Here is a 144179-nt window from a genome sequence, read left to right on the forward strand (position 1 = left end):
ACCAAAGCAATGACATGCCAAGAGGAAACATCGACCCTTTAAGTCGCCTTGTACGACAAGCAGGGATACTGCGGGAGAATTCTCGCTCCCCCAACCCGCAGGGGATGAAGTTAATCACATTCAACATATTATTCCAGGAATTAACAGTAGGCTAAACAGCAGCACAACTTTGCGCAGACTGTACGGTATCGTATCTATGACAAAATGTCTATCAGAACACTCTAATATTTTAAGTTCTGGGTTAAGCCTTGGGAGTTTACAGCTATGCTCACAAATATGCTGTCCCTGTGGTATTGAATTTCTGGCAGCATACACTATGCATTCCTCAAAACTCCACTGAGGAAGGTAGTTCAAGTAGTAGAACACCTAGTGTGAATTCTGGATAGTTGGGCCCGCATACCAGTCAAGGCAAATGATTTTCCTCTGCAGAATTTTCGTACATGTTCAAGGAAGCCGATACAGATGTAAACATGGACTTACTACAGCTTGCCAGTGCCATAATTTTAGAGATGCTGCTGAAAACACACACACATACTGGTTGAAAAAGGCAAACTTAAATTAGTCCACTGTTTTACTGTTCCCAGGATATAGAAATGATGCTGAAGACATTTTGTATCAATAATATATTTCCCCCAAACTGAACAAAATTCATTATCTTTCTCTGAGTACACCAACTATATCTTTTACAAAGACATTCGATATTTCTCAATATCACAATGTAATCAGGAACAAAAACATACAATAGTGAGAAAAGATGCAAACAATGCAATTGACATCATTTTACCTCACAATCAATACATTACACTGATTTTACATCAATTTAGATGATTATTCCAGGAGTTCCTCCTTCACCATGATTTTAGACACTAAGTATTGGCAGTCAAATTTTCATAGAGTTGCATGGGCATTTCTAGCAATAATTTTCATGCCTTTCAAAGATTATATGGCCCATACAATACAAGTTACCAGCATAAAAACAACAAAATGTCTACAAATAATTGGGAGAAATATCATCAAATAAAGAAAACAGCAGTAGTTGTATCTCTAACAGAGAGGGGCTTAATCAGTGTCTGCTGAAAATAATATGATGAATCCCCCAACTAGTTTGTACAATTTACAGAATATATTCAGTCCAGGGATACCCTCGATATAAAATCTCAGTTTAGCACTTATCATTTTTGAAGCTCAAGTTTTGATTGTTAGTGACCAATTTGCACCATAAAAACAATTGGCATGAAGGTCAGCACACGTTGCAGGCTGCAAAAAATAAGCCCCAATGTGGCCAACATCTTACTTTTACAGCCAGTGCACATGTCTAATCTCAAATGAATAGTCATATATTTCAATGATATAGAAATGAAAGAATGAGAAAGAAATATCTTTACTTCCAATTCCCCAACTTTCGTTGCACAAATATTTCTCAAGGCCTGGTTGCAACATATGTATTATTTTTTAGTACAAAAATGTTCATCAAATGTTCATGTATATCTCTACTGTATAAACAACAAATGATTCTCTGCCTTATTGAAAAATTTTAACAAGGCAGAAATGCTCCATAAGCAGGTACTTTCGTTCATGAGTATCATGAGCTACATTCATTACTTTCAATGAAGCAGCCAAGGATAATGGAACCCCATTATGATTAATTAAAACAGAATACATTAGGTAAACAAAAGCAGCTAAAAATTTGCCTAATAACAATATACATAAATCTTAATTTAATTTGAAGAGGGTAATTTTGTTTGTCCGACATTAAATGAGACAATCTTAACAACACATACCAACTAAGAAAAGAGCTTACCGATGAATACATAATGAATATCATTGCATTAGTGACATTCTTCAGACAAACTAAGTTACACCTCAAAGATTAAGCAGAGGCACTGTGATTTAAAAATCCAATCACAAGGCAAAGAACGTTTAACATAATTTCACATACATGAACTGACATGATTATTCACAGGACACTCAATTACATTTAGTTTCCTGGATTGCAACTATTTATATTAAATCCTGTAAAAAATATTTGCAGCACATCTTGAAAATAAAATAGGATAAACCTACTTTTAATTAAAATGAGTATTACAATAAAGTGATGAATATTTTGCATATCTTGCATAAATATAACTCCCAATAAGATACCATTTTTTTGCTAAAAAATCGACGATTTACATGTAAATCACACCAAAAAAATGAAAAAGAAAGTTCCAATATAAGATTCCAAAGAAAGCAGTCAAAAAATATCCACCACACTTTTGGCAATTCTGGGAATATATGCAAGCTCTACATCCCCACATGAAATCTGGTATTTACATTCAACAGTAAACTTATTCTTGCTATATGCTGTGCTCTTGGAACATTAACCAGGACTTGTTTACGCGGCCTAAATAACAATTTCCTCCATACGACATGATAGCTTCATCAGAGATTACAATCATACAAAGAATGTTATGATTTATCAGACTCATTAGAGATTTTACAAATCTCTCTTCAACAACAAGTTGAGGTGCTCCTCAATAGTATCATCCTGAGAAATTAACCCACCAAAATTTGCAGGACTTCTCTAAATTCAACATTACATGCATATGACTTGTGATGGCTCACAATGAAGCAGGGGAAAATTATGTTTGGTCCCACTCATGAGTGAATCAAGTTGCTCTGTGAGCAGTGCAAAACATAATGAGTAGTCGCCAAGAGCAAGAGAGAAGGCAAACATTTTCTCTAGCAGTGAAAGAAGAATTTTTTGAGTGGGGGATTTCCACCACTTATCCTTACAGAATTACACATCAGGTACAACCTATTACGGACAACCAATTACTTTTTGTTGGCAAGGAAACCCAATTTTCCTCATGATGACCCATCCATTGGAGTACCATGTATGTGTGATCAATGAGGGAACCTATAACACAATTTACAGGGAGAGAGGGTGGATTGAATTGGTGTAACTTACAGAAAACCTCATCTTTAATCAATGAGGGTCTCCAGGAAGTACTTTGTACGGGTTTAGTATTCCTTTTGGGTCCATAATGGCCTTGATTTGAGCCATCAACTTCAAGGCTTCACCAGATTTAGAAAAATGTACCACACCTGTTTTTTTAAAGCCAATGCCATGCTCTGCACTGACGCTGCCACGATGCTTGGACGTCCACTCATAGACAAATGGTTCAATGAGGTTGAGGAGGTTCCTGTCAAATGATGGGGCCGTAATGTTCAAATGAAGATTGCCATCACCTGTAGATATGAAGATAAGGAATAATGGCATGGAATCATGAGAAAAACGTGGTCACAAGCAGCAAAAAACTTTTACTAAAGCAACTAACATATATGTCACTCAGGGAAAAGTGTACCCGACCCAGATATCAATGCTGAACCCTTCAGCTGCTGTAGCTAGATCACAAGTCCTCCACTCTGTAAGTGAAAATTCGCCAAGGTGGCCAGAGCCTTCTTTCTCCTGGGATAGGAATACCAAGTAGGTAGGAGTGAGGTATCAGAGATCGATGAGGAACTTTTTCATAACATAGGTGAAGGGGGAATAAACTTGCCGATTTATCCAATGAATAAGTGTTTCCTCATTCGTGACAATAGTAAGAGGACTAATCCCATTACTAAACAGACATTAGTTACAGCGAAAGATCATTTTGGTCATAAACCCTCCCGTGAGGATGATGGTTCAATAAATATACCCGGTCAAGCCGCGGAATCTCGCGAAAATCTGACGCATATAGTGCTCAGGAAATTGGATGAAGCGGGTCAAAAAGAAAGCAAAAACAAAAAGGGGAAAACCTATAGTTTTTGTGTAGGTGATCGCATGTTGCTTATGACGCGATCACCTGGATTGGAGGAAAGGAGTGGTGGACGAAGGCTGTGACTCCTCCGACCCAGGAAAGATAATTTTGTGTGTGCTGGCTAACCTCACTCGTCCAAATACTATCGCAGCAAACGGAGGGGGGGGGGGGGGGGTTGAGCAAAAGCTTATCCAGGAATTGGGACCGGCACAATACATGATGCTGCATGGATACTGAAGTATCTCCTACTGAAGAAAGAACTATGATTGACACGATTGGGCACAGTGCACGAGGAGAACTTAGTGCAATGATTATGACATAGCATAGATATATCCAGCTTTAAAAATGTCGTTAGTTAGTGAATAAACGCCATTGCCTATGCATGGAACTTTGTAATAAAGTTAACTTAATAACCTTAATAACCCCCGTGCCCAGAACTGAAGTCTGTAATTTCGTAACAACGAAAATTTTGTAATAATGTATCTTTTACCATAGATTGGATTATAGCCTTTTCGCCAGGACCAACGATTTGCTTTGTAAAAATGAGAACTTCGTAATTACATTGTTCACATTAACAAGAGTCTACCGTAGTATCTCAGCTTAATTATTCAATCCAGATATGACATGAGGTGTCTTTCACCCCACTTCTTTGCTATACAGAATTTGAGAAGCATGCAGTTTAATGCTTTACAAAGAAAGGCAAAGAATTCTATCAAGTAATGCAAAAGCCAGTTTCTTGTTTCTGTACTCAGCAGCTGGAAAACTGCTGAGCATGGCAATTTATTGACAGAAGTTCTAACCTAGCCTACACTTACCGACATGTCCATATCCACAGCACTTGATGTATGGAGTTCCCTTGAGCCTCTCCTTCATGATATCCACGATATCGTAGAAGTGCTCAATTGGCAAGGAAATGTCATACTTGTACACATAACCATCACAACTCAGTGATTGAGTGATGCCTTCTCGGAGATCCCAGAGGTTCTGAGTAGAGAAAAGATCATAGATTATAAGTTTGATACACAGAATTTACCTCCCATTTACCCTCCCTAAATTCATCATTTTCCATGAAATTTTCCCTAAGCACTATGGTATTCAGTGAGCTGGGCATAAAATGAAAACTTTCGTAAATTTGTGACCCTTGTTAGCACTTTTCTTATTTGAAAGAACACACTGACGATACCTTCACTCACCAAATCTATTGCCAAATAACTGGAAAAAAAAATAAACGGAAAATTTTAACTCCAGCTCCACAAACAACAAATTTTCAGTTACAGTCTATATCGAACTAACACTCAAACTAACAAAACTAAATTTTTTAGTCAAGATTGAGTTACAATACCATTTTCACACATTACTAAAAAAAATTACATCTATATTAATGATTAGTTTCCAGGTTAATACCGCATCAACTAATTTTTGGTGGACAAGTTTCGGAAGCGTTCCAGCAATCGTCATCGGGTAAAAAAAAAATATTTATTCGGGTTCGTTTACTTATTTTTTTTGGACCCAAAGATGGGAGCAGGAACATACCCGAAACTGATGTCTACCAAAAATGAATCAAAGCTGTATTAACCCGGAAACTAATCATCAATTTAATCATCGCAGAAGCCTCCGTGATAATTACATCTATATTAGTTTAAATTAGAGATGGTTCGAATAGCAGATTTTTTGAACTCGAATATCGAATTCGAATATTAAATCATTGCTCGAAAATTCAAATACCTCGAATACTAGATTTGTGCTAAGCATATAAAACGTACATTTTTTCTTCGCTAAGCATATAAAACGTACATTATTTCACTTGATGGATGTATAAATAAATAGGTATATCCAATACATTTTAAAAATCAACTTTTTTATTTTGAATTTATGCCTAACATTGATTGTTCTTGCTTAACGTCAGCTTTTTTTGGTTGCACTTTTCCTAAGGTATCCATTTTTGTTGGGTGACTTTGTTTAGACCGACTTGACATCTCCTAAGCCCACTGATTTTTAATCATCTCAACTTTATTTGAATCTTGGAAATCACTGATTTTGAATCGTACATCAAGAATTGTAACAAAAGTTAATAATTGTTCTTTTTCCAGAAATTCATTCCAACTTTTATTGGAAAATAGCAAATCTTTGATGAAACCTTCTAGATGACTATGCGAAAACTTCTTAGTTTCTAGGAAATTAATAATGCTATTCACAAGGGGGATAGCTTAAAGAAACTGTGACTGTACTTCCGCTAGCAAGAAATGTTGCTCCTTCGAAAACATCCAGAACATCAATCAATTGCTTGATAGCATCACATTGTGGAGGAGTTTGTCGATATTAAAACTCAGGTTTGAGGCATCTAATGTTATGGCTTGCTCCTGTTCCAGAAGACGCGTCACCATTTGAAAAAGGGAGTTCCATCTTGTGGGTTCATCCTGGATGAGCATAGAATGAGAAGTGGTGAAAATAATTTTTTTAATGTTGGTGTATTGATGCATTGAGCCAGGGGTCTGCGCACATGCTGTTTTTTTACTATTATTTTAATGAAAATTTTGATCCTTAGTCAACTTTGACGCAACATTGCTGAGCCGTCGTTCGGCATGAAGAAACAAAACTGACCTGATGATGACGTCTAACGTTGAAACCATGGTCGTGTAAATGTTAGAATAAATATTCAAGTGAAAGAACAAAGTTTCTTCTTTTCCGCATTCTGAAGTAGTTCGCCCAGCATTCTCACCAGGAAATCATGTCGTTTTGCAGACCTAGCGTTTCTTTGTGCCCTCGACAGAATTTTTCTAAGGAACTCTACGAGCATTGTATTTTAGAGAAAGGGAATTCGACGAAATTTTCAAAATTACGCTCTATTTCTTGTTCATTTTTTGCAATAGTCACGTGTTTATTTATTTTTTATTATCTTTAACAAGTCATACGTTATAAGAATGATAAATCAATTTTATAAAATATATTATAAGGAGTATTTTCAATTATTTGCCATAAAATATGAACGTACGAAAATTACTTAATTAACCCGGCAGTGGTCGCGTGGGGTGTCCTAGACACCCCAGCCTTATATAAGCGCTATTTTTTCTTGCAATTGTGACTGCAATGACCTGTAACCTCCTCTAGCTGATTTTTTAAGCTTTCTGAGAATACATGTAAAAGATTATTATAAAATCAATGTAAGTTTTTAAGAAAAATTACTTTTGTCAAAGCTCTGCAGAGTGGGGTGCGCCAGACACCCCACGCGACCGTTCTCGTTACGGTTTGCCGCCTAGTATTTAAAGTCGCCTTGAATATTTTTCATCCATTTTCATCGCATTTGATAGCTACTTTTCTGAAACTGGCCATGAAAGTTGTCTTTTTACGTTTACATCAATAAATATTTATTTATTGGTATATTTTTTGCCTAAATTTATGTAAACAAATAGAAAGTTAGTAATTCCTTATAATGTTACAGTGATTTTTCTCGAAGTGAGCCACGAAAAATCGATCATGTAGTACGTACAGCACGTTAATTCAGTACACTATGGATTCCTGCAGTCTTTCTAAAAAAAGGAAAAAGCTAATATACTTTGACTTTTGATTGAAAATTTGGATGAGGAATTATTTGTTTCTGACGTCAACTTTTATAGAAAATGCGATTTTTTAGAAGTGATTTTTTGAAGACTTCGTTCAATAACGATAGGGCAGTAGTTATTCAAAAAAATCATTATTTACATGTTTCTGTGAATTTACCATTGAAGGTTGGTCTTGTAATACTTACATTCATCGTTTTCAATTCATACTAGATGTCAGCTACCTCTAGAGTAAAAGAAAGAGTCTTTGTCTTTTGAATGAATCTTTGAGGGGAGAAGATTGATTCTGATGAAAAAGAAGATGGGTGTCATGTAGCTGCACATGATACTTACACTGAACAACAGTGCAGAGATGATGAACTTTTGTAAAAGGGAAGGGAGCTTATGTACGTTGGGACGTATGGAGTTGCAACGTGTAATATGCAGGGATCAAGACCAAACATAAGAACATAAAATTGTAGCAGTGTTACTGAGAAGCAAAAACAAATTCAAATTAAATTATTTATTATTATATAATTATTATAATTATATACTATTAGCAAAATAAATTCAAATTCAAAACACGAATGGTTTGTTTTCGTATAATGTTCATTGAAAAAATGGTAGAGAAAATTGTAAATTGCACTAATATTCAGGTAGAAAAAGTCACTGAAAATTATTCTCGTAAGAGAGATAGTGAAACAGACAGGAAAGACTTAGTGTTCCTGAATAGTGTTTCACTTTTAGCCAGGGCAAATAAAACTGAGTAACAGAATTTTTTATTGTTTTGGAACCAAAATGGATTAGGAGTGGAAATATGTTATTCCCCCATGAGCCATAACATATTTCTCTTTTCCCCTTTATCTTTTCGTTTCGATAACGTGACTGCTAGAGTAGAGAAAATGAAAAGTGGAAAATTAGCACAAAGTAGAGATGTATTTGAGATGTTTTCTCGCAGTACACGGCAACATTATAGAATTGGGCCATGAGAAAAAGCTGATGAGCAATTGATTCCTTTTCAAATAAGATGTTCATATGGGCAATATTTACCTTCGAACCCTGCAAAATATAGCATCAAAATTTTTGCATCGGCAAATTCGATTGTATTTGAAGATGTACCTACTCAGGGTGGCAACCAGAGGGTCCATTTTTTGTAGATAACAGTCCAAAAGAGGAGTTAAAGCGAATTTTTTCTTTTGTAAACAGAAACGGAAGGAACGTAATTTGAACAACTGGTTCAATAATATTCCGCAAGCAGATGAAATTCTAAGCAATAATTTGACGGTTGCGGGAACAGTGCACAAAAACTAAAAGAGATTTATCACTGAAAGTCGTATAAGTAAAAGAAAGAAGAAAATAGCAGCTTATTTTGGTTTAGGAAGAAAAAAGCTCTAGTTTCCTGCGTTGTAAAATGGTCAAAGAATGTAATTCTTTCGCCAACAATTCATACAGCTATTTCTGTCAATGAATCCAAGATGAACAGATAATAAAAGAAAACCGGAAATATTGACCTTTTCTAACTGCACTGAAGGAGGACTAGCCACATTAGAAAAAATAGGCAGCACCTATCATACAAACAGAAACATCAGTACATGATCCATGGCCATTTTCTTTCATTTGACAAACACTGCTGACATCAGTGCGTTTGTTATACCTCGGTATTCCAATTCACAATCAAAATTGTAAAGTTTTCTTCGTGAGATAACTCGATCGTTAACTTTTCCATACAGTAAAGATCCATATTGAACACGATCTCTAGAGACTTGAAAAATAGAGGAATATGCGTAAAATGAGCCGGAGAAAAGGATGAGGAGAAAACAAGAAAAAAAATTTGGAAGATGTGTTTTTTTCCAATAGATATAAAAACAAAAATATACTGTGAACTGTGTTAGAAACTAATGCGTGGTACACATTTGCTGAAAATTTTGAGAAGTGATTAGAGGTAAGTAAATAGTTTACATGATTTACTTTCTACATTCTTTAGATTCAATAAAACTTTTCAATAGCGCGAAATTGAACTTCTGTTGAGGACTACATATTTCTTAGTTTACCTTTCCAATGCTGTATATAATTTGTAACAGGATTATTTCAATAGTTATAAGTGACCGTAATATCATCGTAAATTTTTCCTCAAGAATACATTCTGGGAAATCGATTCAATATCGATAAGTAAATTATTTTAGTACATTTATTAGTATTTTCGTAAGGCAAATAGAGGTCGACGCTGAAAATATGATGAGATACAGTGATTGATGTTTATAAAATCATATCCCATGTATTTATATCTCAACATTTCAATTGTGTTCTTTGGCTGAAACAAAAAAAAAAGTTGGCAATTTTTCCCGAGGAACTGGGACTGCCTACTGGAAAATAGGGTATTCAAAAATATTTTCTTAAAAATAATAAAAGTTGAATATATGGTTTGAAATATGTAGTATATCCATTCCTAAATAAACAAAGGATACGTCGAGATGTGAAATTTTTAAATAATACAGTAGACTCCCGATTATCCGGCTGCGGTTTATCCGGGTTGCGGATTATCCGTGTATGATTTTTACTCTCGTTCAATTTTTCCACGATTTCACAAAAAAATAAAATCGGACGCAAAATCATCGAAATTACTGCATTTATGCTAGGATACACCGGGCAAGAATCCCCTTCGTAAAATGGAAGCGATCGCGCGCTTGCTGCATTCACGGGAGCACCGTGTTCCTGTTTACCAAGCCTCGCAGTGCGCGACCGCGCTCCGAAAAAAAAAAAAGATCGCGAACTGGCGAAGAAAGCTCTCATTGAGCCCGGGAAGCACTCTAAAATAACAGAATAACTGCATAAATAATAATATATTGTATGTTTTAGGTAAATTATGAGCATTGCAAGACATTTATGAGAAAGTTTGGGTTATCCGTGTTTTCCGGTTATTCGTGCCGTCTCTCCCCATCATTAGCCCGGATAATCGGGAGTGTACTGTATACAGTAAAACTTTGATTTTACGCATTTGGAGGGACCGAAATATGGGCACTGTGTAAAATCAAAGTGTGTAAAATCAAGAGTTGGTATTGAGGAGGAGTATAGTTTTCAGGATAACACTAGCTCATTATTGCTCGGAAAATGAAGCCTAATAATCTTATTTACTCAAAAGCAACACCACAGATGACGTGTTACCCTAAGAGAAATATCTTTGCATTCCTGAACAGTGTTTCCCATGGTTGAACAAAATGGTTGAAATGCCAGCATTTCTGGCACTAAGATTACTTCTGTTACCCAGGAGAAATTTCGGAATGGTGATACTAAATGGTCACAGAGAAGCTAATTTTCGAAAATATTCTCATTAAAAGCAGTTTTCAGGATATCCGTTTAACCACCAGCAGACAAACAAAGATTGGAGATTGAAGAAATGAGATACCTGAGGATAGTCATCCAAATTAACCCCATTAACAGGGAGCAAAATTTTGCTAATACATCACAAAGGCTTTACACCCTGTGGGCCTGGGTTCAAGTCCTGGCAGTAGCAAAGACTTATCAGAGATGGCCTTATCCCTACTTGAGTCTAATGTGGAGGGCACTTCCAGTGCACCACTATGTCCATCAGATGGGAAGTTAAGTCCTGGTCCCTTTTGAGCTTATCATTACAACCTGGCTAATGCCAACATAGGGTTCCTATCCCCCCAGCCCTTACTTCACGGCACTAATGACCCCAGTAGTTGGTTACCTCCAAATAGCATACCATAGATAATACGGAGCACACAGGACCCGGGATATTCGGAAATTCAGATTTTTCCGGTGCTAAGATCACTTTTTTTGAAGTGAGCTATTTAAATGACCGCGCAACTGCCGTCATGCCGCCCGTGATGAATAAAAAATGACTAATAGTCCTGAAAATTTTTCCTTCTCTATAATTAATACGCATTAAAAAAGCATTTCCCCATGAAATTTTAGCATTAGTAGATTGACTCTTCCGGGAATAGCTTCTCTGTCGGCATTCTTCCGCAAATTCAGCGCCGGGACCTTCGACTCACAAGCCGTGTGACTCAGCTTCACGTAATATTTTGCTTCCCCATATCTGATAACAACACTGGACACTTTTTGTATTTCGATTGTATGGTACTAAGCCATTCCTGAGTTTAAAGGGACTGCCTTATCACTCACGTCTTGAATTTGACTTCAATGATTACATGACGATTGACGACGCGAGTTATTCTCCGAGGGCATTAACTCCCGTTCCGTTAAAACGCTTGCCACCTAGCGGAGTTAAGCTAATAGCTATTCAAGTTCCAACCATGTTAAACTTAAACCGTCTGACAATGAGATACAAGTTGAGTTGGTTCTGATAAGCGTGCAGCGCAAGCAATTTTCCCTCGCCTCCATTTGTCCCGCAGATGTGGGGTTAGCCCGGGAATGAGACAATGCATGCTGCTTTTACCATCGTGTTGAATCACCATCGACTTACGTCAATACTAGAAGTACGACTATCTTTTTTAGATCACCTTGGAAGCCAAAATTTTGGCACGGGAGTATTTTTAACGACTCATTTCGCCGTTATATTTCGCTGGGGCGACGGAAAACATAGCGTTGGCAAAATTCTAGAAAGCCTTGCGTTGGGGATACATATTCCGTAGCTCATAATTCTGGATATAAACAGCGTCGATCAATAAGTCGAATAATAAACGAAAGGTGATAATTTTAGTTTTAAGGTTTTCGCAGCGATTAGATGCACTATTATAATTCATTTTCGGGAATACGTCTGCGTGCTATTAATATTTAACTCAACGTTTCGTTCCACTTACTGGGAACGTCGTCAGGAGAATGAAAATATAAACACCTATCATACCGTTGGAAAAACTGGTCCATTGTTGTTAAGGTATTTAAAAAAGTAAATAAAAATAAAAATAAAATAAAAGCCAACTTCTTTAAAACATCTAATATAAAAAAAAGGGAGATGAAAGGTGGAATATTGTAATTAAATTTTCGAAATGTATCTCTTCCACACATGGCTTAAATTATACCCATCATCCCTGTTAAAATTCATTGGTCTTTTAGAAATTTCTATCGCCTCTCTAATAAGCCGTGGATAATATGCAGATTTTCTTGCAATGGCTTTGGCCTCATCCAGGAGGATCTTGTGTCCTGGCCCCGACATAAAATGATCGGCGACAGCTGAAGTTTCCCATTGCCTTGCCTTCAGCGCCCTTTCATGCTCTTTCAGCCTTGTCACTATCTTCCGTTTGGTCTGTCCGATGTAACTAGACCCACATGAACACGGAATCTCATATATGCCTTCCATTTGTAATGGGGGAACAGCATCAATGACGGATGGAAGTAGGTCTCTGATCTTCCTCAACGTGCCAAACCTGGTTTCAACGTTGGCTTTTCCAAGGATGCGAGCAATCCGGTCCGTTGTTCCTGATACGTAAGGCAGAACTGCAAAAGCACTTGGTTTTGTTTTCTCCATCGGGGCCTTGACTTCCCTTAAAGCTCTCCTAATGAATGAAATAGCATATCCGTTTCCTTTTAAAATAGAAATAAGATGTTCCATTTCACTTTCTACGCTATCTTCATCAGAAACGGCAAGGGCTCTATGTCTTAAGGTCTTGATAACGCAGGACTTCTGACGCGGGTGATGGTGTGATGCCGCGTTTAAGTACCTATCTGTGTGGGTCTTCTTCCTAAAGACCGAATGTCCCAAGCTTCCGTCTTGCCTTTTCCTTACTAGAACATCAAGAAACGGTAAGGAGCCATCTTCTTCGATTTCTTTGGTGAACTTGATGTTATCATGAATATTATTCAGGTGTTCATGGAAATATTCAAGAGCCTCTTTCCCGTGTGGCCAAATAACAAAAGTGTCATCAACGTATCGGAGCCAGCACACCGGTTGATATTCACTTGATGAAAGAGCATCGGCTTCAAACTTCTCCATGAAGAGGTTAGCTATGACCGGAGAGAGAGGGGATCCCATAGCAGCTCCCTCTACTTGGGAATATATTTCTCCGTCGTAGCGAAGATAGCTGTTTTTGAGGCATAATTCTGCGAGATCGGGTACATAATTAGGGAGCCCTTTCTGAGTTAGTTCCCTTAAAATCAGAACTGAATCATTAACCGGAACTTTAGTAAAAACTACTTAGTAAAAAACTTTAGTAGTACTTTAGTAATTTGGCCCGCTATATATCTAGAGACATTCAGTCCTTTATTGGGAGTACCGAATCCTACGTTAAAAACTCAAGCCATTTCATCGAGCTACTAAAGGATTTAAGAACATCAGAGAATGATATTCTGGTCAGTTTTGACGTTGTGAGTCTTTTTACTAAAGTTCCGGTTAATGATTCAGTTCTGATTTTAAGGGAACTAACTCAGAAAGGGCTCCCTAATTATGTACCCGATCTCGCAGAATTATGCCTCAAAAACAGCTATCTTCGCTACGACGGAGAAATATATTCCCAAGTAGAGGGAGCTGCTATGGGATCCCCTCTCTCTCCGGTCATAGCTAACCTCTTCATGGAGAAGTTTGAAGCCGATGCTCTTTCATCAAGTGAATATCAACCGGTGTGCTGGCTCCGATACGTTGATGACACTTTTGTTATTTGGCCACACGGGAAAGAGGCTCTTGAATATTTCCATGAACACCTGAATAATATTCATGATAACATCAAGTTCACCAAAGAAATAGAAGAAGATGGCTCCTTACCGTTTCTTGATGTTCTAGTAAGGAAAAGGCAAGACGGAAGCTTGGGACATTCGGTCTTTAGGAAGAAGACCCACACAGATAGGTACTTAAACGCGGCATCACACCATCACCCGCGTCAGAAGTCCTGCGTTATCAAGACCTTAAGACATAGAGCCCTTGCCGTTTCTGATGAAGATAGCGTAGAAAGTGAAATGGAACATCTTATTTCTATTTTAAAAGGAAACGGATATGCTATTTCATTCATTAGGAGAGCTTTAAGGGAAGTCAAGGCCCCGATGGAGAAAACAAAACCAAGTGCTTTTGCAGTTCTGCCTTACGTATCAGGAACAACGGACCGGATTGCTCGCATCCTTGGAAAAGCCAACGTTGAAACCAGGTTTGGCACGTTGAGGAAGATCAGAGACCTACTTCCATCCGTCATTGATGCTGTTCCCCCATTACAAATGGAAGGCATATATGAGATTCCGTGTTCATGTGGGTCTAGTTACATCGGACAGACCAAACGGAAGATAGTGACAAGGCTGAAAGAGCATGAAAGGGCGCTGAAGGCAAGGCAATGGGAAACTTCAGCTGTCGCCGATCATTTTATGTCGGGGCCAGGACACAAGATCCTCCTGGATGAGGCCAAAGCCATTGCAAGAAAATCTGCATATTATCCACGGCTTATTAGAGAGGCGATAGAAATTTCTAAAAGACCAATGAATTTTAACAGGGATGATGGGTATAATTTAAGCCATGTGTGGAAGAGATACATTTCGAAAATTTAATTACAATATTCCACCTTTCATCTCCCTTTTTTTTATATTAGATGTTTTAAAGAAGTTGGCTTTTATTTATTTTTATTTTTATTTACTTTTTTAAATACCTTAACAACAATGGACCAGTTTTTCCAACGGTATGATAGGTGTTTATATTTTCATTCTCCTGACGACGTTCCCAGTAAGTGGAACGAAACGTTGAGTTAAATATTAATAGCACGCAGACGTATTCCCGAAAATGAATTATAATAGTGCATCTAATCGCTGCGAAAACCTTAAAACTAAAATTTGGAACCTCTACGGGGAGGATATTTTCAAGAAAATAAGAAAGTTGGAAAACCTTAGGAAGAAGAAAGCCACCCTTCTGACTTCTCTCGCCTTCCTACAACGATGCCGAGACTCGGATACTCTTCCTGGTTGTGTGAAGATAAAGCATCATATTCAAACAAGTAAAGCCAAGAATATATTGAAGAATGCTGGCCGAGCTCTGCTAAGAGAACGGGTTCGTTTCACGCGTTTTTCTCTCTTGAATAACTCACAGGAATTGTATGAGCTTCATTTGGAATTATCAAGTGTTCTTTCTTTAGATGATTGGAATTTAATAGATCGTATCACTACTTTTTCGGCTTCAAATGTTTTCTATAATACGCAAGTCAAACAGAAGAAAAAATTTGAATTTCTTCAAAAGAAAAAGCCGGTGCAGAAGTGTTCCCTTCCTTTGGCGGTACACAACCTTACTGCTGAAGTGTTTAGCAATGATACCATCTCAGTGTTATCCAGAGGACTTAACTTTGCTGTTACACCAAAAACATTGCCGGTAGAAGAAATAATAACTGGAGTAGAATCTGCTATTCGCGTACTTCCATTTGGACTAGCTGAGGATATTCGCCATGAAGTTGTGCAAACCCTAAGAAAAAGTAAGCTGCCTTCTCCTAACCTGTCTATTTCTGAGAGAAAAGCCATCAAAGAACTCAAGGTACAAAAGAATTGTCTCGTATTACCAGCCGACAAAGGAAAGGAAAAGGAAATTCAACAGTTATAATGTATAAGCATGATTATGATCTTAAAATCCGTTCTCTCTTGGATGATAAGACGTATGTTAAACTTAACAAGGACCCGACAGCTGCCTTAGAAAATCGAGTGAAGAAAGAAATCAAGCTATCCTCCATTCCAAAAGAAGATCATTGGAAAGTTATTCCTCATGCCTCTAAAACTCCACGACTGTATGGACTTCCCAAAATACATAAAGCAGGAATACCTCTGCGACCGATTGTGAACACTATCGACTCACCGACGTATAATTTGGCCCGCTATATATCTAGAGACATTCAGTCCTTTATTGGGAGTACCGAATCCTACGTTAAAAACTCAAGCCATTTCATCGAGCTACTAAAGGATTTAAGAACATCAGAGAATGATATTCTGGTCAGTTTTGACGTTGTGAGTCTTTTTACTAAAGTTCCGGTTAATGATTCAGTTCTGATTTTAAGGGAACTAACTCAGAAAGGGCTCCCTAATTATGTACCCGATCTCGCAGAATTATGCCTCAAAAACAGCTATCTTCGCTACGACGGAGAAATATATTCCCAAGTAGAGGGAGCTGCTATGGGATCCCCTCTCTCTCCGGTCATAGCTAACCTCTTCATGGAGAAGTTTGAAGCCGATGCTCTTTCATCAAGTGAATATCAACCGGTGTGCTGGCTCCGATACGTTGATGACACTTTTGTTATTTGGCCACACGGGAAAGAGGCTCTTGAATATTTCCATGAACACCTGAATAATATTCATGATAACATCAAGTTCACCAAAGAAATCGAAGAAGATGGCTCCTTACCGTTTCTTGATGTTCTAGTAAGGAAAAGGCAAGACGGAAGCTTGGGACATTCGGTCTTTAGGAAGAAGACCCACACAGATAGGTACTTAAACGCGGCATCACACCATCACCCGCGTCAGAAGTCCTGCGTTATCAAGACCTTAAGACATAGAGCCCTTGCCGTTTCTGATGAAGATAGCGTAGAAAGTGAAATGGAACATCTTATTTCTATTTTAAAAGGAAACGGATATGCTATTTCATTCATTAGGAGAGCTTTAAGGGAAGTCAAGGCCCCGATGGAGAAAACAAAACCAAGTGCTTTTGCAGTTCTGCCTTACGTATCAGGAACAACGGACCGGATTGCTCGCATCCTTGGAAAAGCCAACGTTGAAACCAGGTTTGGCACGTTGAGGAAGATCAGAGACCTACTTCCATCCGTCATTGATGCTGTTCCCCCATTACAAATGGAAGGCATATATGAGATTCCGTGTTCATGTGGGTCTAGTTACATCGGACAGACCAAACGGAAGATAGTGACAAGGCTGAAAGAGCATGAAAGGGCGCTGAAGGCAAGGCAATGGGAAACTTCAGCTGTCGCCGATCATTTTATGTCGGGGCCAGGACACAAGATCCTCCTGGATGAGGCCAAAGCCATTGCAAGAAAATCTGCATATTATCCACGGCTTATTAGAGAGGCGATAGAAATTTCTAAAAGACCAATGAATTTTAACAGGGATGATGGGTATAATTTAAGCCATGTGTGGAAGAGATACATTTCGAAAATTTAATTACAATATTCCACCTTTCATCTCCCTTTTTTTTATATTAGATGTTTTAAAGAAGTTGGCTTTTATTTTATTTTTATTTTTATTTACTTTTTTAAATACCTTAACAACAATGGACCAGTTTTTCCAACGGTATGATAGGTGTTTATATTTTCATTCTCCTGACGACGTTCCCAGTAAGTGGAACGAAACGTTGAGTTAAATATTAATAGCACGCAGACGTATTCCCGAAAATGAATTATAATAGTGAAAGGTGATAATGTTAATATCTCCAGCGATCATGTCTTAATCAAAAGTAGTTACGCATACACGGCGATTGCCGTGTGTTTTAGGTTTCGATATCCTTCTACGGCGAATTTGAACTAAGAGCGACATTCGCGTTCGTAATGGAGCCTGAAATATTACTGAGAGGGCTCACGGGGAAGCAATAATTAGATTCGCGATGTATTTAGTTTCACGTTCAACAGCGCGATGTCATTTCAACCGTTCCTGTATTCATTTTTGCAACTCATTGAGACGAAATAATAACCTAACTGCATATTGCTCTAGTCGGATTTTCAAAACAAGCCGAAAGACAACTGCGTAAAATCAAGATTAGCGACCTCTTAGGGGCTGGGGTTATGCTGCGCAAAATCGAAAAACTGCGTAAAATCAAGAAAAGATGTAAAATCGAAGTTTCACCATTGCAATTCCCTATGCTTTCCGGCCTAACTTGAGTGCCGCTGCGTAAAAACGAGACTTGATGTAAAATCGAAGTGCGTAAAATCGAAGTTTTACTGTATACTATATGAAAGAAATTGAAGAAAATCTTTTGGGGTGTCAGAGACACCCCACGCGACCGTTTATGTTTGGAAAATGGGCGCGACTACCGCCGGGTTAATTATAAGCTGATGATGGATTCGACAAATAAAACAAGACGGCTGCTTGACATTACCACATTCCGAGCCATCGACGAGGGCAGGCAGAAGAAAGATGTAGCAGTGACCTTTGGAATACCATCATTCACCCCGACATCTATTTTAAACAACCGAGGAAAAACAGAAGAAACTGTATATCTAGGCTGCACAATTAAAAAACGTAGGTAGTGAAATAAGAGGATGAAGGAATTATGTTAAGAAATATAAAAGTTGTGTACTTCCCTCCAAACACTACTAGTAAATTACAACCCTTAGACCAGGGAATTATTTCTTTGTTCAAAAGGCATTATCGAAAACAGCTAGTGATTTATTTTTTTATGGAGAGTGAATAGTGAAAACGACATTAAAAGTGCTCATGGAACATCCTTCAGACTATGCACAGGCTGTGCCTTTCATGGAAGGAATTAATATCCTCAATTTTTGAGAAATGCTTCATCAAGGCTGGGATTATGGGTGGTAGCAAACAGGAGGAAAGTGAGATATTTGAGAATGAACCTACAGAGTACGATAAAATCAACAAAATAGTTGACACAAAGTCAACATTTGAAGACTTCGTAAATGTTGATAATGATTTATTCATATGTTCCCCACATGAGTTGGAAGATAGTGGTGAATGAAATGTAAATACAGTGGAACTTGGTTAGTACGTTCCTCCTTAGTACGTTTTCCTCCTTAGTACGGCGATTTCCCTCGGTCCCGGTACCATCCGAACAAAATACAGGTAAAAGAATTTGGTTAGTACGTTTGAAAAAATTGCGCTTTCCTGGTTAGTACGCTCAATTGCTTGCCGTGACGCAACCCGCAATTCGTTCTCTAGTGTCTTCTTAAGGGTCGCAAACGTCTGAATTCATGATTTAATTTATTATTATTAGCCATTAACATTCTTCCATTCATTCCACATCTCTTTCTTCTACCGTAATTTATCCAAATGCATTTCTGAATTCTTGTGACGTGATGAAAAATAAAATGCGCCCATTTTTCAGGAATGTCTGACTACGAAAAACTACAGCCAATAAGAAGCCCCAATTTTCCCCACCCCGAGCTCCTCACCTTCTGTTGCCTTTGGAGCGCTTGGGAGTGCCCACTGCTGCGCACAAAGTTCGTGAGTGGGCAATTGTTGCTATTGCACGAGTTATCATGATGAAGAAATGAGTCTTAACGGTATTAGACAATTCCCACATTATCTAAAGCAGTACTGCTCCATAAACTCGACGTCGTGCGTATTTACTTGACTACTGTTGCGGGAGCAGACGATGCTCTGGATCTCCACGCGAAGCTTAGCTTAAAAATACTTGATCTCGGAACGAAAGCAGACGACATTAGACAAATTTTGAAAGTAAATTTCAACTGTCTAATATAAAATTTTCTTGAAATTACGTCGTAATCTTATAATCTTGCGTGTCATCAGTCGATATATCGATCGATTTTACAATCGAAATGGTATCATTCCAGAAGCGAATGTCTACGGCTGTTGCTGTAATTTGAAAGTCAATATAATTTTGCCCAATTTTTATGATGTTTAAAAAACCAGTTGACTTACTCCGGGTTGTTGTTATATTCTCCGAGTACGCTGTGAGAAAGAAAAATGACTTGTCTTCGCTTGTCTGAGCTTCACTCGTCCTCGTTCTGTAAATGTATATAGGATAAATCACGGGAGATAGACGCCGTAATCATGGAATCGTCTTCGGAAATCTATGAAAAATTGCGATTTTTATTCACATGGTATTGTTTTTCAATGTAGCGCTCATTTTCTTGATTTTAAATGTGAAAAGAGTTCAGGAAGGCGATCCTATGAGAACTACCGATAGTAATTGTAATTATGACGACTTTTTCACTGATTGCAATAACCCCGACTGCTATTATTTACTTTCCTCGTTAGTACGTTTTCCTGGTTAGTACGTTCATTTTTCGTGGTCCCTTCAGAAACGTACTAACCAAGTTCCACTGTATATGTATATTGCAGGATACAGGAAGAGATGGATTTAGAGGAAGATGTTGGTAATGATGAATCAGTTACAGTTCCCATCAAAAAGAGGTTGAGGATTCATTGAACATAATTGAATGGTTTTTATTAAGCATGGAGGAATGCGATCATAATATGATTGTATTCAACGGAATTGAAAACATTATATCGAAAGAGTTTTAAAAAAGGTTTAAGCAAACCCAATTACTAATTTCTTTCCTAAAAAGCCCTCTTGAACAAGTTACTTTTACCTTAGTGTAATCATTAAATTGTGAATATATGTATAATAATGCATGCATGTATGTTTAAATATATTAATATTATGGTTTTTTAATAAAATGGTGCCTATCACTAAAACCTCTCTATAGTGAACCTCCATACATCAAATTGCCCAAATTTTGATCCCCTCCATTACGATGTAAAGAGGTTTTAATGTACCAAGTTTATGCCTTCGGCAATGACTGCGACTGTCTTTCTCATTGCCTGTAGCCATAAACGATAGAGAACATAGAAATCACTCTTTTTTTGTCGCTTCTTCACCTTATTACTGTGCAGCTTAACATCAGTGCATTTATTTTCTGTTGGTAAATAGACTTTTTCTTTCTTTGATCCTAATTGCAGAAACTGTGTAAAAGACACTCACCTTCTCAAAAAATGATTCACCATGGGGTCAGGCTTCCTGTTATATATGTAAGAAGGATTGCTGGTAAATGAAGTGTTTATTGAAAAGGTGTTTCCTATTGTAATATATTATACAAGGCCGTGAATATGCCATATTTTCTGGATGAAGAGGTTTATCAAATAGAGGTTCAACAGGTCAAGGTTTTCCTGAACTTGCCTTGATTCTAGATGGCTCTGAGGCCAATGTCCCATCATTAATGTAGCCCTTATTGGTAGCCTCATCCAGGAAAAGTGAGAGTTTGGCCTCATCATGCTCTGAATTTCCACCAGATGTCTCAATAAGCAAAGAGAATGGTGTGTCCTCAGGGACGGGGCACTGAAGCTTGAGTCTTGTCACAGCTGCCATCAGTGAATCACAGTCCATGAACTCAAATGAGGACAGAATTTCACCCAAACAGGACCTTGCCAAACGGAAAGTAGCAAGGACATTTTCAAAGGAGTCAAGAGCTACATTAGGAGGAAAAAGTAAAAAGAAAAAAATGAACAGCATGTCCACTGAGTAGCATTAAAAACTTCCCTGACATTACTAGGTTTTCCTATAGAAATGCAAACTCTATTACCTATGGTGATTGACTCTCTAACATAGTAGCAATAAGTGGTTAAATATAGTTAATGGGGTAGAAATTCCTGACTACAGGAATAGTTATCGAATTATTTTAATATTGTGTGTTACATCTTAAGATGACAGAAACTTATCTAGACATGCAAGTTACCCCAGTAGGACTACATTCAATAAACCATCTACATACATATTCTATTAAACTTCAGCTTACATACTCACACAAATGGAGAAAAACAATTTAGGAATTTATTACACTGACCATTACAAATAATACTCCATCAGAATCCATGAACAACTTCCTCCAAAAGATGTTACCAGATTTTATGCTACCTTATTGCTCCCAGCACGAGAAAAATTGAACCCTCAGAACAAAAAACCAAAGAAACAAAGCAAACCATTCCTAGTATATAGAAGAAGATCAATGATTCGGAAATCTAAATAATGGAATGACCTAACAACGGAAGGTTTTCTGGAGTTTTTCAGAATATCTATTTTTAAAAGTTGCATTGCCAAAAATACAGGTATATAAGTGGTTTGATTGCCATCTCAAGAGCCTGGACGTCTTAACACTAATCCCACAAGAGCTAGTCAACTAATTTGCCATTTTCTTCTGCAAAATATTTCATTATGTGACTCAAGATACCCAGATGTAGTGATTTTGACAGATTTCACAGCATCAACGTCATCATGTCTATTCCTCAAACTTTCTCCACTTAGTAAGGAGAGAAATGGTAATGGGTTGAAGTTAACATTGAGCACAAATCATTCCATACCTAAAATCTATCTGAGGGGATCTGCAGTCTTATGAAAAATGGGATGGCATATGAAAGATAATTACTGCAGAATTCCTCTCAGCAGGAAGGGCCCAAGGATAAAAATTTTTCAAATCTATTTAAGCAAAAGGCTTATAAGTCACACGCTTTGGACACAGCAAAAAGGCATTTTACATACCCAGAAAAGCAACGTTCACAGCTTGAGGCTTCGGTGGGCACTGGATGGCAGCCTTAGTCACTACGCCCAAAGTGCCTTCAGAGCCGAGAAATAGGTGCTTCAAGTGGTAGCCAGTGTTGTCCTTCTTCAAGGTAGACAGACAATCAACCACTGTGCCATCAGCTTTCACCTAAGATTGCAGGAAATACATCACTTAATTTTTGTTTTGAGAGCTCTTAAGAACTCTTGATGAAACGTAAATGGCCAGGTCAAGTCAGCAAAAAATTTGTGGAGGCTAAGTACAGCATTCCATTCTACATTAAAATACGTAGCTAAAATGTGTCCAGGTGATATGAATTTCATAAATTATTTATTTTCTAAACAATCAAAATATCAAAACTAGGGATGGAAGGGTCCAGGGTATTTTTCAGAATCAGATAGTATCCTTGATTTTTGGAGCCCGATCTCTTCTGATTTTTTGGATCCAAATGCATTTTTGAATACCTGCTATAAAATGATGTATGTAATTATTAAGGTTTCTTATGGGTACATAAAATCAAAGGAATGCTTTTTAGATTTTCATACAGCTTTTTATATTTTATAAATTAAAAATCACTTTTATAGGCTTTCAAGCTATTTTTTTAAAACATCTTTTCATGCTCAGGACTTAAACTGCTATGCTTGGGTTTGGAATTGAAAATAGGAAAACTCTTTACATGAGCTATCGATCAGAGGCGTAGCAAAGAGGGAAGTCCAGGAGGTCCGGACCATCCCGAAATATGTATAAAAACACAATTATTTTCCATAATAAAAGAAAACAATATTAAAAAATCATGCATCAACAAATTTACAAAAGATTTATTTGAAAAATGAAGTTTTTTCAATCATGAAAGGTGTTCAAATTAGTTAAAAACCCTTTACTTTGTGCTCTGCAGCTAAAAGATTTTCCCCCTTGTTTTGGACCCCCCAACAAAATTCCTGGCTACCCCACTGCCATCGACTGAATTCAAATTTTCCTCACACAAGTTTCCCCCGAATGTTGTCTCATCACATACTGACTTGTGTTTCACCCGAAAATGCTTCAGTTGTGGTGAGGTGGATTTAGCACTTCCTCGCGATAGTTTCATGCCACAGGGCACGCACATGGCAAACATTGGTTCTCCTTATCTCAGTAAAAATGTTTCCACACAATGAAATACATTTTTATCAATATGCTAGTAAAATTAAATTGTAACGGCACAATCTGCGGCATAATTGAGAATATTTCCAACAACATTGACTATCGACGACCGACTATAGACGACCACTCAGCCATCTCGAGAGGAAGGGATGGGTAGCTGAAACATGTAAGGGAGATTTGGAGGGGAAGGATCACGATTCCTCCTTCCCGCCATCTTTTAAGTAAAGAGACCACGAATGAGGGAGTCAAGGACGAACATGTCAGATCATGCTATTCTGTGACATTTTTGCCTTCAAAGCGAAGCCGGGCGAGCTATGCGATATATGCAGTTGGCATTTCCAATCCTTCTACACTTGTTTGAGGGCTAAATGATACGCTTGTTTCTTTGAAAATTGTGCTGTTTGGATGATGTTGCATATTAGTACATACAGTCTAATTGTGAATAGAAAACTTAGTAGCAATCACTTAGAGTTGAAAAAAAAAATATCGTCAGAAATGAATCGTGCTTTGTCTCAAGCTTTTTAAAATCTCGTGCATATCATCAATTGCCGAAGCTATCAAGACATCTTCAGGACCAGAAAGTCACTCACCCAGCTCCAGAAACTGAGAATTGAAGGCCAAAAAAGGTCAGTTGGTAAGACAGGTTGAGATGAAACAAGCTTCAATTGTTCTCGTATAACTTGATATTTTCCTTAGAAGACATTGATTTATTGTCTGTATGATTTCGGAAACGAAAAAAAAACAATAGAGGCAAGAGCTTATGGACTGCTGAGGGTGGTTTTCTGAAATCTGCAATGTAGTTACTTTTGACGTGATTATTATCCTATGACGCTGAGATTCCCCTGATGATTGTTCAATCTCTCGGGTAGAATCACACTATGTTGCCTTTTTTTATTTTCCACGGCTGAAGTTCTGCTACGCAACTTCTGGGAGAGCTTTCGAAAAAAGGGTTCATGAGTAGGACAAGCATTGCAGTGCGACGGGGCAATCAAAGAGAGAATCGGAAGTCTTTCCATTGTTATGGGGTTTTGTGTTCACTGAAACTAAGTATAATTTAATATTTCGGATCCAGATCTGATGTCTTCCGCAACTTTGGATCTGATGTATCCAATGAAGGGCAATATCTGCGGGTATTTGGATCCTAAGTATCCGATTCGACCATCCCTAATCAAAACATATATGTAGTCAAAAGGAAGAGAAGAATAATACACATGACAGAATCGTTCACCATCAGGACTATCAACCGACGAGTTTTGGTGAAGCATTCTTGACTTTTTGATGCATAATAGAAAAAATATATACTACGAACTTCAAGCAGTGGCAAAGTGTAAATTCATCTCTGGGTTTACTGATAACTAAACCAAAATGAACAAAATTGATAATACTTCGAAAAGGTCAAAAAATGATTTAAAGTAAGGGTATGGCAGTATGTCTCCCATTAATTACCAAACAAACAATGTAAAAAGCTGGAAAACTATCCAAGAGTTTGCTCATTCTGGTTAACCTATGCTGGCAGCAATGTCGCTTCCTACAGCAAGAATGTACAAAAAAACAAATCATATAAGGCCCACACGAAAGACCAAGGAGTAGCAAAGACTCGCTGTCGCTAGACAAGAGTTTGTGACATCATCATCTTATGGTAGATAGGGTAAAGACTAGAGATGTGCGAATAGTATCCGCGAATACTCGAATACCTCGAATATTAGAAAGTATTCGATATTCGAGGTTTCGAATAGTTATGCGAAAAGTACCGCCTCGAATACCTCGAATACTTTGAATTTCGCGTCATACACTGTCGCACGCACGTCGTTGGTAGTTGACTCGGAAAAATGTAGAGAACTGTAGTCATTTAGTGTTCGCAGCGCCGTTTTACGCAAGTTGACGAATTACATCAAATTCGTGGATTTTAGCGGTGAAAAGAGTTCGACGAGGGGAACCGAAAATGGTCGGGTGAAAAAATCCGCAAATCCCCGTTTCCCCCCACCAGGAGAACCTCAGTGCCGTGGGATAGCAACCTTAGGGCATTTCCCACGATTCGCTATCCCCCTCCATTCAGCACTCGCCTCACCCACTCTGACGCTTTCCTCTTCTCCGAAATCAAACAAAAGGTCCCAGCTCGCGCAGGGATCGCATTACGAAGACCCCTGCTTCGAAAAAAATATCGAGTTACGAGAGCAATAAAAACGTGTTTCACGCCCTCCCCCCTTTTCTCACCCACTGACCTTTTTCTAGCTACCTGATTCGAAGTTCCCCATTTCTGGAGGTCGACTGCTGCGTGAGTACCGTGGGGTACTTACACTAGCGCATTTCCCAAGATCCGGTATCCCTCTCCATTCAGCACTAGCCCGCCCCCCTCTGAGGCTTTCCTCTTCTTCGAAATAAAAAAAGGTCAGCTCGCGCAGGGATCATATTACGAAGACCTTAGCTTCGAAAAAATACCAAGTTACACGAGAACAATAGAAACGTGTTTCGGGCCCTCCCTTTTCTCCCCCACTGACCTTTTTTTCCTACCAGCTTCGAAGTTCCCCATTTCTGTGGAGGTCAACCGCTGCATGAGTCATCTATTAGCACAAAAGGTGTCTAAGAATGACTATCGTCAATTGATGTTACACCTTTATTGAATTGAAATATTAGTAATGTCGCGTAATTGCAAAAAGAATAAGACCAAACACGACGTATTTCTGAGTTTATTTAAGCATTTTACGCAAAGAAATAAATGTCAAAATACGACGGAGACTTAGCATTCTGGCGAAACTCGATATGAGCAGCAGAGCTTCTCGGAAGTTGATGCGGTATTTTTTTCCAAAAGCATATATCAAGCTACAATTAATGAGTGGTGCTATAAATCTTTATTGTTACAGTCCCAGACAAAGGGATATTTTCTCAGAATATTTGGTTTCTCCCTGATAGCAATTCCAATTCATCATCTTATCTCGTGAGAACTCCCAAAGATAGACTGAAAATAATTGAAGAAATCCGGTGGAATAGAGCTTGTATTTTGCAAAATGCCTCAGATTGTCAGCTAGCACCTGGCAGCAGAAGTGGGGGTAAAGCAATGTTAGTTGAATTAATAATATGCCCAATTGTTTCCATAAAATTAAAATATTCATTAATCAGCTAAATTCCTGTTCGAATCATTTAAAGGAAATCAAAATTACTTCCCAAAATCTTGTGTTGCCTGCTGCATAGGCAGCCGAGTCAAACATTCCAGCATTCATCATTTAGTATTCGAGGTATTCGAAATTCAAGGTATTCGAATATTCGAGCAATGATTTAATATTCGAATTCGAGAAATCTGCTATTCGACCCATCTCTAGTAAAGACCATAGATTTTTCTATGCCGATAGCTCGAGAAGAAGACATCGGATTGAAAAATGGGAAAATGTGTGTCTCTCAATTTTTCAAACTCTATCTCTTCAGACATTAAGAGAAAATTTAAGAACCAGCATATTCCTCCACCTCCTACTCAGTTTACCTCCTAGATCATAAGAAGTGTAAAAAATCTTCCAATGCGAAACATTATTTTCTACAATTTTGTCTACTCACAGCCTCCACACCAAGCACACTGCCATGCAAACTCCCATATCGAAGCAGACGGATGCCTCCAGCATTTGTGGATATGTTTCCTCCGATGTGGCAACTTCCCTTGGCACCCAAGTCCAACGGCATCATCAACCCCTGCTCTGCAACTTTCGCCTCCAAATTCTCCAAAATGCATCCTGCTTGACAGACAAGGACCCCTGCACAAGAAAAAAAGATAAAAACGACCATTAAGTCTAATGCAGTTCCGGATAGAACTCACTATTTATCAAATTCACTCAGGATGTTATAGGCCTGCATCCAAACGTGAAGCCACACTCCGCCTGGAAGGAGAGAGAGAGACTGATCCCCTCCCCCTCAAATGAGTGAGGGATTGCACTCTTTTTGAGGCAGTAGGTTCAGTGGGTGAGTGGGAGGTTGACCGTGTAGACATTCCTAATGTCATGCAAGAGATCAAGTAAGAAAGCAGTCAGACTACTGCTTTCTTCCACTATCCTACGACTTATTTTACTTAATATTTGAAGGGTTTGGAAGCCAAGGGGTAAATGTGATTTTTTTCTCAACAGATTTAGGTAAAGTAAATTGTTAGAAGAAATATACACAAAAACTTGGTTGCCAAGGGATACGAGTGAATCTCTGTTCTGCGCTGACATTGAGTTGAAAATCAAATGCACTACTGAATATCTAATTGATCGCATTTGTTTTCTCTACCTCATTTCTGTACCTAATTCTGTTAAGAAAAATGAAATAACTTGTACTTGGCTTCCCACTGGCTCATCTGATCAAATATTTCTTTTTTCATTGCCTATTAAATTCAAAACAGGCTATTGACGAAAATTATAACACGTAGATTTAATATTTTTAGGTTTGCCTTTTCCACATTATACACTCTTAAGAAAAAATTGAAGCTTTTATATTATTGTTTTGTTTCTAGTAAGTATTCAGTGACTTATCAGATTTTAAAATATGAAACCACTTCTTACCAGTAACTGATCAAGTAAGAATTCTATACAATGACAACAGACATGGGATTATAATCTTCATAATGCCTTTTAATACTAACTCTTGTTCACTGAATATTTAAGAATGGCTTTGTCACTATTTTTAGATCCTAACTAGTTAAAATAACCTTTAATGGGAGAAATAGAGACTAGAAAGGACCGTATTCTATCTAACCCCTCATCATACATTTAATAATTGCAGAGGAATAGATTGTCAAGTTACTCTTGAAATTAAATGAAGAAATGAAGTCAAATTAGAACAAAAGACACACAAATGAATGCCTTTAAAAACAACAAAAAAATTAAATAGAACAAAACTTAGATACATCAAGTGTAAAAATATGTGAACAATGGTGGGAAAAACCTAAGGATACATATTGACGTTCGTTCCTATAGGGAAAAAAACCCACTGCAGTTATGAAACTCTTAGAAAAAATACTTGCAGCATATCACTCTCTGACTACTTCTCTTTCATAAAAATTAAATCCCTAAGCGGCTTGGTAAATTTCAGGGGAAATACATTATTCAGGATATTCAATTCACAGACATGATCCTATACTCACTACACTACTAATTGTAAGCTCTAACAAATTATGATTATTAAAAAAAAAACTTGCCTACAACCAGAAATTCACTAATAATCCACCAAAATTTTAAGATTCTGAAGATGCAAGATTTAAATTCTTTGATTTAAATGTTTTTCTAGAGCTGATGAATTAGGTTTACACAAAGAAAGTAGTCATCACTGAGTAGAAGATTACAATAGACAAATGGAATTCAAAAGGCTTTTAATGTCATTTAACCTTCCTTCTGACTCAAGTTCACAGATAGATTAAAAAACTCATTGCAATGATAAACAATGAGTATATACACGTGTTTGTATTCATCTTTCATTATCAAGGTTAAATTGGAAGATTATACGCAAGACAAAGCACACAAATAGCCTTTACTTTTCAGAGTTTTTTGGAAATTATTACTCTTTATGGAGTCCATCATTTTGCCACTCGTACCGTCAAGTGTGACATTACCTTTTTCATCATTTTCATAAAATGGCCTGTCCATTATATTCCAATCTATATTACTAAGTCATCGATGAGAAATTGAATAAGCTTTAAGGAGAGAAAAACAGATGTGTAGTTCCATATCATTGCAACTATACCCGAGTTGGCCAGAATCATTGCTTATTTTTTTGTGAAGTGATACTAGAAATATCGTTGTATATAAACTTAAACAGAGGAAGAAAAAATTACATCTTGAGTCATACGCTAGCACTAAATTTAATTCCACATGAAATTCAAAAGCCTGCAGCCCACTCTTAAGCGATTGTGAACAATAACCTTAGTATTCAACATGAGACACTAAAAATATGCATCCACTAAATACCCAACATTGTGCTGTTTGAGGATATTCATGCGTTGATCATATTGTGCAAATAGTTGTAGCGCAGGTAATTATTTATGTTTGGCTATTGTTTTCCTTTCTTGTTGACCAGATGAATTAAGTTAACCTACTATAGATATATGGTAAGCATTGAAAAGCCATTCTTGTAACTATAAAATGACACATTCTAATAGTGTGTGTGGTCCTAAACAAGTGTTCAATGGGAGAAAAACTAACGAAAGATACGATATTGCAGAACGGCAAATGGCATTGAGTTAATCTCACATCGAAAAAAATCCATAGCAGACAATTACAGGTAGGGGCAGCCGAGGATTGGTTTCTAACCTGATGTTTTATTTATACTTATTACTTCATTCATGAGAGCAGTGGACAACACAATCTCATCAAACACTGGTACACTGCCACCAACCAGCCCCGTGTTTCCACCTTGAGGACACACAGCCAAAACATTTTCGTTGCAGTATCTTAAAATTGCTGACACTTCCTCAGTTGTTTTCGGTTTCAAAACTGCTTTGCTAGCACCTGAACCCAAAAAAATTTACATGAGTATTATGACAAATTACACGCGTTTCGCCAATTTTATCATTTTAACATCAATGACGAGTACCTCGGACAGTTTTTAACCAATCTACATTGTAGGATTCCACATCTGCTGCATCAGTCAGGACTCTACTCTTCGAGAGTATTGATTCGAAAAAAGATATATGTTTATCCGTAATACTTGAATACTTCCCTCTCTTCAAATTAGAATACCTGACTTGAGTTAACTCGACATCGAAAGACGTTACAATGGACGTGTGAAATGATTTCAGGTTAAAATGCTTCGCTCTGGCGGTCTTCAGCAGATTGTGGGCAAACATTACTCCAAATATTAACAACGTAAAATCAACAAAAACAAAAGAGGCGATTTAAATTCGTAGAGCTTGGTCAAAGATGCCCCTCATCTTCCACACTTCATCTCGAGATATCTCAACTTCAAAATTCAAGGTTCCCTGTGATAACAAAGCAGCAGATGGATTAAAAATCGCAGCCCACCGAAAATTCGTTCGGCAATTGTCAACAATAATCCGGCATGGTTCATGCATGATTAATACATTACACATATAATGTATTAATATTATACATATAATGTATTCTCCATGGGTTCATAAATACTAGTAATATAAACTCTATACATTCGTTATTCGCCATAGAGGGACCTCGTTATTCACGGGTTCACGGTGTGGTAGCACCGTAGCACGCCACGATGCAAAGCATGACGAGCAAAGATTATATATGACGAGCATGAACATGCATATGGACACATATACATATATGGACATATGGACGCTCATCGAGCCAATGCATGTTCATGCTGACGAGTATATAATCTTTGCTGACGACCGAAAACAGTTCCGTGCATTGGAAGCCATTGTCGCTTTGTGTGTTGGAAGGTGTCCCGGGGTATCGCGAGGTTCTACGCTAGCCCAGATCTGAGATTGCAGGTTACCAAAATCAAACTTACAGTATTTTTGATATAACTTATCGAACATTAGGATATATTCAAAGCAGCGAATAATAGTTGAGGGTACACAATGGCACAGTAAGTAACAATACATTGACTACGGCATTTATGCTCAAATACGAATGCGTACACGTGCAACCTATATTATTACCTGTGTATGAGAAAAATTATGGCAAGGTTCGATCCCTTATCAATCTGTTGAATTTGATGATTTACATTCAATATCTAATGTAGTGGTATTAAGGTAAGGCAGGACCTTCGTGGGAAGGCGAGGAAGGAGAACGCTCGTATGTATGCTGATAGTGCGACCACGAGTGACGAAGATGTTAGAATCGTATATAACTACGACCAATATTATAAATTCTCAGGCGGAGTAATCTCTTATGTTAATCTCCGCACTAATTGTAAGTGTAATCTGGTAACCGTTGTCATGGTCCTTATTTACGGAGCATGATATTTAAGGACCATGACAAACTATTATAATTTTTCGTGGTGAATACCTCTGTCGAATATTTCTCGGGTTTGCAGCCAGGTTAATGCTTTTATACAAGCCGACGTTTCGGGAGACGACTTGTCTCCCATCCTTAAGGCTGTTACTTTATGGAAGTCCAATTTCACACCAATTTCAATTTGTGAAGTTGGACTTCCATAAAGTAACACAGCCTTGAGGATGGGAGACAGGTCGTCTCCCGAAACGTCGGCTGGTATAAAAGCATTAACCTGGCTGCAAACCCGAGAAATATTCATCAGAAGGACCATGACGATCGTATTGGTCGGGTATTTTTCTCCACCTCATAACCTCCATCAAAGCAGTTGAGCGCGAAACTCCGTGCGTTACAAATGCCCTGGGGCGGACTACTGTACACTGTACCGACGATTGTCGGTTGGCTGGTTCTAACTATAATTCATGTTCGTGGATTACATGGATCCACAATGGTTGGGAACTTGCAGGGTGATTTTATATTTTCTCTTTTACTGGTAAAAACTCTTAGGGGGATCCTACAGCGATTTACAAAAATAGAATTAAAAAGTTTTAAGTAAGTTTTATATAATTGTTCCAAACCTATAAATTTTCTAACATTACCTGTTTAGCCTTAAAACTTCTTCGTAAAACACCTGAACACATGTATATAATAGGGCCTATAATCTATAGGCTAATACCTTAGGTTAACCTATACGCCTTATCATTAACCTCTATGCGCCTTATAACCTATAGGGCCCCCGCGCACTGGCAACTTTTTAAAGTAACTATTCAGTTGCTTAGTGGAAGTTCAATTGAAACACACGGCATCGATTGCGGCTCCTCGCACGGGCGACTTTTTAGTTGCCACAACTAAATAATTGCGTCCAGACCTATTCTGAGGGTGGGTGAACTGTTGCCGGCAGGAAAAGATCACGTGGGTTTTGCCCCAGCCCCACGCACTGTCAACTTTTCAGTTGTTTGACGGATTCCTTGTTCGGATCGCATCTTATGGAAAGTGTTTTGCTGAATGCATTTTTTTAAGTTTTGGGGTTATTTATGGTAATTTTTTACTGAATTGTACTTGGAAGCCTTATATTTATAACTTCACTCATTTGCACTATGTAAATACACAACATTAACCTCCCAATATTTTTACTTAAATAGTTACACCCCTTTCATTAAATTTTCTTCATACTCTTGAAGTTCTTCGAAATTCTTTTCTTCACTTTCCTATACTTCTTCTTTCTACTTGTCCAGCTACTAGGTACTGTTTCACAACACCAGTGGCGCCAACTCCATGGGGCCTGAGCCCCCTTAAAAATTCGTTATGGGTGCGAGAATGCGTCAGGTTTGTCAATTTTCCCTGGAGTGTCCAGATATCGAGATTCGAGTTATTAGGGTTCTAATGTTGATCATATGACTCTTCTAAAATACTTAAAACTCGCTACTTATAAAATTTCCCGGGGCAAGATCCGTTTTGGGCCCCCCTAATATCTTTTGTAAGTCGGCATCCCTGCACAGCACATTACATGGTGGACCACGGATCTCTATTGAAGAGACTGTATAATGTTGGGCCTTGGAATTTCTTGCATTCCATCTACATTTCCGCTCTTGATTAATTTCTTTTTCTTCTTTCAAGTTGTTACCTTCAATTATTTCAGTTTTCGAAATAGGATCCCTATTTAACAACACCACATTGGGTAGGTAGATGTGTCCTTCCTCTTTGGTATGTGATTTACACCTTCATTCGATGCCTCCATTTCTTCTATTTTTTCCTCCTGTTCTTTCTTCCTAATTGTAAATTTTACTGCAAATTTTGCTCTGGCCCCATTACCTTTTGGGATTATTTGCTGTACTTTAATTTATTGAACAAGCTCTGGATTGTATTAGGAAGCCAATAAAAATCACAACCAATGGTCATGTAACCTTACCGAAAGATTCTGCAATACATGTTAAAAAGTCATGTCTTAAGTTACACTGAGGCGGCGCCAATCGTTCCTGCAGTGAATTTGGAGTTAATCTCCACAGGTGTGGGTTACTCCATAGAACCACTTTTCTCCGTAATTTTTCGTTTAAAATTTAATGCTGAAATATTATCCTAACCACCTTCTTCATTTTCTGGTTCAGGCTCTTTTGAGGTTCTTATCCATTTCACATTTTTTTAAATTAGTGAGCATCATAGAATAAAAGTTGTTTGACTGAAGAAAATTACAATCAATAAAAGGTGGAAAGCATGTACAATTCATTCAAATTTATCATGGATATAATAGAGGAATCGTACTTACATGTCAAAGATAAGTTAGTGATTCAGAACAGATGATTACCAAAAACAAGAAAACAATATGTATCCCCAAAGATTCAATCACGGCATTGCAATCGTGATTGCAAGCCAATGATTACTGGAGTTCAGCCAGTGTCGTAACTAGGAATATGCTTTGGTGGGAATGGAATGGCCTGGGGCGGGAAAATTTTTGAAAAATGACATGCCTCATGATACATTTTACTTCATTTTGGTGCTAAAAATTTTGATTTCTCTGATGGCTTTGGGGCGATCTATTCCCTCACCCCCCTATAGTTATGCCACTGACTGCAGCCCAATCCTTCCTAGCTTGCATCATATTTTATTTTCTTAAGTTTCCTCCTCCTGTGTTTCTCGAGCCAACCTAGTCTCTTTTCAATAGTTAAGTCTCCTTTCCATGTATAAGTAGATGCATGTATATCTTCCCTGATATCTGGTCCCATATTAAATAGCCACTCCACCGAAATCAATCAATTCGGCTTTTACTTTGTGAAAATCCATGTTGAAATGAAATGAAAATTTGTTCCTTTGGTTATTTTCTTGCTGTCTCAGAATGAGCACAACAGCACATCTAGCTTCAACTATATCCATAGTTAACTTAGCAGAGAGGCATCTACTTAATCGCCACTGTGCGGTAGCGAAAAACTCTAGGGTGAGTAAATTGTTTAGTTGCCGGTGATTTAAGTTGCCAGTGCGCATAAATCACGGGCCCTAAGGCCCAGGGTAATCAAAATACTTCTGTGAGGAATTTCTGGGTGGCCTACAGTGATAAAATATAACCAAAATGTAGAGGACAGAATTCCTGACAAGTCCTAACCTTGGCATTTCTGCTGTTGACAAAAATTAAGATAGGGATTTTCAATAGCTTGAGTACTCCGCTTCCTGATATGAGAACCTGATTAGGCCATCAGTCTTCAATGAGAAATAATGTACCTACCTATAATCTAAAATGCAAGAAGACCCTGAAAGGATTATATTTCTTCCACATGTCAACCTCAAACATGTCCTTCTTCTCTGAAAATAATGTTAAAATAATTATGAGCTGTCTCTCCCAAGTCCAGCCATATCCTACAGTGAATGAAGTATGCCTTGAAATGTGAAATTCTTTTATTATATAACATCCAGAAAAGCTAACCTTTTCTCATGAAGACTCTATATACACTTACTATATGACTATGTGCTGAAAGCAAGGAGAAGTTGTGGCATTCATATCCTAATTGAAGCACAGTGCAACTACTACAAAGTTGACATTAGATGCATACAAAGTAGGAATTGTAATTCTGCATTTTCCCAGAAATCTTTCAAGTTAGGGGATCGCACTTTTGTGGTGGTTGGAGTGATTGCTTCCCACCCCGTGGTCCAGGGTTCGGGTCCAAGCGGTGGAAGAGATTTATCAGAGATGGCCCGATTCTTGAATGTTGTGTGGAGGGTATTTCAAGCGCAACACACTGTTAGTCAGATGGAGCATTGTCACCTAGGTGCCTTTTGTTAAGAGCAGGCTAATCCGATGCCGGGTTTCTCTCTATCCTTCCCTCATGGCACAAATAACCTTAACTGTCGGTTGCCTCCTCCAAATACCATACCATCTTTCACGTTTGTTTTGGCTACCATTCATCATGTGATGAGTAAAGCCTTCCAAATGTATTGGCAATGTTTGTTATTTTGAAGACTAATTGTATGGATGAATGAATTTTGAATGTCAAAAAAATAAGAGGAGGATTTGTAATTCTGTCACTGAAATTTTCAGATTTCCCCCAAGGGATTATGAAACATTTAACAAGATTTTATTGGACCATATTGCATCAATACCGAAGGAATAATTGCAAGAAATGGCGGATAGTTTCAAATACAAACCACCGGGAACTTCACGTGCAAAGGTAAATTATAGCAATGTTCATTATTCCTTGGTTATTACTTCCAGAAGAAAAATTCAATATTATTTATAGTGATGCTAATCATTCAAATTACAGAAAGCTGTTAAGAGAGGGCCAGTAGACAGATTATCTAATGCATCGAAAACCACTGCTGCAAACAAAGAACACTTTGATAAGAGTGGAAAAGGAAAAGAAGGGTAGGAAGATCTCGCTGACAATTCAAGATATGCCACTGGTTACAAAGAAAAGAATACTTATTATAAGAAAAATTAAAGCATACAATTTTGAAACTTCAATAAAGATGCATGGTCCTAGTAAGTTAATGGTTTTGATTAAATGAATATAATGGGAAAAATAACTTTATTTCCAACAATTTAAACTACAAAGAGTCATTCTAACAGATTACAAAATCATTCACACATTCTTCAAATATAAATTTGATGTTAAATCAATTATAGCTGCACTTCACCTAACAAAAAATATTCAATTTAGAATAATTATATAGTAATACTGAGGTTATCCCTATTGGAAACTTCTTATACCTAAGTCTTACAGAAATTCTTATAAAACTCTGTAAGAAATCTGTAAGACTTAAGCCGATGTCCCAGGGTCAAATATGCGTCAAAATTTGTTACAACTGACGTGCACTGTCTCACATGGTCAAAATGTCATCCATCTGGCTTTTGGTCCTATCGTTTGGACCAAACTTGTTTTTTTTTCATATGGATGAGAGAGATTCTAAATTTTCATCCAATTGGATGAAACCAACCAATCACAGGGACTTTGACAAAAAAACATCACCAAGCGCTGACACACAGGCCACAAAGGTTGAACTTATTTATCGTCTAAAACACTCACAGTACTAAATTTTTGGTGACACATTACCACCTTCCGCAGAGTTAGGTAGGAGACTGGTCTCCTACCTATAGAATGATATGAACATATTGATATGATACTTTGTGATCTAAAACTTAAGAAACTGATAAGTGATCCATGTGTGTATTGTGATGAGAAGAAGGAACTCATAATAGGAGTATATGTATATAATCGCTGGCATTGTACAATTCCCCATGTGGGGAATGTTGAGTGGGCCAAACAACTATCATCTACTGATGGCATCAAAATGATGTGCCGCTGTACTTAGCAAATTCATATCTAGACTTCAGTGTATGCCATAATAATAAATTATACGTAATTTTAAAGATAATTTTATTCTTAATTCTGATTTATTTTTTCTTTTATGAAAAATTGAAAAACCATGACACAGGAGTGCAATACCTATGTAAATGACTCCACGCACCATAAAATTAGCCGTTTTGTCAACTTCATGAATTTTGTAACTCAGCCTAGGGAAAACTACTGCGTCTACAACATTCATCTTCCACATAAAGTTACAAACTGTAATGACTGCTCTGCATTTTCCCCACCTCTCGCCGACTTCCGTTTGTCGCTCGCTGCTGATGACTCAAAATCCCACGGTATGAGCGACCGCTCACCTGTGGGGGTGCTGTGTCGGCATACACGAGGTGACGACGGTTGGACGGTTAAAATAAAATTGATAGAAACACTTCTTAATTTATTTGCAATTTTTCTATGATCCATAATCCATAAAATATTCATACATGTGAATGCCAATAACTTCTATTAATGTCACGTTGCCAAACGGGGCTGCACCGGGCCAGTGCCGGTTACTAGGAAGCAAAGTTTTGCGCACAAGACGTGGCAACGCAGCTTTCATTCGCTCCTGCGTATTTTTAATGCCTGTATATAATGTTAACTGCATAGAAATCATCTATTTTTGGATCATAGAAAAACTGAAAATAAATTAAGAAGTGTTTCTATCAATTTCATTCTTTCTTTTGGGGTAAACTGTAGGACAAGATAGTGTTTAAACATTTTTGTTATTTTACAACAAAATATGCGTTCTAAAAATACGCAAAAGCCATTTTATTAATCTACACTAATAATAATAATAATAATTTTTTATTAGCCCTGTTGATCCAAGAAATTGGATATAGGGCAAGTCAAGAATACAAAATACTACAAACAATATGTACACACAATCAAGGTCATATACAAAATGTTTTCAACTTATTGTAGAAGATGAATGTTGTAGACGTAGTAGTTTTCCCTAGGTTGAGTTACAAAGTTCATGAAGTTGACAAAACGGCTAATGTTATGGTGCGCAGAGTCATTTATTGCACTCCCGTGTCATGATTTTTGAATTTTTCATAAAACAAAAAATAAATCAAAATTGAGACTAAAATTTCCTTTAAATGATGTATTATTCATTATTACGGCACGCACAGAAGTCAAGATATAAATTTGCTAAGTACAGCGGCAATTCATTTTGATGCCGACAGTAGTGCAATGGTTCCCTAACTGGGCGCTACCTCCCCCTGGGGGCATTGCTGTGATCAATGGGGGCAAAAAGTGCCCTGGGGGCACCGAAGGGTCCTGACATTGTGACAAATGTGAAGGTTTCATAACCTTTTTGTCTTCGTTTTCAAGCTTCTTTTCTAAAGTTTACTTTGTTTCCTGCATATGGAAGTAATTTAAACCATGTGTTTTCTTACATTTTAATGTAAGAACGGTTGAAAAATATTTCCAAGCCTTTCTTGCACAAGGGAAACGTTCGAAGGGGTTTAGTCTCATTTGGTCTATCTTTGGTACAACTTCACGATGCAGAGAACTTCCGCAGTAAATTTCAGCTTGAATAAAATGGTTGTGAATGAGGAGAGGTATCATGTCATCTGATTACTAGATTTGGTAGTTTTACACCAAATATTTACCAGAATAATCATTTTCCAAAGAAGTCCGTGCCAGCGATATTATTGAGGGTGTTTTGGTAAGTGATTTTTCATTCTTCAGATGACATTGTTACGGTACTACCTATTACATAATATTTTGTACTATTTTATGATAGCGAAGTATATTACAAAAATAAACAGCCAGTATATTGTTTACGTTTTCATGACATGGTAATAAATTATTCAAAACGAGGACCTTTTCTCTCATACTTCATATATATAAGATTAAATTTCCCCTTTGCTGGCTGGATATCAATTCAATAAATACCTGGTTTACTAATCTAAGTCACCCAGATTTTTCTGATATTGTGCATTTCCTTGGAGCATAGCTTTTTCAAACAATGGGAAATATTCACAATAATTATTTGAATAAAAAGAGCGCATTGCAAATCAAACCTGTCGAAAAAGGGATAGTGCCTTGATCAGCTTAGGAAAAAATATAGCCACCAACGAAGATAATTATGAAATACGAGAGCCTTCAGAAGTAGCGATTTAAGGAGTTAATTACGTAAAGCGATAATTATTTCTGGTTGTTCTTCCCAAGTAGCATTAGAGAGACCAATATAGTAGATTAAATGGAGTAAATTGAGCAGTAAACATATTTCTTAACACTGTCAAAAACACAAAAAACTGCTTTGTGCCATTTGCAAGTATGTATTCCAGGCGGACATTTGAATTGATTGTTGAGAGCAACGATTGTTGATCAGTTTGTAATATTATTGATTAAGGCTACAGATTAGCATAAACAATTTCTATCACATTTAGATTTGTCGTAATTATTGGTTATAACCATACCGCTAAGCTTTAAGTTCGTTTTCCAGCTTCGAGAAATACAATGACTGCCGTAAATGTTTTCCTTTCATCTTTCCTGACTTTAATTACTTAAAGTCAGGAGAGATGAAAGGAGGTTTTAATGAACTGAGGGCGGCCCAAGGATTAGATGTTGGGACTGAAATACAAGGAAAGATCTGTGAGGTGGAGAAGGATGTGTGATCACAGAAGTTGCCCACCCTTGGAAATGGCTCCTGAGAAAGAATGGATTTAGAAGATACTTTTAACTTATTAAAAAAAAAACCCTTTGAAATGATTATGGGAAGAAACTCTAGACATTAGAGGTGAATGTGAAGAGGGAGTCAACTTAACATTGACAGGCGATTTTTTTATAGTCTCAGTATTTGGAAAGGAAAGTGATGAAGTGAGAGAAAGTTTAGAGCTTATTGAAGGAGAGGAAGACAAAATTACGAGGTAGACAAGACTTTGATTGGCTGGGCAGCTTAGCCTCAGATTCTACACAATTCTTATAAGAGGAGGATATCTCCTCTATGGAGGATATCTCCTCTATAGAGGAGAGGCCTTCACTTGAAAATTTACCTTCTTATACTGCTTAACCCTTTAGCTGCGGGAGCGTCAAAATTTTTCTGCCACTGTGTGCGGGACATGAGCGGGGAAGATATTTTTCCGTCGACCCCGGGCGTGTGTCTAGCAGGTAGTGGACCCTCATAATCCGGGACTAGCCACCCTACCCCCTGACGACAGACCCTGAATACAATTGAGCCCTTTCTAAGAATCATAATTGGAATTAAAATATTTGAACGTTACTTTTTCTAAATTGAATGTAAATGAATTTTTTTCCTCAAATTTGGCCAGCATGACATTTTTATAAGCGATTTGATATCAAACAGTAAAAAAATCCATTGATTTTTAACCATATTCCTCAATATTTCAACCATACTTCAGCCGATTTGAACTTTGGGGAGCATTTGGATGTTTGGATGCGGTAGGTAAAGGTAATGGATAATAAAGGTTATAATAGGCATTCTCATGAAGGTGGTCCGATATTATACCAGATGAGGAGCTGTCGAACTGGAAAATCTGAGGAGTAAAATCATCAGTCCTCGACCAAGGAGATGATGCGGATTCAATGTCTTCAGCCAAATTGAATGGACCACCATCGCCGGAATCATTTGCATCATCCTCATCCGTCTCAGTATCCCTGGTAGACACAGACACATCGGAAAAATTTCCGTCCTCACTCTCACAATCAGAGTCGAATAAAATATTGAGAACTTCATCCTCGAGAGAAACCTTTCTCCTTTTTGGCCGAGATGGCAAATTTTCACTATCCATAGTGAAAATAAATGAAGAGATTCACAAAATGTAGTCACTCGAGTAGGTACTTGATTAGGAGCAAACGTACACCACCGAAACTCTGGAAAAACTGAGCAAAGATCAATAGAGCATGTGGAAAAGACAGGATATTCGAAGGGAAACCCATTCGGTGGGAAATCCAGGCCGAGATTATAATACTCAAAGGAAAGAAATGTCCTTGTTAATTACGCAGGTGCGACAGACCCACCACCGAAAGTATAAGAAAGAATAACCAATGCTTTCAAATAAGTTTCCCCGGCTAATGGACAATGACAAGATTAAAAAATTCCTAGGAAATGCAAGGATTCATTGGAATTGTTTTCTTCGTGAATGTGCCGCGGAGAGCAGAGAGACCTCTCTCTCGAAGAAGGGATAATCTGGGTAGCGCTCCCCGTGGTGAGGGTGCCCAGTCCTCGAAAGACGCCTTTGTGCTCTCTGCCACTAGGTTGGGCCGAGTTCAAGCAACCGCGGAAAGGATGGCAATAAAATCCTAAGGAAAGTCTGCCAGTGGTAAGAAAATCTGGTCAAACGTAGAAAAACGTTTTTCCCGCACTCACCATGCAGAACGTTTAAAAACGTTCCCGCAGCCTAAGGGTTAAGCAAGGGTGAAGGCAAAGCACAAACCTGGGCATAGGTAGGCTTCTGAGTGGCTGGCAAAGCTGCTGTCTGAGGTGTGAAGGCAGATGACAGCCCTTCAAGGAGGTGCAAGAGAAGGAAAATTGATTTCATTAGGTATATGCCATAAGCAAAGGGGAAGCAAAAACCTCGGCAAACATAGACTTCCATGTGACAGGCAATGCTGAATGTTTCAAGGCAAATGAACAAGCCCTTTCACGAGAAGGTACCTTGGGAGTCAAAGGTAAAAATTTAGCCTCCTTTGAGGAGTGAAAGAGCAGCAAAAGCCAATCATATTACCCATTAAGCACCGTATCCCTTTAAGACTCAAATGCAGCCCATCCTTGGAAAGCAGCTCCTCTCCAGGTCTGGATGATGCCTCTTGAAATCTCCTCCAGTTGTCAATGAAGAAGGCCCCATACCTAAAATTAGATAAAACTAGAGTGAAAATATATCATTTCATAAAAAAGTCATCACAATTATAATAAAAAATCTTGCAATTACCTCACACTCAGATTTTTTAGGAGGGTATTAAGCTCTTTTGTTGCTGCATAAGCATCTCCAACCGCCGACCTTCCAAGGGGGTATACTCTTTGGACCTATTGCCGCTGTGCAAAAACACACTTGAAATGTGTAAATGAACTCTTGGGTTCCTCCGGAGGATATTGGTGACGAGACTTTCATAGTAAGCCACGGTTTTCTGAGGTGAATGACCTACAATGAACAATAGGTAGTACATGGGGTAGTGATAAAATTCGAAGTACTAACAATTCACAAATTTAAATATTAAGACATCAGAACAATTAAAAATATTTACACTTGACTATTATTGGATATTAAAACTTTAAGAGTTTTCCACCACAAATAAAAAATATAAAAAACCTACACTTACCAACAATGAGGTTGTTCGTCCCTAGATGAAGAACTACACGATTGCACGATTCTGTGGCCTTAATCATCCACCTGATCAGTCATACCTGATCGTGATATGACACGGAAACTCCTAGGTGTACGAACTTGCGTACTTCCACTGCGAAGCTCCAATAACAAGAAGCTTCTTGTTGGCTTGGCCTAGGCCAACCATCTCGACCTGGAGGGAGTCATTAATTAATACATAAGACTAGAATAAAATATCCGGCGAGACACTTCGCTTTGAGGATGCAAATAATAATAAGAAAAGTAAACACAGGAGAGGAATTTTCCATTAGTATATACCTAGAATCTTAACCATTAACTTAAACTACCTATTAATCTCCACAGGAACAAGAAAAACGTGGTACTGCAGCACTGGACTCTATTAAGGAATCGAGGAATGAAGATTACGTCGTTAAGACTAAAGAACTTACACACGATTAGTGAAACTGGAGTCTTAAAATTAAATACAGGAGAGGAATTTTCCATTAGTAGATATACGTTAAAGCTAAATATATGAACTACAACAAATACAAAAAAAATTGTTAGAAAATTTAATACGGTAGAGGAATTTTCCATTCGTATGTACCAACACACGCTACGAATAACATTAAATACATATTAATCTCGGCTCGACCAAGAAAAACGTGGTATTAAACAAATACAAAAAATAGTCAGAAAAATTAATACGGGTGAGGAATTTTCCATTAGTTGGTATGCGTAAAAACTAAACATGAACTTAAAAACAAAAAAATAGTAGGAAAATTAAACATGGGAGAGGAATTTTCCATTAGTAAGCCCCTGCTAACGCTACTATTAACTTTAACTACCTATTAATCTCGGCATGAACAAGAAAACGTGGTATTTATTTCAGACAGAAAATTAAGTACAGGAGAGAAATTTTCCGTTAGTAACTATACGTTAAAACTATACAGGACTTGAACACGATTTTTAATTGTGCTTACGATTTCACTACTCCTGCTGCTAATAAAGTAAACCGTGGCAAGTCACACCCGTCTGAATTCAAAGAAGCAAGTGAATCAAATAATTGACTTCGCGCGCTAAATAGGAGAAAACGGCAATTAGAAAGTGGAAGCAGTACCAATATTAGCCGTAAGTGGCGCTGCCGTGGGGTACAGCATGAGCATACGAGCGGGGGACTCTTTCTCCATCCTGTAAAACTCAACGGGTAACGCACAGGAATTGGAGAGACACACAGTTTCCGTGAGTCGACACTAGTCGACGCGTGAGTCGCATCATGGCCACCTTTGATAGAAGGCATGATAGGAGGCCATGTAGAAGGTCGTCCACGGATATATTTCATTAAAAGTGCACCAATCCTGCAAAGCAGCCCATTCGCTTTCATTAAAAATATAATTTAATTTCGGATCCAAACTTTACGAATCAACAATAGATACCTTTCGTGTCTTGTTGTGAGTAATGTAAAAGCAAAACAATACCATTCTCCTTCTTCCATGGCAATACGTTAAGCCGATGTCCCACGGTCAAATTTGCGTCAAAATATTTTGAACAAAATTTGATGCAACTGACGCGCACCCTGTCCCACGGTCAAAATTTTGTCCAACTGGCTTTTGGTCCTATCGTTTGTACAAATCACCGATTTGTACAAATGGATAGGACAGGTTCTAAATTTTCATCCAATTGGATGAAACCAACCAATCACAGGGCCTTTGACAAAAAAGCATCGCCAAGCGCTGACACACAGGCCAAATACGTTAAACTTATTTATCGTCTGCATGAGTATTTTAATTAATAATTATGTATATTATGGACACAAAAATAAACTTTGTTGTATTCCACACAGTATGCATTAAAAACCCAACCGGTTTCCACTTTTTCAGGTCGTTATCTTAATCGTAAACCTCTAGATAAGGACCTGAAAAGATCGAAACCGGTTGAGTTTTTTCATTAGTATTGTATGGAATACTAAAAGGTTTAGTTTTAAATTTATAATATCACCATACCACGAAGTCAATTCACAAAACATTATTTCAAATATATATATACGTTCGTGATCGTCTATTTCATCGCCTGGTGTGGCCCTAAAGGTAAATATGAGCAAATATTCGTCTAAGTGATAGGCGATGGAAGCTCTCAACTAGGAAATCCGTAATAATCAGTTGATCTTAAATAGAAAGGAAGCAATCTTTAGAATCGCAATACCAGGAGGGATGTTTTGGAAATAATAAAAGATTTACTTAAGGTATCGAGGCCGAATTTTACGCTTTATGGAAGGCATACAATGCGAGCGAGCAGCTGGAGAAATGACTAATATGAACTGACGATTGTACCTGTGAAACACTACAGCTGCCCGTTTCTATTACTATGATTATAGGATAAGGACCTTATTTTAGAAACAGCTAGATTAGGAGAGAAAAATGTGATTTAAATGCACGCTTACAGCACTATTCATAATATCTCCTCAACCACAATGTCCATCATTTATTAATAACATTTTCCTCGCGGGAATAAACTGCCTCACGTTTGTATCCTGGCGTTTTATTCTGCCCTCAACCTTGCTGATAAGGGACATGAAAATATCCTGACTTGTCGTCAATTATTATCGATAATAAACGGGAACATCGGCGACCAACTCCTTCTCCAACATGTTTAGCATGCTTATTCCAACGCTTTCATACCCCTTTTCCAGCCAAGGCCAAGTTCAGCATTCCTTCTGTTTTCTTTTTTTCGCATCTTTAATGTTCAATAGGCCTGTTCAAACAATTTCGCCTGCTTAAAAAGAAAGAATCCTCCACCTCCACAAGTTTCCTAGTTGTTTACATAAATATCGTCTATCGTTTGTTTTTGATCAAAATGAGATGCATCGTGGGACACCCCCGGTCCAGTTGTATCAAAATATTTGCATCAAAATTTTTGGACAAAAATTTTGATCAAAATATTTTGACGCAAATTTGACCGTGGGACATCGGCTTTACATACCTAAAATGACGAAATATGTAAAATACCGCTATTGGAACGCATAATATATGTGTAACATTGGAAAAGTTAAGTACTGGTCCCACTACACAAATTTTACGTTTCAAGTGTTTAATCAATCATTTTTATTGTAAAGAACATACAATTATAGAGAGCATCCACGGATATAGCGTCGGAGATTATGATTTAAAATCGTCAGGCCGAAAAGTGTAATCATAAGTCCGCCATGTTGCTTAAAAAGTGTCGGTAGGTCCTACCGAGCGTTTTGAAATCGTCGGTATGTACCGACGGGTTTACCGACAATGAGCTGGGGCGGATCCAGGATTTTTTTCTGAGGGGGGCACATGGACGGCTGAGGCCAGCCGTGGCTCAGGGGTCTGACCTCAGAGTAAGGATTGGGGTAGAGGGCGCTTTCAGGCTGCGCAGTAGCAGATTCTTGTAGTCAACATGGTTACCACGTGATCGTGGGAAGAAGTGCGGGAATCCCTTGTGGGAAGTGTGGGATGTATATGCTGTATATGCGGGATCTTGACTACATGCGCAGTAGCCAAAGCGCACTCTCCCCCATCCTTACTCTGAGGGTCTGACAGGTCTTCTCATATTTTAGATTGAAAACAAATTACAACCCGCCTATAGGTGGTGTTGCCTCGGGCCCCCTCAGCATGGAGTAGGCGCCACTGCCATAGCCCAAGGTGCGTATAATAGGAGGTGGTCTCAGCTGAAACTCCGTGCGGGCGTGACGTCACGAAGTTCCCAACGTAGACGTATGCCAGGGAATAACAAGCAGGAACCGGGTCGTGATATCGCCTTTCCGCATCGAATTATTATGAGTTACAATAAAAATATCGTTGTTAGCCATCAGATTACGTTGTATACTCTTCCGGAATGTCCATGTTTCCTTTTCAATCGCATCATAAGACTAGCAAAGTAAGCAGAATTATCGTATTCTACATCCTATAGTTTCATCCATAAAATATCGCAATACATCAAGCTATTTGAAATTATAAGCTCATAAGAGGAATAAGCTACCGTAAAAAAATAGTTAAACACGTATTTTATTTAAGTATTTTTAGCTTTAAAATTTAAACTGAAAACCAGGACTGCAGATTCGTAGCCACTCCAAAATTGCAAATGGAATTCTATTGATATCAAGATAAAACATTTACATGTAATGTAAATATGTGTCACAACTATTATTTTGGCTAAAAATAAATATCCTGTTTATTGAAGACCGTAATCTGAGCTAAGTCAGCACCAGCAGTAGTTAATTCGCCACAAAAAAGTAATTAAGGGAAAACTATAAGCGTGCCTTAAGGCCTGGTTACACGGCACATTAGAATGTACAAGAATCTGTACATTTTTCTGAATGGTTTTCTGAACAGATTCTTGTACATTCTCATGGACAAGATCCACGAGTAGGTGGTTACACGGTACATTTTTTCGGACAATTTTTCGTACATTTTTAAATGCGCAACAAATTATTTCAACTACAAATATAAACCAATGGGGAACATGCAGCCTTTTTTAAAAGTACTAGAATAATAAGATACTTACCTCAAATGTACTTGCCGAAAATTTCGCGGATGAATAATGTTTTATAGCTGAGATATGAGTCTTTAACAATAATCTTCATCGACTGTTTGGAAACACGTGACGGAGCGTGCGCGCGTTACATCACGGCCTGGAATCCACTGATGACAGACTGAGGAAGTGGATAGAAAAACTGTCTATGTTGGGACTCAAACGCAAATTTGGCGAATATAATTGCTGCTTTAACGTCAAACTTCGGATTGTGAATATATTGGGTTGCCAAGGCGTTGTTGAAATAAATAAAGGCGATTGTTTGTCCATAATAAAAGCACATTTTCAAAATTTCTCGTGCCCTTAAGCCTTGTGATATAATAAACAGGACATAATAAAGGCAGTTGAATTTTAGACTTGAAAGCGAGTGTGTCGTGATTTCTCTCCATCCTTCTCCTGTGAATCGGCGCACGCTACAGGAATATACGAGAAATATGAGGCTTTTGGCAAGGTAAATTCAATATTTATTACTGCGATGCCCATAACGTTCGCTGCATGCCAACGCAACACCTAAAATTTCGACTCTTTTGCTGTCGGCCTCGATTCAAAAACAGGAACTTGAGTAAATGCAGCGTAAATAGCACTTGAAACTTATTTCTTTGCCTATCATGCTTTTTTATGACCTTTTAACGATCATTTGGATCTCAATCTTGGACAATTCTCGCGGTTCATACATTCAGCGCCTTTCCATCTGATCCTTCCTTTTACCCATCCCCTTTTCTTGTGTTCCATTCTTTCGCTACCCATATCCAATCAGTGAGATATCCAAGTCAAGCAAGATCATATCAAATCGAAATAACTGTTGGGGCCGTACGTAAACAAAGAAGTCGCCTATACAAGCCAGATGAAATGAATGTGTCGTTTTCGTAGTCTGCCACCAGGTGACTCTGAGGTCTAATTGTATGATTGTCTGAACGAAATTAGAGCAGGCGTTCAGAAATTCATACATTCTTACATTTTCGCGTTCATTCTGAGATTCAGACATTCTCACATTTTCTTGTACATTCTCATGTACCGTGTAACCAGGCCTTTAGACAAGTTTTGATGCTTTTAAAGGACGTTTTTCCGGGTATGGAACTTATATATTAACATGGTAAATCATATCTGAAAGGACTAGTATTAATCTCATGCCCACAAAGTAGCAATGCTTCTATTTTCTCGAGGCCAATCTCCAATCAGAACTCAGTCTTGTCGACTCCTAGTGGCCAAAACTAGAAGCTCTTTGCAAAACATTTCACCTCGGAATTTTAATATCATATATAAAAACTTTACAAGCATAGCAACCCATGAAATAGCTCAAATAATTAATGTGTACTTTGAGAGAATATAAATTCACAAACATCAACTGTCTAAAGTGGGTAATTCGGAAATAACATTTCGGATATTTAATGAATAAAAACGTCGTGTTTCTCCTCGATAGCGTCTATATTTTGTTTATTTTACAATTATTAAACTATTTTTCATGATTTGAGCGCTTAAGTTTCGGGTGAAAGTCCCAATTGATGACACAATCTCTGTTTATTCGATGAACATATTCCAGCCAAAACGAGCCGCTACGTTATCTTGGCTCACCTATGAGATCACCATATTGCCTATCTCTCATCATTCAAGGAACTCACCCGAATGAAATTTCGAGCAATTCGAGAATATCTTTGCAGCCCCTCGAAATAGTTATTAAATTTACAATTATTATGCCACCTCCCATTCTGTAGCTCATTGGCAATTAACCTGCGTCTTGAGATGCTCTTTTGTCATTTTGTGTTATGTGGCGTTCTCTAGTGGGGTATTAGAACACTATAACGGCCAATATTGGTGTAAATATTGGTACGTGTCATACGATGCGCAAAGCCCAATATTTTTACCAATATTGGGCCAATTTATTGGCCAATATATTGGCCAATAAATTGGCAAGTGTCATACGGGCTTTACTATGGAATAATTTGAGCTTTAGGAAAGTAAAATATAAGCTGAGAAACAAGATCGAAGGTATCCCGCACATAATTTCCAAGTAAACGTCCATTAAGGTAGTGCAATGAACAGAATCGAGCACGAATCTGGTCAATTTTAAGGGCTGACTAATCAGAAATATTATCACTCCCCGAAATAAGACAAGAACAACTACGGAAACCACAACCTAACATGCAGTACATGTGCTTTTCATGAGAGTTGCAGCATGGATAACAGCTGCATCAAATGGAATCACAGACATAGGTGTTAAAAACGAAAACAATTCACATTTTTCAAACTTATATAATGTACACACATGTCAAATGTTACATTTTCAGAATGATATAAGAACGCCATTGAAACTATAAGATATTATATTAGTTAATACATACTTAATATTATTTATACAATCAATGCAAAGTAAGCAACTTAAAAATAAATCTTAAGTACAAATGATGGAACAATTCTATTGAAAAAGTTTCAAATTAGTGAGAGAACCATGAATAGGAGATGTGAGCCGCCACGCATATTCCATTAATTGTTGCTGGAATAGCTGAACCTGTAATTGAAAATGTGTACTAATTGGGAAATTGCATACTTTTTATAAACAGTATGCTGATATACTACAGTAAACACTTAGTACCGCAATATACTTTTTTCCGCTTAAAATTCAGTTTATACCCTAGAAAATGACTCCCAAAAGTCGCCCGAGTTTCGCGGGCTAAAAAATACCGCCCCCACTAATCTGTGGCTGTGACGTCATAGTTCAGTACGAGTCCAAGATCCAAGCCCAGTACCATGATACTAATATATCATGATATATTAGTACCATGCCCAGTACCTGCAGGTTTGGAAGAGCCACGTTGCGTTTAAAGGAGAACGTGGGTGAAATAAGGAAAAATTACAAGTGGTGCATTGTTCCTCTGTGCAATAACACCCCAGAAAAAATTTTCATCTGCATTCCCACGGAGAAAATTAGAAGAAAAGCGTCGATGCAAGCCGTCCGTCGGGATGAGCGTTACGGAAAAATAAGAGTATAATAAACGGAATGATAAGCCCGTGTGCTATGTGAGCGAAGATAACTTTAATATAAATAATATTTCCATATTTCATTGACTGAATAACTTGAAACTGAGATTTTTCGATAATTCGGCCGCCGTAGAATAAAAACTCAACTTCCGAACAAAAATCGAGATATGTGTTTCTCGATGGTTACGATGGACTCAAATTATTAAGGCACTTGTCCAATTTCAGTTACGGAAGGACATAGAAAATTCATTGATGTTTAAAATCAAGGGAGGAAATATGAAAATATAGAGCAACGTTGATCCTCATGCATTCGAGTGCCAGCTATGAAGACAGCGTTTTCTTCTACTGTCGGCGTCAAAATGATGTGCCGCTGTACTTTGCAAATTTATATCCTGGCTTCACTACATGCTATAAAAATGAACTATACGTCATTTTAAAGGAAATTTTATCCTAAATTCTGATTTATTTTATTTCAAAAAAAATTGAAAAATGTAGATACGGTCAGTGCAATAAATGACTCCGCGCACCGAAAAATTAGCCGTTTTGTCAACTTCATGAACTTTGCAACTCAACCTAAGGAAAACTACTACGTCTACAGCATTCATCTTCCACATTAATTTACACTCATCAGTGCGGATTAATAAAATGGCTTTTGGGTATTTTTAGAACTTATATTTTGTTATAAATTAATGAAAATATTTAAACATTATCTTGTCCCATAGTTTACCCCGAAAGATAAAGGAAGTTGTAGACGGAAAAAGAATGGAATCCAGAGGTGGTCACAAAAAATGAATCGCAGCATTCTTTGATTTTATTCTGCGCCGTTGCTTGCTTTTCAGAAAAAGTTGAGTCACAAGAGGAATGCTCCGCGGCCCTTGATTTGGAAACTCTGGAGATAGAGGAAGACGTGTGGATCAGCAATTTCCATTTAGTTGGTTGTCAGGATAAACCAAGGATCCATTTAAAGGTTGTCAGGCCATCGTATAAAGATAAGACTGATGTGCACCACAGGGGAAATGGTGTGTTTGAGGGAAAGTAAAACCCAAAGTTGCCCAAAGAATGTGCAGTTCTATGTTGCTCTTTCCCCAGTTAAAACCAAATAGATGTTGGATTGGGATGATATTTTCACCACGGGTTCCAGTGATAGTGAGAGTGCAGGTGATCACGGTCATCGTCGAAAGTCATCCCTCTAGGATTTCCGATAGGGAATTTTTAAGTGACAACCGATCGCAATGACGATGAGCTCGCCTTTAGAGAAGGTTTCAGATATATCGTGAGAAAAGCTCCCAAAATGTATTAAAGACTGTTTGGAAAACATGCACATTTTAATGCTAATTTAGGAAGTATTTCATTTCAAATGTAACTTCTTAACACCTGAAGACGTTGTGTTTATTATATTGATCGAAGTGCGATTGACCGATTCTTTGTGCAGAATAGGAAGTGGCTTCGGGGTTTTTAGTCACAAGATGGTAGATTGTGTTGGAAGTTCGTCTATATTATCGCTACTTAATTGAAACATTGATAGTCTGGCTTCCTCAGAGCTTCCTGTCGCCCTCCAGGCAAGGTATTTTTAAGTTGAAAGTATCATCGACAGCTTCGAGGTGGAAATAAGTTCACCATAAGCATAGGCGGATCCAGGGGGGGGGGGGGGGGGGGGGCACGGGGGCACGTGCCCCCCCCAGACCCTCAAAAATATGCAAGATTTTTAATACGGTCCCATTATCATTGCATTCGTTTTGTATTGCGAGGTATCCTTGTGCCCCACCCAGAACAAAATCCTGGATACGGCCTTGACCATAAGACTCTACCGGACTGCCAAAAGAATACACATTTCACATGAGTATACGCTTTCGCCAATATTATACGCAAGTCTCACTTTGTTATGAACTATAAAACATTACAGATGCACATCAGCTACCTTTCCATTTCTCGGCATCGACTTTCCGAGCCGACGAAGTCTACAGTTTCACTAAAATACCCTGTTATCATGATGGAATCAGTAACAGGAAGCTTGCTAGGATCAGCGTAAGAATAACCATATGCCTTCATCTTTACGCAATCTATCGCTTTCGATGGAGGAGAAATAGATCAAATAATAGCCCTGAAGTCACAATGAACAACTCCGATACGTCTGCACTTCAATAAATGAATCATAACCACGCCGTCGCATGTATTCAATTATGCAACCTATACTATGGCCGTGCCGCCGTGCCTCGTACTGAACTATGACGTCACTTTTCTACCAGCCAATCATCGGGCGTTTTCGCTTCTCACTTGAATTTGAAAATTTTCGTGAACTTTGATGCATTAAATATCGCAAACCACGTCATAAAATAATAAAAAAACTTTCACCGAGGTATGCAAACATATATTTTTATATAATTTTGGGGCTATTGATTATATCTGAAATATATGCAAGTTCCCTATAATTTCAATGAATATCATCAGAGTGATATATGCATTAAACGGTCAGTATCATCAATCATCATACATTCTAAAACCTTTGGATCTTTATCAAACATGCTATCACTCAAGTTTCTAATTCATCTTTCAAGGTTTGTACTACAAGAAGACAATGATTGAGCACTTTCAATTTGCAGTATTAGCAATTTACACTAATAACAGCAAATGAAACTATAAAACATAATAATATGACAACACACAACAACCATTACACAACAACCATTTTTCCTCGACAAAAAGATTTCGATATTCACCAAAATATGTGCATTTATAATTAAATTTAATAACTACAATCATAAAAAACTAATACATTTCTCAATCATGACCATTGTATTTTTTATGACTACTGAAAATAATAAGGTATAAAACCTGGCAACTTACCAAATAGCAAAATAGGTAGACGAATTTCACATTCAATAGACACTTCCAATCATATCCACAACTAATGCTTTTCACCATGAAGACATAAAAACTGAATGAATCCAAATAAAACCATAACGGAATTTTAACTAGATATCCTTCAATCACTAACAAAACATAATAATTCTCTAGGTGGGCCGAAACAATTGACATTTATGGAAAGAAACAAAATTATATACAGGATTCAGAATGGCATTGAATTAATGGAAAAGCCAAACTTACCGGCGGACAGAAGAATGACATTAGGTACTACATTGATAACAATCTTTGTGGACTACTGATTTACATATTCATATATACGTATTCCTCACGGACACATTCAAATAGGTATAATACGAATCAGGATGAAGTGATAACTATTTCTGTAAAAGAAAGGAATTGTTATAAAGGTTCCTCAGAAGGGCAGTGAATTTATCTTTAACAAAACAATACTTACCTGTCTAAAGAAATATTCTCAATTATTATGAAGTTACTTCAACCTCATATTCTAGTTACCCAAAGATTTCAAGTCAAAGTACATTGTAGCCGCAAATTGCTTCCACGGCTGAGCCACGATGCAAGGAACCCTAGGAACTCTGAGGAAGCGAACGGCAATGTGGAACTTCGTGACGTCACGCGCTTCCTCCCCCACTTTCAGCTGAGACCACCTCCTATTATACGCACCTTGGCCATAGCCTACTTTAAGACTAACAAAGTATAACTTAAATAATAAGTATTTAAAGGCGGTCATGGATTTTTGGAAGGATACCAGAAAAATAAAATTAGGCTAAATACACGGAAAACGACCACAGCATGCGCGATACATGGGACGAAAGGAAGCAATCAAGGGTGAGACAAACCATAGCCGCCATAGCTACCTAGAGAGGGGCTATGGACAAACGGTAATGGTCAAGTAATGGGTAGGAGCATGGCCTCCTTTAATGCTATTAAAGGTGGCCAGAATAGGAGTGTACGAATGAATGGATGGCGAGAGATATCCGCCCCGTCCGAGTGGGAATTTTAGCGGCGGTGGCGCCTCAATGCGGATTTTTTGGTATAGTTGCCTTATCAAAGGTTCAGTCGGTTCAGTCTTAAAAAAAATTTTTAAAAACATTTCGACCTCCAACTCCTTGCTTCCGTCAATTTTTGCACCACCATGCCATCTATGGTGTTAATTTAAAACAAATGAAATGAATTCCGTGCAGTGAGGGACAAAATGGCACAATATTGATGGTTTTCTATTTTGTATTGCGTATTTGGCGGAATCCTGAGATAAAAATCTGCTGCAATGTCAAGTGCTAAGTTAGTAGTAATCTATTATTACATGTGATAATTTTTATTGGTACTGCTCAATTCTTTCTTATTATTTCTTGAATTCGGTCGTTGGGCGAGAGATGCACTTTTTCTTTGTTTTTGTTTTGACACATGATTGCTCACTCATTAAGTGGTTATCAATTTCTCACAAATATTTCTCACTCCCTAGTGATGACACGTTACTAGAAGATGGCGATGAAGAGGAGGAGTATGACTTGAAATACGAAGATGAAGAAGCTCTTCTTGCGGAGATCGATGAGCTGGTAAGTTTATTTTGCCGCAGTACCTTACTACCTGCATGATGTGTTTTTATATGATCCACTTAAAATTTGCTAATGTGCCATAGAAAGTGGTGGAAGCTGTTCACTCCGTGATTCGAGACGTTTTACGCAATCTGAGGAATTATGTTTGAAGGTACCATTCATTAAGTTTACGACTCAAATGTGATCTTCATCTCTGCACTGTGATGCTAATTTTTTCACCATTCACATTATGTGTGGCTCTAGCATGCGTTGAAACCTCTCCTAAAGCATGATTCTAACTGAAAATAATTATGTTTACATTTACATTTTCATTGTGAAAGTTGAGGTGTAAATGTTTGCGGTAACAACTTTTTCTCACCATACATTTTGTAATCTAACCTCAATCGATGTTTGTTACAGCTTTTTTTCAAAATATCTTGAAACCACTTTTCTATAAGACATTGTGCAATATCGCACCTACAAGTGGACGTATAGGGGGTGACCGGCTCTAAGACCATAATGGGCTCCATGCCTAAGGATTTTGTCGGTAGTTGCGATGAATTAGTATATACATATGATTATATTTACACACCAAGTTTAATTTACCTGTGACGTCTTATCCTGGCACGTAATGGGGAAACTTTTCTACATCTTGATACAACGTTTCCTTTCCCAACACCTACCTGCTCGGTATATACAGTAGCTGTAAGCACACCCCGGCAGTGCCACTTAAGCTTTATCAAATAATGTATGAAAATCAGGTTGTCTGATGTTATAGATGGAATCGAGCCGATGTGTTGTATTCACTGTGTTTAAAACAACAATTTACTAGTCAAAACATGATCAACTTCATTGCACCTAAGTTTTTGTTCCTGAATCCGAGGGTGTTAACCTTATTAGGGAAGTTCATATGCACTCACTCAAGATCTAATACACATTGTATCAGTCGTTGGTTTCTGTAAGTTATCAGTAAGTAAAGACAGAGAAATATATCTAAAATGTGGAGTCATTGAGCAAATTAATATATATGTTCATGGATAAATGACAAAAATCAAAGAAGTGGGTGGTAGAGCCCTTGTCTGCCGATCATGCTGCCTCACGCTTATTTTGTGATGAGCTTATTTTCAACTTCAAGTGCTCACTAATCATTCATGTTAGTTGAATGAAAGCTGTAACTTTTTTTAATACCAATTTTTGGTGTAAGCAGGGTTTTTCTTAAGAGTGATGACATCAAAGCAAATGTGGCAAAATGGTTGGGACCCTTTGGTAGATGCATTTGTAAAGTTGTGCTATAGATTTTGAATAAATATATCACTGAAGAGAGTTTGTTAATCCTGGGTATTTCCAGCAGTTAATAGGAGTAAGTTGTGCAAATTGAATTATTTGATTTGAAATAAAAACTTCAGTTAACATTTTGCTCTGAAATTTGATTTGAAGGTCAAAACCTGATCATATATTGTTCTTGAACTCAGTTCATTTTATAAAATCCTTATTCATATAAATATCTGTACAGGAAATGAGTAACTGAAATGGGTGTGGAATCTGCAAATATCTAGGTATGAAGTAGAGATGAGGATAGTATGACAGGCTGTGGTGTTCACATAGTTTCTGTGCACTGGAGAGTTTCCCCAAGCCCAGTTGCTCATGGTAGAGGAACTCGGATGGGCTGCCCGGTGTCCAGTCCTGTTAACCAGTTCTTGACTCCGAGTGCGATGAGTATGAACCTTCGAAAGTGGCAGTCAGTAAGAATTGCCGAAGGCAAATGCAATGCCTCTTTAAAAAAATAGAAAAGCACAAATTGCAGCTAATTATCATTACTGTTAATATTTTTATCACTGGAAAAGTAAGAATTCATCGAGGTATATTAAATTCAGTAAATACAGCTTTTCACACATATTATCATCATTTAGCATTGTAATTTCTTCTTTTTTTTCCTCTACAATTATGTGGTGTCCTACATTTGTACATTTGCAACAAATCCTTGGACAAATAAAAAATTATTATTATTATTTAAAATGAGCTTAGTCTAGTACTAAAGGGAATATCATAGCCATTTGATATATATTTGTTGCAGTATTTAATTTTCCTTTTTAATTGTTTATGGGGTACCTAGTCATCTTTTCGGTTGTATTTATTGTAATTATAGCTATGAAATGAAAACATGCTTATTTCCAAATCCCATGAAGTTCTAATTAATGGATGTAGTTCATAATACCGACATAGACTTCCGATGATTTTCTAGCACTGTAAATACTTGGAATAATGTAATTTCTTTCACATTTTTCCATAATTTTTTGTTTTCACGTAAGGTTCGTTGACTTTCAACACTGATTCAAACGCATTCATTCCACCACTTTATGGTCTGATGGTATGGGTTAGGGGGGAAAACTCATATGACAAAAATTCTACCATGGCAATCGCTTGCAACTGTTGTTTCACCACCAAAATAACTTCTTAGAATCGTCCTTGTTCCGTAGTCGCTTGGATTTCAAATTCTGTGAAAAACTCATTAGCAGGTAATGTATTTCTGAGTTCCGTGGGCACCAACCCTTGAAGTATCCATGTACAACCATGAAAGGAAGGTCATGGGGCACTCCACAGAGGCTTCCACCTTCAACAGAGGCATGGGCTTCAAAATGAAGATTATCCGTACGGACCCTAATTTTCGGAAACAATCCGCTTCTGGGTTCATTTTTTATTCGGTATATTTTCCAGTTTCTCCAAAATTTTTTAATGAGCTTTCTTGGCATTCGAGAGAAGAGCTACTGCTAAATCATTGCAGGTGTCAGTCCATCGAAATCTTCCGAGCAAATCTCATCTTCAGTGGTGCTGTGTTATTCTCTGGTGTTACCTTGGCTAAGGAATTTTCTGCGTAGCTAAGGGAAGACGTTATCAGCTTTTACCATTACATCGTAAGGAAATTATAAAGGCAACTCGCCCAAACACTGTGAGCGACAATTCTGTTATGATGACTGCTATTTTCCGGGTTCTCCAGCCGCGTCTGTTGTTTATGGTTGACTACAGTTTCGGAAGCCATCCTGCTTCCGTCTTCAGGTCGAAGGTGAGAAGTTTTCATTTTTTGCCGTCTTATATAGCACTGGCTGATCTCCTCCTGTGCGCTGATTGGTCAGAACTCTCTTCCAAACGTTGCTGATTGGGTAGCCGTTGTCCCTGTTGATATTTTGTCTTTTGTGAATTTCAATTGCTTCCCTGATTTGCCTTGGGTAGTAGCGACTCTCTTTTGCCACTATCTCCGCTTTTTCGAATTCAATGTTATGGCCGGCCTCACTCCAAACATGCTCTGCAATGGCTGACAAGTGCAGTTGTTTTTTATTGGTAGCTCTCACATGCTCCTTCATCCTTGTCGCCATTCCTCGGCATGTTTCGCCAACATATGATTTTCCGCAGGAGCATGGCACTGTGTACACGCCTTCGCATAGTGCCTGCGGGATACGATCTTTTGGTCCAGGTACAATGTTTTGTATCTTGGTCACGCAATTGATACTTGTGACCACGTCATGCTTCCTTAGTATCCTAGCAATACATTCTGACACTCCTGCTATGAATGGAATTGTAAGCCGTGCCGCAGGTTTGGTCAATTCCTCCTCCTCTGTGGCCTGGCGTTCTTCAGATGGTCGTGAGTGCATCTTTTTGACCTTAGCGGCCCTTTTGAGGACCATTTTCCGGTCGTAGCCATTCCTGATTAGTGCTTTGGTCAGGTGCTTCTTCTCTGAATCTAATGATTCGGCGTCGGAAATGGTGAAGGCTCGGTGGAGTAGAGATGTTACCACCGAGGCCTTCTGGGCGGGATGGTGGTGTGATGCTGCGTTCAGGTATCGATCAGTGTGCGTTTCCTTTCTATACACCGCGGTAACATGCGAAGGCGTGTACACAGTGCCATGCTCCTGCGGAAAATCATATGTTGGCGAAACATGCCGAGGAATGGCGACAAGGATGAAGGAGCATTCGAGAGCTACCAATAAAAAACAACTGCACTTGTCAGCCATTGCAGAACATGTTTGGAGTGAGGCCGGCCATAACATTGAATTCGAAAAAGCGAAGATAGTGGCAAAAGAGAGTCGCTACTACCCAAGGCAAATCAGGGAAGCAATTGAAATTCACAAAAGACAAAATATCAACAGGGACAACGGCTACCCAATCAGCAACGTTTGGAAGAGAGTTCTGACCAATCAGCGCACAGGAGGAGATCAGCCAGTGCTATATAAGACGGCAAAAAATGAAAACTTCTCACCTGAAGACGGAAGCAGGATGGCTTCCGTAACTGTAGTCAACCATAAACGACAGACGCGGCTGGAGAACCCGGAAAATAGCAGTCATCGTGGACAACGCCGCGGAAACCTACGCACGGACAATGCTGTTGTAGATGGTGAAACTTCTTAAATCCTTAGATCCGTAGATGGTGAAATAAAATCCTTGGAATCAAATTATATACCCTTGTCCAGGTTGTTATACCTCTTGGTGATGAATCAAGTGATAATAAGTGATGATGACTGAAAACTAGTGCAGTGAGTATCATAAAATATCTGCGAGAACCCGCCTTCCCGGAATAATAATACTACTTGCATTAAGATGATAATACCAAAACCAGAGAGGTATGTAGTGGCAGTGTCAGATCCAGGACAGGGACAGGAGGTGGGGAGGGGTCTAAGGTTATGATATTATCTGGTGTAAAGTGGATACCCAAGGGGGATGGGGGGCTATAACCCTCCGTAGCCCCTCTCTGGATCTACCAGTGGATTTTAACATACCAAAGGGGTGTAAAATAGGCCCTAAGTGTAGAGTTAATTTGTATTTCAATGCATTAAAGTTGGTAAATACATATGCAGGAAAATATAGCAATATTTTTGTACAAAGTGGTAACCCCAAACACTTCGACTTTATCTAGTGTATTTTTCGATAGATCCCCTACTGTGTAGTGATATTAACAAGATAAAAAATTATTCTAGAATAATTTTTCTGCTCTTAACAATGTTACTTATAGCCAGCCTCTTCATTAGAATTGACTCCGTGGGGTTAATTCTTATTCATTTTCCGGTGTCTATTTTAAGCTTTTCTTAAGGCATTCTCAAATTTTTAATGGGTTGGTAAAGCAGTTTTGAGTTTTGTTTTCATTTGTTTGCATAATCATGGGTGCTGGTCGGTGAGGATAACCTTCTCAGCCCTCCTAGGTGAATATTGAAATCACTAAGTTTATACTCGAATGTATTAAAGTTACTCCTCTTCAGATTTTCTGTTTTAAAAGCTGACATGTCAGCAAGGCATTAAGTTCACTTTCGGCGATTCTTTTACATTGCCCCTTTCGAAGGTTTGTACCCGACACGCACACTGGTTATCAGGATTGGTCACTTGCAGCCAATTGAAGTTCCTCGACCATGAGCAGCTGGGCTCGGGTAATCTCTCTAGTGCACATAAACTCTGAGAGCACAATGGAGGTGGTAGATTCATTTATCACAATATTTACTAGACATAGAAAGCAAAGCTGTGAGTACCATTGGAAAAAAGTATTAAAAATCAGTAAAAGAAAGTGCTTTGCAAAGACAATAATATTAAATATGCCCTTAAACTGTGCAAGCTTCTGCAGACATCATCTGCTAGCATTATTACCCACTTCTGTCAGAAATCTTGTCAGTGATAAAGAGACCTAAAAGGCATGTATATATTTCATTATTTCATTCTATAGAGATAGAAAATTGACTGGGAAAAAAGTCTTATGTTTAACAAACTTTTTTGCAGTAGAGAAGTTTATTCTATAGAGGACTTAAATGAATGATTCCGATGTGGGGAAAATCGGAGCCTAATTATTTTTGTTGTAGGGAGGACATGTTCTTTTGAGGTTCATTATTAAGAGGTTTGACTGTAAGAGAGAGTTTCTGTAATTGGATTTTGTGGACCCACTGTTATTTTTGGGTTTGTCTAATCTTAATCTGTTTTTCAGGATGATAACAAGCCGCAGGAAATCGTCGGCTACTCTAAGAAATCATCTGGGAGGAAAAATCATTACACTAGTGAAAGTAACATATATCGGTAAGCCTTTTTTGATTCCATATCCTAAGACTTAGGTTTGATACATGCTGGAACGATACCATGTGCAATATGAAAATTAATAAGCACACTATGGTGTCTTCAATATTAATGGCTTTTGGGGTTACCCAGGTCAAGATTTAAAAATACCCAGGATTTTCTCTCATACGCCGAAGACCTCATCAAGGCTAATAACAGTGTCGCCTTCATTGAGCATCAATTTATAGGGGATGGGTGGTGGCAGAGAATTTTCTGTATGTCCTTCCATTGGCATCTGTTGTCTGTATTGAATTTGTTAAGACTTCAGTCGAGACAACAGGCAGAATATTAGTGAAAAATGGCTTTCAGTCATTTCGAGAAAGAATGATGTCCAGAAAATTCTCTACCAACATCCACCCTGTATTAGTTTGATGGTTAATAAAGGTGACACTGTTATTAGCCCTGACAATGTCTCTAGCATAGGAGAAGAAACGCTGGCCATTTTTAAGTCTTGATATGGGTTACCCCAAAAGCCATCTATATTGATGCATGTGGACCATGAAAATTGTAGTAATTTCACAGTGAACTATATTTCATGATAAGACCCACTTTATGGAAGCAATAAGTTCTACACTTGAGATCATATTCTTCACTAGCCTTTCCTTTAGACTTTTATGCATCCATTCTCCCATTAGCTATTTCCTATTCATAAATGCAAGACCATATAGTTACTAGGTAAAACTGAGGGGAAGATTTACAGAAACGAGATTTTCTTTTCCCCAAAAAACCTTGCGACAAGGGGCGTGCCATTATGTGACCAGTTGCTAATAGGAAGGTTTTTAGGTTGATAGACAGCATTCTTTTGTTAGGAAATGGCTGGAACTTTGTTTGAACTGGATTTGTGATAAATATTTTTTTGGTTGTATTTTGGTAGAGGCTGTATTTTTTAAAGCAGCAACTCTGTATGTTTTTGTAATGTGTTTTCATAGAAAAGTTTTTATTCTTAGGTTCTTTGAGTCACTTCCATGCCTAGAGTATTCTGTTGTTGTACTAGAGTCCTTTGAAGCATTTAAATGTTGTAAAAGGTGTAAGATGATGGATAATTTTGTACTACATACATTGATAAAAATTTTCCTCTCTGCACAGCTCATGATAATTTTCTATAATTTCTGACATACTACCGTACAAAATATTTAGCCTGATTGTTCAGTCAAATAAAAAATATTTGATAGATTTTTATTCTAATACCCATTTGTGCGAAAGATCCACAAAGAGAAAATCATCTGCATTGCGGGTGACTCCCGTAAAAATTATCACCGCATCTAGTCCCGGTATACGTTAAAATAATATCCATTGCCGGCATAGGTATTCGCTAATGTGTGTATACACTGAAAATTGCAGCTAAAATATTTTTTCTGTTAACTTTGGATCACGGATATTGACTGATCCTGGCTAGGACCTAATTTCATGCATGCTATGCTCTTTTCCTGCATCTCATTCACTGCCAAATATCATTATTTAGGCAAAATCACACAAGAAAATGGACTTTTTGATTTTAAAAGTGAACTTTTCATTCCTGCTTCACTGCAATCAGTCTATCCATCATTTGAGAAACACTTTGAATATGCATGATTTTTATTTTTTTAAAATTGTTTCTGTAATGATGCGCAGAAAACAACCTACCCATTTTTATGCAATTGTTTCCTCTCAGTGATACCGATGATGCTGCAGGAGATGATGTGTTGGAGTTGTATGAAGAAGAATTGGACAATATACTGAGCACGGATTATGCTGAAGAAGAGGATTACAGTGAAAATAAGGTCAATTGAAGCATCACATCAGTGCTGATTAGACATAACTTGTACAGTGAGTCCTCGTTTAACGTTGTCGATTCGTTCCTGAAAAACTCGACGTTATGTGAAACAATGTTAAACGATGCAGTGTTTCCAATAGGAAACAATCTAGAAAATTTAAATTGGTTCTTAACAATCCATTTCTTCGTTAAGAATCCAGAATTTCCCAGGCGAGAATCCAAGGAGGCCAATTATCGGAGCCGTAACCTTTAAGCATACTTTGCGACCAATCGGGAGACACCTGAACCAGGGAATTAAGACAAAGATATACATTAGAAGGCCAAAATGAAAAAAAATCTGACATGCGGAAGCACGAGGATGAAGGGCGAGTCACTTTTCGTGATGATATGAATTCTTTAACCCGGCGGAAATCACGAGAAACATTCATTACCGATTATTCACTGCAGCATGATAATGATTTATGCACAGCGCAACAATAAAAGGTTGAGAATAAGGTATTATTAAATGGGATGTACAAATTAAATTAAGAAAGTATTTTAATGGAGATATGTTCATCGATAATTTCAGTATCAGAAGAAATTTTAGTTGTAAAAACTCGACTGATCTCTCCAGCTGTTGAACCTTCTTCAATTCTTTTAATAATATTAAGTTTTTGTTCTAATTTTGTCGTTTTTTCTTCATGTCTGAAGAACCACTAGGATAACCACTACTCTTCGTGGACATTTTTTTCGGTTGGAATCAGAAAAATATACGGATAATGGGTAGATGAGGCGATAATTATTCGCTCAGATGCATATTTAACATACGCTATCCACGCCAACCTTTTCTGTAGAATGAAAATTATCAATTGCATTAATATAGTAATATTTACTATTAGTAATCTCATCAGATGCGCTTGCATCCTATTCGCCATTCGTTTTTTTTTTCATCGTTAATAATTTGAACAATGTTATTGCGAAGCAATAACGATGTTAAATGGTCAAGGGTTTCAATTTTTGGACAACTTTATCGTGAAACAATGCTAAACGAGGACACACTGTATAGCATAAATGCCCCTTTAATTGAACAGCTTGAGCTTACCTATCAATCCAATTTTAAGTTGCTTGAGAGTGCACTCTTGCATTGAATGTGCACTCGTAACTCTTATCTTATTTTCTAAAGTGTACGTTGAAATTAGATTTTGTGGCCAAATTTCGTACAATTCTAGAACATGCAGGGTCTGTTCCAAAAACAACTTGTTTGAGATTCTTGGTGATTTATTTAATACCAAATATTGAATGTAAGTTTTCAGTCTCGTAAGATTTACCTAGAAGCAAAAGTTGAAAAAGACATGCAATTTATTTCACAGTACACTCAACTGCGCACTTAAATGCAAAATCCCTAAACATGGCTGCTTTGTCAACGATTATTAAGTCAGGGAAATTTAAAAAATAAATTGGGTTGGGAATGAGGGAAAAGTTAAGGAAAATGATAATGGAAAGTTAGTTTGAACCGTGTTAATTTTTAATCTACTCCATGCATTTCTTTTTAGAAGCATATCTCTTGTGTTTATTTGGAATACCTGCACTGGGGATGATAGTTGATTTCTTGTGGTCATTTTATTTTGTTCCATTTGCAGGATCATTTAGGTGGTGGTGAGCAACAGAATGCAGTGGTATACCGTGGTCACAGTGTCCACAAGTCAACAATTAAAATAGAAGTGGGTGATCACCATGAGGTCGACGCATCAGAAGTTGGGAATGAGGAAGGTGAGGCTCTTAGTTTCTTTGCCCCCTCTTTAAGATAAATGATGTAGAAGAGATTAATCAGGTTAAATGGGAATTTGGTAGTTGTGGTGGCTAGTGTTGGCTTCCGATACTGTTAGACCAGGTGCTAGGCGGGTGTTTTTCAAAGACTACTCAGTCCCTGCTTTATTGTGTTGTGGAAGTGACTTTAACCCTTTTGAGACGGTGGAGTTTTTGTCTTAGCATGACTGCTGTACTGAGCCCCAAGAGAGTAGTTGTGCTCCCTCCTTTCCGGGTTTACGACCATACCTGCGGCATTGGTTCACGGTCAACTTATGTATTACTTATATGTATTTAGCATATGGATAATTGTTGCTTGAGTGTAAATTGCAGACTTTGAATTGAATTCCTCATTTTTTTCTGGGCATTGTCAAATTTTAAGCGAAGTTCTAAGGGCAATATTAACGCATTTATTGCAGCAACAATTTCCATGCTGATGTTTATACAGAACTCGAGATATAAGTTAATATTTATCATAGAATTTCGTTTAAAAATTGTAAATGCTGTTCAAAAGACAAAGAATTCAATTCTTAGTTTATTTTTCTTGAGAAATGAACTATTATTTATCTCGCAAAATGACTGGATAAACAATTGTATGACCGCTGTCCCTTATGGCTAAGAAGGGTTATAAAAGACGAGGTGTCTGGTTACCTGCTCCCGGATTCTGAGGGTAAATCCTAAACCCCGCAGGGTTGGGTCCCGAGACAAAGACGACATAAACCTGCGACCGTCCTAAAAGGGGAAGAGCTAGAAAACGTATATGTACGGGTTTCATTCTCCTGGCCAGGAAAATTTCCCACTTAAATATATGGCTGTCGTCTCCCGGGTCAGGAAACGTTCACACGTATATATACGTGTGTAGTAGGGAAAAGGTTAAGTACAGCACTCTGTTTGTCAGATGAGACTGTGGTCCCTTTGGCACCTTTCATTTAGAGCAATGCTGATTCTGAGTTTCTCTCCACCCTATCCCACCCTTATGGTGTAAATGACTTAACCTGTGGATCACCTCCTCCAAATATTATACCATTCTATCAGGTTTACTACAATCAGGTTATTTAAACCTTATTATGGCTCCCACGAAAAAATGAATTTATAGAGATATCTTGCCTATTGGATAGGTAAAAGAATTTGTAGTCTCTCGAACAAAAACGGAATTAAGTAAATGTTAGGTGGTCCTGTTAACTTTGTAATAACACGAGTCTACTGTATGTATTTAATTTTTTTGTAAATTGCCACCCTCTCTAACCTGTTGAGGCAGCTTACAGGGTAGTATGTATAAAATCGGAAGACCGAAGCGTGATGGAATGGAATTTTTCCATATTGAAATAAATATTTGCTATTTCCCTTGATTATGAAATTTATTACGACCTATGTTTTGATGTTACTACATAATCTTTGAGGGACAAATGGTGTATTGTGCATTCAATTTGCCCAATTTATAACAGGAGTGGGGGAAAGTGAGGGAAAGAGGAGGAGGGAGAGAAGAAGGGAAAACCTTGTGTTGTTACGTCTTTAAATCTTCCAGATTCTGAACGTAAGCCCCAGACACAGGGAACTCCGATCGTCTGTCACTAGCTGGTTGAGGGAAAGACTCCATAAACAAGAACAATCAACACTCAAGAAACAAGGGTCACAAAATCACAAGTCATTTTCAATCAATATCTATTACATGTAGAAATATTCAAAATTAAAATTATTACAGAAAACAACGATGATAACTAATAATCTCATAAGAAACATTACCAAAAACTAAGTACAAGCTGTATTTGCCTGACAGCACCAGTAATGATTTTTAAGAAAATCACTCTTTGCCGAGCAATCTATTCACTCCGAGCGCCAGAAGCAGAAGAGGCCTGGCCGACCTCCGAACTTTGTCAGGGTGGAGGGGAAATAGCGCGATGTCCAAGTTAGCTGCATCGGTGTAAATCTCCCGGTAGGCGCCCGTGTTGACTGGGACCTCTGGAAAACGTCTGTCATCCAAGCCAGGGTTGGGGGAGAACAGTGTACCGCCGGGTTTTCTCTCCTCTATCTCCTGGGTTGGAGACATAGCCAAGTCGTGTGATAGCTGGTAGAGGCAAGTCATTGGAATTCAAGGAGGGGAAAGACATAGTAGGATGAGTTGTTGGAGGGAGAGAGAGTTGTGATAGGACGAGTGGAGTACTTCTCTCTCCAAATTGCATTCTTATGCCTCAGCACCCACTTCCCCTTGATTGCCAGGAGTAGGTATTCCTCCACCATTCTAGCTATGTAAGTCTTGATCTCCAGGTATGGCTGGTTCGGTTGGCTGATTCGGATGGGAGAGTTTGGAGACAAGAGTTCCAAGACTTAGAGTCTCCGAGCCTTTGAGTCGAAGGGCCTTCACACGAAAAACCTTAGAGCGAAAAGTCCTTAGCGGGAGAAGTTCTGCGGATAAGTTTGGAGGAATTCAGAAAAATTTATGGGGGGGGGGGGGTAAACTAAAAAATGCCAAAACCTGAAGAAGAAAGTGATAGAATGGAGTGGAGAGTGAAAGAGGGGAAGATGATGGCTGGATAAACCAGAGAAAGAGGTTGTGGAGGTTAGTGAGGGAGGAAGCATGGGAAATGCAGGGTTTTTTGGGGTTAACAAAATTTTCAACAGAAACATTCAAGCGTCCATTTGCTGGTCTTCCTTTCTGGTGGAATATTGGGGGTGTTGCTTCGGGAGGCCGCGGGCGAGTGTCTTCTGACCAGGCAGACTGCTCGCCGGATTAGTGGGCGTTTATGACTGGTGGAAAATAGCAAATATTTATTGTAATGGGGTAGGATGTAGAATTTAGATGTAGAATCATGTACTATGGGGAGTGGTTGGGGAAAGGTAAGAGTGGGATTCTCAGGGATACATTGAGAGGGTCGTAACCATTAAACAAAAAGTAGTGAATAAAATTTATTGTTTGGGAGTATCGTGCAGGAAATGTTGAAAATTCATGATGTAACAATCAAACTTTGTAATTTCCACTTTCTAGTGCCCTCCTTCAAATTTCAGCTTCTGATTTATTTTCCATGATGGTATTTTGGGTGTAACTTTATGAAAATTTTGTTCACAAAGTAAAGCCTGAAGTTATTAGCAGTAAAAATTTTTACTTCACCCTGTCTATAAATTGCCTGCGTATGTAACATCATTAAAGCAATATGATACTCCTACCTAGTTACACATATGTAAGGGTATCTCACTGGCCAAATATTTAACATGAATTTGCATTGTCATCCTACCACAATGTACAACAGCTGTCCAATTTGTGCAGCTACTAAAATTTTCAACGATTGTTTATTGCATACAAGATCTTGCCTCTGCATTCAAAAGAAAACTAAACCTATAAACCTAGAAGAAAATTTTGGACATGACTTCAACCGACTGCCCTCTTTCTTTTGTTACCTTAGTTTTATTTTTATCCTGTCTCTTTTTTTTCTTGACTTGACTTTCATTTTGGGTTGGCCAAACTTTCATGGTTTGATTCCTCTTCCAGGAGAATTTTTCCCCATGGTGATTAATGTGAATGTAAAGGAAGTATGCATTCCTTAAATTCATGAAAACATATATCTGGAAATTACAAATTTGGTGTTGAATGTCTGGTTGATTTTTGACTACTCATTTTGATGTACATACTTCTCTCAGAGTTGTGATGGCAGTGTATTTGCTTGTCTTTGGGTATTTCAGACATAGTGAAAGATGAGCTTATGGAGATAAACGAAGAGGAGGCAGTAAGAGGGCAGAAAGACTCGGAGGATGAAGAAGAGGAGGAAAAGGATGAAGGCAGGGGGAGATTCAAATCTGAAAGAACCACTGTCATATCCTTAAAAGGTTCTAAGACCTATGGCAACATCCCTGATACACTTGGTAAGCATATATGCACTGATTTATTTGGGAAAGTATGGTCTTTGTGTTATGTTTGAATTCATCTTACATTGTGAGGAGAACATGGTAGAGTAGTGAGTAAAGATTTTGGATTGTGTGCTGAGGGTTTTTACACTTAGCGTGCCAATCACATCAATTGAGGGAATGGTGAGACAACTCCTATACTGCTTTTCATCTCAATTGATGGAATGCTCCTTTCAACAATATTTAAATGAGTTATTCCATCACTAGATGTAATCTGTATGTGTTTGTTCATTCCTAGGTATAGTTAGTTTCATTCGGAGCCGATAGATAGCGTAAGCATGCAGAATTATAATGTTTTGAATCATCATTAGTTGAGTGATAATTTTGTAATGGGTTTTTAAAAAGTAACAAAAATGGCCGGCCTACAGAGAATGACCTGTGAATGAAGTTTTTAGGCTGACATGCCAAGGGTTAATCAAGGTCAAGCCTTCATACTGTAATGACTCCGGCTTTAGCAAATCAGTGTGTGGAGTAGATCCCTGAGCGTTGAATAGAAAAAAATGTGAGGTTGGCCAAAATTGAAAATAAAAAGTAATATCACATGAAAGAAAACTTTAATTTACTTTCCTTTGAATTAGTTCAGACTGGTGGTGAAGACAATGAAATAGCACAAAGAAAAAAATTGTCATCCCGTTTAGTGGACCATCCTTTGTGCCAGAGTAGTAGTTTCTGTCTATCTTCTCTCCACATCTACCTTCGTCTTCGGTCACATGTCACCCTACTTAGCTGCCTTGTAGCATGCTTTTGGGAACAAAAGATATCTTGCAGGTGAAGTATGCCACAACACACTGCCAAAGCATATCTTTGACTTTAGAGGTAGACCAGATAAACCAACTTGTTCCCATCTTCTGAATATGCAAAATCCACATGCCCAAGGTGTATTTTGGGTCTTGATCTACCCTTACCCATCCTAACTAACCTACAGGTTGGGTCACTGAATGAGTGAAATTCTACTTAGGAGTTAATTTTCTTTTATTAATAGAAATCTTTCTCAGAATTAAAAAAAGGATGAAAAGAAGTACAGTGGAACCTTGTTAAAGAGAGTACGGGCTATAGCGAGAACCCCGCTATTACGAGATATAGCCGATGCACCGTCAATTGATCCTATAATAAGCATGTAAAAAATTTTGTTTTTACGAGGCCCTTTTGGTGTTGGCTCTCGCCATAGCGAGGGTTTCACCGCCGGAAAAACTTACACCAAGACTCCTAAATCTCTGTAATTGCTAGCGATCTCTTAGAAATGAAGTTAATGGAGTGCTCAGGCTCAAATTTATGTGGTAAACTGTCGTTCGATAAATAAGTAGTTAATTTTGGTGATTGTGGAATTAGCATTCGCGAATGGTTGATCTTCTTTTGTTCCTCGGGCGGCAGAAAGCAGTCGTCAGCATACCCGCACGTCCATGAGTTGCATGAATAGAAAGCATTTGATGGTCAACACACCATGGCCAAAAAAACACCAAACACGTCTAAGCGAGAAAATAAAAATAAAGGAGTAATATGAGGTATATTGGCTATTATTTGCACCACCTCCGGTAAAGCGACAATTCGCTATAGCGAGTGTTTATTGGTGTACCGTGGGGTGTCGTTTTATCGAGGTTGCACTGTATATCAAGGGTTGTTACAGGTCTGGTTAATCAGGGAATCTTGTTTATTTTGTCAGGGAAAATCATGTCATGACGTGAGAATCAAGAGATTTGCCGTACTTTTGACTTCCTGAGGAGTTGTCGTTTTGACTCTGAAGGATGCGGTAAATTTGTCCAAGGAAATACATAAATTTTGTGTAAAATCATTCGACTTATTCTTTTAGGAAAGCTCTGGTTCTAAATGCATCTCGTTTCATAGCATTGTTAATTCCCTATTGACGTATTGCCGGCCTCGGTGGCGGCAGGGTGAAGTCCTCGAATGCCAAACTGAAGGTCGCGGGTTCGAGTCCCGCCTGGGTAAGTTACCCTTATCCAGGGCATGGATGTTTGTGATTGTTAAATGTTATCAACCCCGATGTAAAAGCCGAACAGTGCTGTTTTTGGTGATGTGTGAAATAAATAAAAAATAAAAACATTTCTCATGTTTTCTAACTTCCAACTTATTCTAGAAGCTTTCTCCTATACTTCACTCTCGACTTTGCCGCAATTGTCTCACAGAAAATCTTACCACATCACAATATGACCCTTAAGGGCTACATATGTATTTTATGGTCAGACTTGAATCATTGGTAAAGTTTGCTATGATTGATGAAGGTGAGTGAAAATGTGATTTAGTGATCAAATGGAGAAGGCGACAAAGTCAACGGAAATGGAGATTTTTTTACGTGGAAAAGTCATCAAAGAGACAGGGAATTTGATACCAAGAATCTGGTAACAGCCCTGAAACTGGTAGAAAAGATGTGGAAGAAGTGTCAGAAAGCTGACTTGCTTCGACTTTCCCTTGAATGTTTCACTTCTTCCTGCCCGCAGATAGTGTGATCACTGGGGAGGAGAAGGTGGAAACAGGGGCTGGCCGTTGGAAGAGGGGTGGAGGTGGTGGCCGTGGTGGGGCAGGGTTCCAGAGGGGAGGGTTCCGGGGCAACCAGCGAGGGGCAGGGATCAACTTTGGTGCAAGGCGCAAACAGATGGGTCGCCAAGGTGGGCACCAGGGCGGAGGGATGGGCTACGCTCATGGCAGAGGCGATGGCCCTCCAGATTCGATGAGGGACGTGATCGGCCCTCCTCCATCTCAATACATGCAGTCCCAGAACGTGCATTTCAACCCGCACTTCAAAGGAAACATCTTGCCACCACCGGAAGGTAAAGTCATGCATGTCATACAATATACCATTTACGGTGGCATGTGAAGTTTGAAGCACATGATGATTTGATAATGACGGTATAAACATCGAAACTAGTTGACAGCTAAAATAAAAGTTTGTGGAATAGTACTGGGTTTTGTTTAACCATGAACATTTCATTGTTCCACCAAGTAACCCCCAAATCAGTTAATTTTAGTCGACCTTGCATAAGTCTGAGGAAGTGAGGGAGCGCAGTGATTCCAAAGCCAAGGCTAAAATGAGGGTAGCTGAATATCTTGTTCATATCTTCTATTTATTTTTTCATGGGGTTCTTTTTAAATGGAAAGGATAGGTAATGAAATGACATTTTGTAGTTTGTAATCTACGTAGAACAGTGAAATAAAATGTGATTATCATTTCATATTGTTCACGAACAAACCCTCTTCCAGTAAGAACATTGAGAACACAGCCTTTGCAACTCATATAAAATCATTTAATTCCTTCCTAGGCATCATATTTCATGAAATATGAGTTCTTTATGTACATTATGGATGTTTTAACATTATTAAACTTTCGAAATATTTACAGTGTTCCCCTAATTAATGCTTAAGTTATGAGAATATGATGACGAGCTACTCTCATCATTGCACGTTTTGGCATCGTAAGTTCATGATGAGCTAGACTCGTTATATCAGCACAAGGGATTGACTATTTCTTTAACCTGTCTCTGCTCTTTGAAAGCAGGCCCGCCGTGGAATGAGGGTCCCATGGGGAATGTCTCGCATTCCTCGGGCGGTGGACCACAAACCCACTTCCACGACCTCCAGCGCTTCCCCCCTCCACCGCCTGCAATGGGTGGGGGGTATGGTGGTGATCACAGAGGACCAGACATGCTCCCTCCCGCTTATGGGGAACATCATCGACAGCCAAGGCAGAGGTCCCCCCCCTCCTCCCATGCACTCCGCCTACCACTCAGTGCCTGGAGGGAGGTCTGGGGAGTACGACTCGCCACCTGGTCACCATCCAGACTACCTTCGGGATGACCCGTATGATGTAAGTATCAATCATCTTCTCTGTAAATGAAACACCGGTATTTTTGGAATGATCAAACACCACCAATTCTGGAGTGTGGTGATTTTCAGCCCTGAAATAATTATATACTGTTCAGCACCGGCCTTAGCTAGTTCATGAGCCTTTTCATTTCCATGAAAACCTGGGTATTCCATTACCCAGGGAAGTTCTAATTCACTTTGGCTACCCAAATTATTGAGTGCCTTGTAGCATTCAACTAATAGCCTAGAGCTACACCAAGAAGAGTTCAGGACTTATAGAGCAGCCTGACTATCAGTCCATACATGGATCGGTCTGTTAAAAAGGCCCATCTCTACAATAACATGCTTGGAGGTCAGGATAGCAAAGATTATTGCCTGGAACACAGTGCATATCTTCCAAGGGGGATGGGTATCCTCCTGCTCAGTGACTCGGAAAGCCAAGGGTCGGTGGTTGGATTATTGTGCAGGGAGGAAATACTCAATTGGCCGCATAATTCTCCCACGGTTCGTCCACCTTGCAAGTCAAAAATGTCACTGCGTTGGTGTGCGGGAATGGGGAGAACTTCACCACAGGGACCAAACACCTGCCTCTCAACCGGAATAGCCCAAAATCACATGCACATTCACTCAGAACAAACACACCAAACAAGATCCTTTGTGAGGGCTGTAGGGACCTCCGCTAAGAATTCTCGCTCCACAAAAAACCGGTAATCTTCACAGGATGGGCCTGTTAGGGATAGCCAGGGATTTGTGGAAACACACGCACTCAATAAGCAGTCACTCACACATTCATTCACCTACAAATGGCTTCAATTCTCCAGAAGAAAAAATATTGCTCCAAAAGAGCATCGTCGGGGATCAGCAAGGGGACAAGGAAAACACACATATACGTATTTCTGCTACAAAGTAGCCGAGACTTGCAACACGAGGCTGTAAGTTTCTTTCAGCCTCGTGTTGTAAGTGCATTTGGTTCTTCCTTCAGCATGCTGAAGAGGGCTACTTTGTAGCCGAAATACATATACGTGTGTTTTCTCGTCTCTCATTTTTGCATATTGGTGCAGGGGAATTTTTTCTCATGGCAATTCACGTATATCCTTCTAATGGGTGGTTGTCCATAAACACCATCAGTAAACCAGCATTTAAGTTACTAATGGCCCTCCCTTTATTCCCCAGAACCGTCGATCGGCCCACCCGGGTGATGGGTGGAATGGCGGCCCGGGCCAGAGGATGGCTGAAGGGTCCATTGGGGGCGGAGGGGTCCACCACGGCTACGGCCACTTCCCCATGTCCCCCGGCATGCACGGGGAGAGAGGGGGAGGTGGAGGGGATATGCTTCAGCACTTCCGCCCCACGATCCAGCCCGGACCGCTCTTCTCCCACGTGGCACCCCCATCCGTGGCGCCACCATCGTCAGGCGGCATGCCCCCGGAGCAGCAGGGACACATGATGCATCAGCAGCCGCCTCACCACCTGCAGAACATGATGCGGTTGGCGCCGCCTCTCCACGGGGGCGGAGGAGGAGGGGGTGGCATGGGGCAGCACATGATGCAGCAGATGCCCCCCCAGGAACAGCCCCATGGCCGCATCCCACCCCCGGGGTTCTCGCCAAACGAAGGCCGCTCGATGCAGTCAATGCATCATGGGATGGTATGTGCTTTCAAGATGTTCAAGAATCCCATGAAATCTGGGAATTACATGGTTCATGCTGGTTAAGATAGTGAGGGATATAAATGTTGGGACTGGAAGGTGTGGAAATGTCAGGGAATGGAATTTTGATATTCCTGTTGAATTAAAACTATTGGGCTATGTCGCCGCGTCAGATTTGGGTGGCCCCAACGTTTCCCGACCGATGCTGGTCGCTTTCTCAAGGGAACAGATTCCCTTGAGAAAGCGACCAGCATCGGTCGGGAAACGTTGGGGCCACCCAAATCTGACGCGGCGACATAGCCCAATAGTTTTAATTCAACATGACGAGCACCCGCGAAAGTTTTAACGAAGAATTTTGATATTCCTGTTTTATATTTAGGTTCACATGTTAGCGTATATTACTTCAATTGCTATTAATTAACAGTAGGTTGGTATTAGAGAAATGCAAGGTTAGGGAATAATTTTTTCAACTATAAGCCGATCTTCATCCCATATTTACATTTTGCCATGTGATTTTCAAAATTACTAATGAAAAAGTATGTATGGAAATATATTGAACATTTTTAATAATTCACTGTTTGTGAAAAATTAAAGTTATAAACGTTCATTTTGTAAAGCATTTTTTTAGATCATGTAACATACATCATATTGCATATCCATCCAAGTAGCGTTTCAAATTCTGTTACATGATATCTTTCAATGTTCCCTATCTCAATAAGGACAGCTCATGAAATATTTTGAAAATTTTGCCTCTACTAAAAGTTAAAGAAAGCAATATCTCTTCACCTGAACGCTATGGGAAAGTTTCTCAACCCTCACAATGCTGCTCACTCTGTGGAAACCTACACATTACATGCTGCGAAAACACTGAGAGCACTTCAAGCTAGACTGGAAGTGCTTCCCCGTTGTTGTCAAATTACCTCGACTAGTAGTTTGTGGAAAACTAGAGACTTATTTTTCCTTATAACCCCAGTTCGGAATCGTGAAAGTTATCATTTTAAGTAACTGAGTGAATTGTATACATCAACTAGAGTCAAAGTTTTTTGTCCCCTCAAAACCCCAGTTTTAAATGGTGTAATTAATCTTTTTATGTAATGCAGTGATTTATATACATCAACTAGAGCCAAATGTTCCCCCCCCCCCTCTTAAAGCCCCAGTTTTGAATTGTGTGAGTAATCATTTTTAGTAGCTTGGTGAAGTTTATACATCAACTTGATAAAAATGTATGTTTGTGCACAATGCAAAGACAATATCAATTGTGAAAACTAAGTACCAAATTAATCTGAATATAGTCCCCCCTTTTTTTCCAAGACGGCCTAAGATAAAAGGAAAGGGGAGATTATATTCAAATGCATTTTTTTAAATTTTCCTGAAACTGAAACCTCAAAATTAGGGGGGGGACTATGTATGGAGAAATGCGTTAATTCAATTAGTCTTATCAAAAAACCTATTTTTAACTCAAATGTCAACGTAACTTTGAAAAATAGGATAAAACTACAAACTGTGCAATGACCGCAAAGACAAACCAGCAGACCCTATTAGTAGATAATCGCAAATGTCTAAATGAGCACGAACAGTCTTAAGAACGCAACCGACAAGATGCACATGAACACCAAGAGGAAACGAATGCTGAGAGGAAAACAAATGGTTAGATGAAATAATGCCCAGACTAACTGTTTGGCCGTTGTGCTGTTCATTTTGGTCTGAGCGTTTGTTGTTCTGTGTCGAGGCTAGATGGAGGGGCTTTGGGGAGAACGAAGGGGAGGGGCTCAGCGGTCTCTGGCACAGCTTCGTCGTACTTTGATGGTCGGCATTGTTAGCACTATCTGTTTCACCCTCAATGCACTTTGTGGAGTAAGTTAGTGATTGAGCTGCTATTCAAAATATCTCTTCGTGGGCATACCTTCTCAGATAAATTTTTGATGACTTGACTTTTTAGAAATTTATTGTATAAGAAACAAACACCTAAAGTAATTTTCCATACTTTTTTATTCACTCATTCAATTTCTACATTTACACATCTTTATCAAGTGCTGACTATATGTCTCTTGATAATGAGGTGTAAACATTTAAACTGGTTGGGTGAATAAAATTGTGTGGAAAATTACTTCTGCTGTTTGTTTCTTATGAGCATACCTACTTGCCTGAACACACCGCATAAGTGCATCGCTGGCAAGCAATGAACAGGAAGTTCTTGAGAACTGTTCATTTTTATACCAGTTCATTTCAGTCTATAGTTTGTTTTCAATGTTCGGATCTTTTTGACCCATCACTACCACCTACCCCAACCGGTTGTGATCAGTCTGCGACGTGCAGTCTTGATGCACAAAGGTTAAGAAAAAGACTTCACTGTTCCACAAAATATAATAGTATCACTATCTGGGCCAGATGATGATACGCTGTATCGAAACCGGTCGCAAATTTATTTTATTTTGTGGAACAGTGAAGTCTTTTTCTTAACCTTTGTGCATCATGAAGGACTTCCACCATGTTACGCCAACCACCATCGCACGTGCAGTCTTGTTTAAGTATACCGGGACTAGCCATGGTGATAACTTTTACGGAGTCACCCGGAATGCACAAATTGTGTGAAAAATCCAAAGAGGAGAAATCATTCACCTTGACCGGGATTGGAAGCACTCGGCCGGAAATGGAGGGATCGGGGTTCGAATCCCGGTCAAGGCGAATGATTTTTCCTCTGTGGATTTTTCGCACAATACAGTCACGTCAGGAAAAAGTGTAACTCATGAATTTTGGGGCAAACCTGGTGCACCTGATTCATTTCAATCACTGAGAAATTGTGAGCCATGTTTTTGTTTCCAGCAAATGCCCTGGAATGATCCACCCATCAACCGGTCACCATTGGGTGGTCAGCACATGTCCCAACAGCAACACCAGCAGCAATCACCATTTCACCTTGGTGGTGGTGCTGGTGGCGCACCCAGGGCGTACCTCCCTGGGGACCGTCCCGGTGGCATCCCGGGTGGCTCCCCCATGCACCACCACCCATCGGTGGGCTCGATGTCTGCTCCACCTCCCCCCTTCCACTCGGGCAACGTCCAGCAAGGCCCACATCCAGCGCATTCCATGCAGCACAGTCCAATTCGTCAGGGTAACTTCAACTCCTCGTCATCGGCTGGACCCGGAGGGGGCAATTCTGGCGGGCACAACAATGGAAGGTTTCCAAGGCAGGGAAACATGGGAAACTTCCAGCAGCAGCAGCCAGGGTTTAGCCGGGCACCACCTCCTCACCAAAGTGAGTTTCACTGTTGAGATAGTCAACATTATTATCTTCACGTATGAGCCAAAAATACAGTAAACTCTACATTACACAAAGTCAGTGGGACTGGAAAATTGGTACTTCGTAAAATCGAGTTTTGTAATTTCAAACCTTTTTCATAAGTCACGAAAAAATGTTCGCTTTTGTTTCTTCCACCCTTTTTTGTCTTTAGTGGCCTTATTTAAATGTTTTCGGTGGTTATTCACGATAGAATTCTTAGAAAAGGCGTTTTGTTATCGATTTATACTGTGAAAGATCGTTAAATAATTATGCCACCATAAAATCCCCATTTCATGTTCATACTTCAATATCAACGATCGCTTAAGAAATTCCCGACTAGTTTAGAAAATGTAATCAAATAATGTATTGCAAAGTTTATTATAAGAATTTAATGTTATAAATTTGTGGTTAAGAGCGAGTAGCAACTATTAAGTACGTGTAAGATAGATATTTGTTTCCAGCACCCATAGAATTTTAGCGGCAGCTGGCCTAACCGCCATTTATGTCGCCCTCTATCGCTCAGCGACGAGAAAAAATAGAAAAACGAGGGCCTTCACCAATTTCCAAAATAACCTTCGTAAGTTAATATTTTGAGTTACTCCGTATTTTCAGCTGAATGTGCTACCTTTTCAATAGTTATTTTCATTAAGATTCAGTTACGATCATAAATTACGTAGGATATGATTATCTTCTGGCGAATGTTTGAAGTAAATTCTATTTGAGTTCTCCGTCCGGCTACTGTGATCCATCATCTTTGCAGACGTTGCTATGAAATACTTTATTCTTCATCATTTCTCAACGTGTGTGAAGTATTGGTTCACTTTCGTGAATTCCCAAAAATGACACTCAAAAACCTGTACCTTCACCTCATTTAGTTTTCGTGTTCCTTTCTCTGCTGTATTGAAAGTTATGCAAAGGATCATTGACATAAAGAAAAGATTTTCTTAGTTTTAGCACTAAAAAATAGTCGCGCCATAATCGCAAATAAATATAGTGTGGAAAGAGCAAAGAAAATAACTTCAATTGAAAAGTCAGCGGAGAAGAAGAGAGAGAATTATAAGCACGGCACTATTTCCCCGATAGTGGAAGATACTTCTTCAGCCTCTCTCCGGTTAATAACTTACCCCTGTTGCGGGTAAAGATGAACCATGTCCTTCTCCACAGTCGGAGAAAGTTCCCAGTGGGTGGGGTGAATAAGAGTGGGATGGGGATTGCCTGAGGAAAGAAGTGGTCAGCATAACGAGGGGTGAAGGGGGCAGGAGAAAGATGGGTGGGGAAAGGGCCTTCAGCTCTGCCTCAGTCTACGTTTGGGGGGCGTATTTTTTTATGACGCACTCAAGCTCCGTCACCTTTGGGAGGGAGTGAATGAGAAATGCTGGGGAAGGAGGGGTTTTGGATGCGTAAGGTGAGTGTCAGCAAGATCAGCAGAAGGCCGAGGGAGGAAGTAAACAAAGACTTTGGAAAGAAAGATCTCTCGGCATGGGAAAACGGGGAGACGCGCGAGAAGAAAGTTCATGGTTAGAGTTAGCAGTGCGTCTTCATTACGAGTAGCCTGAAAAATAAGTTGGTGGTAAATAGAGCCCAATACTTAAGATATTTAAGTTGTTTATTCAGGAAGGGTAATATATACACGAAAAGATATTACTAAAAAAATCTGTTATTTTTTTTTCTTTTTGCCCTTCTCCATCGCCGCTTCCACCATGGTTCCTCACTTGCATAAGTGGGAATGAAATTGGGGACCTAAGTCGTTCGCCAGAACAAAAAATCTTAATGTTTGGAGGGCAGCGTATGCTTTTTTTTATTTGGTGACATTACTTCCTCACTTTATCTTCGTTATCAATGCTATTCTGACTAGTCCCGGCCGCTGCTTCTTCCAACGTAGGTACCGGTGTCCCATTGTTGCAAGCCTGGAGATCATCGTCTAGGGCAATATAATCGTTTGATGTTGCATGCTGTGCTCTTCCTGCTTTTTCCAAGAAGTTTTCAACATCATCTTTTAAGCCTTTAATCTCCTCCGCGATTTCATCTGCTGCAGCTTCCTTAAGGTATAACGTAACGAATCAACCATAGCCGTGATATTATAGTTGTAGAATTATTAGTAGGCTAGTTGTATCAATTACCAACCTCGAGAACATCCTCATGATGCGCTATCAAAGGGAATCCGGCCGATTTCCAGCAATTTGCGATTGTAGTGGAGGAAATCAAGTACGTCTTTGAACCGTGTTTCTGCAATGAAAAATAGCAATTTTATTAACTTGGCCATTTTAGCAAAGTTAACAAAATCATTATTTCTCATCGCAGAAACACGGTTCAGAGACGTACTTGATTGCCTGATTGGCAGGAGTGCGATGCAAACAATAATTTTTTGATTATGGCATTGATTGATAGATTTTCCTTATGCAGTCAGAGCGGTCACTTTGGGGAGGGAGGCCCCCCGCTCGGAGGGTCAAAGAGAGGGGCCAGCGAGGGTGAGCTCGTCGAGGAAAGGGTCCCGGATAAAGGACCCTTCGAAGTGCTTCGGCGAAAAGTAGTCAAGTAGTCTTCATAGTACGTTCACAGCAGTGCAAAGGGTTGAGTAGGAGTGTACAAAATACCCCGCGCGACCTTCCTGACATGTTAAACTACAAAGTATTGTCGATGCAATGTTTACGAATAGGCGCGTAAATAGGGGCACTATGTCAGTCGCGATATTTTTACTGAACTCCTACTTCCCCTAAATTCCTACCGTGAGGTTTTAGGCGAACCCTTTCTCTCCAAAGTTGTACTATCATTTACGATTTCACACTTTTGATGAACCGCAATCCGAAGCGCTGATTTTTTTAGCTACCTACGCCAGGGTAACTAGTTTTGTTGACAAATATTTCGCCATATTTCGTATAAACGAATGCCATTCGTTCCTGGGGACCGATCCGAGGTTTGTAATTTCAAAAAATTTCGTATAATCGAATAGTGCCATGTATTTACCATAGGCTTTTTGCCGGGACTGCAATATCACTTTGTATAATCGAAAACTTCGCAAAATTCTGCTTCGTATAATCAAGAGTTTACTGTAGTAAGATCAGTTTGAAGGAGCTCTCCTTTCTGCTCTCTTATCTCCTAGGCTTTTCTTACTGATGTATTTATTCTCTAGCAGTCTTTAACATATTGACCATAATGGTGTTCTAGTGCATATTTCCTGTGATGCCATTGATGTTTTTTATCAGTTGTGTATTATTGGTGTATGCCATATAGAAATATCTGATAGTAAAAGTAACTGAGGCTGGCAGGTTGTAGTAGAATTACATCCTGATTTGATTAGAAAGAGAGATGGCAATTTTCCACAAATTTATTTAATAATGTATGATGTGTTTTAAACGTTAGGTCATTCTCAAGCTCAATGTAAAATGGTTGAAATCAGGAGCTGTACAGGCGGTCCAGGACTTTCGTACACAATGCGTTCCCGAAAACTTGTACGAAAGTCGAATTGTACGAAAGTCGAACCATTGACTTCCATACTAATTAGGGGTTACGTTCCAAAAGAGCGGAATTTACGTACTAATACAAACGAAATTCGGGTGATATTTCGTGCAATATCGTTGCTGAAGGTTTACATGAATTAAACAGCCAAGGGGACTCCATTACAAGGGGACTCCTATTGTAATATTCGTGTAAACAGCACTCAAACGAAAAAAACATAATTAGAAAGAAGGTCATACTATAGTTTTATTGAAAGCTATTCGATGATGTCTAGTCAACTTCTTTTGAAAAATATCTTCAATGAAGGCTTTCCTCTTCTCTTGATAAAGGAGCCTATAGCAGGCAGTCTCTCTCCCAAATAAATCACCTAGATCAGAGTCAATTACCAACAATTTCCTTCATTATATACGTTCATATTGTTCGCATATACTGCCGATACTGCAATTTGAAACAATTGAATGTTGGGATGCGCAATAAACATAGCGGGAATTTTAAAAAAATTACGGACCAGCGTCCGAAAGTCCGAATTTAGCGTACAAAAGTCGAGTAAAAGGTGTCAATTTTGAACGTACGAAAGTGCGAATTGTACGAAAGTCGAGTGTACGAAAGTCGAGGACCGCCTGTATTTATGTACCGTATTTCTCCGAATATAGTCCCCCCCACTAATTTTGAGGCTTCAGTTTTGGGAAAAGTAAAAAAAATGCGTTTGAATATACAGTGAGTCCTCGTTTAATGTCACTTACCGTTCCTGAAAAATGTGACGATAAACGAAATGACGTTAATCGAAGCACAATATCCCATGAGAAACAATGTAAAAAGTGAACATCGGCTCTTAGACCTCACAATTCCTACGCGAAAAAATTTTAGCGTATCATATTTGGGCCATTTTTTATGATGGGAATGCCAAACTATGGCATAAATACGAGTCCCTGTCTTCATTGACGGCAATACCAGCAGCAACGTACATCCTTCTCCATTTTTGTATCTTCCCGCATTTGCCTTTCGGCTTCGCTATGGTGGTCACCCGGTCGAGCGTCGCCTGGGCATCATCATCGCTGAAACATTGTCGCAGTTACAGGAACCAAGATTATTGAGAACACGGCGAAAAAGTGACGACAAATACTCCGAGTTCTACACAGAAAAATTCCTAGAAATCACTTTTCAGGTTCCAGAAAACCATTGACTTTACTTGACATTTACGCACTTAACATTTGCGCACCTACCTAAGAATTCATTTAGCAGAAAATTTGCTATAAACGTAATCGAAATTGACAATAAACACACCGTTTTACACTTCGTTTAGACTCACTGTATTACCGCTCACAAAACGAACAACCTGCAACGCCTGCTGCTTCGCATTTTTTCTCGCGCGAAATTTATAAGACTGACCAGACCTGACATTATCGCGAAGAAAAGGTTCGATAAACGAATGACGGTCTCAAAATTTTCGTGACGTTATCGCGATATGACGTTAAACGGGGTGACGTAGAACGAGGACTCACTGTAGTCCCCCCCCATTTACTTTTACCACAGGCATTTTTGGAAAAAAAGGGGGGACTATATTCAGTCATATACAGTAGTTCGGATGAGTGGGTGAATGTTTGTTCGTTCATCAGGTAAATGCCTCCATCTTGCACAATTTCTAATTTTTTAACTCTTCAAGTCCAATCTTCAGCCTTTCCTCTCCACGTGGATGGTCTCAGAGTCAAAATCACATGAATGTTTCTCTTCTAAGAGATGTTTCATCACAAGGCAGGTGGTGTCTTCTAAAATTAACACAAGAACTTGTTTTTACTGTCCGGTCACCTTGAAAAAGCTGCCTTGCCATATGAAATAAAGATCCATCCCTTTCAACAGTCAGGCGTATGTAAAATGAAATGCAAGTATTGCAAAAAAAGTGCACATCAGTCAGACAGGCTGGAACTTCACCACCCAGAGGAAGGAGCACAGAAAATGCTGGAAAAAGGAGAAATGCTCTGTATGTAACATAGATTTTTTAACACGTTGTGGACCGGGTATTTAATTCTAATCTTATCGGGTAGGACCGTGCATTTAAAGGAGCTTTAACCTAAATGACACTGATACACAAAAACCCTCATAAAATGTTTACTTTTTAACGTATTTTAATAAAATTTGAAGCCTTTTACTTACCAGAGGTGTTAGTACTTAGTTTTTGTATGGTATTTGGTGAAATATGCTCCTTTGTGCAGGGAAACCTTGCAGAATCCACAAATATACCGAGTTTCCTTCCTAAGTTTGTTAGCAGAACAAACTCGACACATCCACGATGGATATTTCTTCTTCCCATGCCCCACTATCTTCTCTAGAGTGTGTTTCATCATTCCCCCTGCTAGCCTTGCCGGGTTATCCTGCCTAGGCGCTCGCTGAGTCGGCCTTCCTATCTCGCCCTCTGTGTCATCATCGCTGGAAGACGCACTTCTTCCCTGCTCACATTTGGCCCAGCCCTTGGCTACTTCCAAAACAAATTTTTTGAAGGTCAAACGGGTAGAAGTGTTCAATGTTTTGTATACCACAAAAGAATTAAATAGGGCACAGTTGATCAACCACAACACCACTTTTTTTGTCCACTTCATAGTTTTTCTTAGTACTGAAAAGTAAGCCAAGTACATATCAGCTTTATCTACACCTCCCATGTACTTATTGTACTCCAAAATACAATTCGGTTTTTTCTGTATCTGTCCCGTCCATCTGTTTCGCTTTCCTTCGCCCATACTCGAGTTATGGATTGTGGAAACCATCCTCACCTCCCTCTTGTCCTTCCACACAAGTGGCAGAACTTCCTCCCGTCTACAGAATGTGTAGTCACCTTTCTTCATACTTTTTATTTCATGCCTAAATTCAGTGGGAAGCCCCCTGTTGGCACGGATGGTTCCACAAACTCGAGTTTTTTTCGCTCGAAGATTTTCAGCTATTTGTACGCTATTGTAATAATTATCTTGGAACACATGATGCCAAAGGTGTAAATACGGATCTAAAAGGGTCAATATGGTTTCCTCTAATTTTTTTCCTTCAGCTGTGTATATTTCTACGTTGCAAATATAACCGCTTTCACTCTCACACACCATTTGCACCAATAATTCGTACTTCACAAATTTCCCTGGATTGTATGTTCTAAATCTCAATCTTCCCCTCCAAGGTATTACTCCTTCGTCTAGGGAGAGATCACGTTTAGGTATATACACAGTTTTAAATTTTTCTAAGAAATATGCTAGAATTGGTCTAATTTTATGTAGCCTATTGGAAGATTCAGAATTTGATTCGTTATCACTGAAATGCCAAGAATTCCAAATTTGTTCAAATCTGTTCCTGCTGAGCAAGTTACTAAAAATGGGTGTACTGATAAATTCATCAGTGCTCCAATATTCCTTGATTGAATCTTTCCTGACTTTTCCCATCAAAATTATAATTGCTAAAAAACTTTCATCTCTCCCACCGTTACATTTTTCCACTTCCCAGTTTTCTGCGAAGACTTGTATCTGCCTTCGTTCTGCATTCGATACAAATTGGTCTCATTACACATCATTTCGAGAAGATCATCCCCAAAAAACATTTTTGCCACTTCTAAAACACATTCACAATTATCAGGAGCATTGATGATTCCTGCCACTCCCTGAAAATCTTCTAAACTTCCAGGAAGGTCAATTTTATTCCATGTCACCGAGGTGTCTTTCACTAAGCTACCATCGCTATCACTTGCATCCGAGTCACTATCATCAGTTTAAAATAACTGCAGCTTTTCTTTTAGGTTGTCTTCCACCAATATCAAAACCAATTTCACTATCTTAGCTCTCACACTAGTCTACACAATCATCTGGCATGTCTGATAAGGCATCAACACAAAGTTCTTCGTATATATCCTTCTCTGTCATTCCGCAAGCACCACCACTAGTTGACGCCATTACTATAGACTAGGTCTTATTGTTTTTGGAGTAATTTTTCGGTTGAAAAGATACGGAGGAATTATTGCTGGAAATTAATGAAATTTATGTAGGCTACATATGGATGCACTTTCATAGGGTAAACGTCCACCAACTTTCATCCAAGGAAATGATTCCTCACTAACTACGTGACTTCAGATCTCTAACGAAGAGAGTAAAGAACACAAGAACATCCCAATGGAGACTAATATGCATTCTAAGCAAAGGGAAACATTGGAGACTAACAAAGATAAGCGTTGTGGCCATCTGGTCCTTTTCTATAAAGGACCGAAAGATAGGGTCCCGCTGAAATGACCCTCATAGTCCTTGGCCCTCGAGACTCGTTGATGTGTTTACGTTGAGCGCTGGAGATAGGATGTCTTGTGAGAATCCAGACCATGGCGCGTGTGAAAGACAGCCGAATGCACCCAGAGGTGAAACATGCATTATTCACTTTGCGCCATACATTGTAATGTAGCTCATACATTATGATGTATGGCGCAAAGTAGGCGATGAGAGAATTACCGACAATTGATTTTGTTAGAGCCAAATAAAAGGACCAAAAAAAATTCAACCAAAATTATTCCTTATCATCTAAAATATAATAATTCGTAGATTCAGAACATTGTAGAATTTAGAGAGTTGCTGTTATAAAAAAATGAATTTTTAATCGAGTTTTTTTCACACGTTATGGCTTAGTGACATTTTGATCTTATACATTAGTAATCTCTAAAAGTGGATTACGTTCATCGAAAAAATATTAATAAATTTATAATTTGAATGGTATAAAACTAATCTAAATCAATGAAAGCACATTCTGAAATACACCAGAAGCAAATGCGAACATAAGTAACTAATATTAAAAGAAGCAGAGTAAGTTTTATTATCACATGTGAAAACACGGAAATCTCCGTGGCCGGTCCTCAGCATTCGGCACGCAAAACACGGAGATCTCCGTGACCAGTCCGCAACATGTTAAGGTCCTGATTCATTCCCAAATTTTAAATTTGTGAAAATTGTCTTGTTTGGCAGTTCTGCACAGTTTTCCTTCATTTAGGGTAGTAAAAAAATTTCCCACTCATGATTTTTTACCAAATTTAACATTTTTTCATGGCAGTTTTTGGAAGTGATTATCTAAATCTGTAATTTCTAATCAACAAGAACATTCTCATGACATTTTTGCTAGAGTTGATTGAATCTACCAGGTAGTACTTTTTCATCTGCATTCTTCCGCAAATGCAGCACCAGGATGATGGTCTTGTAAGCCAGCTGATTTGTCTTTACGCAATATTTTGCTCCCGCTTCTGATCCCAACTTTGGGTACTTCCTATATTGAAGACCTAATGGAGCTAAGTCATTCAGAAGTCGAGTATGACTAACTTATCCTAAAAAAAGTCGTGTTGTGATTGTCATCCTGAGTGAGTCATGTGCAGCTTTAAGTGAAGTCTTCAGTGTGAAGGCAGTGTTTTTGGTCGTTTAATTTGTAATAAACCAGTGGGAAACACAAAATTATGTTTTTTTGTTTGTATGGAAGATTCCAAACATTTAAATTTATGAAATATGATTTGTCTTAGTTCCTCTGATTTCTTATTTGAAATTAGGTAATGTGGTAAAAATTTTCCAGTAAGCAGAGTTGACATCAGGTCTGGGAAATTAAATGTTGCTGATATTCTTAAGGGTATTCTATGCTTTTAATCAAGCAATATTCTATAATTGTGCTGGTCATTTGTATGTCTTGTATGACATAAGATTATGTGGTAATAATGTTCCCATCAGCGAAGGAGGGAACAGTCTACCTGCGTAAGGAAATGTTGATGATATTCTTGTCTCTTATCTTGGTTCATTGTACCAAGCCTATGTTTACCCTGACTAATACTTGCTGATAGTGGCAAGAGCACAACAGCTAAGGCAAGTCACCCTTTTAACCCATAGTCCAGGTCCAACATGGCGTAAAGTCAGTGATCTTACTCGAGTTGGTGTGTCAATGTGGGTTGGCCCTTTCCCAGGGTATAAATGAAATAATGAGTGAAGAAACCATGGATTTTCGCATGTTGTATCTCTAATTGTAACATATGTTGTATGCCTCTGGTGTGCTCAGTGCCTTATACCAGTTAAGATTGCTGGTCATGGCTTATGACTTTTTCTTGGTCCTTTCTTCCATTGTGACGCAGGTGTGCGGCCGAACCGAGGAGCTGGTCACATGTCACAGGGCCGTGGAGGCATGGGAGCCCGGAGAGGGATGGGAACTCCAAACACAAGGCCGATGGCGCTACCAAAACCAGTGGGGGAGGATGCATTCCCTCCTAAAAGGCCTCCTCTTCAAGATAATCCTTCTCAGGCCATCAAGGTGTCACCTCCAAAGAAAAGAAAGGTGGTAAGCATAATCTGCATGTTTCAGCGCTAACCTCATGAATAGGTGCCTGGTGGGGGCTCTTAAGGGTACCATTGATGATTAACCTGTTGGAGGATGCATAGTAAAATGAGGAATTAAGGTGTGCTTGCAAGTGTGGTCTCTAAATAACCTAAATATGCCTATTTGACTATGGCTTGAATTTTTTAATAAACCTTGATTGCTTGGAAGACTAGGCATTCTTATACAGGGGAACCCTGATCTATCGTTCCCGCATTCATCGTTTTCCCACATTCATCGTTCGCCATTCCTGGTCCCAAATAAAGTTCCATATAGACAATGTCATTTTTTCCCGCATCTATCGTTCGCTGAAGTATCCTTTGAAGATCGCGGTCCCGACTTAAAATTTTCTCGCATCCATCGTTTGACAAAAATGAGATCAAGTATGCACGAACAGGGTTCCCACTCAACCGTGAAAACCTTAAAACCGTGATTTAGCCGTGAATTTTGTCTTCCGTGAAAAAAACAGGAAAAAGCTGTGAATTTCATTTTAAAACCTTAAAAATCTCTCAATCTTGATAATAATACCTTCCTAGAAATTTTCAACTTCGTTTGTAGTGAGCGCACCTCTATTCATTGTGGCGAGCATCGTCGCATGGGTCAGAAAAGCTTGGGAACGAATGTTGCCTGAAGAAAAAAAAAACATCTTTTCCCAGCGCAGGGTTTTTCTCTCCCCCCTCCTGAAATATGACACCACTTCTTGTTTTCTTTCCTCGACTGGCTTGGTTTCCCCTCCCTCAATCACTGCATAGTCCCCCTTCCACCCAATTAGGCTTCCCACTGGCTGCAGCGACCACTTTCGAAACTAAATCTAGATGGCCTTAGTGTCGAAAAATTTGAACGATTATTCAACACCCTCAATCCTGTGATTGGAAGACCACTAACCTTGACAACCTGCTATGCGCTGTGAACACTACGCTCCCTGCGTTTGTACCGGGCGACAGCGAGCTTTCGGCGCGACGTTACTAATTCTCGTGCGTTGCGGCCTTTAAGACCCTGAAAACGAGAGAAGATTTCCACTTATGGCAACACAGCATTACACGATTTTCGCATGCGTCGACCTGGGACTTGCCAGTTTTACGTCGCAACCGGAAAGTTTGTGTGGAGTTATTTACTGTTGGTGGTGATCCAGTTCCTCTGCTTTGTGCTATCTAAGGTTATGCTGTTTGTTTGTGTCGTTAAAGCCTCAATGCCGTCGCGATATAAACTGCTACAAAGTCGTTCCATTTGTCCCAGAGCAACGGCAAGAAGGGAGCATGATTTGCCTTTGATTAGAGAGATCGATTCAGTTTTGGTTTCAGAGTATTACGATAGCAGAGAAAAGAAGTCATTACACTGCCGCTTTCAAAAGAAAGTTATATGGTGGAACCTCGATCTATCGTTCCCGCATTGATCGTTCGCCGTTTCTGGTCCCAAATAAAGTTCCTTATAGACAATGTTATTTTTTCCCACATCTATCGTTCCCCAAAGTATCGTTTCTCGCATTGATCGTTTGAAGATCGCGGTTCCGACGCATAATTTTCCCGCATCCATCGTTTGACGAAAATGAGACGAAATAAATACAATGTGCCATTTATGGCTATTTCTGTTTATTTTATCTCTGCGGGTGAGCTGGTGTGGCCAAAGAAAGTGGAGATGTGGGGAGGGAAAGTTTCTCGACATTGATTTTGTCTATGCCAATCAGCAAACAGTGGGCGTGGCGTCAGTGAGTCGCTCTCAGACCTCCACCGAGTGAACATGGTGAATCTGCTCATGGAGCAGTGTTGCCAAACCTCACGCATTCTTCTTGTATGTGACTAATAAGGAGACTTTGCCTTACTGATGTCATGAAAGAAGATGAAACCTTAGGGTTAGCTTGTGACATAAATGTCAGTTTAGGGCTTATTCTCAAAAAGCAGTCAAGTAAAAAAAATGTAACACATCCTAAATGAACAAATCTGAAGAAGATGGAACAAATAACAAAAAAATGGAGGAGTTGGCAGAATGGAAAAAATTTATTCTCTCCGAGTTTCGAACCCTGGTCTTTCATAACAGAAGCACGGCACGCTACCACTCGGCCAAATCGTGTTAAACAATATACGAAAATTTTTTAATTAAATACAACGTGACCATATTTTTAAATTTTAAAATGCTTTTCTCAAACCTGGGCGTATATGGACAAAACCCTTCAACAGTATTCCTATCTAAGTGTCTACTTTCAAATAAAAAAGGTTTCATCTTCTTTCTTGACATCAGTAAGGCAAAGTCTCCTTGTAAGTATGCCATCCACCAACGGTATCTCATTCAGCCCGGTAGGTGACAATGTCATGGGCTTCTGAGAGAGGATTATCCCTAATACCTTCCAAATTAGCGGGTTTATTGTCTCGGCGCCAGGGCCAAATTAGCTGTGGCCACCCATGGCTCACACGTTTTCAGTGACAAAGTAGGGCGGCTATGTATATTTGGCAACATTATGTTCGCTCCTCCTCTCTCTCTCTCTCGGTACTACCCCTCCCCAACAACGAAGCCATCCGAGAGCGTGCGTGCTCTCATGAAAGCTCACCCGCAGACATAAATGAATAGACTATAATAACGACAAGCACATAGTTGGAATCTTTCCAAGAGATGGAACTACCATTGGGAGATGCTCAGTGCCGTGTGAAAGTAACATTAACGCATTTCCCAAGATCCGTTATCCCCCTCCATTCAGCATTCACCTCCCACTATGACGCTTTCCTCTTCTTCAAAATAAAAAAAAAGGTCCCAGCTCGCGCAGGGATTGTATTACGAAGACCTTAGCTTCGAAAAAAATATCGAGTTACACGAGAACAATAGAAACTTGTTTCGCGCTCCCCCCTCTTCTCACCCACTGACCTCTTTCAGCCTAACTCCTTCAAAGTTCCCAGTTTCTGGAGGTCAACTGCTGCATGAGTCACCTATTAGCCCAAAAGGTATCTAACAATGATATTCAGCAATTGCTATTATGCTTTTATTAGATTGAAATGTTAGTAATTTGCACGTAATTTAAAAAAAACGAGACCAAACACGACGTATTTTAAGCAAGGAAATAGATGGAAAAATACGATGGTGATTTTTGGCAAAACGCGATATCCTCGTAGCTGAGCATCTCGACAGTTAATTCGGCATTTTGTCCCGGAAACATGATATCAGGTTGTTATCAGTTATCAATTTACGAGCTATACTATAAGTCTCACTTGTCAGAGTTACTGACGAAGGGATATCTTCTCAGGATTTTTTTTTTTCTCCCTACTAACAATTCGAATTCATCTGCTCATCTGGCGCTACGATAGTTAGAAAAGAATGGGTATCTTTAGGGTAAAAAATTTCATGGCGCAGTCATATGGTCACGCTTCGCCCTCTTCAGTATGCTCTGCGTACCCCCGTACGCGATAGCATCAGTTCCGAACTTCACCTCGTACGAGTGGTTCCCTACTTTCCAGGGTGGCTGGACTTCGAACCACCGAGTGTTTTCCATGTGGGTTTAATAAAGTCAGATTTCATTTTCACTAGTTTAATTTTATTGGTCTTCGGACCTTGGCCCCTCTGAAGAAGCTATTGAGAACTTTAAGAGATGGACTGAAAATAATTGAACACGAAGAAAAGAATCCGGGCTAGATTCGCGTGAATATTGCAGAGCGCCTTGGGTTGTTTGCTAGCACATGACGGTAGGGGTGGGGGTAGAGTGAGCTACCTGGAGAAAACAAGTAGAGATATGATGGCGAAGATCTAGATGAGCGTGCCACTGACGATTAACGCAACATTGTTCACTCTTTACACACTACCTCAATTATATTAAAAATATATTCATTAGACAGGAACAATTCAAGTAATAGACTATTTTTGGCCTTCGTGATCCATCTCACAACCAGTCACTGTGCCAGCGAATGCGGTTGTTTTAGGCACAACATGCACATTGCTCTCATGAATACCTGTACTGGAAATGGTGTTTGATGGATAAGAATTTTTACATCAGACTGAAATCCATAATAGCAGTGTAAATGCCGAGTGGAGAGCACACATTTTTTTAGTGAGGTGGCGTTTTCCTTCAGAATTTTTAAAAAGAGATGGGTCGAATCAACAATTTGACCTATGTGTCTTGATAAAGTACTACTATTCCTGTTATTATCTAAAATATTGTTTGAAACCTTTAATGAATATCTTAATTACTCGCCAAAATCCTGCGTTTCCTGGGACATAGGCAACCTAGCAAAAAAATAAAGCATTGATCGTTTTTCCGCATTCATTTTATAATCGTATTGTTATTAGGAAAAAAAAAATTTTCCCCTAGTGGAGTTCCAAAAAAGGAGGGTAGTCTTAGAATCGTGTTCGTCTTAGATTCGTGCTAATACGGTGTATGAAATTGTTTTTTGATTAATTATGTTCTATAAACAATTTTCATAAAATATTTCCCGTTAAATAAGAGAGAATCAATTTATTATATTCTATAAACAATTTAAATAAAATATTTTCCATTAAACAAGAAAGATTGGGGTGGGGGAAATTCGGTTACTGTGCAGTAATAACAACGTGCGCAAAAAACAATCTCTTGGCGAGAAAATTAAAAAAGGACCTCGGGTGTCTGGACGGAAGAAGGTCCGAAGGGTATTCGCGTCCAGGCAAGAGCGCGGTTGGGCTGGTCCTTGAGTCCGCCCTGAATTTTGCAAACGATAGATCACGTCATAACAGATATCACTTTTCCTTTCGGCGGTAACATTCACGGCGTTTGCTGCGTACGTTAATTTTCTGTTGATATACGGCCAGTGATTTTCTTAGTGTTGGCTTATTAACGGACCGTGAATTAAGCGAAATTGTGACCGTGAAAACCTGAAAAAAACCGTGAAAACGTGAAAAATGACCTTGAAAACCTGGAAAAAGCCGTGAATTTCGTTATTCAGGTTGAGTGGGAACCCTGTCCTTGGACGGTTCACATAAACACGGGATTTCAGAAAACCCCATGGAAAAAAATCACAAGGGGACAAATTGGGAGATCAGGCTGGCCCCTGGAAATCGTCCCTGATTGAGATAAGGTGTTCTTGGAACTGTTCCCTCAAGACAGCCATCGATGCTCGTGCAGTGTGTGCGGTTGCACCATCTTGTTGGGACCAAATGTCCCCCAAGTCCAACCTATTAAGCCGAGGGGAAAAGAATTCCTCTAACATTCCTGCTGGGTTGCGATCACAGAACATCCGCTCGAAAAGTAGGCCTCAACGGCAAACGCATGCTCCTCACTATTCCAACACATTTTGGCGACTGAACTGTGCCTCAATAAAACTTTATAGCACTGCCTGTCGAACAAGACCACAAATGCTCTGCTACAACACCAACCGACCAAATGCTGCACATGCTGCCCCACCCTGTATTGAAGTCCTTTATTTTTCAGGGAGAAAATGAATTCCCTGATCTATCCATTTAGCAAAATATCTCTAAATTTATCATTTCTGCTGGACCTGGAAATATAGTGGTGTTTTAATATGAAGTTCTCCATGAAGCTCTTAAAGATATCTATAGAGTTAGAGGTAAACATTTCATGGAGTGCATGTCGGAACTTGGGCATACATATTCAAATCATTTGTATCATGACCTGCGGTGTAACAAATATTTTCTGATTATACTTGCTTAATTGCTTTGGTATTTATGCTGGGGTTTCTTTATATCTTCTCATTTAATGCCTTTTTCATTGCAGAGGAAAATAGTGAAAAATAACTTGCTTGAAGTGGAAACAGTGGACACTTTACCTGATACCACCACTACAAGTGACAAGGAGGCCAATGCAGTAAGTTTTCATGTGCTGTGCTGTGAAATTTCATTTATCAGTAGAAAGTATGGGGATTTATTATGACTTAATGCATGCAAACAACTTTTTCATATAACTGAATTTCTGTGGAGTTAAATTGATTTTGCTTCATGTTTAGTAGCTTTGTACAAAATTAACTTTTTGTGTAAATGTACAAAATTAAAAAAAAATTTGTGAAATTCCCCTTCTCTTACCTGGACTTACATTTGAAATAATTCTTGTAACACAAAGTTTTTTTCTTGGTACGATCTAGAAATTAATTATTTTATTTTTATAATTAACTTATTTCTCCGTATATAGCCCTTGAACCAACTCTCTGGGACTTTATGTGACTAATTAGGCAACCTGAATACATCCGTCGAGGTACAATTTATACCATGACAGATGTAATTATTTGCTATTCGATCCTTTTCGATTTTTAATTTACATATTAATTGATTTGTTGCAATTTTGTTGATTGTGGGAAGCCTGAGTCCATTTCTGTCATGTTCAATTTTTATATTCCTATTTTTAAGGAATAATTGCAAGAACTCAAAGCACGCTCATTGCAATTATGATTTAACTGTTGTTTCTGTAATTAATCAGAATTTATTCTTGTAAGTAGTTTTGTAACCACCACAACACACCGTGAATTGTAAGATTATTTACACCAATCCTATTTAAATCATCATTTCCTTTTTAAAGTCATTCTTAAAACCTAAGTACTTTGCATTTCCCAGCATGTACTACTGCAGCAGTCAATCTGAAGTTATGTAATTAAAGCTTATGGATGCCTTCCGCTGTTATTTTGAAGCTAAGATGGACTTCACTCTTAACCAAGATTATTTGGATTATGGTGCCAAATCTTTACTTGCAATCTCTCTTGAACCTGAACCTATGGGGATGAAAGCCACAACCTTATTTCTACATTACCTGTATAATATCAGAAAATAATATCAGCATTCACATCCTTAACATCACTCTTGTTATGTCTCCTTGTCAGAAAAGAGAAAAACAAGACTCATTAATGGAATCAATCCATTAACAGATACAGAAAAACCCTAGGGGTGGTGCAACGGATATTTTGAGGTACCTATTCTTGTATCACAATGAAAAATAATCAAGTTACGTACAAAATTTTAGATAGATTTATTTCAACTGATTATACACCTATACAAGACAATGCTATCTTATGATATGAAAAAGTAACTGCTGTGGTTCTGCAATTTCACCCCTTGTGCCCTCCATATGTTTTCGCCACTGAATCAATCAAGGAATGAACAAAAGTAAGGCACCTCCAACTTTGGCTTGCCAAATAATAATAATAATACATTTATTTGTCCAGAGATTTGTGGTAGTGCATATACAAATATAGGACATGTCAAGACAAAAAATCATACTTTCAGACAAAAAATCACACTTTCAAGGTTGCTCGATCCCTGTTGAAGGCTGTGCATGTTGAGGAAGATTACATGCATAGCTACTTTCAGTGATTGAATGGGCTTGTTATCATGTCGTTATATTTTCTGTTCTTTTGCAGAAGGAAGCGGATAACAACACTAAACCTGCAGCACCATTGGATCCTGAAGTCTTGGAGTACCAGAAGAAAATAGAGAGACAGAAACAGTTGCGGGAGGAAGTCTTGAGGAGGAAAGAGCAGAGACGGAAGCTGATGGCTCTGCAGAAACAGAAGGAACTTCAGGAGAAAGCCGCTCTTTCTGGAGGTGATAATGCATGCTGCCTTTACTTAAATCCTTTCACAGCAGATGTTTATGACAATCTAATGCATGTATTGAGACTTATAATCTCTTGGTAATCCGGCAAATAATCAGACCAGAGCACAGCTGGATTACCGAAAAATTGGAAATAACTAATGATGGTGCAATCAAACTGCAGAACCTATGTTTTATTGTGTTACTACATTATTTTAAAATAATACAGTGCATTAGTACATACACGTAATTGAAGTGTTATCGTAAAGTACAACTACAATAAAGAAAAATTAAACTTACATTACAGCACTGTATTGTTTCGTATCAGTAGTCCACATTATTCCAATGAAGTGGAAATTCCCCTCTCAGTAAGAAGTACTTCCCCTGTTTTTCGAGTTGGACTAGGCTCTCCTGCAAAGTAGACTACTCAAAATTACTGAGCTACCTACTTAGTAGATGCCTGTTTAAAAATACTGGAATACTGCCAGGGCCAGAGAGGTGAAGTGCCAAATTATCAAGAAAGTACTGTAATTGTATTTTTGGGGTTTTTGACCCCTGTGTATTAACCATGGACATGGCTTAACCATTCTAAATCATATTCGATGTGTGCCATTAGAGAGCTGGAATTCTGATCTTTTTATTCCTTCACTTAACACGTTCTGTACTGAGGTATTTAAATTCCTAGGAATGCCAATTCTGGGTGGAGGTGTTGAAATTGGAAATATGCCTTTGGTTTAAACATGGTTAAAAAGTAGAGATGTGCGAATAGTATCCGCGAATACTCGAATACCTCGAATATTAGAAAGTATTCGATATTCGAGGTTTCGAATAGTTATGCGAAAAGTACCGCCTCGAATACCTCGAATACTTTGAATTTCGCGTCATACACTGTCGCACGCACGTCGTTGGTAGTTGACTCGGAAAAATGTAGAGAACTGTAGTCATTTAGTGCTCGCAGCGCCGATTTACGCAAGTTGACGAATTACATAAAATTCGTGGATTTTAGCGGTGAAAAGAGTTCGACGAGGGGAACCGAAAATGGTCGGGTGAAAAAATCCGAAAATCCCCGATTCCCCCCGATAGGAGAACCTCAGTGCCGTGGGATAGCAACCTTAGGGCATTTCCCACGATCCGCTATCCCCCTCCATTCAGCACTCGCCTCACCCGCTCTGAGGCTTTCCTCTTCTCCGAAATCAAACAAAAGGTCCCAGCTCGCGCAGGGATCGCATGACGAAGACCACTGCTTCGAAAAAAATATCGAGTTACGAGAACAATAAAAACGTGTTTCACGCCCTCCCCCCTTTCCTCACCCACTGACCTTTTTCTGGTTACCTGCTTCGAAGTTCCCCATTTCTGGAGGTCAACTGCTGTGTGAGTACCGTGGGATACTTACATTAGCGCATTTCCCAAGATCCGGTATCCCTCTCCACTCAGCACTAGCCCCCCCCTCTGAGCCCTTTCCTCTTCTTCGAAATAAAAAAAAGGTCACAGCTTGCGCAGGGATCATATTACGAAGACCTTAGCTTCGAAAAAATACCAAGTTACACGAGAACAATAGAAACGTGTTTCGGGCCCTCCCTTTTCTCCCCCACTGACCTTTTTTTCCTACCAGCTTCGAAGTTCCCCATTTCTGTGGAGGTCAACCGCTGCATGAGTCATCTATTAGCACAAAAGGTGTCTAAGAATGACTATCGTCAATTGATGTTACACCTTTATTGAATTGAAATATTAGTAATGTGCGCGTAATTGCAAAAAGAATAAGACCAAACACGACGTATTTCTGAGTTTATTTAAGCATTTTACGCAAAGAAATAAATGTCAAAATACGACGGAGACTTAGCATTCTGGCGAAACTCGATATGAGCAGCAGAGCTTCTCGGAAGTTGATGCGGTATTTTTTTCCGAAAGCATATATCAAGCTACAATTAATGAGTGGTGCTATAAATCTGTATTGTTACAGTCCCAGACAAAGGGATATTTTCTCAGAATATTTGGTTTCTCCCTGATAGCAATTCCAATTCATCATCTTATCTCGTGAGAACTCCCAAAGATAGACTGAAAATAATTGAAGAAATCCGGTGGAATAGAGCTTGTATTTTGCAAAATGCCTCAGATTGTCAGCTAGCACCTGGCAGCAGAAGTGGGGGTAAAGCAATGTTAGTTGAATTAATAATATGCCCAATTGTTTCCATAAAATTAAAATATTCATTAATCAGCTAAATTCCTGTTCGAATCATTTAAAGGAAATCAAAATTACTCCCCAAAATCTTGTGTTGGCTGCTGCATAGGCAACCGAGTCAAACATTCCAGCATTCATCATTTAGTATTCGAGGTATTCGAATATTCGAGCAATGATTTAATATTCGAATTCAATATTCGAATTCGAGAAATCTGCTATTCGACCCATCTCTATTAAAAAGCTAATGTTTAGAATATAACTTTACCCAATCAAACGTTATGATGCATCAATTCATTATGAATAACTAACAACAACTGAAAACGTACTAACGAATACGTATTGTACGCTTTAAAATTGTTTAGGTTGACGCGCCTAAATGACGAGAATCTTCGTCATCTGTCCGGAACGTGTTAAGATGCTTCATTCACTAATGAGCATTTTTTAAATTTGTGAATCCAGATCCCAATTTTTTTTTTCATTGAATTTAGATCCAATGTCTCTTCTCAGTGAAACTTAGTATCTGGAGAGATTTGGATCTGATGCATCCAATCCTACTATCTTGTATTGAAAGCAATGGTGCATGGAGAAGAATTTTTCTTAATGACCTTTTTTTCTATTATTCTTTTCTCAGAAACAACCAGTGAGGTGCCGAAGGGAAATGCCATTGCTACAATTGTAAATAGGAATACAGTGGAGCCAAGCCCTACTTTAGTACAACCCAGCCCTATCATCAACAAGGAACCAGTGGTCAACCAATCATTTGTGGCACCAATGAACCCAGGTCAACCAACTCCAGAAGCACACACAAATCAAGCTCAGGTCAGTCTGGTAGAATGACACTCCTATGGAGTGATTATCTCCATGCTAAAATAATAATAATAATAATATTTCATTGGTCACAGAAAAGATATGTATAAACATACAGGCATCCCCCGAGTTACGAATGTCTTGACTTGACGTAAATCCGTACTCACGTAAGTGATAACCATATTTCAAGTGATTACGTTAATTTTCGAATGCGAGCGCGAAGAAGTAGATATTCGCTCATACACCCAACGGCAGAAAAAATATCGAATAGTTTTTCGTAGTCGAGTTTTTTTACCTGATAAACATAACAAAGTGACCCATTTTTATCATTCCTCTAAGGAATTGGAACTCATTGAGAGCTTTCTTCGTCATTTCGCAATCTTTTTAGCGGCAATAACATGGTTGTACTCATATTATTAATGCTCCATGTAAGGCATGGTTTTGAAAACCACACATCCGTGGCTGTGTGATTGTGGATACAGATAAGTTGGTTGGGCGAATGCTTCGAAACCATTGCTCAACATTGGAAACTACGCTGTCAGGCAGCACGCCACTTAGTCGCGTCTCGCACAAGTTACCGGGTTGCAACTGCTGCACAACGTGTATCTGGGATCAAGGACTGCGGTCACGCACTGTGAGGCTTGAAAAACAGGAACACAGTGCTCTCGTGAATGCAGCTAGCGCGTTATCGCTTCCGTTTTACGAAGGGGGTTCTAACGCAAACAATAAGCCCGGTGTATCCTAGAATTAATACCCTAATTCCGATAAGTTTTTGTCCGATTTTTTTTTAAAAGATTGCGGAAAACTTGAGTGAGAGTGAAAATTATGCACAGATAATCCCCAACCTGGATAAACCGCAGCCGGATAATCGGGAGTCTACTGTTTATACATAATATGGGACCCGTCAGATAAATGACATAAATAACAAGTCAAAAATAAAACAAACTCACCCTGTATCACAATACATATATAATACAGGAATTGCAGGGCATCCTCAAAGAATTCATCAATTGAATAATAACAGTGCTCTAGAAGATAATGTTTTAATTTGGCTTTAAAAAGGCCAGGTCTGATTGCTTTGGGTAATTTATTATAAATTTTAATACTCAAATTGATAAGCCCTCTACTGTAGAAAGAAAGATTCTGTTGCCTCACTGTTAACTTATTTCTACTTCTTGTATGATAATCATGAATTATTCATAGTAAGACACATCTTTTATTTAAATTCTCTGATTAACGTCTCAGCATAAAAAATATATATACAAGGTAGGGGAAGGATCTGTAACCTTTTGAAAAGATTACGGCAGCTAGCTTGTTAAATTAAGCTAGCTCGGGCTACTTCCAGTAAAAAATTGATGCCTTTGCCTTTCCGCAGAGAAGTTGATGACATCACAATCTCATGTTAAGCGTGTCTCCACCTCTCAGTGACTCCTGGAATGGGCCCCCTGTGATTCATTACTGTTTACAGTCATATTTGAGTGAATCCTCTCTAAAGCTCTTCTAGAATGAGGGAATTAACCGCAGCTCGCCTACTCTTCTTTTAAAAAATTATTATTAGTATCATTTTTATTTTATGTTCGTATCAGAATAAATATATTAAGGCATAATCAGACTTCATGGGCAGTGACTACGTCATATTTGATTTGGTTACTGCAGTGTCTTACCTGGTGATGGTGATGATATTACATGCCTTCAATTGTAAGCTGTCATTTCATATTTCATTTTTGTGATTTCTTAGTATGTGCTCAATTATTTGTTATCATTATTGTTATTATTATTTTTATGTTTTGTTTGCAATTTCCTCTTTGTAATTCCAGCTGCTGGCTGCCAGGAAAAAGGCATTGCTTGCTCTGAAGGCAGTAAGGGCCCAGCATGGTGCCCAGCCGATGGGTCGTGGAATGGCCATCCGTGGCATGAGAGGCGGCATGGGCAGTCAAATGGTGAACCAACAGATAAGGTCGCAGAACTTGGTCACAGTGGCCAATTCTCCCATGAGCAGTCCTCAGCAACAGATGGGCCCTCGGACCAAGATCATTCAGGTGAAAAATGAGGAAGGCCAGTTGGTGAGGAAGAAGGTGAGCCACGTTCACATAAATTAGGGTGCCTGTCCACTTACCTGACGTGGAACTCTGTAACTCGGAGAAAAGAGCTTTGTGAATCTCTTTTCTTCATTATTTTACCTTTTGGAAGGTGAAATAAAAATCATTGTAAAGCACTGCATGAAACAAGTGACTATGTACGCAGTCACGCACACTGGTGCAGCATGGTGCTGGGGTGTTCCCTGTCGCCGAACAGCGACAAAATAGGGTTTTTCACCCAGACAGTAGCTTAGTAAGCATAACCTTCGCGACATATACCATAGTGCTGACTTGTGACGTCAACATCTTGTTTCGTAAAATCCATCCCGAAGTTCGCTCTGAGAGTTCGCTTGGTGGTGTAACTGGCAAACACGCCCGAGCGGCAATTGGGAGATCCTGGTTCGAATCCAGGCTAAGTCAAATTTTTTTCATGGTGAACTTCGTCCTTTGGTGTATTTAAAATCGTTTTAATTTGAACTCTGCTTACCTTTTACACCCATGTCTCGTATAGCGCAAGGGATGCGTTCCTTGGGGTCTTTGCGCTATACGAATTTGCGTTATACGAGAGCGTTTTAACATAGGGAAGATAGGGATGCGTTCCTGGTAGCATAGGTCTTTGGTATTGAATTTCCTCTAAAACATCTATATTCCCATAAAAAGCCTTAGAAAACATTATTTCTATAAATATTTATAGTTTAAAACATCTTTAAATATAGTATTCACGCATTCAAAGACTTTTATTCACGTTAAAAAAAATTCTTACGTGCTTTCGAAATTCCATCCTGTCGTGCGGGTGGGCTAACATCTGCTATCTCAGGGGATCGTAATGCGTTGCCGGCAGTTGACGATTTTTAAAACTAGTCTAAAAACAACTGTTGTGTCACCCAGGCCCTTTTGTAGCTCATCGAAATGACAGGAAAATGCTACTTTAAATGCCATTTCACAGCTAGCGGAGTTTATGAATGATAAATCATTTTAATTTGAAGTCCTCCGAGTCATTAGCAGCTACGTGAAACAGTCTTTAAATGCCTTGAAACCTGACCCAGGTTTTCCTTCCCTGAAAATGAATGAACGAGAATGCATTCTTTTCCAAAAGAATATCGTCTCGTCAACACTAGATCTAGTTGAGGGGGAAAGGAGCCACTTTCAATAACAGCTTGGAGTTCATCAGAAAATGTTGTGGTGGCTGCGCTATCAACACTTACAGATTCACCTGATATCGCCGCACTGAAAATACCTGCTTGCCGTTTAAATTCTGGAACCAACCGGAGCTTTCACTAAATGTCTCGGAGCGATTACCACTCTCGTCTTTTTGTACTGATTCATTATGAACTTTCCGTATGTGTAGACCGCTTGGTTGAAGTTGGTGCGGCTGAGGTCACTGATGTTTTAACTTCGTCTTTATTCAGAATAAGGCATCGTGAGTTTAAACTTCCACGCAATATCGCTTTGACGCTCTCCATTTTCAAAGCAATTGACCTCTCTCAAGTCCTCTTCTAGGTTTATGGTTTTTCTTGATAAATTCTTGATTTTTCTACACGTATTCCTATTTTTTGCCATATTCTCTTGGTTTTTACTCTGTATGGCTCTATCTAAATCACCTTCTTCTGCTGAACTGTATTCCTGAGACGCAGAAGGCCTATGACTGCGGGGAGGGAACGAAGCCATTGTGTTTGAGACTCTATAGCGGACCCTTTTATGTGTTGATGCTATTCATGCGCAACTCGGCCACCGCTCCATTTCTCCCCCGTGAATACCGATGACCTTGAAGGCTTTAGCGACCCTCTACCTGGAAGTCAATCGCCCGGTAACCTACGACGGCAAAAATTCGTCTCAAACCGTATTGCTGAAAAAAAAACTCATTTCCACTAGCCCCACGCTTAATTAACGATCTAAATTATTTATTATCATTCTGTTAAGGAGAAGAGATAAATCTTCGGTAGGCCGGCTATCTGGACCCAATGACGAGTAATACTTTTGGCAATGCACAGCAATGAATTTCGATTAATATATAAAACAAAAAAGAAGATTTGAGGCAAGAAATAATATTAATATGCGTAAATTGATAGAAATTACGTGTGTACTTAGCGCAAGTTCAAGTTTTATCACGAGAGCGTTTAAAATTTTTGATTAGGCTACACTGCGTTGCAATGTTTCCCCGAGGAACGAATTTGCGCTATATCGAAATTGCGCTAATCGAAATTGCGCTATACGAGACATGGGTGTACTCCATAGCTGAAAATTCTGTTACCAACGAATCCTTTAAAAAACAACTTGACAACTCGGAGAAACAATACCTTCTATTTACTGTTATGAATATGTTATTCATTTATGAGAAAGAAAGGTTGACAAAACAGCTACAACTTGACAGGATTCTCAAGGGTAATTGTACGAATGTGATCAAAGCCTTGAAGATCTTACACTGCACAGTTAAAAAATAGGCTGATTTTAAGTAGTCTTTCTGGTTTCCATGATGTTCCACCATCATATCTTGTAAATTGTCCTTCCCACTCTTGGTAAAACTGTTAAAACTTCTATTGCAGTTTGTAATTTATACTAATCTGATCAGTGGTCCACCAAATCTTCAAACCATCATAACATTCCAAAATTAAATGCGATGGTGGTTGGCGTAACATGGTGAAACTCCTTCATGATGCACAAAGGTTAAGAAAAGACTTTGCTGTTCGCATTTCTTAACCTTTGTGCATCATTCCAAAATTAGTTATTGTCCTGGTATCCACTGTCTCTGCTTCTTCTCTTATCCAGGTGCTCTTGTCATCTTAGTTAAGGTGTAGACTTCTCTGCCAGTAGAATATTTTTGATGATGTGCCACTAAAATAAGCAGATATATGCATATTCTAGAATAAGGTATGCAGAAATCTTCTGTCCAAAGAATGATGCCGTGCTTGATTTTCCCATTGCAATGCATTTGATGGCATATACTTGCACATTAATGGATCACCAATCATATCGGCAAGCCTCAAATTTGTCATGATTAATAATAGGGGTGGATGGCTCCAGGATTTTTTCGCATCCAGAACAGATACTTAATTTCTGGTGTCGAATCTTCGGATATAAATGAATTTTTTATTGCCTGCTATAAAACAAAGTAATTATCCATCGCTCTTCTAAGTATATGGGATCAAAGGAATTCAATTTAGGTTTTCATACATATTTTGAAAATTTAATTGATTAAAAACCATTATTATATACTTTCAAGTTTTTTGACAGTATTCAAATTTTCCTCACACACATTTCCCCATAATTTTGTCACTTTCTCATCGCATGCTGACCTGTGTTTAACCCGTAAATGCTTCAGTTGTGGTGAGGTGGATTTTGCTGTTTCTCGCGATAGTTTCACGCCAAAGTGCACGCACATGGCATACATTGAGCTCTCCTTATCTCAATTAAAATGTTTCTTGAAGTACACTTTTATCAATATGTTAATAAATTAAATTGCAACTGTGCAATCTGCTACATAATTGGCAATATTTAGAACAACTTTGACTTCACGTGCGACGAGGTGCAGAAACAGAACAAGACGACCGCTCAGTGAGAGGAAGGGGTGGGCAGCAGAAGTGTGCAAGGGAGAGGTGGAGGGGAAGGATCACGATCCCTCCGTTCCTCCATCTTTCAAGTTAAGAGACCTTGAATGAGGGTGTGGCGGCCGCACCTCCTGCCTTGCCGCCACACTGCTTGCCGGAACACAAGTCAAGGATGAACATGTCAGATCTTGCTATTCTGTGACGTTGTTGAAGGGATGGGAAGCAGAAGCGGGTAAAGGAGAGGTGGAGGAGAAGGAGTGCAGTCCCTCTGTCCTTCCGTCTTTCCAGCTACGAGACCACAAATGAGGGAGTCAAGAACAAACATGTCAGATCTTTTAGTCTTTATCAAGTTTGCGATGTCTTTCTGGAAAAACTAGATCTTGATCTATGCAATGTCGTTGCCTTTTAAGTGAAGCCAGGCGAGCTACGTGATATATGCAGTTGGATTATCCGGTCCGTCTCTACTTGTTTGAGGGGGCTATAACTACGCTTGTTTCTTTGAAAATTGTTCTGTTTGGGCGATGTTGGATTGAGGGGTGGGCTCCAAAATAACGGATGGAAGCATTAATTTAAAATTTCGGATTTAGAAGGTGTGGAAGTGGAGGTCAGCTCAAAGCTCTTTCGACTCTCTCTTACGGGATGCTGCGTTCACTGAAGCATTAACCCCTTGCGCTGTTATGACGAGTCTAGCTCGTCATGAACTTGCAATGCCAAACCGAGCAATGACGAGTGTATCTTGTCATCGAATTTTCATTGGTTTAGCACCATTTTGAAGAACAATATAACTATTTTGAAAGCTTAACAATGTTAAAAAATTCAGAGTATACATGAATAATTAATATTTTATGAAACGTGATGCATTGGAAGGATTAAAATGATTTTATTTGAGTAGCGATAGCTGTGTTCTCCATGTTCAATAATCACATTTTATTTCACGGTTCTACATTGATTACAAATTACAAAATATCATTTCACTACCCACCATTTAAAAGAGAACCACAAAAAAATAAATGGAGAATAGGAGCACTATATTCAGAAAAGTAATCGAAGTGGAAATTTAAAATTTCGGATCCAGATCTGATGTCTTCAGGGATTCGAAGTATTCCGTGAAGGGCAAAATCCGCGGACATTTAGTTCCGAGGTATCCAATCTGACCATCCCTAATTAATAATCATCATTAAATTAATGGCACTATAGCTTTAAAATCTTGTAAAAATACAATGTGTTTGGATAACTATTTCACAATACAGCACACTCCCGAATATCCGGGCTAACGATGGGGAGACGCGGCACGAATAATCGGAAAACACTGATGACCCAAACTTTCACTTTAATGTCTTGTCGTATTCATAATTTAATTAAAACAAACAATATACAGTAGAATCCTGATTTAAGGTTTTTCAGGGGGGACAAAATAAAAAACACTAAATGCGGACAAACACTAAATGAGGACCTGCCATTTTTTCAGGTTTTAGGGTCTGTAATGATTGGAATGGCTTTTTATGAATAAAAAATATTATTTCAAGTGCCTAAAAGGTGCTGAATGTAGCAAAAAATTCTTTAATGAAATGTTCTCTGCCCTATGAAGGTTGGATAATACTTTTCAGGAATCGGCTAAAAAAAATGGGTAGTAAAAATAAGTAATGAGAGGATGACAATTGTTTTAATGAAATATTTTAAGAAAATTCTAATAAACATCAACTTAAAAGCATTCCCACACGGATTATTACTGTGCGCATTAGTGATTCCATTTTTATCCATAATTCAGTGATCTCGATGAAATTTAGAATTTTTTCTGTAAAAGTGACCTGTAGGTGACTATAGCATTTCTAATATAATAAGAAAAGGTGTAAGTAGGTTCTCAAAAAATCGTCATTAAAGATGAGTGAAATAAAGGGACAGCAAAAGATCGCTAATCTCGAATGATAAACTACCGAATATCTAGTAAAACGGAGGTTTTCTGGAATTTTGCCAACTTAACGTTTTCTGTTGCCTCGGCAAAACAAGGGATTTATGAGCCTTTAAAAAGCCTCCTATGCACACATTTTGGATTTCGAGGTCATCCAAAAAAGTAGAATCTTATTTCTAGTATGAGTACAAGTCGATGGTGATTTAACACGATGATAACACCAGATTCGTTGTCATATATCCGCGGCCTTATGCAGGTCGAATGGAGCCGCGAGAAGTTGCTTACGCGGCGCGCTGATCACCTTGACTCTGACTCGCCTTGTTTCTCGGCAGCTTTTAATAAAATTTGGTTGGACCTTGAATGACGATTAGCTAAACTCTGTTAAGTGAAAAGGTTTAATCTACAACAGAACTGGATTTCATCCGAAAAATTGTCAGTGCCTCTGGAGTTTGGCAATTTCGTCAGGGTTATGATGTCGAAGTCAACCACCAAGGGATACCTGCCGGATTTTCGTATTTTTCCGCGCTCGTCTATTCTACCGTGAGTATGCGGTGATTTTTTTTCCAGCATTAACGATTTATTTAGAGTCATGGACCGTGGTAGTTCGTCAAAACTCCGATTGTCATTCTCTTTTGACATTAATTAGCTCCCGATAAATATTTTTGAATCGACAGCGATATCAACCAGCCGCATGTCGATAAATTTGCTCCGGGATATCTAAACTACGATGTAAAATAATGTTGTTCCGTAGGGAAAGAATGCTCTCACTCACGGTCATGACAGGGGAAACACTTCCTCTGTTCTTTCGCTGTTCCTCCGTGGAAACTGACCTTCGAATGGATTGTAGAAAGAATCTTCTAGTGAACTGCGCAATTGATATTGGGTCTCCTCTTTTGAAAAGAGAAAGTAGCCGACTGGAAAAATATTGGGCTAATAATCGACTGCCCGTTGGGAGTAGAGTTGAAAGGAGCATAAGCCATCAATTGAAAACATAACGAGAAAACCATTATTGTAGCGGCCCTAGCGGAGGATAACTCGTGTCATCAGTCGTCACGTATCATCGAAGTCAAGTTCAAGAAGTGAAGGATAAGGTAGTTCGAGGTTATTAAGGGATGACTTTGCTCCATTAGATCGGATCTGATACAAAAAGTGCCCGGTGTTTGGATCAGAAGGGGAGCGAAACGTTACGAGAAGACTAATCACCCTACTTGCGAGTTGAAGGTCGCAGCGCTGCGCTCGCGGAAGAAAGCAGTTGAAGAAGCGTTCCCCGATAGATTCTATCCACTCTTGGTAAACTTTCATGAGACTGTTCTTGTTGATGAGCATAAATTCGAAGATTTGGATGAACCGTCATGAAAAAACGTTAAATCGGGCAAAAAATTCTTGAGCGGGACAAATTTTTACGACCATAAATGCGGAAAAACGCAAAATGCGGAAACACTAAATACGGATAATTTTTACATTGTCCTAATAGGGAATGAATCGGGACCGCAAAAAATAAACGCTAAATGCGGAAAAACGTTAAATGCGAAGACGTTAAATCCGGATTCGACTGTATTATTATTTGTACAGTTATTCTGTTATGTTGGAGTGCTTCCCGGACTCATTAAGAGCTTTCTTTGCCAGTCCGCGATCTTTTTAGTGGTTATAACAAGGTTGTACTTGTATTATTATGGCTCCATGTAGGTACTGGTTTTGAAAACCATGCATCGGTGGCTGTGTGATCATGGATACAGAAAAGTGGAAAAATGCTTCAAAACCACTGCTCGACGTCGGAAACAACACTTTCAGGCACCACGCCATCACGCCACATAGCACAAGTTGCCCAGGGTCCAACTGCTGCGGGACGTGTATCCGTGATCACAGAGCGCGATCGCACACTGCGAGGCTTGGAAAACAGGAACATGGAGCTCCCATGAATGCAGCTAGCGTGCAATCGGTTCCGTTTAACGAAGGGGAATCTAATGGAAATACTAAGCCCGTCGTATCCTAGCATTCAAATGCAGTAATTCCGGTGATTTTGCGACCGATTTTATTTTTTATAAATAAAGCGGAAAATATTGAGCGAGAGTGAAAATCATGCGTGGATAATCCGCAACACGGGTATACCACAGCCGGATAATCGGGAGTCTGCTGTAGTAAAAATATGGTGTCTTTGTTGGTGTTCCTGCAAAGAAATGTGCTTACAAAGTTCTTCAATACAAACCTCTAAATTTTTGGTCGTGTTCCTTGTTTCTTTGTCCAGGTTGCCATCCACCCTGTCATGGGTGGCAGAGTGGTGCCGATGGGTCGAGGTCAAAGTGTGGAAGGGAGCCCACAGCCTGGTCGGCCAATTGTGCAAGGGAGGGGGCAAGTGGTGGTCAACTCTCAGGGTCAACAGGTATGCTCTCAGATTTCTTCAAAATTTATTCGTGCATGGATAGGGTTTCATAATTACCATGAAAGCGCATTTAAGAGACGCACCCCTATTTTGAGAGCATCAGAGCTGAGGTTTAAAAAAAAGAAAAAAAATGCAGAAGTTTTCTTTCCCCCATGGCGAGGAGTTGCAGGTGTATGCTTGTACTGTCGATGGCTATCAAATTGTCCCCTTTCAATACTTAAAATTTATACTTTTTTTATTACACTTTGGAATGAGTGAGAAATCGATATTTATTGAAATAAAGAAAGTCTGGTCATGCTGCAATTCATTATTGTTGAACAGTCCACACCAGTGTTTAATTTTTAATGCCGTTTTCCACTCAGTTTTCCAAATGGACTAGTCATAGCCATTGTGAGGACGATATCTTTTTAACGGAATTCAATTTATACAAACTACTCTTTGCCGAAAGCGATGGCAAGTGGGAATGCCAACATATGAAATGCAAAATTTCCTAGTGTCAACCAGGTAAAAACGATGGACTAGGGATTATATGACATGAAAATCTGAAAAAATAAAATCACAGTGAAAACCATGACTGTCAATACACCCATGTCTCGTATAGCGCAAGGGATGCGTTCCTTGGGGTCTTTGCGCTATACGAATTTACGTTATACGAGAGCGTTTTAACATTGGGAAGATAGGGATGCGTTCCTGGTAGCACAGGTCTTGGGTATTCAATTTCCTTTAAAACATATATATTCCCATAAATAGCCTTAGAAAACATTATTTATATAAATTTTTATAGTTTAAAATATCTTTAAAGATAGTATGCAAGCTTTCAAATACTTTTATTCACGTTAAAAAAATTCTTACGTGCTTTTGAAATTCGCTTCTGTCGTGCGGGTGGGCTAACATCTGCTATCTCAGGGGTTCGTTATGCATTGCCGGCAGTTGACGATTTTTCAAACCAGTCTAAAAACAACTATTGTGTCACCCAGGCCCTTTTGTCGCTCATTGAAATGACAAGAAAATGCTACTTTGAACGCCATTTCATAGCTAGCGGGGTTTATGAATTTTAAATCATTTTAATTTGAAGTCCTCCGAGTCATTAGCAGCTACGTGAAACAGTCTTTAAATGCCTTGAAACCTGACCCAGGTTTTCCTTCCCTGAAAATGAATGAACGAGAATGCATTCTTTTCCAAAAGAATATCGTCTCGTCAACACTAAAAACTAATGGAGGGGGAAAGGAGCCACTTTCAATCACAGCTTGGAGTTCATCAGAAAATGTTGTGGTGGCTGCGCTATCAACACTTGCAGATTTACCTGATATCGCCGCACTGAAAATACCTGCTTGCCGTTTAAATTCTGGAACCAACCTGAGCTTTCACTAAATGTCTCGGAGCGATTGCCACTCTCGTCTTTTTGTACTGATTCACTATGAACTTTCCGTATGTGTAGACCGCTTGGTTAAAGTTGGTGCGGCTGAGGTCGCTGATGTTTTAACTTCGTCTTTATTCAGAATAAGGCATCGTGCGTTTAAACTTATGCGCAATATCGCTTTGATGCTCTCCATTTTCAAAGCAATTGACCTCTTTCAATTTCTCATCTGGGTTTATGGTTTTACTTGATAAATTCTTGATTTTTCTACCCGCATTCCTATTTTTTGCCATTTTCTCTTGGTTTTTACTCTGTATGGCTCTATCGAAACCACCTTCTACTGCTGAACTGTATTCCTGAGACGCAGAGGGCCGACGACTGCGGGGAGGGAACGAAGCCATTGTGTTTGAGACTCTATAGCGGACCCTTTTATGAGTTGATGCCATTCATACGCAACTCGGCCACCGCTCCATTTCTCCCCCATGAAAATCCGATGACCTTGACGGCTTTAGCGTTGACCCTCTACCTGGAAGTCAATCGCCCGATAACCTATGACGGCAAAAATTACGTCTCAAACAGTACTGCTTAAAACAAACTCATTTCCACTAGCCCCACGCTTAATTAATGATCTAAATTAACCATTATCACTCTGCTAAGGAGACGAGATAAATTACTTCGGTAGGCCGGCTATCTGGACCTAATGACGAGCAATACTTTTGGCCATTGCACAGCAACGGATTTCGATTAATAATAAGCAAAAAAGAAGATTTGAGGCAAGCAATAATATTAATATGCGTAAAATGATAGCAATTTTGTGTGTACTTAGCGCAAGTTCACGTTTTATCATGAGAGCGTTTAAGATTTGTGATTAGGCTACACTGCGTTGCAATGTTTCCCCGAGGAACGAATTTGCGCTATATCGAAATTGCGCTAATCGAAATTGCGCTATACGAGACATGGGTGTAGGAGTAAAAGCATTTATTTATTTCTTACGAAATACATTTTGAAACTTTTCAAAACCACATAATTTACATAAAAACGGCTGATTATAAATAAGATTGGTGTCGAGGTATGGAGCATGTCCTGTCACATCCATTATGAAGTCACCCTGCGGCAAAAGAAATAATACACGGTTCAGAAGTAAAAAAGAAATTAAGTTATGAATCATGGGACTCATCAATAAATGTAATGATCATTTTCAAAGACTTTCATTCTATGTTGCTGGTATAATCGCCCTCTCCAGCAGAATTTGCCTCGTCAATGGTATCCCGAGTCATAAAGTCTTCGCACCCATCCAAATTATTTGTAATGCAGCACTTCTTGAATCTTTTTATCTCCAAGTCTTCAGGAATCAACTTCCAAGAACTAATGATCCACAGTCATATTATCGTTAGACCTGGTTTTTTTATTCGTCCTGTTGGTGTTGTTTCATGCACTCTGCCTGCCATCCACTCTGTGTAATGCCTCTTTATGTTAGCCTTGAAGGCACGATTTATACAGACATCTAGGGGCTGGAAAACTGAATTCAACGCCCCAGGAATAATTACTTGGTCAGTTTTACGACGTTCAGATATTTTTTCACGCCATCTGTTGAATGGCCGCATACACTGTGCAGGACAATCATATGAGGAAGATTGAGCGGAGCCTCTGGGCGACATTCCCACACACACGCACACCTTATCCAATCCAGCACCTAACTATTGTCCATCCAACCCTTCTCTTCAGCCCAAACAATAATGCCTAGAGGTAGTTTTTCTTTCGGGAGGTTTTTTCCTCTTAAAAATCACTAATGGAGGAAGTTTTTTCCCATCCGCCAATGCTGCTAGCATGACGGTGCACTGTTGTTTTTCTCATCCTCCAGTTGTCAACGTTATGGATTTTGATCCTTTCTCGTTGACTGTGCATTCAATTGGCATTTCTTTGTACCCAGTTACCTGGTCTGCATTCTGATTTGGCCTAGAAAGTACAAATTTTTTGTCTTTGGCCAATTACGTAATGCCGAAAGGTGAGCAATGTCTCTTAGTACATTTCGGGAAGGCGCTGAGAAATTGTCGTCCTTCTTCTAATGGAAAAGCCATTCCATCAATAAAACCCACAAACCCATCTCTCACTTGTCCTAAACTGATTATGGCTGATCTTCATCTCTCTGGCTATTTCCTTAAAAGAAACACCTTAAAAACACACGTTTCCATCGAGACTTTTCCGCCAAAGCCAAATTTTCATCTATCCCTGATGTAGTGCGCCAGCCTTTGTATCAGGATGGGGTAGCTGGCAGATTTTCCGCAAGGATCTTCTTCCCCTATTTGTCTGGATCAATGCTATATATATCAGTAATATAATATCTTTCCTCCATCTTCTTACACATGCCTCCGGCACGTCAAAATATTGTCCTGCTGCACGGTTCTCTACTTGCTCAGGGTCATTAATCACTTTCAGTTTTTCTGCGGCCGTTAAAGGGCACAACTTTTTGTCCTTATTCAGCATTAAAACAGCACTGACCGACAGCATATGCACTGATATTCTCAGCGAAAATTTGTAAATTGCAAAAGAAGTTGAAAAAGAAGGAGAAGCTGGAAATACCTGCACCTACTGCATGGCCAATCTCTGTCCTTCATTTGCACCCCAGACCCTCGCCTTTGCTTAGAAAGTAGTCTCTATGATATGAATCACCAGGAGGCTTTGTCTATCCTTGGTTGTAGACGTTTTGTAAACAATGTTGGGTCTTTTACCTTCCCCTTGTCGGCTTATGTGGCAAGTGTTGCAGTTCTCAAGGATTCTGGGGATTCCCGAGTCTGGCCTTTTCGGTCGACCCCTTCCTCCTGTGGTTTCCACCTAGGGGAATTCATTCGTATCCTTCAGAGTGAGGGCTCCCTGGCAATACCATTACCCAAGGGTCAGTGATCCTCTCTCATTCAAGCCCTTTCACTTTTCGTGTGGGTGTCATTAGGTTTTTCCTATCAGTATTGAAAAGCAGGAGCGTGTGGACAAAGGTGATCGTGCCCTTTGCTGGAAGTCATGCGGGAAATAAATACACATTCGCTTTTGAGTTGTCCTCGCCTTTCATTTATCATAACCTGGGGCACACGACCCCGCTCGCACATATTTTGGTCCTTCATTCCAGATTTATCTACAATGTAATTTCCAATTGAAGTAATCCTTATTATAGCATCTGAAGCAGTGGTGCCGACTCCATGGGGCCTAAGGGGGCCCGAGCCCCTCAAAAATTTGTTTTGGGTGTGAGGAAAAAATATATCAGGCTTGTCGATTTTCCCCAGAGTGTCCAGATTCGAGTTACCAGTGTTATAATGTTGATCATATGACTCCTCTAAAATGCTTATAAAACTTAAACTCATTTCTTATAAAATTTCCCAGGGCAAGAACCCCAGTTTGGGCCCTCCAATATTTTTTGTAAGCCAGTATCCCTGATCTGAAGATTCCTTTTGAAAAATCATGCTAAGGGCATAATGAAAATTACCTTCAAATCTAAAATGTTCTCTAATTTAGGTATGCAATTGCTATTTGCAGTTATAAATGCCACGGGACGCCCACTAGTGTACTCGCTAGAAGGTTAATAAAAAACCCCGTGCGATCTTTTTCATATTCTCCTCCGAGGCATCAACTCAACAGCACAATGCTTACGAGTATACTTAGGAATAAGACACGCAAACAGGAGCATTTTAAAAATACGTCTCTAAGGGAGAAACTCCCCTGCCTCCCGCTTGTTTTTGACCTTGGTTTTTAGATGACTGACTCATGCTGGGATGGAATTTCAAAATTGATGCTGGCATTAAAGCAAACCTGACCGAAAGACAACCAATACTATCTGGGAAGTATGGGTAAATTTTTGAAACTTGTTCGGGAAATTAGGGAAAATTTGCATTAGAGTGAAGGTGGCTTAGCTGTTCAGTGACCGATGAAGCCCATCATAAGGAAAATATTTATTTTTATTTTGCCTTGGCCTCGTGAATTTGTTAGTACAATTGGCATAAGAAAATGTGATTCCTCAACTTTCTTTTGCTCTTTCAATTTTTACTGCTCCATCAATGTCTCTCTTCTGAATAAAATTCGTGGGAAAATCATAATTTTTGCATGGAAAAGTCTGAGAATTTGAGCACCTGTATTAACATTGGTTGTGCTTTTGATGAATTGCAACTTAGGTGCAAACGCCTGGTGCCATACAGCGTGTTGTGCAGATGCTTCCCCCCCAGCAAGGAATCGCCCAGAGTCCGGAGCCAAAAGCCCAGGCCAACAAGATGATCCAAAGGGTGGTCAAAGTAAACGTCCCGGTGCCAAACCAGCAGGTAATTTTTTAAACATACAAAAAAAAGTATATCAACTGTATAGTGTATGTGATCCACTCTCAAGAGGGTTGCTTTGAAAGCTTCGTTCAAATAGAAAATAAGTGGGAATAAAGCATCCTAGTGGATTGTTGTCTATCATTGCTGATTTCTGATCATTTCTTTTCTGCTGGCATTAATTTGTTGGCCAAATTCCTATGAGAGAAATTCCAACAGGTAGCATTTTCTTTCTCTTATCACTACACCAGTCCAGAGGGGGTATTCTTGCAGTTTGTCTGCATTGAAGTCAAATTCAAGAAGTGAAAGATACGATATGTAGTCATTAATGATTTAAGAGTGACTAAGTGCTATTAGATCAAAGTTTTACAAACATTGTCCAGTGTTGGGATCAGAAGAGCAAATCATTATGTGAAGACAAATCACCCAGCTGGAGAGTTGAAGCTCCCGGCACTGCGTTCATGCAAGAATGCTGGTGAAGAAGCACTACCCAGTAGATTCGATCGACTCTTTCTAAATTTTCATTGCTTTTCTCTGCTGGTAGGCAGAAGATCAAAGTGGAGAGATTGTTATAGTCTCTAAGCCATTTTTGTTCATTCATCATGCTGGTTATGTCGGCAGTATTATGGTTAGTAAAATTACTCACTGAAAAGAAAGTCATCCAAACACCAGAAAATCTTAATTCCGGTATACCCCTTTTTCTGTCTGTTCTGCATTATCGATCTTCTACTTCGTAGTTTAAGTGAGTGGAATTTGGACTGTGAATGTCGAAAAAATCTGATTACATTAGGAAACTTTATTTTCAAGTTGGCAACATTTTGCTCATCCTACATCCATGCCTTGACCAAGTGAGTAATTCTTTACAAGTGATGACTTTATTTTCTTTGCTAGCATATCATAAATTTAAGCATTTGGACCCAACTACCCGAAGGAATGTTTATAAAGCCAAATTTGGGTTTATGTGACTGGTATAATTCCATTCTGTTGCATTGGCCAGTTAATCAGATTTACGTATTTTTATTTTCATTTTCTTAGCAACTTCAAGGGCGGAAGGTCGTTGTGCAGAACGTTGGTGGAGCGGGTGGTGCAGGAGACTGCATATCTGCCGATAGTCCCATGCCAACAGGATCAGTCGTCGTGGAAAACTTGGCGGTCACCACAACTGAAGCAGACCTGAGAAAAATGTGCATGGCTGTGGGACGAGTGAAGGTAAATGGCATAACCTTTAGAGTTGGGCTTATTTGTCTCTGATTTCTACCTCTTAACTTATGCTGTGTGTATAGTCAGGGTTCCCACGAAACCATGAATAAGCTGTGAATATCGTCTACCGTGAAAAAACCTGGAAAAAGCCGTGAATTCCGTCATAAAACCTCAAAAATCTCTAAATCTTGATTGTAGAAATACGATTGACGTGTCAAAAGAAAAATCATCGTGTCGATCATGCATGACTGACCTTGAAACATGTTTCAAGGTCAGTCATTTGCAGGCACTGTCCATGCATTTATCTGCGCACGTACATTTGTAGCGAAATTGTAATTATTAACAAATTGGACCCTGTGCATTGACGGTACAATGACCTTAAGCCTGTGATTGGAAGATCAGTAACCGAAGTGTTTATTAACCCCGGTGAAAAATGAGACATTACTTCACTTCCATGCCACCCTGCCCCCCCATTTTCCCACTCAAAACCCTTAGCCGGCGCTGAATTCTGCTAACGATAGGTCATGAGAGATAGCACTTCCATTACTGCATTTGCATTCATGGTATCTGTCGCGTTTGTTAAGTTCTTAGATAACGTGCGGTTGGTGATTGTTGCATGATCAATATTTCTGCCTGAAAATGCTTGTCAACAGACCGTGAATTTGACGACATTTAGACTGTGAAAATCTGGAAAAAACCGTGAATTTTATAATTTAGATAAAGTGGGAACCCTGATAGTTCTATCCTAGTTTATTTCCCTTCTTTGTTCTGTAGTGGTGCTTTCTCTATCAATTGCTTTGTACTTCAAATTACACTAAGGTTGTGGTAATTTCGAAAGTTACGTACCTACCACAGTTTTCCATGGTACTTCACTTTAAGTAAAATGTAAATTATATGCCCATCTCTGTTATTGCATACGGTTAGTTTTTCATGGTGAAGAAGCCTCATTTGTGTTGTGTATTGTATGTGATGTAAATCATCTTTCTGTGGCAGAGCATCCGAATGGTTCCTGGGATGCGGAGTGCGTGGGTGGAGTTTGCTCACCCAAATTCAGCCGCGACCTTCTGCCAGCGTTACCAGCGCAAAATTGTCGATCTTTCCATGATCACTGTAAGGTTGGCCAATTCCTGAGCAAAGCTGTTTGCTCAAGGTTTTCCATAATTGCTTTTGTGGGAATATGAAAATGATTCCTTTATCTCTTTTTTTTTTCGGTAGGGCTAATGTGGTGTGAATGTAATCATTTAAAGGAAAGGAGTCTCATCGCAGTGTGTGCCATTGGTTGAATTTCCTCTTGAAGAGTGTGTTACATGCTGCAGGCTGATGAGGAATTTTCAATCGCTAATTGATTAACTGCCTTAAATTAACTTTTTATTTATCTTGCACACACAGTGAAGACTCTGTCTACCTTTAAATTTGGGCATCCTGTACATGTTTTGTATATTCAGAGATGCTCTGTAAAAACCTATGGTTGGGTAATGAATGTACTCCACATCTGCTCATGGCTTACATGGATGTTGGAATGTCATCTCTGCTACCTCCCCCTTTGGACGAGATTCTGGAAGTCTCATTTGAAATTTAGTGTTGCTGCACCGTCAGAAGCAGCAGATAAATTGCATCAAATAATGCAATGCAGTCAGTCATTACATATTGTTGATGGGGCATACTCCTGCGGCTCATCTACTCCACTTCGCGCAAGAATGTGAGGGCTGCGTCCATAGGTATGGACCACCTACTGGAAGAGCACCTCTCAAGCCTTCTCGTCGGAAAGAATGTCAATCTCCTGATCATCGCCGTTTGTTCTCATCAGCTTCTACTGCAACTCAGTCATCCTTTGTATTTCGGCTGTGTGCCATGGGTGGAAATTTAAAAATTATCGCGGCACAATTGCCTGCCTCAAAGAATCCCATCTTGAATGTAAGGCTTCTTTTGTTAATGAGAGCTTATTGGCAGAGTTACATCTCTTATTACGTGTGTCCTAATTGAGTAATCGCTGCAGTTTCATGTTACAAATTTGTCTTGTAATTTATTCCTCACATTGTGGAGTATTGCCTACAGTCGTACACCTTTTATAGTAATAATGTACAATGTGGAACTCATGAAAATGAGTACTTGTTTTTGGGACTCTTGATGTAATTTTACTCTGCCATTTCTTATTAACCATTTAGTACAATTTATACATTTTAGTGACTAGGGTATCTGTTTCATCAGTCGTCTATTTTATTTCTGGCTTATTTTCAAAGACTTTCTTTGAGATGGGTTTTCTAGGTAGGCAATTCTTACTGTTGCCAGTTGACACTGCTATTGACAATTGAATTTTGGCTGGTGTTATCTGGTCGGGAATTAATGTGTATAGGATACTACTGAAATCAGTGAACTATTGATGGAGAAGAAGGAACTTAGTGATACAAATAGATACCTCTTCCATTTGAATGGCAAAAGGTTTCTATTTTACCCAGTAGTGATGTCAAAGGAATCATGGGTGGGAATAAATGTGAGATGGTGTATTCTCAGAAAACAAAATTGTTGGTTGATTCAACCCTATTTACCGTTGTTAGTTGTTCCCTCATTCCTTTATGGCCGTAAATAGTCAGGAAAATAAGAGGAGCCAATTCATCCTGTGTCGTTAACTAAAAAATTGGTTATCATCATTGCTTTCCATGCCAGTATTGTAGATAACTCAGACATGTTGTGATGAAAAGATGAAATAACTTCTTTATATTAATGCTGATCTGATTTTATACTCTGTCAACTTACCTATTTAAATGCTGCCAGAGAATAAGTTAAGGTCATTTCAGCTATTTTTATTGCTAATCCTTGCTTTAATTCATTGTTACAGTATGTTGTCAAGAAATTGTCTTAAATCTTCGAATTAGTTTTTTTATTCAATTGACTATGGCAAAATCATGTTTTTTTTAAGTTACTGGCTAAGAAAGTGACTATTCTTGATGCTTCTTCTCTTAATCCATGTGGAAGAAAAACTGTTTCCACATAGCAATAGATTACTTTTTAAAGGTGTTGTACATTGTTTTCAGATGGAGCCATTGTCTGCACTGACATGCATACAAACTGTATTGTTAAACATAGTTGCTTAGTTGGCTTTCTATTTTCTCCGAGCATGTTAATCATGACTATTGGAAGCCAGTTGGCAATGACTTAATGATTATCACTTCATTGAGAGGGTTGATGTAATGTTCCTGTGGTCTTACAGTGATGCTTGCATAAGCTGTTCCAGTCATTGAACTGTGTAAATGTCAGGGAAACGCAGCTACACATCTGGATGATTTTTTTCAATGTAACAATTCCCTCACCTTCTGATTAGGTTAGATGGTGATGGGTGTCAATGATGGGATCATTACTACCATCCCACGTCCTGCCAGAGAAATCTTGTTCTTGCTCAACTGATTTTGGCTTTGCATTATAATTTGGTGATTTCTTATTTTCTTTCATTTGCTTTCCTACCATTGTAAATTAATTTATTATTTAACCCTGGAAAAGGGTTATTTTTATGCTTGGGAATGTATTATTTCCTGATGTTCATCAAGAACATTATAATTTAATGGTTCTTTGTGAATTATGTTATCTTTCCACCTCTGTTTTAGAGCTGGTTCACATTATTCTTATATATGTTCAGTTCGTTGATAATTGCTCATGGTACCTGTGTGCAAGTTGATTTTATCACATTGATTTTTTCATAAGATTTTGAAGCTTCTAGTCCCCATTTTTAGCTGGCTGCTTGTTTTTTTTATTTCATGATACACCCAAATTTGTATATACTTCTTGTGGTCAAAATAACTTGTAGTTTAGTTTGTGATCTCTGCTCATTTTTTTATTTATAGTTTAGACTTTCACAGAGTAATTTGCATTTTTAATGCACTTATTTTATTATGTTATTCTCTTTCCCTCCTGTGAATTCCGCACACTCATGCTCAGTTTTTGGCCCAATAGAAATGACAGACTTAACATTCCAGTCAGTTTATGAATTGTATTTTGCACCCAGTTCCTTAAAATGCATGGATATCAATTTTAACAATCGTAATGATTATAGTACTGTATTTTTCTATAAAATATGTTTAATTATTCAAGAGTAATTTCTATTGATGAGTCCTTTGAAAGTTGATAGCTTTGTATTTAAATGGTGACAATTAATAAGGTTACCTTTCTTCGCCTCGCCAAGGGTGAATCTTAATGTTTTGTAAATACCTTTTGTTTATCAATTGTCTTAGATTTATTGTTAAAAAGTGATGCAACCTAGTGGAAAATTATTTTCTCATTCCAAAATGAATTATTCAGCTCTTTGAAAAGATTTGGGCGAAATTACTATCAATGTATCTGTTAATTGTTATTCATTAGCTTGAACCAGTGGATAATAGTTGAACTATTTTTATACGTTTTTGGTAGATCACCTGTTCTTTGCTGGTATATAGAGGTGATGTTTGATCAGTATATTTTTATACTCCAGTAAATATGATGGAATTAGTGGAATTTACATTCTGAGTAATGGAGGTGGAACTTACTCATTGGAAAATTACAGGTATAAGAATAACCTTGGGTGGCATTGGCTCAATGTTATCTTTTTTATGCAAAGCACGTGGGAATACATAAGAAAAGGTAAATGTAAAAATTAGGGTTTTACTGGGTTAAATACCTTCTCAATTCTCTCATTCCATCTCTGGGTCAAGTATTTGTTAGTGCATCATCAGGACTACTGCGATTGTTTGAAATAGAATTTCAAATCAAGAATTGAGGACTAATAGCCAATTGAGGATAAGATCATTGAGTCTTCTGAAACGAAAACCAAGGCAGCGCTTAAAAGTAGAAAGTTACAAAAGTGATATTGTGAAACCCTGGTTGATACATTAAGGAGAATATAGGCACTATTATAAACATTGGAGGCGAATTGATATTGCTATTCCAAATGTTGTATTTAACGTCGGTAGCAATTTGATGTCCGTTTCCTTTTTCATAAATGTGGATAAAAGGCTCTTACTTTTCCGTATTACCAGGTGTTCTGTTGATATTAACCGAGGCTTTAATTCAGTTTAAGGAGGATAAGGACTTATGGGAAACATTTTAAGGTGGGTTTTTAGCAGGGAGATCCGCTAGTATCAAGCAGGGTGTCCAGTGACTGAGAAAACTAGGAGAATTGGGAATTATGCGTGAATTTTTAGTCTGGAATTTTGCATGAATTATTAATGAATATTTGTTTTAACCTGGAATATAAAATTCATTTCACATAATTTTTTAATAGATCAACACCCATTTTCGGGCTAATTGTATGTATATGTATGTTTTACAATGTATTGATACATTTTAAATTGCACTGTATGAAAACATACTTTTATCTATATAACTTATTAACCGATTACGAATGCCTTAAGGTGCTGAGTTAGAAATTCATAAATTAAGTTTAATATTTCGATTACTAAGGGTAATTGTCTAAATTATGGACTTAAAATAATTTCATTAATGTAATATCATTTAAAAGTGGTGAAGTAATTTTGGGTGTTTCAAAATTTGTGTCTATAGTAGTAATCACGTGAGATTAACCTGGAATTTTTCAAAATTTCCCTAGAAAACCTGGAATTAAGCATGAAATTTTCTGCTTTGATTGGCTGGACAACTGAAAGGGGAAGGATGGCAATGGAGGAGGGAGGATAAAGTATTTTCTGCGAACAGAGGTAATGCAGGAATCAATGATCATTAGATAGGCAATGTTGGAGAAGTTAGTGTTATCTAGTGTTGGTTTCCTTTAACCTTGATGGGAAGGTTTTCGGCTATAAGGGAAGTTGTCGAGATCTTAACAAGAAAAACATCCACATTGGAGATAATCGACTGCTGAGTTCCACCTAGCATTGATCATAACCCTTCAATTTTATTCGTGAATAGAGGATTCTTGAGGTGGCTTATAGATGTGTTGTCACTGGCCTCGCATTACAATAGGTTTGTAAAGTCACCAGTTGCATCACTGACCTGCAGAGTGATCTGAATCTCATGGAGAAATATACCATGCTTAGGGCTGTAAACCAATTTCTTATGTAACTGATGTTGTGATCTATCAAATTTATAGCTTTTCTATAATATTCCTCAGGGTTATAAATATTGAGAATAAATGTTACTGTCTGGGGGAGAAATGAAATCTTAAACCTATGTGTTAGGTGAAATATATCTTATTTTATTGTTCTGTTGGACCTAGAAATATGGTGAAGTTCTAAGATGATGTTCTTCTAAGATGTTCCCAGTGTCCCTCTTAAAGATGTCTATTCTTAATAGCTCAAGCTGTTTAAGGCTCCCTTAGCATACGTTAAGTATTATTTCAGTAACACAAAAGAAAAGAGTGAAATGACTTTGTTCGAATTTAATCAGTATATCAAAAGGTAGGAAGAATGTCGAAGGAAAGGGTATAGTGTTCCCATAAGTTTGTGTAGCATGAGATAAGTGTGGGCTGGGTCATTGTATGGAGACCAATTCTCATAGTCCAACGGTGTGCTTTAATGAAGGAATCCTAAGTAGTTTACTAGTTTGATTGGAATTAGAGCGGGTTTGTTTCCGAAGTCAGGTATTTAATCAAGCATTTTAACAATAGGGTATTTTCCTTCATCAAAGAAAACGAAAGGCATTGATTTCAATTTGTTACCCACCTTTAGGGTTTTCATAATATACAAATTATTTGGTTTTAGAAACCCCAGTTTAAACGAATGGCAATGGTCAATTTTAAACTCATTTGAAAAAGGCCAGATTGGCACCTATGCGATTCCACTCCACGTGACGTCACGGGGACCTAGTTTCTACACGAGAGGATAGGAGTTTTACATCGTCTGAGATTACCAATGCATGCATCAGTCACAGAGCTCAGGGAAACATCTCTTAATAATCACTTATTAAAATTGTCTAAGGTCGGAAAGTTTCCTTCGTTTGATAAGGTAGTAATAATTCATATGAAAGCCAAGCGCTACCTGCTAGCAGGGTACTCTGCGATACCGCCAAGCTCTGCAGCAAGCAGCCTGCATCTAACGTCGCCCATAGCATCGTACCCAGGTGGCCTTACACAGCGGCAGCTGAAATCAGAATGATGTCACAGGGGATCCCAGCATTTATATTTAGCCGTCGCGTTTTCATGCGCTTGAAAATTGTCACTTTTCATTAAATCGCGAAAAATAGATATCGTCATTTAAAAATCTAAAAGCGTGAAATATGTACTCCAGGAGTAATAATATTTCGATTTAGGCAATGAAAATAAAATAGGTAACCACCCTATTGCATTTTTGGCAAATAAGATATGAGAACTGAAAAGATAGTGCTCTTTTATGTACAAAGGAAGTTAGCCTTTAGCTGTTATGTCTCATTTAATTGCATTCATGGATAATGTGTGTGATGGAGACGAAAGATAACTAGTGGTTTCACCGTGAGTGTGTCCTATTTTGTGACTTTTTTCCTAGGGGATAAATAATTGGGCATGAGATTAATTTACCTGTAAAGGTCTAGTGAAGAGGAAATACCTCGGTGAAAATGTAAATGTGGCACTTATAATGACATTGATATAGTCCAGAGTAAAAAATGTATTCAGACTTGGGCATTTCTGTTAAGTTTGATGCCAATTTGGCACTCATAAGTGTGTCATTTCAATATTTTTTCTAGGTATTTCTTGTCAGGCTACTTAAATCACGTTCTTCCTCTGCAATTATTTGAAAAAAAGGGGTACTTTGTAATTAAGCTCATTCAACTTTACCTTATAATATTTAAAAAAAAGAGGACTGCTTATTAGTGCTTTAATCGTTTCTTGTTATCACTCACATTGACCAATGGGCATAATACCAGTCCTTTCATATTTGTCTAGGAAATTCATGTCAAGGAATTTTATCCTTCATGATCTTAAGTCCTTTTTTTTATTCCTTCAGTGTCCTGCTTCCACTCCTAGACTGAATGACATATGGTAGTAAAATGATATTCTTATAATTTTTTCACTTCTTAACATTATTCGTCAGTTCCACTTGTGCTAGACCTTATTCTCTGTTCAATAGAATTCGATTTATTGCAGATAAAACTCAAACTTGAATTTGGGAACTGCACTTTAGAATTTGTGGTCATATTTTCCGATTCGTTGAACGATCCTTCTCACGCATTGTTTATGGCATAATCATGCTATCACAATGCTTATGCTTGCTTCTAAACTTTAACTATCCATTTGAATGGAAAAGATAGTATAAATGGTTAAAAGTAAGGGAATGATATTCCATTCATGATATCTTGGCATAATTTTTCTTTGGTTTCTGTGTTATGCTTTTTCAAAACATTGTAGTTGAGGTTGATTAGGGTAGGTTAGGGTAGGAAATGGTGAATGGAGGAGGTAAGGGAAGGGAGCATTGGGGGATAGGGTTATAATCGACAGAAAACCAAAAGGACAGTGACCTAATGTATCAAGCAGAGAGTGTATTTTTAATAAGAATCCTATGTTTTAATCCTCTACATAACAAGTATTGAGAGGCTGAATAATGTTAGAGGGACACATATTTTTGTGCACATATGGCTGTTTAACTGCCAATATTATATGTGGTTTAATCATTCGAAATGAGGTGGTGTTTTTCTGTCTTTGGAAATGAGCTGGTTTGATTTTTACGTGGTCATGTTGTTTACGTCATTAGGATTAACTTATAAACTTTTAATCTCAATCACTGGAATGGCTTATGCAAGTGAGTGCCATTGTTTGTGGCAAAACAAGGTTATAAATAATCATAGATTAATAGAAGCATTTTAATGCTTGAGTCACGCCATGTTACATGCCCCCTTGGCTTGGAAGTGAGTGAATATGTCTGTTACCCATCCAATCTGCTATTCTCCTGCTATTTGTTTCTATCTCATGCCATTTTATTTCAAATTTTAATCTGGCTGTATCATGATGTTGTGAGCACTGAGCAATGTGTAGTTTGTTGCGGTGACTATTAAATGTTCAATTTGTCTGGTAAGAAGCATGTTTCAGTATTATAAGTGCTAGAAAGGTGATGTATATCCTCAAGTTGAACAGTCTATAAGGTTATCTTATCAGTGATAGCTTTGATCCTTCTGCTAACCTAAGTGTTGGTTTCTTGAATATAATTTCAAGTTAACAATAATATTTTTAAGCATTGGGTATTTAGTGAGGCTCTGCTAGAAGATAAGAATTCATTTTATAGGTGCTAATTTTATTGTGCGCGTTGAAAAGTGTTTTTGCTGTTGCACTTATTTTTATTCATATTTTTTGGCTGTTCAACCGGTTATTTTATTAGTTGTGAGTTATTTTTATATCAGTTTTGACAGCCTTACATTATCACTGTGTTTTAGTGGTATTGATAAGTCTGATGTAAAAGAAATGCATTTTATGATGCATTTTCATTAATACATGACTGAAAAGAAGTGAAATCGTGCTCACTGCTTAGTAACTAATTTTATAATTGTTATAATCAAATAGGAGGTACCTCAGGTCAAATCCACTGTTTTCTTGGATCTAGCTCAATGCCATAATGTGTGACTATTTTTAGCATGTTGAAAAATGATATGAGGCTTGTAATATGCATAATAATGTCCTCTATATAATTCCTTCTAAGATGAACTTTGCTATTGTTCTGTGTCATTTAAAGTTAATTTTCTCCTTGCTCTCTGTATGGTATTTAATCTACAGCCTTGTGTTCTCTGTTTTTCGTCAGTAGGAACTGCTGTGTTAATTAAAGTGAAAAAGTGTTTACTAATTTTATTTGTAGGCATTATCGTAATGCATTAGTATAATGCAAGTATGCGGTAAAGTATTTTTCCCATGCATATGAAACAATTTTGTTGACCAATTTACACCATCTGAGGCTTTTCATTTGAAAATATTATATTTATTTTTTAAATACCAGCTGTGATACTTAAGATTATTTGACGCATTTACGTCTGGCTAAAAAAGGCTAGTGATTTTACAATTTTCCTGTTGTTATATTAGTGATTAGGTCCTTTAGAGAGCACTTCACTTATTGTTAGTTGCCAGGTAGTTCAAATCGTACTTGTTGAGGGATGATGCTGCTGGGCATTGTTTTGAGTTTTACACTCCAAGCTGTTGTTGCAGTTAGTGGCGAAATGTGTGCGTTCACTTAGGTCTCTTTATCTCACCCCTGAAAATATCTACTCTTTACCCAGTAGGGCACATGAAAATCTTGCAGGTCTGCGAGCTTTAAACTTTTATATCGGTTTATACGGTTATCAGAGTTGCACCCTTTAGCAGTGGCACCCTTAGAAAAAGGATGTTCCGTTTTGCTGCGGCAATGAGTGTGCCAGTGCTAATTTTGGAAATAATGTCTTCAAAACAAATAAATTCTGAGGTCTATTGCTTTTAGAAGTCATGCATTATACAAAGACTTGAAAATTGATATATTTTTTATATATTCTTGGTAACATGTGGAAAAAATAACTTAAACATTCGGGGAAAAATTTCCAGCAGCTAACCAGATAATAGTCTTAATATGTGAGTTCACCATCTTCACCAATTTCTTATGCTAGAAACTCAGGTCGATTCATCATTAACTCCAATCTTTCATGTTTCCTATGGCACCATTCATAAAGCAGTCATAAAATATTCTTTGCAGAAAGCGAATGATCTAGTGAAATTCTTTTGTGGGAGCACAAAAAAAGACAAGATAATAAATTGTGAAATGAGTAATATTTAATTAACTCATACCCTCCCATGTTTGGATTACAAATATATCTGGTGTCACTTTCTCTGAACCATTTCCACTTCCATTCGCCATCTTCAGTGCTCAAAATAATCACCCATTTCATCACTAATGATGCAGGCACTCATTTTGTTTGCTCTAATAATCATGGTTAGTTAAAAGAGTATTACGATTTGTTTTCTAGTCCGTTTAGTCTATGATGTAGCAGTTCATTCAAGCAAGGTCAGTGCTTGTTGAAACCTTTCTCAGTCATCAATCTCTATGTTTTAGTTGAAATTTTTTTGTATAATAACATTCAGAATTTTGCAGGTGAAAGCTGTTATCTTTAAATTATAGATACTACACAATAACCTAAATCCATTATATGCATTTTTAGCATTTTTATAAGGGCCACATGCTGTTCTAGTAGGAATTCATCTGATGTCAATGTTTATGACAACCACAAGCTATTGTTGCTTTAAATTCAGTGCCACTGAAATGGGAGGTGAGCTGCCTCGTGGGTACTGTGTAATGTTTATGAATACCATAGTTCAAGTTGATTGCAGGGCACGATAGATTAGTTTCTCAGGCATTTGATGAGGAAAAAAGGTTCTAGCTATGTGTTGTGTATTGGTGAATTTTCCCTACAAGGACAGAAGAAGGAATGAAGGATAGGAATTTATTTGATTAATCCTTCTTTTTGTTCCTCAGTTTACAAAAGTTTATCCCTATCTCCTGAGTCCCATCCTCTGGCTAGAGCAATAAACAAAGTGAGATGGATTTGCAAGGTCAATGAGTGGTGTAGAAGTAAGGAGACTCCAGGCTGACGTTAGATTTTTGTCTGGGATAATTTTGGGGTTTTGAATCGAGGAATCTTTTGAAAACCTGTATGAAGATTATTTTGGTGTCCTTAGGCTTTGCTTTGATTTGAAACTGTAGATCTGTGATTATTAGTGCAGCACTTTACTTATTTGGTCAGCACACAGCATATGTGATAGATGCCTGATTATTGTGACACATCTTTTTGACTGTTTCATTCCATATCTAGTTGACCTTGTTAATCGGCCATCTTTACACGTCTGTTTTGTGACCTACCTATTGATTGTTCTATTCCTTGTATTTGATGCCATTCACAAGCATTTTATTCCTACCTAGAGTTATCTCGTCCATTTAACAATTATCATAACCCTACAGCAACAGTTTTAAATGTACATATCTAGGTATTTTCTCATGTTTCAGCTTGAAAACTTATACATGTATCAATTGCGAAGTTTATAGATTTTCTCTGTTGGCTTTGGCATTCATCATGAACTCGTAACTTATGAGAAATCAAATTTTTGTTGTGGCTTCAGTTTTGTCCTCAAAGTTTGATGACCTGGCTCAAAATTCCAATGTGAACGGAAATTTTTTGAGGAATTGATTTCTTATCTCCATATCTACTTCTGTATTGTTTGTTGGTCATTTCGAGAATAGAACTCAGTCCGTGAAACAGGATGTAAAGTTCAAGTCCATATGGTATCTTTCATGAGGAGAGCTTTATCATTTCATTGTCTGCTTTTTCTTCATCCATATGCTTGTACAACTTAGAAAATTTAAACTTATTAAAAATACCAGAACTTCATTTGTAGGCAGACCTCAAATATGTATTTATGGTTTGCAGTGTATTATTTAACGGATGAGCAAGCTTTTCTATTATCATCTCTTTATTTGAGTAAGGTTTAATTGATATTTGTCTTTATTCCTTGTCCTCCATTCAGTTCATCAGAGTGTCGCAAGGTTCAAAAATCTTCAAGCTAAGCATACCATCACTCGCAATCATGTTAGTTATCATTCTGGATTCTCCTCTCACGGCTGACTGTTCCACCTGATCTTACGCATCCCTCCAAATCCAAGGGGTTCATTCACTCAGGTCCGAAATTGCTATTCATCAAAAGAATTTGGTCGATGAAAGGGAAAAATAATACATACATTTAAAAAGTCTTCCTCATTCAGCCATTCTCTCCTAAGTTTAAAATTAAGGCTTAGGTGCTCAACGTGCCGATGGATCAGCTTGAATCTTAAAATGCACAAGCTTATTTGATAATATCTCTTGTGTAATAAAGCAAATTCAGAAAAAGAAATATTCGATTTTTATGTTTTAATCTTCCTTGTATAGAATGTCATACATGGAAACACAAAGCAAAAGTTTATGCAGTAGATCTTAATGGTGCTTCTCCTTTTCATTATACTGCTTGTGGAGACCATTTAGAAGAAATGAAATTATTGCTTGATAAAGGAGCAATTGTGAATAGAATGGACAATCGTAGTTTTACTTCTTTACATATGTGATTTTAGTACAGTGTTTAATCCCTTGAAAAAATCTTTGTTCATTATATTTTGTGTGAATTTCATTTTTACTGAAGTGAGGGTGAAATTACCATTGAGGGACGGAATGGCTCACAAAAGTGTTAGCAACAATGAGCCATGCAGTGCTTACGTGCGAGGCTAACCAGTAACTGAGATGCAGTGATTCCATCACCTTACACACGAAAGGGAAACATATAAACAAAGCTACAATAGGAGGGAATAGTTCTGTTAGTTTGAATAATTGTTGGAAATGATGACTTACCGGCATATCTATATTGCGGGATGGTATTCATTCTCTTAAGGAGTGTTTTTCGTAATTTTTATTATAAAATCAAATTAGGAGTTTCATTACCAATATTCTATTGTTCTTTATCTTATGGAATGAATATATCTTGTTGTTTTTTTCATGTTTTTCTGTTGCATTGCTATTAAAATACCCATTTTGTAGATATTTTTATTCTCGACTAATTGAGTTATTCAACTTTCAATGTTAAAGACTTTCAATTTTTCATCAAGATAGGGTAGTTTCCTTCATCAAAGAAACCGAAAGGCGTTGATTGCGATTCGTTACCCACCATCAGTGTATTCATAATATGCAAATCATTTGGTTTTAAAAATACCAGTTTAGACGAATGGCAAGGGTCAATTTTATCCTCATTTGAAAAAGGCCAGATTGGCACCCATGCGATGCCACTCCACGTGAGTCACAGGGACCTAGTTTCTATACGAGTATATAGGAGTTTTACATCGTCTGAGGCTACCAATGCATGCATGAGGCACAGAGCTCAGGGAAACATGTCTTAATAATCACCTATTAAAATTGCCTATGGTCGGAAAGTTTTCCTCGTTTGATAAGGTATTAATAATCCTTATTTAAGCCAAGTGCTTCCTGCTAGTAGGGTACTCTGGTACCTGCTAGCATCCTGCGTCGTATCAGCACTCAAAGCCTCGCCCCAAGGTCACCTCACATGGCGATAGCGGGAATCAGAATGATGTCACTCGGGGTTTTCCCAGCATTCATACTTAGCCTTCGCGTTTTTGCGCGCTTGAAAATTTTCACTTTTCATTTAATTGTGAAAAATAGATATCGTACTTAAAAATTCCAAAAGTGTGAAATGCATTCTCCAGGAATAATAATCTTTTGATTTAGGCAATAAAAAAACAATGGGAAACCACCCTATTGAAAATTAAAATTTAGTGAGTGAGCCCCTTATAAATCTTTCTTCTGTAAAAAATTCTCAATCTTTGTGATCCTCTCAACTATTTACTTTATCCCTATAGCTATTGGCCCAACAGTTGACTCTTTCTTCAGCATTACCCGGAACAAAGTGCCAGCAAATATAAACCTTTTTTTTGTTTGTTCTTTTATTTCATGGCATTTTTGGGAGTGATGGAGCACCATAAATTATCTGTCGTCATTCTGTAGGCAATTTGATACATCAGGTTGGATAGTGATGTGAAGTACTCAATCCCAAATACATATGTTCAAAATTTAAGTGTGTATGATAAATTATGAAGTGCACAATCTTTGATTATTCAACTGCATCACTTCCATTTCAGGCTGATTACTCTCCCTGTAGGGGAATAATAATCTTGTTTTAGAGAGAATGTGGAGATCGATTGTTAGGAACTTTAATTTTAACATGTGATTTATCTCTATAAATGAATATGTTTTCAATTCTCATAGTTGGTATTGAAGTGAATTCAATGTGATTTTGTTGTTAATGACCTCAGGGACATTCGCTGGTGTATTCTAGTATTGGTTGACTTTCGCGGACGCTAGATTTTTTTAACTGGATTGGCTTGGAATATGCACCTGTTAGCAGAATCAAGTGAAAGCCAGATAGGCACGAAGTTATAAATAAGTATGATTTATTTGAGGCAAGACCTGTGTTTCGTTGTATAAAATTGAATGTTGAAATAGGATTTCATTGTCTGCAATGCTAGGATGTTCCACGAAATAACTTAAAGCATTTGAGTAAAAGGTGATATATTAGTATGTTTTAGTATTGTAAGGTGAGAGGGCTGGTTGAGATTCAGCTGCAGCAACTAGTTGCCATTTGTTAAGAGTTCAAGTTATTTACTTCAACTCATGGACAATTTAGGACCAAATCTTGCCCATACCATGGGGACTACCAACACTCCTAGATTGCCTTTTCAATCTTAAGTACAACCTTGGCATCTGATGTTGAAGTCTGAGGCTTCCCTTCGTTAGTGCTCATGTGTGGGTGTTGTTACAGGAATTTTATGAAACTAGGCTCAAGCATTGACCTTCCATTTTCTGCAAAGACTGGCCTCATTAGATTTTAGAGAGTTATTTTGTTAGTACTTAAAGATTGTTTCACTATTGCATGTTCTAATTTTAGAATATGAAAACATTTTGTGGGGTAAGGAATGAAATATTTGCCCTTTTGGGTGTGTAAGTGTTCTATTTCATTGATAGCAAGTTGAGTCTGTTAAAGAAAGCACCAATGCCCATCATTTCAAGAGAAGCCATATTCATATGTATTTATTAATAATAATAATGTCGTCTTTATTTCACAAGCGAATTTAGGACAACATTGTCCTCTCTTACAATTAACTTGCTTGACAATCACAAACATCCATGCCCTGGATGGTGGTCAAACCACCCAGGCAGGATTCGAACCCGCGACCTCTAGGTTAGCAGTCGGGGACTTTACCCCGGTGCCACCAAGGCCGGCAAAAAAAGATTTCCCATACCGGGAATCGAACCCGGGCCTCCCGGGTGAGAGCCGGGTATCCTAACCACTAGACAATACGGGAGTTTATTCTGTTTATTGAAAGCACCAACTAATCGTAAAATTCATCAATTAGGGTTAAAATCATATATTAGTCATGAAAGTGATGATTTATTTATGTGAGGACGATCAGTTTATCTGCTTACAGTTCAATTAAAAAAAATGTTTGTATGACTCATCTTGTAGTCATCTGGTACAACTTTTGATATTACTGTCACAGTTTTCAATATCTGCCTTTTCTTCCACATGTATAACCAAAGCAACAGTAGAAGGGAATGGTTCCATTTGATTGAATAATTTTTTTTAAATATGACCTTCTGGCACATTTATATTGCCAGATTGCATTCATTCTCTTATGGAGTGTGTTACACAATTTTTATTTTCAATTCAAATAGGGAGTTTGACCGCTAATATTCTATTGTACTCTATCTTGTTAAATAGTTTTTTCGTGTTTTTCTATTGCATTACTATTTAAATACCAATTTAATAGGAATTTTTTATTTTTGCATAAAAGTATTTTGGAAGTCTAAGAGAGAAATTTATCAACTCTACTGAATATTCTCCTATTAACTAGAAAAAAATTTGTTTACTTAATGATAAAAGCGAACCGAAACCACAATGCAAAGGTCATTGCCTACAGTATAGGTGGTATGTAATAGGAATGGATTGATAGACATACAAAGGTGGCAGAATTATGCTAAATTGGACTTAATCTGCAATTCCATGAACATATCTACAAAATATGGACAAAATATTTGTATTCTCAGTGAAGCAATGAAAGATACCTGATATAACGAAAGCCACCATAGTTGTTTCATCATCCCTCTTGCTCCTCACTCCACTTCATCCAACTGGCATTTAAGTTCTTCACTGATTGGCTGATTTTTTTTACAGCTGAATGACCAAATTCCATTACATTATTGTAGTAAGAGAAAGCTTTGTTATCGTGTGTCAATTTTAAATTAAATGAAGTTTTGGCGACAGTTTTTTTATGTTCTACTTGAGAAACATTGACTCAATGATCTACTACATTAGGATTTGAACTCTTGGAATGATGGTTATTAATGCTTTCTTCTACTTATAGTCTGATTTTATGTTTATATTATACTAGTTATGAAACTGATGAGTAATAAGCTCAATGCATAAGCACTTGTGATATTTGTTTAAGTTAAGGATTTATCAATGTTCAATAGCTATTGGTTAACATAGATATTTAAGACAGAAGGATATTGAATTTAAGAGTATTGAATTTGTAACTACTATTTACGAAGGTGGCTTCTGCCATCATTTTGGATGACTCTTCTCAGGTGAGTAATTTATTTTCTTTTCTCTTGTGATTGATAAAATTTTTCTTTACTCAGGCTGCATATATCTGACATTTTTCTCCTTTCGTTTCAGGTTTTTGAAGTGGATGTGTGTGTAGGCATAAAGTTTAGGCTTAAAGAAAATTCTTTAGTTTAGGTTTTAGAAATTTTTATGTTCACCAAGTTAGAAGTGGCTGTATTTTTTTCAATTTTGTACTTCATTTTTATGTTCTGTGATTGGACAGTCATTGTCCAGTGTGATGTACTATATGGCTGTGTAATTTCTGAGATGCTTTGAAAAAAGCATTTTATTGTGGATTGTAAGATATTTTTTTATACAATGGAAGCTAACTGTCCAAAAGATAATTAATGTCTTGTGTGTTACATCCAGTCAGCCTTCATCAGTAAGTGATTGTATTTCACTGAAATAAATGCCTTTAAATATTACGGATTTGCTTTTTCTTCTCAATGAATATATTTCTTTGCATGCATTGGGTATCCTTTAAGTCCTCTTGGAATTAAGTTCACAATTTTGAATTTTAGACCTACCTATTTATATCTATTTATGTTTTTTATTTCTCAGTTTATCCCAGCATACTAAATAGTGTGCAGCACAGTAAGCTGTAACCCAAGTAATTTATTTACTGCTGAAGCAGCAAGTCCATAAATCAAGTGAAATGATTTTTGGATTCCCCCCTCCTCCTCCCTCCTTGGTGAGATATCGTGAGATTTGGCATTAACCCTTTGCTCAAATTTCATGTGAGACTTCAAAATGCATATTTTCACTGTTAATACGTTAATATATGCTTTATTGCATTGGATTTGTCATTGATTGTTTAATTATTTTTATTTAAGAATAATAAGTACGAGTAATAAGATCGCAATTTTTGCAATCGCAATTTAAAAATTATGTGACACTTGCCAGCACCCACCTATCCCCCATGTAAGATTCAGCTTAAGCCCCTCCCCCCTCTAAATGCCACGCGGAATTAATTGGATCCCCTCTAATTTGCGTATGCACTACTGAAACAGTAATTTACCTTAAGTTGGTGGTATTTTCAACTATAATATTGGCAGTCTAGTGGTTTTTGAAAAAGATGTTCCATAGCTGGTTAATTAAGTTTTTTATTGGAATGAGTCTGCTACATATATTGTGTTAATGAAGCAATGGTGTTTCATCAAATTCAAAAATCGATTTGTACGTCCATTTGTCCCATGTGCGAGTGGGTGTTCATGCATGAAAATATTACCTTGGAAATCTTGTTCTGTAACTAGAGAGACAAGTGTAAATAGAGGTTGAGCAGATAAACAGTCACTCAGTATCAGACAATCCAGGACAAGGGGAGTTGGGAGGTGGGCTGGGAGGTAACATCCCAGCAGAAGTGGAGGTCCGAACAAAATTACCAATTTATATGGTGTTAATTGGATACTCATGGGGGGCTACAGCCCCCCGTAGCTCCTCTCATGATCCGCCACTCCTGTCACTCTCTGTCATTGTATAGGGAAAGGGCTTGAGGCAGTGACTGGTAGAGAAAAACTCATGGGGGGGTTGCACGAAAGATATCTTGAGCAACCTTTACTTTTATCGTAATAAAAAAAATAAGTCACTTGCTAAGTTTACGAAACTTATATTTAAACTGTTCATACATATGCACAAGACAATGCCATTGTGTGATGTATAATAGTTACATTTGCAGTTCTGCGATGATCGTCTATGCGGACAGCCCTGTAAGGAGGCCTGCGGAGCCCTGCACTTCGCATATATATCCGCTGCTGGTTTCCGCGAAATCATAGTAGCCTTCAAAATTTGTGTTGTTCTCTTTGAAACTCATGCATGATCATGATTTGACTGCAGTATTATAGCTAAGTTACATTAACATGTATAGAGGTTGTCATGCAGGTGATCACTCAAGGAATAATTTTTGGTATTAAATTTGGAACATATTCTTCTTGTAAATAAATCCTAAACCTATGACTAGAGTGTAGGGTTAGGATGGAGCTAGGGCAAAGGCCAACTGTGCCTGCATTGATTCGCAATTCGGGCGTTGTTGGATTGTCCTTTAGGGCTCCTCATAGGCTTAACCCGTCAGGGCCCAAAGTTTTTTTTTTAATTCACTCATACCTATTTCACTTGCAAAAAAATATGATACATAAGAACTTAACCCAACGAACACAATTTAAACTGACTGAATAATAGAGGAAACCTTCTACTTAGTATGTGCACCGAAATGTACACAAAAATTCACATATTAAATGCATTGCCAGAGTATTGGCTCAGCACTGCACTGGGTGCTATATGGCACCCGTGGGCATTGACGGGTTAAACTTCCTCAGAGGAAGTAGTGGGTAGGAGATATAATGGTGAAAAAAGTGGTGTTTGGAACTGATACAGAATAAGGTGCAATTAAACCAAAGTATTTAGATCACAAGATGTGAAACACTGATTTCCATTGTGGAAGTACATAGGTAGGTACTAGGGCCAGGGACATGGGCATACCCAGCGAGGGGCAGGAGGGGGCAGCTGCCCCCCTCCAAAGGCAAAAATCGCAGATGTCTTTAACACTTACCGTGCTGACCTCAGCTACCAACCTTTGATGAGAGTAGAAGGTGTTTAATATTATTTTAATGGATGAATTTTGATTTTTTTTCGTTTGTTTTTCTAAAGGTAAGTACCACTTCATATAATATTTTTTACCACCAAATAATATTTTTTCAAGCAAATAATTTTAAAAACTAATAAAGAGCTGTTACAGTTTACTTAAAATGATTACTTTAAAAAATTAAATTTCATTGCAACCATGGCTTGTACTCCCCCCAAGTGTTGATCCTGGGTACCCCCTTGGCCAGGGAAGAAAGTTGTGGATTTGCACGCAGGAGTGCACTACATGCTCACCAATAAAAAAATAAGATTAACAGAATTGCAAATTGTTGGTCACTTAGTTACATGGAATTCGTCGAAACATGCGTCAAGTTAGAAGTTGAGAGTTGCATAAGTAAGTAAACCAAGAGGCATTTTATGAGAAGTTAACAATACTAGGTGACCCGTTTTAATCCTTTGAATGCAGAAATGTCTTTATGCATTTTGCATGCTGACTGAGGTACTTACCCAAAATGTTTATTGCTACCTGAATATTCTGCACTTGGGCACTTTCCCTGACCACAAGGATCGCCACAGGGCTTCAATAGGGTGTTGCTTATTTTTTCTCGGATTTTTGATTTCTACCTCTCAAAATATGCTATGGGGTGCAGAATGGATATCCTAAAAATTTCAGCTCAATTGTTTAACATTTAGAGGTCGCTCAAAGAGTATAAATGCAATAACATTAAATTTTCACAATGTTTTTAAGTAACATCATTTTCAGGGGTAACGCACGATTTTATGGACTTTTAGGGCCAAAATTCGCTCCATTTTAACGTCCGCTCAATAGTTTTCCAGGAATACAATACTTTACCGCTAGCTACAGCCGCGCGTCACACCCCTGAGGGCTAGCTGGTCGCTCGCGGGCCGCATTCACGGACAGCGACCGCCTTACGCCCTTCGCGCCTTCCCTAGCGAAAGTCGGCGGAAGAAAGGAGTCGTATACTATGTTGGCGTTTTTCATACCGAGTGTTTGCTATAGTTTATCCTTTAAATTAAGTACATCACTGTTCTTCGAACATTACATATAAAAAGGAAATTCTCAGGTTTAAAATCCCAAAAAAATGATAAGATTGAGAACCTAAGATATGAAAACAATTAGTTACCTTTATTTACGCTTGTTGAATCAATTGAAATTGCTTTTTTATGTTCGCTAATCTCCATTATTCAATGCAATCGTGAACAATCTCAGCAGTGGCCCGGCCCGGCCACTAGCAATTCCGGTGAGTTATGGAATCTTTAATGTTGTTTTTATTTCTGAATCAGCCATGAGATTTATAGAACCACCTAATGACGTAATATGCAAAATAATATTTAATTACTTGATTCAACGCATTAGTAAATATTTCCTTTAGTAGACAGTAACCCCTGTTACTACAACATAGTAGCAGCAAGAACCATTGCTGCTCATCTAGCGTTAATGCACAAGGCATCAAAGATCAGTGCAATTTGGGGTGTAATGAGGATTTTCCTACCAATCTATCTTTTACTTGACAACTCCGTTGACAACTCCGTTGACAATTGTCATCAATAGAATTCGTTTCAGAAACATCCTCACTACTTAAGATTAAAATATCATCATTTCTTAAAAGAATGACGTATCATTAGAAACAATGTAATAACATGAAAAGGGAATCGATAGCGGTTTAGTTTTACAAGGTCTACTTCGTTTTCTGTGTACTCTTTAATTCAGACTTGCTGCGATACTCGTCATATCTTCTCTTCCTCTCTACTCGTCGCGCCGACTTCTCTGCCACCTCTCTCTCTATTAAGTGCTTCGTTTTAAGTGGTGGTGATAGAACAAATGCAGCATTTCGCGAATCAAAGTCAGCTTATTTTTCTCGAAACAAGCAGCGATAGCTGTTATAGGGACGCCGATGAGGAATACTTCACTAGACTTGCGCGCGATAAACAACATTGTATTTATCAATAGCGTTTCGACTTCGAAATTTTACTCTACGCCATTCAAAATCCGTCTGCGATGAGGTTAAAGAAAATGTGAAACACGCAAACTTGGGTAAGAAAACATACACAGTTGTCTCTAAACATCATTCTTAATGGTTCCATTTATTCTGCGAATTCATCTCAACGAATAAGTTTCCAGAATTTATAACAATGTAAAACCATACAGGTTTTTAGGTAACTCCTCCTTTCTTCCACCGACTCTCTTTAGAGAAGGCGCGAGGGGGGCGTAATGCCGTGATCAGTTGACCGTGAATGCGGCCCGCGAGCGACCAGCTAGCCCTCAGGGGTGTGACGCGCGGCTGTAGCTAGCGGTAAAGTATTGTATTCCTGGAAAACTATTGAGCGGACGTTAAAATGGAGCGAATTTTGGCCCAAAAGGGCCATAAAAACGTGCGTTACCCCTGAAAATGATGTTACTTAAAAAAATTGTGAAAATTTAATGTTATTGCATTTATGCTCTTTGAACGACCTCTAAATGTTAAACAATTGAGCTGAAATTTTTAGGATATCCATTCTGCACCCCATAGCATATTTTGAGAGGTAGAAATCAAAAATCCGAGAAAAAATAAAAAATAAGCAACACCCTAGGCTTCACCCTACCAGACCAACCCTCATGGCAGGGGGTACTACCTGCACAGGGGTCTCTTTTGCGCTGGATGGCTGCTAAATCATGAACTCCTGCGGCCCAAGGGTTAAACACATAAAAAACTCTATTTTACATTCTGTACCAGGTATTTGATTCCATGTACAATGGTATGCTCTTATGTGTGTCATGCTTGAACAGTAAGTTTTTTACACTTAGAAATCATCCAGATATTAAGGTGGTTTGTTGTGGGATGGTTGATTATTGTAGGCAATTGCTGCAATTAGACAAGGACAATACTGTGATATGGTGATAGGTTCAGGAACACGGGAATGTCATTTTATTGAAATGAAGATTATAACAAGATTATATTGACTCCAGCAGCCCAAAAACCTAAGAAGTGATATCATAGAAGGTGGGATTCACCACTCCAACCATGAAAAAACAAGCAAGGGGGAGCAAGGTTCAATAGGACATTAGCCACCATCAAAGAGTTTTCCAAGTGAGCACAGTCTTTTAAATTGCATGTGGCACTTAGGCTTTGAAGAAACAGCTTTAGCTAGAGCCAAGGAATGTCAGGAAATAGGAGAGTGAATACCTCATTGGACTTGCGGCAATGTGATTTATTCAAAAGAGTTACCTTTGCATACATCTCTACGTCATGACAACTACCCAGAGGTAGATGGAGAGCTGGGTGATATTATGGCAGTCCTCTTATGAAATGGATATCATGTCATAATACATATGGCATGTGAAAAAATATAGCAAGCACCTGAAGGATGGTCGGCACAGCAGTGTGAAAATATAAAGCTGGTACATAACATTCCTCACCCTTATAATTAAAAAAGATGTCACCCACAACATCACAAGTCGTAATGCTGGCCTTGATCGAGTGCACAGTTTTATGGCGTTCAGCAGTAGCGAGGGAGGCCATTGGCGAAGTAATGAGGCCATAAATTGTCAAACTTAGGTGATTGACGTTTCACAACATGGAGAAGGCATGCACTGCACCTTTTGTTTATTCTTACTTCCTTGATATCATACCATGAAAATAGCTGAGAAATTAAGTGATAGGAAGAAAGCAACGAGTCTGGAATATTCAAGACAAATACAACCGATGAAAAACAAAAGTTTCAAGGCAGGTAAATCGGCTAATGTGTGCCGAATTCACATTAAAAGATCTACAATGATGTAAAAATGTAAACTAGGTATGTTGACGTAAGTAGAACCAGTTGCTCTAGTTTAGTTGTAGTAATGCATGAGTATGGAAGAAATGCAGCAGTTTACAGACTCTGTCTACTTCCAAGTAAACCTTCTCAGTCATCTTTAAAGACCTTCTACGTTACATTTCGTTGCCTTTCTGATTTTTCCCAAAAATCTCAAAATTTTCCACCATTTTTAATTTTTTGGGGAGGTAGTAGGCGGTAACCGTAGGTTTTCGGATTTTTCTTCCGAATCGTTTTCAGTCCCCCACCTCCTCAAAAAAATTCAAGGCCGTAAGTCGTTCAGAAGTGGTGAATTTTTTTTAAGTGGGTGTATGGATGGGTTGCGTTCCGCCAGGCGTCCCACTAGGCGCTCGTTGAAGTCACCAGTGCCGGAAAGCACCGCCTTTTTCAACTTGGACGCGTCGATGGGACATAGGAGCATGCATTGTATTCATTCTGTGCAATTTATTAATCTTGGACGTTTTGGATGGAGAAACAAAAACGACGACGACGAAAGCGCTTATCCTCCTAGTCTTTGAATCCGTGACGAACTTTCGGATGAATGGAACGGTTCGGGAGCAGGAGCCGAATGTGTTTCGGAAGGCAGTGGCGCAGCGAGGGGGGGGTTTTAAACCCCATAAACTCCCAGAGCTCACAGAAATTTTTAAGTTAAATCTATTTTACTCAATTGGATTAATATTTCAAGTAGAATAGTGTGAGGATCAATAAAATATCCCACAGAAGTCCGTAAAAATCACCATTTTGCACCAATTATCTTAATTTTTCCGGTGGAAGGCCTCCGAACCTCCCGCTTACCCTGGCGGATTTGCAATACCCCCAAGTCCCCCAGTATTAGTTGCGTCTGAAACCCCCGCTAGCCTTAATTCCTGGCTGCGCCCCTGTCGGAAGGTACCCCAAAAGTCGATTTTCCGCCATTTTCATTTTTTTGGGGTGAGTAGAAGAGGGGAACCAGAGGTTTTCGGATTTTTCACCCCGGATCATTTTAAACCCTCCACTTACCCGAAAAAATTCTGCCCTCCAACCCTGTGGGAAGTGGTCGGAAATTTGTATAGGTGAGTGAGTTAGCACGCATCGGGTTGTCCTTATGCCTGCCACGTTCACATTACGACTGTCCGAGCGATATTCCTAACGATAGTTGGCCGAACTAGCCGTGTGAATGCATGTCCTGTCAATAGTTCACGTAATTATGAACGTTGCCGGTTTACGATGATTAGGTGCTGGTAGACCGGAAGAGGAAGCGACAAGAGAAAAACGAAAAGTTCGTGAAGCTCCCTTCGCTCTATTTTTTTCACGGATTTGTTCAAGCAAGGAAGAATATAGGCGGAAGAAAATTATTCGTTAAATACACGTTGAACACAGTAATATCTTGACCCTGTATACCTCAACAGCTGTGCTAACCGTCAATTTCTCGTTCACTTTAGATGTCAGCACTAGAGAGCAGCACATATTTTTATCCGTCGTTGTGTGAATGCACCATAGTTCCAACCGTTCCAACGATCGTTGGAACAATCATAATCTGAACGAGGCATTAATAGATGGATGGACTCGCGGCGCTTCGAGCTTGCTCGCTAGGGGGCTCCGCCACTAGGATCCCAATCCGATTGCGATTGCATCACGCTGAACATTATATAGCAGCTTTGGTACCCGGGTCGAATTAAAAGTTACTCTGTGGAAAATTGCTCGCTGTTATTGCAATTCGACAAATTCCATTGCTCGAATCTTCGGATTTTAATCGACCACTCCAAACACATACCGATATTTTAGTTACTGAATAAAATGTTAGGAACTGTTGACTAATTGTAATGAACTGTTACTACGAAATAATATGGACTTAAAATGGAGTAAAACCTACTTTAACCAGTATTATTAATGCAGACGAAATATGGTGATGGTTAACCTCTTGAAATCGTCGTGGTTTACATGCATACAATAGGGTAGTTTCCTTCATCAAAGAAACCGAAAGGCATTGATTGCGATTCCTTACCCACCATTAGTGTATTCATAATATACAAATTATTTGGTGTTAGAATTCCCAGTTTAGACGAATGGCAATGGTCAATTTTAACCTCATTTGAAAAAGGCCAGATTGGCGCCCATGCGATTCCACTCCACGTGACGTCACAGGGACCTAGTTTCTATACCAGGGGTTCCCAAACTTTTTTGTACCACGCCCCCCCCCCGCTACACACATCAGCTTTCCATTTTGCAATACCCTATTTCCACGGAGCCGTACATACCAACTCCTACTTGTACAAGTACTTGTACTCGTATCTACAAGTATGTGCCTACTTGATACGGTGAGTTGGTAGATTTTTTTGTTCACTGTTGAATGCGATAACGCAGATTGGAAAGATTCAATAATTGTACGCATGATGAAAATTAAAACAAGTATTACATGAAAAACGAATATAATTACTGATACAAAATTTAACATTGTAACACAGATACAATTTCAATTTAAGGAAGGTGAAACACGGGGACGGGGACGGTTTTGGAGTCGGGACAAGGGAAGGGGACGGTTTTGAGAACCTTGAACTCTTGTGTGTTTTGTAGTTTTAAAAACTGTAACCTTCTTTGATAAAGTTTACAACTTTATTGAAACTTTACAAAAACATTTATGAAAACTTAGAAATACTTTATTTAAAAGATCTGAGGAAATTATTTTTGTAATTTTTTAATTTATTTCATTTGGGTGTCACGCCCCCCCTGGACTTTCTCCACGCCCCCCCAGGGGGGCGCGCCCCCCAGTTTGGGAACCCCTGTTCTATACGAATAGATAGGAGTTTTACATCGTCTGAGATTACCAATGCACGCATGAGGCACAGAGCTCAGGGAAACATCTCTTAATAATAACTCATTAAAATTGCCTAAGGTCGGAAAGTTTCATTCGTTTGATGGGGTAATAATAGTCCTCATTTAAGCCAAGCGCTACCTGCTAGAAGGGTACTCTGCTACCTCGTAGCAGCCTGCATCGTATCAGCCCTCAAAGCCTCGCTCCAAGGTCACCGCACACGGCGATAGCTGGAACCAGAAATGCGTCACACGGGCTTTTCCCATCATTCCTACGTCGCATCATAGCCGTCGCGTTTTCGCGCGCATGAAAATTTTCACTTTTCGTTTAATTGTGAAAAACAGATATCGTCATTTAAAAATCCAAGAGCGTGAAATGCGTACTCCAGGAATATTAATCTTTCGATTTAGGCAATAAAAAATAATAGGAAACCACCCTATTGTATGAAGCCAGGTTGCACTCAAAATATAGTTGTATTGTGTCTATTGAGAGACATGTATCCTTCAGACTTTCCATATTCATTTCATATCTTAAAGCTAAAGCTTATATTAGGAAGGAAGTACCATTTAAGTTTGCAGTGTATGAGAAACGACATTTCCAAAGCAAAAATTTTATTACTCTATTTCTACGGCATTACAGACTGGTTATGACCACTTTTATGGATGAAAAGGCTTCATTAAGTTTGTTTCGATTTTCGATTGCACTTCCTCTTGCACACATTTCCTGATGCCAAGTATCCAGTTTCACAAACACACTTTCCATTCTGGCAGATTGATTTTTCCACCATACACTTCTTGGTGCTATCGCAGCTCTCGCCCAAGGTAGCACCTGTAAGAAAGTATTGTATTAAAGTAGAAAAAACTAGCCACAATATTTAGCAGCTGAGAAAACAGCAGAATGAGAAGACACTTGGCCTGAGGAATATGCTGTTAAAACTGTTATAAAGCTATATAAAGCTGATAATTTTGAATAAGTGACGTGGACCAGAGATAAATGACAAGGAGCTTCTGATAGGAAATGATGAAAAATAGCAGTTTGAGCTTTGCGTAAATGGTTCTCGGGATTGCCACCGGGACAGGAACTGCATAAATGCGACTTATCGATGTCCGACTCGGTCATCGTCCTCAGGGCCATGGTCCTCATATGCGTGTATAATTATTCCTTATCCTTAAGGAACATGCTCAGGGCTATGAGTGCCGAGTGAGACTAGACCTATTTATTTACAGTCACTCCGGTGGTCGGGTGACTTCTGATTGGCCTTCATCCTCGGCGCGATCCGATTTGCTGTCGTGCTTCTAATTTCGCCACGTCTTTCGGATGGTTTTGAGCACGGATTTTCATGTGTTTGAATTTGTTGTTTCAATTTACAACCGAAGTATCTATTGAGAGTATTTTCTAATTTTAATCGATCCTTTAACAGCTTTTAGGATTGAATCGTTTATCTTGTATGATGTTGGGCACGGTATGGTGGAAGTTCGTAATTATATTTACTCTGAAGTACGAAGCGCGCTCTCCGCCGGGCGGTTCATGGCGGAAAGTCGGACCATCTGAAAGTTGTTGCAGTTATTATCAAGTGTACTAAACTGAGGAGGTCCAGTAGAAGTTGGATTCATGTCATATATGTCGCATTTGAATCGTTTTCGAAAATTGGTCAGTCAACAGCCCATTCATATTGAAAATAAAAATCCATGTCTTCGCCATTCCTCATAAATTTATTGAAGCTAACCTAGGCTTGGACGAAGCACGTCATCACCAGGGCTACGCACACAACAGTTAAGCGCCATAGTGGTGTGCACTTTGCTCCAAAACTGTTATATACACAATGGCGCAAAACTGTGGTATACCATTGCAGTGGCGCAGCGAGGGGAGGGGGTTTTGAGGGATAAAACCCTCCAGAGTTCAGAGAAATATTCAAGTTTCATCCTTTTTACTTAATTCTATTAGTATTAATTACATAAACTGTAAGGATTAATCAAATATCCGTCAGTAAGCCGTAAAACTCGCCATTTTGAACCATCATTCTTGAAAATTTTCTGAAGAAGGCCCCCTCAGCAACAACAGCTTCCCCTGGTGGGTATGCAATACTCCCACACCCACAAGTGTTAGTTGCGCCTAAACCCCCCCCCCCCAGCCTTAATTCTTAGCTGCGCCCCTTTACCATTTTGGTGAATGACTGTTGTGTGTACTATTGCGTGTGTCTCCTTGATATTAACGCGCTGCGTCGAAACCTAGGTCGGTTTTAATAAATTTATGCTGGATTTTCATTTTCAATGTGAATAGAAATTCCACCGGGTCATGCTTGAGATTAACGCGATCCACATATTTTCAATTTTATTTAAATATTTTCTTTTGTTTAATGAAAAGCATTGAAAAGTTATGCATTTTTTTTTCAATCGTATCTACTTGAATATAAATTTCGATTAGCAGTCCTTTTTTTAGTTTTTTACCCCGTGAAATTTGGATCGCTCAGTCATCAGTGACGCGAGTGGGGACTTAATTTTTTAATCTATTTAAATGCCTACTGAGTGACATCAGATTTTGCGACCAGCTGGGGAATCCTCCATTGTAGTATTCATGGTTATATTAAAGAAATATAGAAATGAATATTTTTACAATGCTGAACTCAGCCGGGAGTGTCTCTGCAGTCGAATCGTGAATTCCTTTCTTACCCAGGGTGCAGGCAGCATCTCCGTCGTGACCGTAGAATGGCGTCACACACTCACACACACCGTCGCCGTACTCTGAGCTGCAAGATGAATTGCCGACGAATTCGCAGCCTAGTGATTTGCTGCAGAAGCTACCAACAGACGAACTGCCTGCAATGAATGAAAATTCATCAATAGCCACTCTCTTTAAATTGGAATTTTTACAGCTCTATTCTTGGAATACGTCTAACATAAAATAGTATCTATGAAGCTATTCCTACGTACATGAATACCGGACGTAAGGTGTGTGGTAACGTAATTAACTAAGCGTCACTAAACTTAAAGGGTCATTCCCATTTGAAGAAGTGCCTAAGAATTATCTTTTTATTTAAGCGAATATTTTTTTACAAGCCAATACTTCTAGATTTGGAGAATCGGAGTTATTTTGTGTTTTTTTTCTCTAAACATTAGAGTTATCTTACTTAATTTTTCTTTCTTACTCCCGGCTATCTGATGATACTGTTGCAGTGGTTTCCGAGTTTATTTTTGCATATACTCAGCATAATAATCAACCAAATTAATATGATTTCTGTAGTTATTTTGTGTATGAGCAAATTAGGTAATTTATACTGTTAAGAATTGAGATACATCTCAGTTATCGTGAGGGAGTAATTCAACCCTCAGTTTATTATTACCTTTGGTCCGGCACTAAAATCAACTGGTAGTGGAACAGTAAATACAAAATATTCTTATTATTAAAATTCATTTTTAAATGTAATTCATGGGGTGTTAACAGATATTAGTACCGTAAATAATAGATACATGTTTTACTCACATGTTTTAAAACTTTGTTGGTGGACGTAGGACTTACGTCGTAATCAGACGCGATGTGTGCTTAACCACATAAGACCACCTACATTATTGTCATATTTTGTTACCACTAGGGCATCACCAGTATTGTACTAACCTAGTTGCTTGTTTAAAATCGCCAGTAAACATCTTGTTTTCGTAAGCGACTGAGCTATGACTCATAGGCGGTAATATTATTTCTGGTTAGCGATAACCATAACATTATACCTTTAACTTTATCGAAATGCTGTGGAACGCTCTTTTTAGGAATTGCATAAGGACAGACTTAAACCTAACCAGAACTTTCAGCCGGTGCGAAGTGAAGTGGAAGGCTGTAACATCTAATGGTTGGCGTTCAGCATATATTGTAAAACCGTCCATAAGAGTGTAATTCATGAATAATTCCGTTTAGATTAAAGTCGCGCTCACCTGGATAACAAATTAGAGTCTTGTTGGTGTGGAACCCGTTCTTGCACGTGCACAATCCTGATCCCTGAGCGAAATTGCACATTGCATTTCCGATGCAATCGCTGTCGTCCACACAAGGATCGCCGATGTGTGAATCTGGAAAATGAATTTTATTCGGTTAAACTACGAGACATAGAAATGGACCTTTGGCGAAGATACGCTAGAAATTACAGAATATGGTATAGAAGAATAAGAAAAATACATGAATGTTAAGGATGCCATAGAGAAACTGGAAGAAAGAATATTGCGATGTTTTGGACTCGTCCAAAAAATATAGAGGAAAGTTAAAGCCAAATAATTTTTTTCTAATGAATGGCAAAAGGCCGATGGAAAAGAGGAAGACCCAAGAAGTTATGGTGGTAGGCAGTAAGGAAGGAAACGTAGAGGGAATGGTTAGATGTGGGAGGGGTATTTGATTGGGATGGGTGGAGAATGTGGCTTTGGTGATGAAATGATGGGGTATATATGTAATATATAACTTTGTTCCATTTACAATCAAATATATTACATTTTAGAACATACTTAAATAATAATAATAATAATAAGATATATAAAAGAAA

General features: G+C 38.6%; 3 protein-coding genes, 1 long non-coding RNA gene and 1 other non-coding gene across 5 annotated transcripts; 3 read left to right on the top strand and 2 right to left on the bottom strand.

Moving 5' to 3' along the window:
* Positions 1 to 608: 608 nt before the first annotated feature.
* On the bottom strand, positions 609 to 30673 carry LOC124164522 (D-2-hydroxyglutarate dehydrogenase, mitochondrial). The gene is made up of 7 exons (XM_046541873.1): positions 30139 to 30673; positions 29856 to 30053; positions 27136 to 27329; positions 22431 to 22599; positions 21075 to 21364; positions 4601 to 4769; positions 609 to 3231 (listed from the first exon to the last, which is right to left on the bottom strand). Exons 1-7 carry the CDS (start codon positions 30389 to 30391, stop codon positions 2969 to 2971), a joined length of 1536 nt encoding a protein of 511 aa, XP_046397829.1. The 5' UTR covers positions 30392 to 30673; the 3' UTR covers positions 609 to 2968.
* Positions 30674 to 30874: 201 nt separating this feature from the next.
* On the top strand, positions 30875 to 35989 carry LOC124164523. The gene is made up of 3 exons (XR_006866055.1): positions 30875 to 31113; positions 35545 to 35674; positions 35768 to 35989. It is a non-coding gene; the product is annotated as an uncharacterized LOC124164523 (long non-coding RNA).
* A 17832-nt stretch (positions 35990 to 53821) lies between these two features.
* Positions 53822 to 70292, top strand: LOC124163792. The gene is made up of 8 exons (XM_046540884.1): positions 53822 to 53835; positions 54017 to 54110; positions 60046 to 60134; positions 61822 to 61930; positions 63543 to 63672; positions 67384 to 67563; positions 70059 to 70226; positions 70267 to 70292. The coding sequence occupies exons 1-8, from the start codon at positions 53822 to 53824 to the stop codon at positions 70290 to 70292; spliced, it is 810 nt and encodes a 269-aa protein (XP_046396840.1).
* A 14-nt stretch (positions 70293 to 70306) lies between these two features.
* Positions 70307 to 115907, top strand: LOC124163494. The gene is made up of 14 exons (XM_046540439.1): positions 70307 to 70388; positions 71114 to 71422; positions 72595 to 73068; positions 75892 to 76324; positions 85914 to 86116; positions 91836 to 91925; positions 93466 to 93649; positions 96448 to 96635; positions 98441 to 98698; positions 106401 to 106535; positions 112050 to 112193; positions 113223 to 113396; positions 114381 to 114497; positions 114603 to 115907. Exons 2-14 carry the CDS (start codon positions 71126 to 71128, stop codon positions 114606 to 114608), a joined length of 2703 nt encoding a protein of 900 aa, XP_046396395.1. The 5' UTR covers positions 70307 to 70388; positions 71114 to 71125; the 3' UTR covers positions 114609 to 115907.
* Positions 115908 to 129103: 13196 nt separating this feature from the next.
* Positions 129104 to 129175, bottom strand: Trnae-cuc. Its single transcript has one exon. It is a non-coding gene; the product is annotated as a tRNA-Glu (tRNA).
* Positions 129176 to 144179: the final 15004 nt, after the last annotated feature.

Source organism: Ischnura elegans, chromosome 8 (genome assembly GCF_921293095.1).
Source record: "Ischnura elegans chromosome 8, ioIscEleg1.1, whole genome shotgun sequence".
Taxonomy (NCBI): domain Eukaryota; kingdom Metazoa; phylum Arthropoda; class Insecta; order Odonata; family Coenagrionidae; genus Ischnura; species Ischnura elegans.

Excerpts from the sequence above, each read along its gene's own strand:
- LOC124163494 (XM_046540439.1), top strand. The coding sequence starts at position 71,126 with ATGAGGGTCCCATGGGGAATGTCTCGCATTCCTCGGGCGGTGGACCAC. Across the intron at positions 86,117-91,835 it reads CTCCAAAGAAAAGAAAGGTG|AGGAAAATAGTGAAAAATAA; the intron begins GTAAGCATAATC and ends TTTTCATTGCAG. Across the intron at positions 113,397-114,380 it reads TGGCTGTGGGACGAGTGAAG|AGCATCCGAATGGTTCCTGG; the intron begins GTAAATGGCATA and ends TTTCTGTGGCAG.
- LOC124163792 (XM_046540884.1), top strand. Across the intron at positions 54,111-60,045 it reads TTGCGGAGATCGATGAGCTG|GATGATAACAAGCCGCAGGA; the intron begins GTAAGTTTATTT and ends TCTGTTTTTCAG. Across the intron at positions 63,673-67,383 it reads AGAAGTTGGGAATGAGGAAG|ACATAGTGAAAGATGAGCTT; the intron begins GTGAGGCTCTTA and ends TGGGTATTTCAG.
- LOC124164522 (XM_046541873.1), bottom strand. The coding sequence starts at position 30,391 with ATGTTTGCCCACAATCTGCTGAAGACCGCCAGAGCGAAGCATTTTAAC. Across the intron at positions 27,330-29,855 it reads AAGTATAAATAAAACATCAG|GGGTCCTTGTCTGTCAAGCA; the intron begins GTTAGAAACCAA and ends TTTCTTGTGCAG. Across the intron at positions 4,770-21,074 it reads CAGAGCCATCTAGAATCAAG|AACCTCTGGGATCTCCGAGA; the intron begins GCAAGTTCAGGA and ends TTCTCTACTCAG.